Source organism: Aotus nancymaae, unplaced genomic scaffold, assembly GCF_030222135.1.
Source record: "Aotus nancymaae isolate 86718 unplaced genomic scaffold, 86718_ANA_hifiasm-v0.15.2.pri h1tg000010l, whole genome shotgun sequence".
Lineage (NCBI taxonomy): Eukaryota > Metazoa > Chordata > Mammalia > Primates > Aotidae > Aotus > Aotus nancymaae.
In genome coordinates, this window is record NW_026988421.1 from 30,061,987 (window position 1) to 30,183,882 (window position 121,896).

The following is a 121,896-nucleotide window of genomic DNA, read 5'->3' on the forward strand; positions in this document are numbered from 1 at the left end:
TATTTCAACTTAGAGACAAGCAACACAGCACAGGGGGGTAAAGGACCTACCCAAAGCCACACCTGAGCAGCAGGCCAAGCCAGGGCCCAGCCTCCTGCTTTACCATTTAAATCCCCACACGCAGAGAGCAGAACACACACACACACACCCTGCCTTGCTCACACACTCTTAGGCACTTGGCCTCACATGGATTAAATTATTCAGGTCCAGTCCACACCCTGGACAGTAATACACAGACAGAGCCATCTCTTTCTACCTCCCTTCTGCTTTTCTGTTTCTCCAGTGGCTGCCCTGTCCTGCTAGTCTGAGACAGACTGAGCTAAGGTGACGTTTTGGTGGGAGAGGGAGGTAACAGGGGCCAGGCTCTTCCTCTCAGTTACACCTACGCGTGCCTCCCGCCCCACCAAAAAAACCCACTTCTAGAGGCTGACCCGGCCCCTCCTCCAGGGCCTGGGAAAGGTGAGCTCTGACTTCCCTCGCCCCACTCCTCCCACACATTCTAACCAAGGGGACATTAAAAAGTGCTGACAGGGCCGGGAGAGGCCACCTGCCTGCCCGCCAGCCAGGCCACTTTCATCTCAGCCGTCTCCCGCCACAGCCGCCTGCCCTGGTCTTCCCTCCTCCAGGTCCCTCTTTATTAATCTGGCCCTGTCTGGCCAGCCCTGGCCCGCCCAGTTGCCCCCATCTCCCCTTTCCACTCCAGCTCTGCAGGGGAAGTTCCTGCTGTCCAACATGCCAGGGTCACCAGGCAAAGGCTCCACTCCCTGCATCAATCATCCCAGGGGCCGTAGAGAGCGCCCCCAACAGTCTGGGGAACGCTCATTTGGCTCTGGATTTACAGCAGTAGATGGGGTCTCCCGTGCCACCCACAGACACTTCACATCCACCAAGCGTCACTAGGGCAGGGCACACATGCTGACAGTCGTATATTCACACTGCACAGTAACACACACAACCACTTACCACCTCAGCCACACGATGCTGTCACATCAAGTCACACACAAAACCCACAATGACAGTCACATGTAATGACACCTAGAACAGACTTACACCAACAACCATGCAAGAACACAGCTACCGGCATGGTCAGTCACCTAGAGCACATGGTTAACACATTCACACACATGACACGATGCACCAATGCTGCACACACAGACACACAATCACTCATGATCCCCGTTGCCCATAATGATAATGACAGAATCAGCTTCATAGTGGCACTTAATAACTTCATGTTTATTGAATGATACAGTGGCAATACATTCACACACCAAGATACACACATATGTACCTTAGAGCTCACATAGATATGCCACAAAAAGTGGAAACAAGCCCTGCTAAGAATGTCCCAAGCAGAATGTGACTAAAGTCAAAAAAGCAGACCAGAGAAGGAGATGGAATGAAAGGAAGCCATCTCCGTTAGGGTTGGGGACAGGGCATTCAGTTACCCTTTGCAACTGGAGACATCTTTTTGAAACACAAATCTAATCCTCGAATAAAGCCCCAGCACTACAAGACAGCCTGCACAGCCCATCTGGAAAGTGGCCCCTGCCTACCCATCTGGCCATGGCTCCCAGAGCTCCGGCCACACCAGCCTTCTCTCATCCCTTCACCCCATCTCGCTCCCCGCTGCCACAGGGGCTTTGCATGTGCTGCTGCTGGATCTCTTGGAACACTCTTCTCTCTTCTCCTCATTTACCTTTAGCTTTCAGCTGTGGGTCACTTTCTAACTAGGCTAAATCCCCCATTAATGAGCCCTCCTTATCATAGCATTGATCTCTCTTTTGTGGCACTACTCACACATGTAGTTTTTTGGTCCCTATCACTAGACTAAAAGCCTTATGAGGGCAGACAGTGTTTTTGCTTCCCATTGACTCCTAGGACTTGTACCTAATAGTCTTAAGGGCAGACTGTGTACTGGGCACAAAGTAGGTGCTCAGTAAATATGTGTTGTGTGACTGAATGAAAAACACAAATTACATTTTTTAAAAACACTAGGACAGCCTGGCCAGAAATTAATAAGTCCTAGAATGCTAGAATTGGGAGGAATTGGGGAAATTCTGAGTTTTTGCTCTTGCTGTGTGATCTTGGGAGAGTCCCTTCACTTCTCTGGACCTTTCTCATCTGTAAATGAAGAAATTGGGCTTTCAGAATGTGTTCTGTGGAGCTCTAAGGGTTCTCAGGAGCATCTAGGGCTGCTAGGGATGAAGGTTAGAGAAAGGGTAAGTTTCATCCGACATATTTCTGCTTTTATCTATGTGTGTGTGTGTGTGTGTGTGTGTGTGTGTGTATGTATATATTCAGAATTATTAAATATATCCTTGGAAACTCCTGGACTAGGTAAGCTCTAGTTCCCGTACAGAATATTACAACGCAATAGAGGCAAAAATCGTTCCCAAACAGTCAGATAGCAGAGCCCGTGCTGCTTTTTATCTGCAAAGTTATCTAAGTGGACCCCCCATCTGCAGACTCAACCGAGGAAAGGAGCAATAAGAATTGAATGAGCCCAATTGGAGAAGGATTCCTAGAGGAGAGGAGTTTTCAACATCCCATGCAGATTCCTAACTCCGGTGACAGACTCAAAGAGACCAGGGAGCTGGTGGGGGAGGGAGTTGGGGCGCCACCTCTCAGAAGGGACTGTGATCAAAGCAACAGCCAAAAAAAAAAAGGCTAGTCGGGGCTGAATAGGAGTGGCAGATGATGACTGGGGGAGGAGGGAGATGCAGGGTGGCCCGCGTGCTTGTTTGAAAGCCTATATGCACTGAGGATGGCAAGTAGGAAAAACTTTAAAGTCAGGTCATCTCACAGCAGCAGAGCTTTCTCCTAGGGAAGGGAGTGCTGAGGGCAGAGGAGGCAGGGAATCCTCTGGAGCCAGATGAGTGAGGACACAGGCTATTTTTCTCCATGTTCCTTGAGGCCAGGGCAGAGGAAACAGCCTCAAACTGGGGGTCAAGTGTGTGTGTTTCGGGGAGGTGGAGATCAGAGAATAGAGCCGGGAGAAAGCCGCTACTTTGGACCTGAGGCTGGCTGAGGCTGGGGGTGGTTCCCTGTGAACCCTAGTTCAGGGAAACGCTCCTCTCTTGCTCGATTCCCCTCCGCAGGCCTCAGTGTTTCCCAGCTCTCAGGTACACACCCTCAACTCGCCTCCTCAACCTCGGCTCTGTCCATTCTCCCTGAACTCCCAAATTCCTCCTGCCCCCCCGCCGCCACCGCCGGGCATCTTCACCCGCAGCAGCTCCACTGTTGCTGGCTTCCACCCTGCTTCTCTGCCAGCTCCTAGGCCTCTTTCCCGCAGCTGGCAGTGCTGGCAATGCCCTCTCCTAGTTCTCCACTGACTCTCCTGGCAGCTCTCTCCTCACTCCCTCCCCATGCAGAAGGGGCCCAGCCAGGCTTAGGCTGCAGGTTTTCAGCACTTACCCCTCTGCTTGACACACTCATCTACAACCAGGACTTCAAGTTCAACAAGCAACCCCATAGGAATGACCCTCCAAGGGGCCCTATTTTATATGTCTATTGAGTGTCAGGGGTACTCAATAGATGTGGAATAATGACTCCCAAATCGGTACTTCAGTCCTGACTTCCAACTGGCATCTCTAGCCCCTCACCAGACAGCTCTCAGACTCCCCAGAGTCACCTGAAATTCACTGTGATCACCTTGAGTCCCCGACCAGCCCACCTCTCCCAGAACTCCCTCCCAAGTCATGCACCTGCTAGGGCCAGCCCAGCCCATTCGCCACTCCTTCATCTTCATACTAGGAGTTTGCCTTCAAATGTCCCTCATTGTGGCTTTTTATCTGCACGCTCCAACCCCAACCGCAGACCAGCCCAGCTGCTTTTACCGCCTTTAGAGTTTGTTCCCCCTCCCTGAATGGGCCCCTCCTTCTCCCTCTCTAACCCATCCTCTTCCCTGGCTGCATGAGTGATCTTCCCAAATCCATCATGTCCCTCATCCAGAACCCCATGGCTCTCCATTGCCCCTGCTCAGCGTCCAGACCCCTCAGCCTGCCTCATCCCCACCCTCCCCTCCAGGAAGCCTTGCTCCATAGGTCTGATTCTTCCCAGCCCCTCACAGACCTCCAAGTTCATTTTATACCTTTTCTAGCTACTCCAATAGCTGGAGCTGCAACTCTTCTGAGGAGTTAAATCCCAAGCATCCTTTCTAGCTGATCTTCTCCTCCACACTCTCAACTGGGTATGAATGACCACTTCTAACACTCCTGGTTCCTGCCACCAAAAGTCAGTAGCTCCTTGCTGTCCCCACCCTATTGCTCCCTCTCCCCATCCCACCCCCCCATAAAAAAGTCAGTAGCTCCTCCAGGGCACTGTTACAGCAAAAATGTCCCTTGCTGAGAACCACTGGGTGGATGATGCCTTTCCCCATGGGACCTCTCTAAATGATTAATATGCCTCAGGACTTTCACCTGCCTCTAAGTCCTTAGCATCACTGTAAGGAGTGATGACGGTGATGATGGTGATGGTGGCCATTGCAGCACCCCGTTCAGCAGCACTTTCTAAGTACTAGACACTGTTTCAAATCCTCTACATATATTCATTCATTTCATCATTACAACCCTATGAGATAGTGTTACTATTATCCTTGTTTTTCAGATGAGAAAATTGAGGGAGAAATTAAGTAACTTGCCCAAGGTCACCTACCTAGTAAGTAGCCAATGAAAAGGCATAGCAGAAAGCCAGACTTTGGAGCCACTTCTCAGAAGGGACTGTGATCAAAGCAACTGAAAAAAAAACTTTTGAAAACCAACTGACACCAACTGGCTGTGTGACCTTGGCCAAGTCCCTTCCCCTCTCTGAAGCTCAATTTCCTCATTTGTAATGTGGTAAAACAGCGCCTAGTTCACAGTGGTTGAGAGAGGATTCATGAATATGGAACATTCCTTGGCATGAAGCAAGCACTCCCTTTCTGTACCTCCTTCTGTCCTTCCCTCCCCTAACAGCCTACCTCACATCCTTAAAAATCATAACAATGACAATGCCTCACATTTGAACTCAGGGCCTTGAGTCCAGGGTCCAGGCTCTTGACCCCACACACCACATGGCTCCCCACACTGCTCCACCAGTCCCTACCAGGCCAGGCTGTGGCAACTGTCCCTCCCTTCCCCCAGGGAGGCCTCTCACTGTCCTCATCGTGTCCTGGTCCCTGGCCCCTAGACCCCTCAGCCTGGCACTGAGTCTGTCATAATCGGGTCAGACCATGGCTTGCTAGCTCCATCCTGCCCCCAGATGCAGCATCAGCCTCGCCCAAGGCAGATCCCAGGCCAGCTGCACTGCATCCCAGTCCTACCAGACAACACATCACACACCTAGATTGTTCCTTTGACTCCCAAACAAATTCTTCACAATAGTACTTCCACCCCTCCTGTGTCTGTCCAGCCCAGCCTAACGCTGGCCACCTTTACCTGAAGAAGCCAACCTCAACCTTTATTCTTACTTTCAGGAGATCAAAGCCTGGATCCAGGTTGAGCCCCATGACTTCACCTCCTTCTCCCCATTTCTCTGAGGCTTCAACCTCCTCCAGACCCTGTCCCTCCTTCCCCTTCTGGAACTTGGCTGCTTCAAGTGTCTGCTCTGTCTGGTAGCCTCCATCTCCCCCTCTCCAGTGGCCCCTTCTATGTCCTCTGTCTATAGATTTGCTCCTCTCCCCCTAGCTAACAAAGCATTGCTGCAGTCTCCTTTTCAAAATACCAACCTGTCTCCCATCCACTGTGTACTTCTCAATACCAACCTGTCTCAGTCCACTGTGTACTTCTCAAAGGATAACCTACAGCTGTTGACACTTGCTCTGCCCCCACTTCCTCTCCACCAACTTACCCTCTAACCCCTACCATTCTGCTGACCTCTTCATCCCCAACTCTAATGACCTTCACTAGGCCTCACTCCTATCTCCTGCACTCGAGCTCCTCTTCAGAGTTGACCCTGGTTCCCACCCCTACCGTGTCCTTCCTCCTCCCTACCTCTCACTGACCTCCACTCTCAGTTTCACTCCTACTTACCTGGGAAATGCCTCTTGGACATGTTCACACCTCCCCCCAAACCCTCTTTTCTCTCCTTTTCTCCTTTGGTGTTCTCATCTGCCCAATCCTCACTACCTCTGCAAAGTTGAGCCCAACTCTGAGTTTCTTTCCTCTGGGTTCCAGCCTCATACCTCCCACTGCAGCCAGACCCCTCTGCCCTACCCTCTCCCTGTGCCTCAACAATGGTCAAAGCTGTCCTCTTCATCTCTTAACTGCCCTCCAAACCTCAGGAAAATCAGCCCTCTGTAGCTTTGCTCCCTGTAGACCAACATGCCACAGCGTGCCATCTATCTATCTATCTATCTGGGAGACAGAATCTTGCTCTATGGCCCAGCCTGGAGTGCAATGGCGCAATCTCGGCTCACTGCAACCTCCACCTCCTGGGTTCAAGCCATTCTCCCGCCTCAGCCTCCCAAGTACCTGGGATTAGAGGCATGCATCACCATGCCCAGCTAGTTTTTATATTTTTCGTAGAGACGGGGTTTCTATGTTTACCATGTTGGCCAGGCTGGTCTCAAACTCCTGGCCATAAGTGATCCACCTGCCTTGGCCTCCCAAAGTGCTGGGATTCCAGGTGCGAGCCACTGCACCAGCCCCAATATATTTTTTCTTCATTTTTCATAAATTCATAATCAGGGGAAAAAAACAAAAGATAAATGTTCCCCATTTGAAGATGCAGCTCTAGCTGCCCTCCTTCAAGGGGCCTTCTTTTGTAGGCTCCTACCTACCTCTGACCTCCCAGGTGTTCACCATCAAAGCTCACCACCCACCACCTGACTCTGCTGCGTCTCCCCCTTCTCTAGGCAAGGCATGAGTCCTGTCTCCACACCAGGTGCTGGGATCCTCAGAGGGTTACGAGGCTAGGCCTTCACTTAAGTGGTCTGCTCTCCCAAGAGCAACTGGGAAAGACAGCATCAGATGGTATGTAAGTTCTCCTCCAGCTCCGCTATTCAAGGATTTGGAATTTGAGAGTTCTTTCTAGAATGTTCCTCTGGGAAGGTCTTCAGAGTGTCTTCAGTTAGCAGACATCCACATGTTCATGAGCTGCTGACAAGAGTGCCCCCCCTTTTGGGGAGTTGAGGCCCAAGAGAAACCAGGAGGATCATAAGATACTGTGTGTGGACACAGGGGTGAGGGAAGTGTCCTGGAGAGGAACTCCCTTGGAAATCTCCTCCAATAAGCTAACCTTCCTACACACACACACACACACACACACACACACACACAGACACACTCTTCACCTAAACCCCCTGGAGACAGAAACGTTTCCCTACAAGCTCTTAAGGTGCATCCTCCTCCCTTCTTTCTCTAAAAAAGGGAAGTCAGCATCCTGGGGCTCAGTGCTTCACCACAAACCACAAAGCATGGCTGCCCCCATGGGGCTTCACTGAGCATGGCAGCCTCCATTACCCATCCTCCTGCCCCATCAGGACAGAACCAATCTCCATCTCCAGCCCTCCAAGAAAACGCCAATGGCCTCCGCGTCCCTCCAGTTCCTTCCCCTCTCCCACTCCTCCCAGGAGGCTGAGTCCACTCCCTGCAGCAATCCCTCACCCTCAACACGCCGTCCACCCACACCCTCATGTCCCCGCTCCTAAGGGGCACCCACACCCCCAGACTGTCCTCGGTTCACCCCGCCCCAGGTCTCCAACGCCCATCCAGAGCTTCCAGGTTGCGTCTGGATTCCAGCCCCGGCCACCTCCTCCCGCCACCTGGGCCAGAGCTGCCTGAAGAGCAACCCCGTGTCCTCGGCAGGCCCGCCCCAGGCTTGAGGAGGGGACCTCATCTCCAAATGAGGTCAGAGGACCACGGACCTCAAACTCACCTGGGAAACTGGTTACAAATACAAATTCCTGGACCCCACCCAGAACTACCGAATTATTTTGGCGGTGGAGCCCGAAACCTGCCCCGTCCGCAGCCCCTCTGGCGAGCCCGCTGCGGTCCAGACTCAGGGCCCAGTCAGATGCCCAACTCCTCTTCCCAGCGCCCCGAGCGAGCTTGGCCGCCACTCCGCTTTGAACAGCAAAAGAACTCGAGACAGAGCCGAGCTGGGCTGCGGACAGCCCACGGCCAGTCGGTGGAGGGTCAGGGGCCCCAGGCTCTTCCGTGGCCCCACAGACCCTCATGTTAGAAGAGCAGCACCCCACCCCGAACCATGGGCTGCGCCAGGGCGGACAGGAGGCCGCGTGCCAAGTCGCTCAGGCCGGAACGCGTGGCCCCAGCAGAAGCCACATCTGGATTCTACGCGTGCTGGGCCGCGGGCTAGCTTCTTCCACACCACTGGCGTCTTCTTGCCACCCAGGAGACCTGGGCTGGCGGCGCCCCAGCAGAGCCGGGCCCACGGGCTCCCCGCAGTGGGGAGTGTGGGAAACGCAGCTGCGGCCTCGCTTCACACTCTGCTCCCGCCATTGGCTCAAGATCCCTGCGTGGAGCGAGTGCGCCACGCTGCGGTCGCAGCAGGGACGGCATGTCCCAAGGGAGGGCGCAGAAAACATGGTGCGTGAGGTCCAAATTTCCAAGTTCCCTCTCACCTCAGTGCCCCGTTTTATAGCCACCCCCTCAGGCTGACCTCTACCCTAGACCCCTTCTAACTAATCGCTAACTGCCTGACTTCAGGAAGGCCAGGGATGAAAGTCAGAGGCTAATGCCTCTGGGCAGCCATAGGAAGTGAGGAAATGCAGACCCCAAATTTTCCCCTAAAGCCTAGAAATATGCTCCAGATAAAAGTCTTTGCCTGGGTTCAGATAATAGACTCCTGTCCTTCATTCCAGAAATTTCAGCACCATAGAATCACTGGCAAGTTTCTGACAGTATTCAGGCCCATTGCCATGCTGGCTTCCTAACAAAAATCTCATTTGTCACTGACCTTAGCAGGGGAAAAAGACCTCAGAATTAGACCCGGTACTCCAGAGGTGGCCTGACCATCTCAGAAAGCAATGGAGTAACACCTCCCTTGATCTGGCTGCTGTTTGGTTAATGCAATTCGTGGCTGTGTTAGGATTTTAGCAGTCACATCACACAGTTGACTCATATTGAGCTTGCAGTCAACTAAACCCCCCAGGTCTTTTCTTCATGAACTGCTGTCAAGCTGGGCCAGCCCCCACACCCGGTACTTATGTCATTGATTTTGTTTTAACCTAAGTGCAGGACTCTACATTTATCCCTGTTAAGTTTAATCTTGTTGGTTCCAGCCCAGTGTTCCAGCCTGTTGAAATCGTTTTGAATCCTGAGTCTTTCATGCAAAGTATTAACTGCCCCTCCTAGCTCTATCACCTACAAACTTGATGAGCCTGCCGCTTTGGTCAGTTGTCAATAAAAATGTCAGACAGGACACAGGCCCAGACTGAGCCCTCAGGCATACTGCTGGAGACTTCCCTCTAGTCTAGGCTGACATGGATCCATTAATCAACCCTCACTGGGTCTGGCTCTTCACCAAGCTTCCTAGCCATTTGATTCAGATGCTTCTGCCACAACTACAGATAACATGAGAAGCTTTGTCAGCTTCTTTGCCAGAAATGTCTCTTGCCCAAGCTGTGGCCCCCACATCAAGCTTAGGCATTCTTTCTACCCTTCACACCCCACCATCACTTGTTTACTCATAACTTTAGGGGATCAGATTTCCAATGGTGCCCCCTCCTGCATGACTTGAGGTAGTATTTCTGAGCTTCAGGATCACCTTGTGTGTACCTTTGCTAAGTATTTCATATCCCATCATCCCATGCCTCCTCTGAGGTCTTATTCTCTTATATTTCTCCTGCCGCCTTCTCTGTCTATAAGTGTGCAGTGGCCTCCCTTGCCTAAAAAGCCCTCTACTTGCTGCCTCCTTAAACTGTGGTTGGCTTCTGCTTCTGTCCTTCTCTCGAAAATCCAAACACTTTCAAATTCACCTTTCATGTCTCCTAAACCTTTAGCAATCTGGTCTGCCAATCTCTTAGCTGAGCAACCATACTGCCCAAGCAGTGGGCAGAGATGGTGGAGATGGAGCAGAAGATTCACAACAAGATCACAAAGATCAGATACAGGAGCTGCATAAAGCAGAGAGCCCAGGACCACTCACAGATTAAAGTCAGGCTGCAGTCAAACTAGGCAGGCGACCAGGATGTTCACAAAGGCTGAGACATGAGGTCAGGGCCTAGACAAAGTACCTGGTCACAGACAAGGGTCGTGAACACTGAGAAGCCCGAGCCTGAGAACTTCTTACACATTTGCTATCGGGGTTAGAATCTGTCCTGGAGCCAGGTCAGCTGGGAAGGCAGCCTGGTTGGAGGGGAGATGATGTGAACAGAGAGGACCAGGGCCTATGCTTTTCCTGAGCCCTTATTTCTAGGCTACCCAGCATCAGTTGTTAGGAACTCCAGAGTGCCTAAAGTTCAGGGCCATATACTCAAATGTCTATGTGGGCCAGACAGGTCACGTGATTGAGATGCAGGGTACAATAGTGAAGAGTGGACACTGGCAAGCGGAAAGTAATGCAGCCAAGGGGGCAGCTGCTATTTAGCTCCAACCAACAGTTGTCATATGGGAAAGGCAATTTCATTACTGCCAGATCTGATTTTCCAGAGAAGAGAGAAATCTTTTTAGGTGCAAGTTTTCTGATCTTTAGTGTTGTCAATTTTTTAAAACTAAAAAACTTGTATTGGCCAAACAAAACCATATCTGTGCCCCTGATTGGACTAGTAGTGACGCTGGAGGCTAAGTGACTTGGGTATGTGGTAATACTACATTTAGAACCCTCTGTCTGAGTTTCTTGATGTCAATGAGGGTGACTTTTGGGTTATGTAGAAACAATTTATATTCACAAATTACTTTGACTTAAAAAATACATTCAAGGCCAGGCGCGGTGGCTCACACCTGTAATCTCAGCACTTGGGGAAGCTGAGGCAGGCAGATCACCTGAGGTCAGGAGATCGAGACTAGCTTGACTAACATGGAGAAACCCTGCCTCTACTTAAAATACAAAATTAGCCGGGTGTGGTGGCATATGCCTGCAATTCAAGCTACTTGGGAGGCTGAGGCAGGAGAATCACTTGAACCCAGGAGACAGAGGTTGCAGTGAGCTGAGATCATGCCATTGCACTCCTACCTGGGCAACAAGAGTGAAACTCTGTCTCAAATAAATAAATAAATAAGTAAATAAATAAATAAATACGTTCAAGGCCAGGCACAGTGGCTCATGCCTGTAATCCCAGAACTTTGGGAGGCTGAGACAGAAGGACTGCTTGAGCCCAGGTGTTTGAGATCAGCCTGGGCAATAAAATGAGGCCCCTGTCTCTACAAAAAATAAAAAATTAGCCAGGTGTGGTGGCACGTGCCTGTGGTCCCAGCTACATGAGAGGCTGAGGCAGGAGGATCACTTGAGTCCAGGAGGTTGAGGCTGCAGTGAGCCACGCTTGCGCCACTGCACTCCAGCCTGTGTGAAAAAGCAAGGCCTTGTCTCAAAAAAAGGCAGACAAACCATTCAACTCTTCAAAGTTACAAATCCAAAATCCTATCTCTTTTCTAAGCTTTTAAGTTCTCCTAACAAATCTTACTATTTTGCTTATAAAACAAAAAAGTTTGACGTTTGATCCAACTTACATTTAACTAAACTCCTTTAAACACTTAAATGGCATTTATATGATTAATATATTTCATTTCCTTAAGTACTTAATTTATCTGACCAAGACAAAAACCTCCTCAAGTACTTATATCTCCAATAAATTAAGTTTATAAATACAGCAAATCTTAAGTCATTCTAAATGTTCTAAAACTACAGAGACTTAGCAATGATTGCATCACTGTACTCTAGCCTGGGTGACAGAGCAAGACCCTGTCTCCAAAACAAATTTTGTAAAGGAAAAAAAAAAAAAAGAAACTTACCAAGATTTCAACTTCAAATTCTAGAATAAATACACTTTTTAGTTGGCATCACAAAGCAAACCTGTTACTCTCACAAATGCTCTTCCATATATCAAGAACTTAAAATACAAACTGCATAGATCCTTACAGCAAATAGTAATGATATGGGTTTGATGTTTTTAAACACACCTGTTCTTCACCCTAAGTCATCCATCATTAAAAGATGCATACCTGGCCGGGCACGGTGGCTCACACCTGTAATCCCAGCACTTTGGGAGGCCAAGGCGGGCAGATCATGAGGTCAAGAGTTCGAGACCAAGCTGGCTGATATCGTGAAACCCTGTCTCTACTAAAAATACAAAAATTAGTTGGGTGTGGTGGCGTGCACCTGTAGTTCTAGATACTCAGGAGGCTGAGGCAGAAGACTCACTTGAACCCAGGAGGCGGAGGTTGCAGTGAGCCAAGATCATGCCACTGCACACCAGCCTGGGTGAGAGAGTGAGACTCCATCTCGAAAAAAAAAAAAAAAAAAAATGCACACCTACCAAGGAAACAACTGATACCACTCTAAGTCTTTTGGAGATTATCTTCTCAGATGACTGAGATTGCAGAACCACCAGAAATGTTGGTTGGGGCGCTGTGAAAGGACCCAGAAAGTGTATTTGTGGCTTCATAAAGCCCTATAACACAGCCTCTATCACATAAAGAGGCAGTTAGCCAGACCTAACTGTACTTTCTCACAGAAGTCTAAAATCCCATCTAGGCTGTCAGATACCTTGTCTCAGTGGTACATTTCGTTGGCTCTCAAAACACAAAAGGTCTTCTCATCTAGATGATTTCTGCCCTTTTTTTTTTTTTTTTTTTTTTTTTTTTTGAGACAGAGTTTTGCTCTGTCACCCAGGCTGGAGTGCAATGGCAGAATCTCAGCTCATTGCAACCTCCGGCTCCCAGGTTCAAGCAATTCTCCTGCCTCAGCCTCCCGAGTAGCTGGGATTACAGGCATGTGCCACCATGTCCAGCTAGTTCTGTATTTTTGGTAGAGACAAGGGTTGGTCAGGCTGGTCTCGAACTCCCGACCTCAGGTGATCTGCCCACCTCAGCAATTTCTGCTTATTTCTAAGTGAACCACAGCTCTTAAGAGTTTTTTGTTTTTTCAAGAAATGGGGTGTCACTATGCTCCCTAGGCTGGTCTAAAACTCCTGGCCTCAAGCTATCCTCCTGCCTCAGACTCCTAAAGTGTTGGGTTTACAGGTGTGCACCACTATGCCCAGAAACTCTTTTTAAGTTTTTAAGACAAAACCTGGTTGAATGCAGGATTTCTCTTACAACTTTGACTTCTGGTCACGATTCCTAAGGTTCTCCTGATAGAACGCTGGTCTCCTCACCCTTAGTTCAGGGTCTTGTCCCCCACTCCTCATTGCCCATCCTCATTTAGCTTTCCCCTCTAGAACTTAACACCCATCTTCTTTCTTGAGACTCTCTTAGCATCACCCTTTCTGCGCCCCACCCCCATGCCAACTGGATTCCCAGAGATACCTACTCCGTCTCCAATACTGTGGAGTCCCACTCCCTTCTCCATGATTCTTCCCCATTCACACTTACGTTCCCGCTTAGGGAACTATTCTCTCTTCAGAAAAGGGAAATCTGATATTACTTGTTCACACTAAGACATGCACAATTGAGTCCTCCTTTTCATGCTGGGTAAATGATGCTTCCTAAGAAGAAATGGAGGAAAGGAAACTAACATTTCTTGAGCACTTACTAGGCACTATGCACTGAATTTACTGTTTCACTTGAGTAGTCTCATTCTCAGTAGCCACATAAAAGGACCTATTAAGAAATCCAAAGGCTGGGTGCTGTGACTCATGCTGTATTCCAGCAGTTTGGGAAGCTGAGGCAGGAGGAGCTGAGACCTAGGAACCGAGGAGCTGAGACCTAGGAGCCTAGGAGTTGGAGACCAGCCTGGGCAACATGAGGGCCCATCTCTACAAAAGATAAAAATAAAAAAATTGGCTGGGCATGTTTGTACAAACCTATAGTCCCAGCTACTTGGGAGGCTGAGGTGAGAGGATCACTTATGCCCAGGAGGTCAAGGCTGCAGTGAGCTGTGTTTGCACCACTGCACGACAGCCTAGGTGATACAGCACTCCAGCCTGGGTGACATGGCAAGACCCACCAAAAAAAAAAAAAGAAAGAAAGAAATCCATCCCAGCACTTTGGGAGGCCAAGGTGGGTGGACTGCCTGAGGTCAGGAGATCAAGATCAGCCTGACCAACAGGGCGAAACCCCATCTCTACTAAAAAAAAATAAAAAAATTAGTTGGGTGTGGTGGCGGGTGCCCGTAATCCCAGCTATTTGGGAGGCTGAGGCAGGAGAATTGCTTGAAACTGGGAGGTGGAGGTTGCAGTAAGCCGAGATTGTGCCATTGCACTCCAGCCTGGGCAACAAGTATGAAACTCTGTTTCAAAAAAAAAGAAGAGAGAAAGAAATTCAAGCTCAGAGATGGTAAGTAATTTGATCATCTCACTGTTGGGAAAAGGTGAAACCAAGATTCAAACCTAGCCCAGTCAACATAACTTCAAAATCATTCTCTGGCTCAGCACACTGCTTTTCCTTTTTAAATCAAAACCAAATCCTTACTAGTCAAATATTAGCAGAGTGAAAGGACAGCGTTCTGGTGGGAAAATACTGCTTTACTGATTTCTGGCTAGAAACATGAGGCTCTAATCCGGAAACTCCCATAGCTGTGCCCCTCCCACTCTCTAAAAGATCTCCTGAAACTCCCACACCCAGTATCTCAACAAATAGCATTTATATAGTGCTCAGTTTACATAGTATTTCCACACACATTGGCAGGTTGTCATATAATTAACCAATTTTTTCAAATGAGGGGACTGAAGCATAGAGAGACGAACACCCCAAAGCCACCCAGCGTGTGTAAAGTACATTGACGTTCTCAGTTAGGGTCACTGGCCGGAAGCTCGTGTTCTCTCCACTCAGCCACATTGTGTCCTCCACGGACATCCTCCTGCCCCATTTCCTTTATTCTTCTGGGAATCAGATGCCAACCCAGAACCTAGGTCCCTGTTCCTGTTCAAGACCCTGCCCTAGTAAAACCCTTTGTGTCCCCAGTCCACCACTTCATGGACTTTCCATCCCTTCCACAGCTTTTAGCTTTTCCTCCTTGTTTCTCCTGCCCCAAGTTACCTCTTCTGTGATTTCACTTCAAACAATGTATCTTAAGAGTCAGAGTAGGATCAGAAAAGCCTTGCTGCTGTAGTTTCTCACTAATGAAACACCTTTCATACACTTAGTCTTTGTAATAAAACCTTTTCCTGAGTGCATGAGCCAGGTGTTTTAAAAACATTATCAGGCCAGACACAGTGGTTCATGCCTGTAACCCCAGCACTTTGGGAGGCCAAGGCGGGCAGATCACGAGGTCAGGGGTTCAAGACCGGCCTGGTGAAACCCCGTCTCTACTAAAAATACAAAAATTATCCGGGTGTGGTGGTACATGCCTGTAGTCCCAGCTACTTGGGAGGCTGAGGCAGGAGAACTGCTTGAACCTGGGAGGTGGAGGTTGCAGTGAGCCGAGATTGTGCCACTACACTCCAGCCTGGGCAACAGAGCAAGACTCTGTCTCAAAAAAAGAAAATTATCACAAGCCCTTATAACAATGTTGCAAGCTATGTGCTATTTCCTACCCCTCACAGGGGATTGAGACCCAGAGACACTGACTTACCTAAGGTTAGAATTAGCAAGTGACAAATGGTGATTCAAACCCACGAGTCACCTCCAAAGCCTCTGTTCTTGTCAGTGCATCACACAAACCCTTGTGAAAACAATGACCAAGCAGACTGTAAAGTAGGTGGGGTTTTGTTCAAATAACATCATCAAAAATTCACAATTCAAAAGCTTGGAGGCAACACTCTCAAACCCACAGTCCTACCTCTAGACTAGCATGGCAGCCTCTGCAACAATCGCCTTGTCTCCTGCATCCCTACACACATCCCAGGGCCTCCTTCATGCCCTCTGATGTGCTGCGGGCTCACACAAATCTTCGATGCCTCTTTAGGAACTGTCCTTTTATCTCCTTGGGGAGCAGCAGCTCTGATGTCTTATTTTCACCCAGTTATGTTTCAGGTATCTTTAATATCATGAAAAATTTTTTGGAAGATCGTTCCTCAGTGATGACATAGGTGATAGGGTCCTTTTAAGAGTCAGAGGTTACAGACAGGTGTAGAAACTGGTAACATGAGCATGAGTTGATGCTTATACCTCTGCTCTGTTCAGGAGCTGACAACTAGATAAGCCCTGAGACTAGAAACAGGACCTCAGTCAGAAAGCTAGATGGGAAAGAACGGTAAAGACCGAGAGACACAGAAAAGCTGGGGCTGCTGGAAGTTAACGACCGAGCCTTTGCTATGGACCATTCTGCTAAGCCTGACAAGGTAAATGATGTCTTCCCCACACATATAAAGAAGTCAAGTTTCGGGCAGTTTGTCATTTGCTCAAAGTCATGCAGAATGGCAGATCCAGGAATGCAGACTCCATTCTCAACCACTACACCATATTGCACTCTATATATTCAAGAGGTAATAAAAACCTGACCCCAGGCTTAGCATAGATGATGGCCTAAGGAGAAGAGCTTTCCTGATAGTTCTGACCTCAATGACTAAGTGAATACATTTTAAGTAAACCAATAAAACAGCAAAATTAGCTAGAGCCAAAGAGAAGGCTTCCAAGGCCCAGAGCCAGTTATCTAGAAGAGGTGACTGCAAGGTGACTATGGAATGGCCTGTAGCCCAGAGGGATGGCTTGGCACAAGCTAAAGAGGTATCTTCTTCACCTATAAGGTTAGGGACCAGGAGCTGAGCAAGAGGATCTGAGTATTTACAGAGAACTGCAGAGAGGCTTGGCTTATGGTGAGGAGGAGGGGAGGTAGCTGGGGGTGGGGATGGACCTAAGAGAAGATGAATGGGATCATGTGGAAGGGGCTGAGAATTCGAGCCAGCCATAACACATCTCAGGCTGAAGTCTGAGTAACTTGATTCAACACTTCTTCCAAGTAGGGTCTGGCACGGTGGCTCCAGAGACCAGAACACAGATGAGGACAGCGGAAGGCTACAAATGAGCAAGTCCAATCTACGTCCACTCCAGGACAAATCTGAGCCAGCAACCAAGACTTTCAGATTTCTGTGACCAAAGGGTTTTCTTTTTGGGATCTATTGTCTCACCCATTCCCTGGAGTAATTTACAACAAAACCCTTAGGCACTGAGAAGCAGTGTTTGTTTTGGACTGCAAGAAAGAAACTAAAGGAGAAAACCCCAACCCCTGGTTAATTATTCCCACATATCAGTTTGGACTTATCAATCCTTTCTGCAGGAAGCCTACCATATAAACCTGGACATGGTGAGGTGCTTCTCCCCTATATACCCTAATTCTAATTGCCTGCCTGTCTCCCTCACTGAACTGAGAGCACCACGTGGGAACTAATACGGTGCCTGGAACAGAAGTGCTCAACAAATGGTAGCTATGAATATCCCACTCATATTTTTCTAAATTTTCTGATTGCCCTACTACCCTAGAAGAATCATAACATTCTTGTTATTTTTTATTTATTTTTATTTTTTAGAGGGTCTCGCTGTTGTCACCCAGGCTAGAGTGCAATGACACGATCTCGGCTCACTCCCGGGTTCAAGTGATTCTCCTGCCACAGCCTCCCAAGTAGCTGGGATTACAAGCACCCGCCACCATGCCTGGCTAATTTTTGTATTTTTAGTAGAGACGGGGTTTCACCATGTTGGCCAGTCTGGTCTCAAACTCCTGACCTCAAGTGATCCACCCACCTCAGCCTCCCCAAGTGCTGGAATTACGGGCGTGAGCCACCATATCTGGCCCATACTTGTAATTTTTAAAAAATTACTTTAAAAAAATTAAGAGATAGGGGTCTCACTACACTGCCTAGGCTGGTCTCGAACTCCTGGGCTCAAGCGATCCTCCTGCCTCAGCCTCCTGAAGTGCTGAGATTACAGGCGTGAGCCATCACACCGGGCCAACACTTATAATTTAAATACATGGAAAGGCATGGACTAAAATTGAATCAAGGGGGGCCTGATTTGACTGCTATTATATTTCATGGTGTGAGGAGACAACTGCTTCTCCAGGTGTAATGAGGATTCATTCAGCTCCACAGCTTCTCACACAGTGCAAAGGGAGCTCAGACCTGCAACCTTCTCACCCAAGGCCCTGGGCTGGGAGTACAATAGTCAAGTCTGGCTGCCCAGGCAGAAGAGGCATCAGATACTCCCTGTTTCTCTTCCTCTAGGGTGGGTTTAGGTACTAGACTCTTCTGTCTACCCTCAACTCAATATGGTTTATCTCAGGTGTTTCTTGTTTTTCCCTATGCTTTTCTTAAGAAAGACAGAATCTGTTTAGAGATCACTAAAACCAGGTTTCTGAGTAAATCACATAGTAAATATAACCACCACCACCACAGCCATTTATTAAGTGCTTGCCAGGCACTGTGCTAAAGCTTTACACACATTGTTTTAGTTAATCCAACAACACCGAGGTAGATATTTTCAACATGCCCCCCTCCACCCATGTCATTACAGTTGAGGAAACTGAGCTCAGAGAGGTTAAGTAAATCAACCAAGGTCAAACCCAGCTGGTAAGTAGTGACGCTAGAAATTTAATCCGACTATATCTGACTCCAAAATCCATGCCTTTAAACACTATACTAGATTGTTTACCATTGAAAGTTAAAGGATACATGCTCCTTCCCAAAATACGAGAGAATAGATTTTAAGCGGGAAAGTGGGAGTGGGGGGAATATATGTAATCAGCTAAGGGACTCAAACTCTTGGAGGAGTCAAGAGATAGTCTGGGTATCAGCTGACTACGGGGTCCTCTCGTCTCTTCAACTGCCAGAGCCTTTCTCATTAAGAACTCCACTCCTGGCTGGGCGCGGTGGCTCATACCTGGAATCCCAGAACTTTGGGAGGCCGAGGCAGGTGGATCACCGAGGTTGGGAGTTTGACACCAGCCTGACCAACATGGAGAAACCCTATCTCTACTAAAAATACAAAAATTAGGTGGGTGTGGTGGCGCATGCCTGTAATCCCAGCTACTTGGGAGGCTGAGGCAGGACAGTCGCTTGAATCTGGGAGGCAGAGGTTGCAGTGAGCCAAGATAGTGCCATTGCACTCCAGCCTGGGCAATAAGAGAGAAACTCCATCTAAAAAAACAAACAAACAAAACAAAAAAAAACCCACACCATTCCACTCTTGACATCTGCCTATGCAATACACTGTTTCCCTTTCAGCAAGCACTGGGATGCAGAGGTCGGGCAGATTTGGTGACACAGAACCAGAGACACCTCAGAGAAATTAGGAAACACTCAAAAAAGTTCATCACCCCTGAACTGCCGTTCCCTAAGGCACACAGATGCATTTAGATGGAAACCCTCCGTGAAGGGGACACATTACATATATCATGTGTGATGCCCATCACCACTCTGCAAAGGGGATATTGGTATCTCCTTTTGATAGTTCAGTTCTTCTGCACTGGCTTCCCAGGCCTGGCCCCATTCTCAGTAAGTCTCCTCAACAACTCCTGCACCTCTCCCCTCAACTGGTCCTCTACTACTCCCTAGGTGTCCTCCCCTAACCCATCTCCAGAGGCTTCACCGACCACAGGCCCCCAGGCCTCACCACTGCCCGTTTCTGAGTTTTTGCCCCCAAGAAATGCCCTCAAAGTGCTCAGCAAGGCTCCATTCATCCATGACCTGTGAGGATTAAACCGAGATGGCTAAAGACAAGCAAACAGGGCTACCAGAGTGAGACAAGCTAAACCAGGATGTACAGAGCTGACAACAGGTCAAGAAGACACAGCAGACACAGAACAAGAGGACTAGCCATGGGCAAAATAAACAGAGCTGTCAAAAATCAAAAAAGGGAGATGGCCCTAAGATGAACAGGGATGACCCCAGAGAGAGGGATCCTAAATTCAAGTCTATTCAAACACTTGAAGCCACGGAGTTTCTGAGGGAAGGACAACTGTTTAGGAAAAAGAGTCTCAGTGACGAGCCTGCTGGAGAGATGAGGCAGGGGAGAGCTGAATACGGGAAACTGCAGGCAGCTCTGGAGAGACACACTGGAACTTCCCCAGAGCTGGCAGTTTGAGAAGACATCAGCAAAGTGTGCAGGGAGTGGAGGACAAGCAGCTGGAGGTCTCAAGGGGGAGTAAGACACTGGCGGAAAGGCCAGGCCTCTGGAGCCCTGGAGCTACTTCTAGGCATACCTCATCATCTACCCTATCTGGGTGAAACTGGTCCCTGAAGGTCAGTCCCTACAGCCCTTGCTAAATGCTGTACCAGATTTTGAAGGGTGAAGACTCAGGGGTAGGGAATCTACTGAGAGATGAGACACAGCTCCATTTCTGGGAAGTTCCCATTCTGAAAGAGAGAGAACCATCAACCCCCGATTCCTTCATTCTTGAGGGATCCTCTCATCTAAGTACCTCACTGCATTCAAGTCACAAAACTGAGGAACGAATAACAGTTAGTATACTGTCCTTGAAGTTTGAAAGGACAGCGGAAGGTGAAAGGTGACACAGAGACATGGGAGGAGCCAAGGTGGGTTGCTTTGCACCTGAAGACTCATCCTATTACTGAACCTCAGCACTGTTCACACATCTGGGCCAGAGGCCTGAGCCCTCCGCACAGCCACAGCTGCACTGATGTGGGGTTGTGGGGACATTAATGTCACTAGGAAGCCTAGAATAGAGGCCCTCTCAGGGGAGCCCAGAGGCTTTGAGGAAACTGGAGGTAGAGCTTGGCTCTCTACTGGCTTCCTCCTCTCTCAACAGTCCCTAATCTTGTCCACACAGGGTGTACAATATATACGTGTCGCCTTGTACCTTCTGGTTGCTTCGTGTAATTTCTCCAACTAAGCAGAGGCTCCTGGGATTTGATAAGGATCAGATTTTCCTCATGCCCTGCAGTGCTGGAATGTGACAAATACTTGTCACAGGTGGGCTATCAGGGGTGCTATTACAGAAGCATTTTCCACAAATGGCAAATATATGTCGAAACTTTTTCTTTGTTATTCTTTGCCTTATAGCTTGTACTTGATACCCACCTACTTCTATCTTCGTTGGCTCATGCCCAAAGATGTCTGTTCCTATATCCATCTCAGGCTGGGGACTGGGTCCCTAGTCTTTGTTAAGAAATACAAACTCTGTCCACTTGTGGCAATATTGAAAGAAGATGTAGCCGACTAGTCTCTGGGGGCAGAGGGAGGGAGTGTCTCCCCACACTGGGCTGGCCCACTGATAAGGATCCTTCCCCTCTCTGTCTCCTAACAGATTCAGATTAATGATCGCTCATTCCTAATTGTCAAATTTCTTTTCCTTCATCCTGTGTCTAATCACCAGTGACAGAAACCATTACGCAAATGAGAGCAGACGACTTCCCCCAACTGTTCACGTTGGTAAAAACCTTGTAATTTAGAGCTCTGATTTGTAGGGGAAGCTGGTCTCCCCCAGGCATCCTGGGCATCTGCTCAACTGATGCCCAGAACAGCCCCTCCTCCATCCCCAGAACTCCAACCCCCCAACAAATATTTGACTTTACAAAACATGAGTTTTCTCTGTACCTGCTGGTGTGAATAGAGCAGGCTGCAACGTGGCTCACCTCTATACAGCTCCAAACCCCCACCTTCCCTTGCTGTATTTGTGTACCCCACACTGCCAGCTAGGATGGGGGTGAACAACTACAGCAGAAATGTTTCCTCTGTGGCAAGCAGAATTTGAGCCTAAACATCCCTAAACAAGGTAATTGAAGGGGAAAACCTCATTCTTTCCTTGGGGGAAGCAGCGGCAGCTGAATATGAACCAAGACACATAGTGCCATCTAGAACTACAGCTTCAGTTCTATAGATGCAAAAGCATGCTGGGAGGAGTTATTGGTCCTATTCAAAGACACACAAGTAATGCAATTAGAGATAGAACTCAGTTCCCCCATAGCTGCTTCTAGCACTAATTCATAATATGGCTTCCCAGGCAGTTTTTCCAAGATGTTGTTAGTGGGAGCCTAGGAGAGCTTTTGTCCTGAGCTGTATATTCTGCATCATCTTGGGCTGGGTCTGCCTTCAGATACTGCCCAGTGCAGTGGTACAAGGAGGGAGGTAAGGAAGGAAAATCAACATAATTTGGTGGAAAGGAACAAGCAGGAAACAGTGCTAAGTTACAACTGATTGTAACTCATCACCTAATCTCTCTGAGCCCATTTCTTCCTCTGTGAGAATACCTACCTTGCAAGATAGTGAGGAACAAAGATAAAAGCACTAGGCACATATTAGGTGTCTAAAAATCAGGATCACTCTTGTATTATGCAAGGATCAAGACCAATCCTGTGCAGGTTCCAAAATTACCCTTTTCCTTCCCTCCCCTTCAGCCATCTTAGGGGAGACCTGTGTCAGCACAGAACCCAGCAAGGACCAGCTGAGTGCACACCTCCTTGACGCATCACCCACATCTTTGAGGGCTGAGCCAGGAATACAGCAGACCTCCTGAGGAGAACGAAGATAATCTACTATCTTTCCAAGTGTGACCGTGGCCAAGTTTATCCTCTGTCTGCCTTGTTTTCTTTGCTGCACTCCTCTTTCCCAAAAGTAGAGGGATAGAGATCACTACAATCACATTTCCCAGCATTGACTATATTTGAAAGAGCTACACTTGAGAAGGTACCATGTCTTCACATCCACACTGCATCAGAGAACCCCAGAATGAGGTACTAAAAATAAACACCACTCCTCAAAAAAACCAACTCAGGCATGCAAACGCATACAAACACATCCTCTCAGTCCATCAGTGCACTATAAACTGAGCTTCGGGGTGAGAGCCAGAGCTCAGATGCTGGAAGTAAACCTTTGGCAAAAGAAAATAAAACCGGAGACCTTCCAACTCTTCTTCCCTTCCAGAGAGAAGGGGATGAAGACAGGAAGAGAGGTGAGGAGACACAGGGCCACCACAATGCCCAATCCCAGGGGCCCCACTCCTACTGAACAGATGTGAATGGTGGCCCTTCAAGTTGTGCAATCACAGCTGCCCACCTGTAAGCTGCGGCCCTGAGAGGGTGCCCATGAGAAGCTCCTAACAGAAAAGGAAATTCGACTTCCATGCTCTACCAGTTGCCCTGACTATTGAGGGTGTTGTGGCACATTAAATGGGGTCTGGCAGAGGCGTTGGCTTTAAGAGGCAAGGTATGTGTTTGCCCGTGCCCTGAGGTGGATCACAGGTAGTGAGTGAGCTGCCTGGGCTTGACCCCATTTCACTATTCAGCCAGGAAGCTCAGCAGGAGTAAAGGATATGGCCTGGGCAGGGAGCATCGTAGGGCCTGGAGGCTCTAGCCAGTCAGCCTCGGACAGGCTGCAGTGAGACCCGGCCAACATATGATGGCTAAAATCCAAGTGTAAAAGCTTAGGATAAGTCAGGCAGTACTTCCTGGGGGCTCACACTGTACTATCCCACTGGAAAAGGTAAACAGTGGAGAACCTTGGTAAGTAGGGAGGCTGGCCAGTGTGGATACACACACATACACGCACACGCGCACACACACACACAGGCTTGTACCCCTAGGTAGGCCAGTGTGCATACATACACATATGAACACACACACACATACACACACAGGCCTGCATCCCCTAGAACCTAGACACACACACACACACACACACACACACACACAAACACATAGGCCTGCACCCCCTAGAACCTAGACACACACACACACACACATACACACAGAGGCCTGCACCCCCTAGAACCTACACACACACACAAACACACATACACACACACACACAGGCCTGCACCCCCTAGAACCTAGACACACACACACATACACACACAGGCCTGCACCCCCTAGAATCTAGAGAAGCCACAGCTAGAAGAACTCCCTTGGTACCCACCATAGGGGCAAGAGCTGGTGCTGAAAGAGAGAAATTGTATGTGTCTGTAATTTGTAACTTATGCAAAATCATTGGTTCTTATGTCCCCAGGTCCTTTTATGTATGGCTTGAGCTTGGAGGTCCCAGTTGGAACCCTATCTCCTCTCTCTTACAGGAAGGCTATCTAGGCTCTCAAAAGCAAGCCTCCCCTCTCATTCACCCCATTAGAGTCCCAGTAGCCATTCCCATACTGCCTAGAGCTTGACTATGCAAAAACTGTCAGGAGGCAGACTGCCCTAATGGTCAGACTAGCTCTGGCCCTGCAGCCCAGATGCAGTGGAGGTCCAAGAGAATCTCCTCTCTCTCTCAGGCTGAGGCACTGAGGTTGCAGGAGATAAGGGCTGAGAACCAGAAGTGACATCCTGACCCAGAAGGGAGGAACAGGGAACAGATACATACATGCGTGTGCATGCACACACACGCACACACATTCCGAGGTTGACAGACTAACATACACACAGACATGATGACAACCAAAAGCTGGGACTCCACACACTGAATGCAGGACTTTAGGCGGGGGGCAGAGAGAGAAGGTGCTGGGGCACAAGAGGCAAGGGTATGAAGTCCCTCCAAATAGGAGTGGAGTGCCAACTGCCCTGCCTCACCCCAAACACCTGCCTCCTGGGCCATGGCAAGAGTTCAGTCCATTAAGTGCAGCGTGCAATACTAGCGCTTGGAGTCTCCTGTCCTCATCAATGAAGCGGTGTGGACGGGATTGCAGTCACCTGGCAGGAGGCCTTGACTCCTGGCAGGCTAGTTGTATCGGCCCTTGATCATTGTGTTCAACAAGGGCCCCACCTGTAAAGAGACATGAGGAGCCCATCAGAACTGCCTGTTCCCTGGCCCTGGAGTTGGACAGGGTGTGTCTGGAGACATCAGATGTCCAGCCAACAACAGGCACAATGTTTTCATACAACCTTGTGAACCCTCTAATCACCTATCTTCCTGAAGGTCAACCCAGTATTCTGGGACATAGCTCTTTCCTCATGGGTCCATCTTGTACTATTCCTCCCTCTCACAACGCCCTGTCTCTTACTGTAGTCAGCCCCAAACTGACAGACATGGTAGAAGAGCTAAAAATCCCCAAACACCCAAGAGTGTCTGTATGTTTTTCTAGAATGTTAACTGCCTCCATATCCTCAAAAAACGATCAGCAGCAATTGGGGCTGATGCTGTCTACTAACACCACAGGTATCTATGGGTGCTGAGGTTACCCACAAGAAGGAGGTAAGAGCCCTACAAATACCTCCCCCATGTACCCAATGGGCCACTGGCACACCTGCGTGGGAAGCAGGTCTCAACACTACCTACAGCAGCCTGGCACAGCTGGAAGAGTGCAAGGAGATGCTTTAGTGTTCACTTCCTGTTCCAGAAGAATCCCCTCAGGGAGCCCCCAGATGGCACACAAGCCCAATGGGGAACATTACCACTAGCATGGAACAAATTATAATTGATCCGCCAGTCAAGCCCAGCTATCACCAGAAAACAAGAATTTTTCTGAACATACCCATAACCTCTATGGAGAGAGAGGACACAGATACTGAAACACAAAAGCTATAAAGAATGTCACTCCAATCCTGACTCCCTAGCCAACCCACCCACTGAGCCACAGGAGTGCCACTCTGGGGCAGTCACGTACCTCTTGTGGGTTTCCCAAGGCCTCTCCAAGCATCTTCTCAATGTTTCTCATTATGGCCACTTTCTGATGAGCTTTGAGAGGATATTCAATTCTCTTAGGGGTAGGAGCCCCCTACAAAGGAAGCAGTAGCTCAGGAAATGCCTTTAGCAGCAGGCACCAGTGTCACTCTACCGTTCTTAGTACCATCCTCTCTTTTAAGAAGCCCAATTCTTGCTGGGTGCAGTGGCTCACATCTGTAATCCCAGCACTTTGGGAGGCCAAGGTGGGTGGATCACTTGAGGTCAGGAGTTCCAGAAGAGCCTGGCCAACATGGTGAAACCCCATTTCTTCTAAAAATATAAAAATGAGCTGGGCATGGTGGAGTGTGCCTGTCATCCCAGCTACTCAGGAGGTGGAAGTTGCAGTAAGCCAAGATCATGCCACTGCACTCCCACCTGGGAGACAGAGAAAGACTCGGTCTCAAAAAATATATTTAAAAAAAAAAAAAAAAGCCAGTTCAATCCTATCCCTATTCATCTCCCCAGATACCTGGGAATCACTTCCAGGGATAGTCAACCATCCCATCCAAAATCATTTATTATACCTACCTCACCCAAGACCCAGTTCCATCTGGAAAAAAAACAAAAAAGCAAATCATATTCACCTTATACCAGAAGTTCACAGTGATGGTAATCCCCCCATTTAGTAATGACTCTATATGATGCCACCTGCAAGAAAACAAACAGGCTCCTGTTTACTACTGATACTTTTGTGGGGGGGTGGGGCTGGGGGGGCTGAAAAACTAGGTAGAGGCCAGTTAAGGAAGATAGTGAAGATAATATCTTTACACTCATCCTGTGAAAAAACACGCACTGGGGTTAGAGGTAGTGGTGTTCAGTCTCTAAATACCAAAGAACCAAGAAGAGTTTCTCTAGGCTCAAACCTCCAGAATCTCTTAGGACTTGAAGAATTGTCATCCTGTCCTAGAGACAGGGGCTATCATTCGCCCCTCACCCCCCACTGGTTCAGTACACTCACATCTGGATATGCCAACATTCCTATAGACCACATAAAACCAATCTTGCCATAACTCAGAAGGGACACAGACAAGGCTTTTCAGGGAATGGAAAGGAAAGCTCCCAAGAAGCCCCCAGCCCTAGCCCCCTTCTCACCAGTACATTGGGATGTAAAGAACATCACCAGGGCCAACCACTGTTTCGTAACCAACGACATTTTGGAAATTAGGGAACCTCTCGTAGTCAGGATTGTCAAAGTCCACCTAAGAGGTTCAAGAGAAAGAAAAAAAACATCAGTCAATCACCAAATCTTCACCAGTAAAACTACTATGTGCCAGTTTGGTAGTAAAAACCAACAAACAAAACGATGCCTTGAAAAAGCCTTTAGAATTTATATCCAGCAGAAGATATAATGCACATTAAACTCTGATAGAGAACAATGTAAGACAGTCCACGTTTGAATGTTAAATGATAAAGAATTCTAGGCCTTCAGTGCTCCTGAGGTCAGAGGACCTACTCCACAGCCCGAGGATATAAGGAATTATCCTCCACGCAAACCTTCAGAAACTTTCTCCCAAAAACATATTCTAACCAGCAAAGACTCCTACATGAAGTAGCTAGACAGCTTTCTGAAGAAAGGAAAGGATAATTCTGGCTGGCCACAGTCAATCACATACCTCATTTAAATCCAGGAAATATACTAAACAATATAGCTCAGTTTTATTCACCCTTTCCATATCAAAAAGAAACAGTATCCATGACAAAAGCAAACAATGATTAAATCCAATGGAAACATTTTGTTCCATGAACTTATAAGCCAATCAAACAGAGTAACCAGAGTCATCAGCATCAACAACAGGGTCTGGCTCGAGAATTAACTCTGTGGGGCTAGTTATACTTAAAAACATTCGGTGGCCACTCCAGGGAGCCTGGATATGTGAGCTACACTGAAATTATCCTCTTGGTGTGTTAAGGCAAGACCAGCCTATAATCCAAATCTGGCCTATCACTATGGGGAAGGGGAAAGACATTCCAGCCTAGGCATTCCTACAATCTAGAGTTCTATATCCTTCTCAGACCACACAAGCTCACCTGGCTCTGTCTGTCACATGGGTGATGAACAGGGTATGGGTAGAGGCACTCAAACTGATCCGGAGGGAATAAGATGCATCGCTTGTGGCCTTTTATCTGAGCAAAAAAGTTCTGCTGCTCATCATAGTGAGCAGGCGTCACATTTCCTGTAAGAAGAAAGGCATTTTTTAATGCAGAACAGTGGTTCTACTGCACAAGCTGGAATACAGGACCCAGTGCTGGGCAAAAACCCAGCCTGCCTTCCCAGCTAAGAGTTCCAAATCAAAATTTAGGCAGAAATCAGGGAAATTCCAATTACAACTCTCATAAAATGAGATGTTACATTTGTATGGTAATAAATCTAGCAAACATCACTGGTTAAGGGTCCACTATCAGCTAGCTAAGTCAACTTTCCTAAATGAAGGCTGCTGCCCTTACTGGAAGCAAGAGCACATCAAAATGATACCTGAAAATCCGGTAGGGTAATCAACTGTGTATATGTGTACTCTTCTCAACAAAGGCAGGAATTCAAGGGAAGCAAAACAAATGACTGGTATCAACAACATATACACGAGGAGTTAACCAGCCATTCTAAGTTGTATGATTAGGTAGCTCTGTATTTACTTTGGGTAGCCCCGTGGAACTCAAAGATTTTCAACCTTTCCTCCCACTTCAATACACCTAAGGGATCCGATAATATTTTTTTTTTTTTTAAGAGACAGTGTTTTGCCATGTTGCCCAGGCTGGTCTCAAACTCCTGGGCTCAAGTGAACTGTCTGCCTCAGGCTCCCAAAGTGTTAGGATTACAGGCATGAGCCACCACATCCAGCCAAGACAACACTTCTTAGAGCAACATGGGGCTCACTGGTACAAGTGATTTTTGTCGGAGGGAAGAATATCAGATGACTGAAAAGAGTGTTGTATAATTTAAATCTGGCAAATTATTTTACTATTATTATTATTTTTTTGAGATGGAGTTTTGCTCATTGTTGCCCAGGCTGGAGTGCAGTGGTGCAATCTCGGCTCACTGCTACCTCCGTCTCCCAGGTTCAAGCAATTCTCCTGTGTCAGCCTCCCGAGTAGCTGGGACTACAGGCGCCTGCCACCATGCCTGGCTAATTTTTGTATTTTTTTAGTAGAGATGGGGTTTCACCACGTTGGCCAGGCTGGTCTCGAACTCCTGACCTCAGGTGATCCACCTGACTTGGCCTCCCAAAGTGCTGGGATTACAGATGTGAGCCACCATGCCCTGTGGCACATTATTTTAAATGCCGCCTTGAATTAGTTGTGCCCTAGTGTATGTTCCATCTCCTTTATAACTAGGACTGTGTCTGTTGTTTGGCCTTTGGAGAATCCATGAGTTGAACACACCCTTTCGCAGGGCATGGAATTTAGAAAATATTCCGCAGCTCTGTCTAGGTATGCCAAGACAGATGCATTTTTAAGTGATGAGAGACCACATGCATCCTCAAAGGAGAACTGCTCTCTCATCTCTACCTGAGGGATCCACTTCCACGCACCCTATCACAGAAAATGCAGCAACAGAAAGACTTAAGAGTCAAGTAAATCAGAACTGGCTCTTTCTTGGCAGGTCAACCAACAGTTGGTTTCAAAGGGGCAGGTAAGACCAGCCACAGTGGTTCACATCTGTAATCCTAACACTTTAGGAGGCCAAGGTGGAAGAATCACTTGAGCCCAGGAGTTCGAGACTAGTCTGGGCAAAATAGGGAGACCGCCATCTCTACAGAAAAATATTTTAAGAATTAGCCAGGAATGGTGGCTTATGCCCATAGTTCCAGCTACCTAGAAGCCTGAAGTGAGAGGATCGTTTGAGACTGGGAGGTTAAGGCTGCAGTGAGCCCTGATCATGCCACTGCACTCCAGCCTGGATGACTGTCTCAATAAAAAAACAAAAACAATAAATAAAGAGGCAGGCAGTGTTAATTCACAAGCCACATGGCTGGAAATCTTTATTAGTACCAGCAGCAAAAGATTCAAATCTGAAGAATGGACAATCAAACGAGAAGAAACCAAGGAGCTCAGTGGTGAACGACAATAAGTAACTTCTCTGCTTCCTCGTTCAACCCAGGTTATTCACCATTTACTAAGTATCTACCACAGGCCTGGCACTGAGCTACTGCTAGAAATAAAAATAAGAAAGAAACAATGACCCTGCCTCATAAATAGCTCTCATTCTCCTGAGTGGAGTTTAAAGGCCTCTCCTTTCATTCAAAAGGAAAAAAAAGCAAAAACAAAAAAAAATTCACATATTTATTAGTGTATGCATAAATTTCTCTAGCAGAAAGCACAGTAACTAATAATATGCAATACCTCCAGGGAGGAAACTGAAAGGCTGAGAGACAGGGGTAGAAGAGGTATTAATATTTATCACTATATACCTATTTACACCGTTTGAATTTAAACTCCATGAAGGTATTATCTATTTAAAAGATAACGTTGAATTCATAGTAAAAAATAAGTTTCCCCTCTTTTACTGGGATAAAAATTTTCTGAATACAAACAGATCTAGTAGAGAAAAGTGGTACAATCATGCACCACATAATAACATTTTGGTCAACAACAGACTGCATCTACAACAGTACTCCCATAAGATTATAATGGAGCAGTCCTGTACAGGTATACCATTTTTTATCTTTTTTTGGCAATAAAAAAATTCCCAAAGTACCATTTTTTATCCTTATAATATTTTTTTATTTTGTCACCTTTTTCCTGCAGTATTTGATACCACATTTTTACTATATCTTTTCTCTACTTAGCTACATTTAGATACACAAATACTTACCACTGTGTTATAACTACCTACAATATTCAGTACAGACAAATGCTAACATCATTTAGCCTAGGTGTATAGCAGGCTACACAATCTAGGTTTGCCTAACTACAGGATGTTGCACAACGACGAAGTCACCTAACAATACACTTCTCAGAACGTATCCCTGTCATTACACATCACATGACTGTAATTCAGAGAGGTTCCTAATATCTCAGCATATGCACGTACATACCAGCTGAGGAGGGGAAAAGGGACCATTTTAGAATACATGAAATTAGCTTAAAGACTCGACATACATTATTTCATTTAATCTTCACAACTATTTACAAGACATTATCATGTCTCATTTCTTTCTCTCTCTTTTTTTTTAAGAGACAGGGTCTCACTCTGTCACCCAGGCTGCAGTGCAATGGTGCAATCATAGCTCACTGCAGTCTCAAACTCCTGGCCTCAAGCAACGCTCCTGCTTTGGCCTCCCAAAGTGGTGGGATTACAGGCATGAGCTACCATGCCTGGCTCTATTATGTTTCTTTTACAGATGAGCAGGCTGAGGTTTAAGAAAGTGAAGAGGCTTATTCCAAGTTATGGAGATAATAAGTGGTGGAGACAGGATTAGACATGAGGTTCAGGGCCAGGTGTGGATGCTTACGCCTGTAATCCCAGCACTTTGGGAGGCCGAGGCGAGCGGATCATAAGGTCAAGAGTTTGAAACCCAGATGACCAACATGGTGAAACCCCCATTACTACTAAAAAATACAAAAATGAGCCGGCCATGGTGGCATGCACCTGTAATCCCAGCTACTTAGGGGGCTGAGGCAGGAGAATCGCTTGAACCCAGGAGGCAGAGGTTGCAGTGAGCCAAGATCACACCATTGCACTCCAGCCAGGATGACAGAGGGAGACACTGTCTCCAGGAAAAAAAAAAAAAAAAAAAAGAAATCAGGTTCATATGACTCCAAGCCATGCTGCTTTTGAAAGATTTCTTACCTTCCATGCCAATGAGCAGCAGGTTAGAGGTCAGCTGCCCCCAGCCACGCTTTCCCTGTTGCTTATTAATCCAGTTCCAGTTAAAACCCAAGAAGTCCATGACAATCTTCCTGCCCACAGTGTCATTGAGTGTTTGCTGCAGATACAACCTATGTTTCCCAAGAAGAAAATCCTATTAGTGCATGTACACACAGCCCTTGGCATGGCCTTCCCAAATCTGAAATACAAACCCAAATCCGTGCCAGCATCTCCCACAGAGAACAGATGTAGTCATGCAAACCTCGCCCAACATGGATTCTCATGGAAGTGAATTCTTACTTTCCTTCACTGAGTTCTGTTCAACACCAAACTTTTTAATTTATTGTTTCTTTTTGTTAAGAAACAGGCTCTCACTATGTTGCCCAGGTTGGTCTCAAACTCTTAGGCTCAAGCAATCCTTCTGCTTCTGCCTCCCAAAGTGCTGAGATTACAGATGTGAGACACCGCATCTGGCCCCCAAACTTTTTCTTTAAGGAAGTGATGCTTAAACTTTTTTGGGTCACAGAATGACTCTTTTAAGAATATAAGGAGTAGGAGGGTGGTATGAAAACTAAAACTAAAAAGAAAAAAAAATCTCGAGAAGTCCCAGCTACTCAGGAGGCTGAGATAGGAGAATCACTTGAATCTGAGAGGCAGAGGTTGCAGTGAGCCGGGATCGCGCCACTGCACTCCAGTCTGGGTGACTAGAGCAAGACCCCATGTCAAAAAATGAATACACAAATAAATAAAAAGAATCCACAGAGGTTCCCCATAAAAATGCACATACATAGAGAACTTTCACACAATTTCAGATTCCTAGAAGCCTATCCATAGAACCTAGAATGATGAATCAGTCTTCAGTCTTACTCCAGAGACTCGCAGAGCCTCAGACATCTCCTCTGGCCCTTGATGACCACTGTGGTAAATTGTATTACTGTTCACCAAGAGGTGATTCCTTCAGTGTGGGAGTTTTCTTTCATATCCCCTTGAAGACAGGCTTATTTAACCTGCTCTGGCCAAGGAAATGTCCACAGATGTGTTGTTTCTAACTCTAACTTAAGAACCAACCAGTCCACACTACCACATCTCTTTCCCTCTGCCACAGCAATCCAAAAGTTCCAGATAGTAGCCACTAGGGCAATGTGAGTGCCAGAGCGAATAAGATGATATAAAGAACAATATGATGTTAACCATGATGAACATGTAGTGATAAATAAGCCTCTGTTGTTTCTAGCCCCTGAGCTCTGGTTTGAAGCCTAGTTTACCTTAACTAATTCCACCACCTATCCCGTTTCAGCCTTCTATAGCTGAAGTAAGGAAAACAGCTTATTAGGTAAAGGCCTCATGCTCCTAACATACCTAAGGAAGGTTGTAAGTCACTTAAGGGATATGAAAACCCAGAAACACTTGAACAAGCCCGCAAGTGACATTTATTAAGTGTGCAAACCTGAAAAAAAGACAAAAGCATCTCTGTCCTGGTCCTGAGATCATTACTTCAAAAGGCTCAAAGGCGTCAGGTGCAGTGTCTCACACCTGTAATCCAGCACTTGGGGAGGCCAGGGGAGGTACATTACCCGAGCTCAGGAGTTCGAGACCAGCCTGGGCAACATGGCAAAACCTGGTCTCTACCAAAAATACAAACAATTAGCCAAGCATGGTGGTTGTAGTGCATGCCTGTGGTCCCTGCTACTTGGGAGGCTGAGGTGGGAGGATCAGTTGAGCCTGGGAGGTAAAAGTTGCAGTGAGCTGAGATCACACCACTGCACTCCAGCCTGGGTGACAGAGCAAGACCATCACAAAAAAAAAAGTTAAAAGGCATCGCACTGCCTAGAATTTCAATGTTTAAGGCAATGTTAATCCGAAAAATCTTTTTTTTTTTTGAGACGGAGTTTCACTTTATCACCCAGGCTGGAGTGCAGTGGTGTAATCTTGGCTCACTGAAACCTCTGCTTCTTGGGTTCAAGTGATTCTCCTGCCTCAGCCTCCCAAGTAGCTGAGATTACAGGTGTGCACCACCATGCTCACCTAATTTTTATATTTTTAGTAGAGACAGGGTTTCACCATGTTGGCCAGGCTAGTCTCAAACTCCTGACCTCAGGTAATCTGACCGCTTCAGCCTCCCAAAGTGCTGAGATTACAGGTGTGAGCTGCCATGCCCAGCCTTAATAGGAAATCTTGATAAGTCGGAAACACTACCTTTGTAGGAACGTGGAATCCTCAAGACTCAATGCAACTCTCCCCAAAGATAATAATATACACATTCACACAAAAATTATGCAAGTAACTTTGAAAGAGTCAGTGATACTCCCCAAATATGAGTCTCCACAATATTAGGATTACACTAGAACCGTAAATGCTCAAAATAGCTCAGAGGATCCTAATACATTTTACCCCATAACCACAACAACCCGTCTAATTATACAGTGAAGCTGGTCAGTGCTAAAGTCAGCTGATAGGGCAAAACTTGCAATCGATTAAAGAGTTTCCCTTGAAAACTCTAATCGCCCCTAAACTACAGATTACACTCATTCTTAAGCAAACTGCTCTCACTACGGGAGGCAAGAAACTTCAAGTGACTGAAGAACCACAAGAGTCACATTATCGCACGCTCATTCTAGGGTATATGTTCGTTTAAAGGAATTACACACTCCACTGCATCATTTAAATCAATATTTTTCTCAATGTTGGGTGTGTGTGTACAGAAGTGTGCACCTGCACACTGTTAAATTTGAGGAAATTAATGCATGAGTTAACTGAACCAATATATAAGACATCATGGACAGATCAATCACAATTCATATCCTGGAAACTCTTCTGGTCAAAAATCCCATCATTATGACAACTGCTAAGTGTTAAGAAAAAAAGATATTTCAAATCCATTCACTAAGCCACAGACTGCTGATAAGGAGTCAGGAACAGGAGTGAGTGAGGCAAGAGACTAGAGAGAAACCCAGGGTTGGACACCAAATGTGAGAGGGTCATTCACCATGAAGTACTCAGCGAAAGCAATTCCCCAGAGGCAGTGTTACAGTGTGGGACCAAATATTATCTGGGACCTACATAAGAGCTGTCCTCATAAGTAGGAATAAGAGCAGAGAGGAAGAATCACTTTCTTGTGTGTCTGGTGTTTCTGTTGCATTAGGAAAAAGAAATTTAATCTGATCTTCCCTAAGCTAGAGAATCCTGACCTTCTTTACTCCAAAATCACAACAAACCATACAACTTTTCAGGTTGAACTATCCCCAGTGTTCACAATACTTAAGGACAACGGCTACAAACTGGCACTTTCAGAGCTAAATCCAGTGACAGACATTTTTGTTTGGCCCCCTGCAACTTTTTTTTTAATCTAATTTAATTGCTCACATTTAAAAGTCAAAAGATTTTAAATAAAAATCTTTATTTTAAACTTCTCTTGAAAATCAGAATATCTCGCAACCCTAAAATTGCACTCCAAAACTGAAGCAAACACAGTCAAGTAATGACTTCTCACTATGGTTTTGTTCTCGTTTTTAATTTTGTAGAGACTAGCTCTCACCACGCTTCCCAGGCTGGTCTTCGACTCCTGGGCTCAAGCAATCCTACCCCCTCAGCCTCCCAAAGTGCTAGGATTACAGGCATAAGCCACCCCGCCCAGCCTTGACTTCTCACTCTGAACGTGGCTTATGCCTTCAGCTTCATCATAGATTTCACCCACACAATATTACTTCTTTCATTCACCTGCCTGACCCTTCTAGGCAACTCTCACTTTATGAGGAAGAAGATGAGAGACCAGAGACTCATAGCTCAAGTTTAATCATTCCCTCATCCCTCAAGCTACAGAACTAGCTGGCTGTAGCACCAAGAACCACGAAGAATTCAAATCCCTTGAAGGCTTCAAGACCAGACTTCTCCTTCAATAGGAACCCAGAGATGGGAGAGGCCAATCTCTACTTCACCCAATTCTACCACACCTTCAAATAAGTATAGGAAAGGAAAATGAGTGCCCTAAATCCAACAGAAAACTACGATTTGGGAGTTTACCTCTCTTCCCCTCCTCGCTGCTGTATATCCTGCAGTTTCTCAACAAACTCATGAAATTTCATTTCTTCCCTGTTGGACCTCGGCTTAAAGTTCTGGAAATTAGCCATCTTCTTCTCATCATAGTACAAGAACTTGTGGGTGCTGGCACTGTACACAGAGAAGTCTCCATTGCCAATATTCTCTTGCAGGTATTCAAGATCCCATTTCAAGGCAGGATACACAAGATTGGTGTCGGTCAGCACCACAGGCTCCTAAATGAAAACACCAGGTGAAAAACACCAAATGAAGTAATGCCAAGGAGCCGGTGGGTTTGCCTCCTAGACCCCGTCTACTTCTCAACTTCAGAGTAATTTCTCCCGTTAATCAGCACGAACCCCTCAAGTTCCATATCTCCTCGCCTTTCTCTCCACCTTCCCACAGGCCCTAGTCTAGAGCCCCGCCAGTCTCCCATCTCTTTCACCATTCGCCTCTGACCTCTCAACTGGATACCTTCCTCGACTCCCTTTAGACACGGCCCCGCCCCCCACCTCATTCTCAATAAGCTCCTCCGCCCGGGGGTCGCTCTGACTCAGACGTGGTATGGGCCTAGTCGGGAAGCTATAACTGCGCAACTGGGATTCATCCCAGGCGGGGCCGAGGGCTCCGGCCTCCTCCCGGGGCTCTCCAGAGCCAGACGCCGCGGCCTCTGCCGCTGTCGCCGCCATCTCCGCCGCCAGGGACGGCCCCCGCCGGAACCGGAAGCTCCGCCTATTCCGGACAAAAAAAACATACACACAACGGAAATCATAGAGATGAGCTGCGAGAGAGAGCAGTCCAGAAACACAAAGAACGCGGAGCCGAGGCCTTGAGGGAGCGCTTCCTAATGGTAACATGCAGCTCTGCATCCTAGACTCCACTCCTGAAGAAGTGGGGCTAGACACTCGTCCCACAGGATAGGGATGATCATCTGGTAGAGCAAAACACAAAAAAATGCTGCCCCAGTGTGCCCACGTCTACACACGAGTCAAAGAAGGAAGCAAGTTCAGTTAGGCATTAAACTTTACACTCATGAATAGGGAGAAGAGCAAACTCTTGACCCACCTAAAGAAGTCAGAAGGATGCGTTCGGATCAAAGAAAAAAAAAAAGAAGTCAGAAGGAAAAGCAATGATCACATTGGTAGATGTAGGGCAAAGGCTGCCTGAAGGCCTAGGCAAAAAATATACAGCAAGTTGAATTCTTCCAAAATCAAGGACAGTTTTCTTTTGTTTAACATCATTTGATTTTTCTGCCTATATCACCAATATAGATTCAAACAATTATAAAAGGCCATATTGATTACCTCTATTGGTAACATTGGTTTCATGGCAAGCATTTATTCAAATAGGAGAAATGATTATATAGGCAGAAAAATCAAATTGATTTTATAATCAATATAGATTGTTTGAATCTATATTGATTATAAAAGGCCCTATTAATTACCTCTATTGCTTATTTGGACAGTTCTTCTGACAGACTGTGAGAGGCCCAATTCTAAGATGTATCCCAAGATTTGTACCCTATGGTGTACACAATTCTGTATACATTTATCCTCTTAAAAGAAAACACGACTGTGAATATTATAGAGTGTTACTCCTGTAATTAGGTTAGCTTATATGACAAAGATGTAATTAAAGCCCCTAACCAATTAACTTTAAGGTAATCAAAAAGAGATGATTTATCCTGGTGGGCTTAATCTTATCACTCTAGCCCTTTAAATTGGGACTAGAGGTCAGAGACAGAATCTAAGAGATTTGAAACCACAGCACAGCTGTCCTGTTTGCCTTGAAGGAGCAAACTGCCATATGGCAGGGAATGGCAGGTGGACTCTAGGAGCTGAGAAAGGCTCATGGGTGACAGCCAACAAGAAAGTGGGCACCTTAATCCTACAAATGCAAGTAACTGAATTCTGGCAACAACCACTGAACTTGGGAAAGGACACACACAGATCCTCAGATGAGATCACCAACCCAGCCAACACTTTGATGTCAGCCTGAAAAGATCCTGAGCTGAGGACTCAGCCAACCAGTACCTGGACTCGTGGAATATGTGAGAAAATAAATTGGTATTTGGGGCTGCTAAATTTATAGTAATTTGTTGTGCCGCAACAGAAACGAATGCACTGGCTTAACTATGTAATTATGCTACGTAGTAACCATGCTACATCAAACCAATAATAAGGCTACCTCTGTGGAAGGGTTTGAGGCTCTAGGTGACAATCAAGGCTTTCATTTTATCTGCAGTGTTTGAATTTTTTTTTTTTTTTGATAGGGTCTTATTCTGTTATCCAGGCTGGAGTGCAGTGGCGCAATCTCAGTTCACTGCAACCTCCACCTTCCCAGCTCAAGCAATCTGCCTACCACAGCCTCCCAAGTAGCTGGGACTACAGGCACATGCCACCTGGCTAATTTTTTTTTTTTCTGTAGAGACAGGGTTTTGCCGTGTTGCCCAGGCTGAATGTTTGAATTTTTACACGAATGTATTGATTCATAACCTTGGGAATTAAAAATAAATTAGGCCAGGCATTGTGGCTCATGCCTGTAATCCCAGGACTTTTCAAAGCTGAGGCAGGAGGATCACTTGAGCCTGGGTGTTCCAGACCAGCCTGGGCAACGTAGCAAGACCTCGTCTCTACAAAAATTTTTAAAAATTAGCCTGGTGTGGTGGTGCATGCCTGTAGTCCCAGCTACTTGGGAGGCTGAGGTGGGAGAGGTGGGAGGATTGTTTGAGCCTGGGAGGTGAAGGCTGCAGTGAGCCATGATCATGCCACTGCACTCCAGCCTGGATGACAGAGCAAGACCCTGTCTTACTAAAAATAAAAAAAAAAAAATTAAGATCAAGAAGATTAAAGAACTAAAATCAAGAATGAAACAGGGATATTACCCCAAACAAAAGGCATATAAGGACATATTATGAACAATTGCATGTCAAAAAATTAGAGAACCTAGATGAAATGGCCAAATTCCTAGAAAGGCACGAGTTATAATATCTGATTCAAGAAGAAATAGAAAATCTGAATAGACCTGTAACAAGAGATTGAATTAGGAATCAAAAACATCCCATAAAGAAAAGCCCAGAAATTGGGCGCAGTGGCTTACACCTGTAATCCCAACACTTTGGGAGGCAGAGGCGAGCAAATCACTTGAGCCCAGAAGGTTGTGACCACACTGGACGATATGGCGAAACTCAGTCTCTATCAAATCCCACCGGCCAAAAAAAACAAAAACAAAAACTAGCAGATATGGTGGCATGCCTGTAGTCCCAGCTATTTGGGAAGCTGAAGTGGGAGGGTCACTTGAGCCCAGGAGGTAGAGGTTGCAGTCCACCGAGATCATACCACTGCACTCTAGCCATTTGAGACAGAGTCAGGCCTTGTCTCAAAAGAAAAGAAAAGGCCGGCACAGTGGCTTATACCTGTAATCCCAGCACTTTGGGAGGCCGATGTGGGCAAATCACTTGAGGTCAGAAGTTCGAGACCAGCCTGGCCAACATGGTAAAACCCCCATCACTACCAAAAATATAAAAATTAGCCAGGCATGCTGGTGCACGTCTGTAGTCCGAGCTACTCTGGAGGCTGAGGCAGGAGACTTGCTTGAACCCAGGAGGTGGAAGCCACAATGAGCTGAGATCATGCCACTGCACAGCAGCCTGGGCAACAGAGCAAGACTTCTTCTCAAAAGAAAAAGAAAAAGAAAAGCTCAAGACCAGATGGATTCACTGATGTTCACCAAACATTTTTAAAAAATTAACACTGGGCCGGGCATGCTGCTCACACTGTAATCCCAGCACTTTGGCAGGCTGAGGTGGGTGGATTGCTTGAGGTCAGGAGTTCGACCAATATGGTGAAACCCCATCTCTACTAAAAATACAAAATTAGCTGGGCGTGATGGCGCATGCCTGTAGTCCCAGCTACTTGGGAGGCTGGGGCAGGAGAATCACTTGAACCTGGGAGGCGGAGGTTGCAGTGATGTGAGATTGCGCCATTGCACTCTAGCCTGGGCAACAAGAGCAAAACACCATCTCAAAAAAAAAAAAAATTAACACCAATCCTTCATAAACTCTTCCAAAAAACAGAACACGTCTGAATTCATTCTATGAGGCCAGCATTACTGTGATATCAAAACAAGACAAAGACATCACAAGAAAACTATAAACCAGTATTTCTTATGAATATAGACACAAAAATCCTAGCAGAACAGTAGCAAAATGAGTCTAACGTCATATACAAATAATTAAATACCATGACCAAGTGGGATTTAGTCCAGGAATGCAAGGTCAGCTCAACATCTGAAAATGATCAATATAACACACCATGTAATGATCAATACTTTATTAATCATTTATAATCAACATAATACAATATATTAGTAAAAGAAAAAAAGCCCCTACATGATCATCGCAACAGACACAGAAAAAGCTTTTGACAAACTCCAACACCCTTTCATGATAAACACAGGGTTCCAAATGACACTGTAAGAAAGTAAGAAAAACCTACAGAGTCAGAGAAAATATTTACAAATTGTGTATCTGATCAGGAAATTGTATCTAGAATACATAAAGAACTCTTACAACTCAACAATAAAAAGACAAATCAATTTAAAAATGAACAAATGATTTGAACAGACATTCCTCCAAAGAAGATATACCATGGCCAATAAGCACATGGAAAGATGCTCAACATTATTAGTCATCAGGGTACTGCAAATGAAAACTGCAATGAAATACTATTCACTGGCACACACATGGCAATAATAAAAAAAGACAATAACAGGTATTGATAAGGATGTGGAGAAACTGGAACCCTCACACACTGCTAGTGGGGATGGAACATGTCACAGCTGCTTTGAAAAACAATTTGGCAGTTCTTCAGAATGTTAAACCATAGAGTTACCTTATGACCCAGCAATTCTACTCCTAGGCATATAACCAAAAGGATAGAAAACGTATATCCAGACAAAAACGTATACAAAAATGTTCATAGCAGCATTATTCGCAATATCCAAAAAAGCAAAACCAACTCAAATGTCCATTAACTGATAAGTGTATAAATAAAATGCTGTACTGTACATTCATATAATGAAATATTATACAACCAAAAAAGGAATGATGTACTGATATGTGCTACAACACAGACAAACTTTGAAAACATTATCCTAAGTGAAAGAAAATGGACACAAAAGGCCACATATTACATGATCCATTTATATAAACTACCCTGAACAGGCAAATCCATTGAAACAAAGTAAATTAGTGGTAGAAGTAGGGGTAATGTGCTAATGCGTGTGGGGTTTTTTGGAAGCAATAAAAATGTTTTAGAATTAGATCGTGATGATGATCGCACAACTTTGTAAATGTACTAAAAATTACTTTATTGTACACTTTAAAAGGGTGAATTTTTTTTTTTTTTTTTTGAGACAGACTCTTGCTCTGTTGCCCGGGCTGGAGTACAGTGGTGTGATCTCAGCTCATTGCAACCTCTGTCTCCTGTGTTCAAGTGATTCTCCTGCCTCAGCCTCCCGAGTAGCTGGGATTACAAGCATGCATCACCATGCCCAGCTAATTTTTGAATTTTTTAGTAGAGATGGTGTTTGGCTGTGTTGGCCAGGCTGGTCTTGAGCTTCTTAACTGCAAGTGATCTTCCCACCTCAGCCTCCCAAAGTGGTGGGATTACAGGCATGAGCCACCACGCCCGGCCTAAAAGGGTGAATTTATGGCATGTGAATAAGATCTCAGTAAAAATAAATTAGATCAATTCTGTTTCTTGACCTTAATTAGATCAGGGTTTGCTATTGGTTGAATGCAGATGTTGTCCAATTAATCTGAACATCAACTAGTGATGCCCATTCACAAGACAGCAAGTTGTTGTATAGTCCTCCCCAAACTTTACATATTAAGTAGTATATATCCGTATTTATTTACTTTTAATTTTTATAACTTAAAAAAGAGAGATGAAGTCTCACTATATCTCCCAGGCTGGTCTCAACCTCCTGGTCTCAAGTCATTCTCCAACCTAGGTCTCCCAAAGCGTTAGGATTATAGGGGTGAGCCACAGCTCCCAGCTTATATCCATCTTTATTGCTCTGATATATACTTGAGAAATGTTTATAATAATAGGTTCCACTCCCAAACCTGAAAAGTCACTGGAAATACATGCATATTTATAATGTGTAAGTTATTCAAATCCCAAGTGAAAACATTCATAGGCAAACATAATAATGTCTCCAGTTCTTCTGGTGAGTTAGAGTTTGTTCATTATGGGCCGGTTTGAAATTTGTTTTATTCAAGTCCTACCAACTCTGAGACTTTAAGCTGTCTCTGGGGAGCTGCCTCTTGTGATAGGTTTAATTTTACATTTGTTGGGTTGAGGTGACTGAGATATGCAGATGGAAACACGGATTGAAACTAAGGAGCCGCCAATTCAGGGCCGATTTGTGAGTTGCACTAGCGTCTAAGTGAAGATCAACCGATTTGGAGAACAGAACAAGCAAGACCAACGGAATCTGAGGAATGATCACGTTTGGGGATGGAAGGAAGTGCCCGTGAAGGAGAGGAAAGCAAGCAGCCAGAGAAGAGAGTAAGACAGGCTCATTTCACTAGTGCAGCTCCTGGGGAGGTGGTTGAGCTGTCAACCTGAGTTGCTGAGGTTCTGAGTTCCCATCAGCCCTGGGATTTCAGCTCGGGGAGAAAAATGACACAACATTCTGAAATGTAAACGAGACCTGCCAGCCTCTTCCCGCTTATCCCTGCCAGCCTCTATCCAACCCCTGGCTTCCCAACTCCGTATTTAGGCCCCGCCCCTGTTGAACCCTTCGACATTTCTTCACTCCCGGCTTCCTCCGTCCGGTTTGGCCCGGCTCAGCCGCCGTGACGGGCCTTTGCGCATGTGCAGAAGGAAACCGTGAAGAAGGTGAAGATGGCGGTGGCCAGGGCCGGGGTCCCGGGAATCCGGTGGCTCCAAAGGGCATCCCGGAACGTGGTGCCGCTGGGCGCACGGACAGGTCCGCGAGAACGGGCGAGGCCTCAGTGTGGGAAGTGCATGCCTGAGGTTTGGTGTATCGGGAGGGGGGATTGTGCATGCCGCGTCGGCAGCGTCCGGGTAGGGAGCGGAGGTGGCGTTGATATATCCGGAAAATGGGTGGAGGGTCGCGCTGATCCTGCGAAATCCCGGGCTCGGATCTCTGCAGCCCCTGCGACTTGAAGCCTTCGGAGCGGCTGGAGAGAAGGGTCACTTCTGACTTGTTCTCTTCTGCGCTTTAGCCTTCCACCTTAACAAGGACATGCTCCCGGGGCCCTATCCTAGGACCCCAGAAGAACGGGCTGCCGCCGCCAAGAAGTATAATATGCGTGTGGAAGACTACGAACCTTACCCAGATGAAGGCATGGGGTGAGAGAGAGAGGGTCTGCTCGCACCCAAGTAGTGATGGCTGGGTTGGGTGGCTTGACTGTGAGTCTTTCACCCGAACCTTCTCATGACTCCTCGAGAGTCAATGGAGTGGGTGCTTTTCTCTGTGGAGGGAGGTGGGAGGGGGTGGGTGAGCAGCTGCAGCAGAGAGGACTTCAATTTTCTCCTTGGCTCAGGCTGTTTTCTCAAATGAAGAAGCCGAGGTTTTAATGGCTCCCTCGAGGACCCCCGAATAGCAGGAACCTTCCTTGGCTCTATCCAGAGCGTCGAGTTTCATTTAGATTGAGCATCTGCTGGGCTCAGGTGCTGTCATCCAGGCATTTGACCAGGTTGAAGCTGGACTCCTATCATGACAACCTTATTTGTAAACGGAGTACTCTGTATTTGCGTGTCCCCCCACAATTTTTTTTTTTTTTTAGACGCAATGTCGCTCTGTTGCCTAGGCTGGAGTGCAGTGGTGTGATCTCAGCTCACCGCAACCTCCGTCTCGCGGGTTCAAGCGATTCTCCTAAGTAGCTGGGATTCCTGGCGTGCGCCACCACGCCTGGCTAATTTTTGTGTTTTTAGTAGAGACGGGGTTTCACCATGTTGGGCAGGCTGATCTCGAACGCCTGAGCTTGTGATCTGCCCGCCTCAGCCTTGGGATTACAGGCGTGAGCCACCGCGACCAGCCGTGTGTCTCTTTAAAAAAAAAAAAAAAATTCTCTTAGGGCTGTGGATATCATAGCAACTATTAAGCAGATTAAACAGCCAGCCCCCTTATTCCAGTTGATATTATCCTATCCCTTCCACCCTCTTCCGTATCCGTACCCACATAACATCCCAATGGTTAATTATCTGAAGTGATTATCATCACCTTTATTTCCTGTCCTAACATCACTCTTTCAATTTTGGTTTCAGCAGTTTCTATGCGTCTTGTTATACAATCATTTTGTAACACATGTCTAGTTGTCATCATTTCCTGTTTTTTATTATGTTGTGGATAAGAACAACCTTGTTCAAAGTCAGTGTCAGACGAACCTGGATTTGTTGGGGAAAACCCAGCTTAGCAAGGGTCCCATGAGGTGTTTGAGACATGGAGATGAATGCCAACTGGGTGGTCAACGAACACAGTTACTATGAGAAGAATGCTTTTCCAATCTTTTCCCTTTTTGTTTTTGATTCCAATTAGCTGGATGACTTTGGATTCAGACCCTAAACTTTTAATTTTTCGTTTTCTATCTAATGAGGGAATCAGAGTACAGTCATGTGTCATTTAACAACAGGGATACATTCTGAGAAATGTGTTGTTAGGCGATTTCCTCATTGTATGAACATCAGAGAGTGTGCTTATCTAAACCGAGATTGTATAGCCTGCTACAAACCTTGGCTTTATGGTATGGCCTATTGCTCTTAGGCTATAAACATCTACAGCATGTTGCTGTACTAAATACTGTGGGCAATTGTTACCCAATGGTATTTGTGTATCTAAACATATCTAAACATAGAAAAGGTATAGTAAAAAAATGCTATAAAAGATAAAAAATGGCACACCTGTGTAGGTCAGCTTTATTATAAACTTATGGGACCCTCCTTGTATATGTGGTCTGTCCTTGACCGAAATGTTATGTGGCACATGACTGTTACTGATTGTTAAATTCCCTTTCAGTTCTAATATCACATGATTGTGTGACTTTTTTTCTTTTTATTGAAAGAAGGTTAGGGAAAGCCGGTTTTTTTGTTTGTTTGTTTTTTGTTTTTGAGACAGAGTTTCACTCTTGTTGCCCAGGCTGGAGTGCAATGGCATGATCTTGGCTCACTGCAACCTCCACCTCCAGGGTTCAAGGAATTCTTCTGCCTCAGCCTCCTGAGTAGCTGAGATTATAGGTACCCACCACCATGCCCAGCTAATTTTTGTATTTTTAGTACAGACAGGGTTTCGCCATGTTGACCAGTCTGGTCTTGAACTTCTAACCTTGGGTGATCCACCCACCTTGGCCTCCCAAAGTGCTGGGATAACAGATGTGAGCTGCCGTGCCTGGCCCAGGGAAAGTTTATATATGTTGAACTATTTTAGAGTTTGCCATGAACTTTTAAATATAATTTGGACTTCTATGGTTAGTTCAGTGCTAAGTGACTAGAACTTGAGCTCTTGCCTTGAAATTTAGGTCCTTTGTCCTTAGGTGAGGCAGTTATCTCTACCACTTGGTTTCTCATCCCTAAGATGAGGAGACTGAATTCAGTCTGAAGGCTGCTCACAGCCCCTTCCAGAAGTTCTTGCTGTCTTTCAGGTATGGCGACTACCCGAAGCTCCCTGACCGCTCACAGCATGAGAGGGATCCATGGTATGACTGGGACCAACCAGACCTGAGGTTGAACTGGGGTGAAACGGTAAGAAAGACCGTATCTCATTTGACCTTTCTTCTCCCTTTGTCTTCTTGGAGATTCTTTAGCTCAGATGGCACTTCTTCAACTAAATAATACTAAGCTTTTCTGCTCAAGGAGGCAAGGTCCAGTGATGTGAGATCTGAGGTTGCATGTGGCACACTGAATGGGATGTCTGGGAATAATGAAAGCTTTGTATTGTGAAAGTTGTGCACTTCCATGATTGAGCTGACCCTATTCAGCAGAACCTAGGGAGAGGCCAGCATCCAATCCTGTGGGGCAGTGTGCCTCAGAACATTGCGCTAGGGCAGTAGAATGCTTCTATCTAGCCTTGTATTGGGCTCTGATCACTCTGGACTTGCCTGCATTTTGCAGGAAGAGTAGTATGTGACAATTATTTGTCTTTCTGCCTCAGATGCACTGGGATATAGACATGTATACCAGGAACCGTGTGGATACATCCCCCACACCTATTTCTTGGAATGACATGTGTAAGCAGCTCTTCGGCTTCGTGGCTTTCATGACGTTCATGTTCTGGGTAGGGCATAAGTACCCTGTCTACCAGCCTGTGGTGAGTATCTGAGAAGTGCTCCCTTAGGCACATTTGCTTAGCCCCATTTCCTGAGGGAGTGAAGTCTCTGGGGTAGGAATCCAATCAATACCAAGCTTGGCTTCCCGGAGTCCTAGGAGATAGGAAGATAGGAGGGCCTTACCCAGTGGAGCACTCCTCCATCTCTACTTCTTGGACCAGTGTGAGTGAGTAGATACTTTAAGACTAGATGAGCAACTAGTGTGTGGAAACCAGCTGGTCTCCAGAGTTGCCATTTGGGGATTATATTTACTAACAATATTTCATTAAGTGATCTTTCGCAATAGAGTTAAGGAATCTTGAGCTAAAATCTTATCCTTTGTTAGACAATGTGAAGGGCACTTCCTATAATATACTGGAAGCAATTAAGTGTCTATTAGAGGCATAGACTTACATTTTGGAGAATGTAAAGGACATAGTGATTTCTCTAGCTTTCAGGAAGTTTAGTTAAGAAAATTTAGATAAGTGACATGAGCAACATTTGAACAGATATATGGGAATTCTGCACAATTTATGTGTATATATGTTTATAGTGAATGTATATGCTTAGCGGTATGAGTTACTGTCAAGGAGAAGGGTTAGCTAGAGCTAATACACACACCAAAAAGGCGTTGGGTGGTGAGAAGTTGGAGAAAACATTTGGGGCAAGAGAAAACAATGAAGGAGGCCAGGCATGGTGGCTCGTGCCTGTAATCCCAGCACTTTGGGAGGCTGAGGCGGGCAGATTGCTTGAGCTCAGGAGTTCAAGACCAGACTGGGCAGCATGATGAAACCCCGTGTCTACAAAATATACAAAAATATTAGCTGGGCATGATGGTACGCACCTGTAATCTCAGCTACTTGGGAGGCTGAGGCACAGGAATCCTTTGAACTCACTCGGTAGGCAGAGGTTGCAGTTAGCTGAAATCATACTACTGCCCTCAAGCCTGGGGGAGAGAGCAAGACTGTCTGGAAAAAAGAAAGAAAGAAAACAAGGAAAAGGAGAGTGAGTTAGCTAGAGTAAAATAGATGTGTAAGATAGTTCCTAGATAACCAGCTGCATTGGTTTACTGGAGACCTAAAAATTCAGATTCCCAGGCCCCACTTCTCCGTGTTCCTAATTCAGAAACATCACAGTAGGGCTCTAGAAACAATATTTTTAACAAGCTCCCAGGTAATTCTGATGTGCATCTAGATTTGGAAATCACTGTGTTAAAAAATATTGTGAGGTGAGTTGATCAGTTAGGTTGGACAGCTTTTATTTCATTGCTAAGGGATTTGGACTTGGTGGCGTAATAAAGCATTAATTCAACAAATATTTATGGAGCCTCTACTATGTACCAGGTGCAGACCCTGCTAGCGGTTGGGGATACAGTGATGACTTGGTCTGTCACTAGGTGGCAGGGAGCCATTTTGGGTTTTCAAACAGAAGAGTGACATAATGAATGCTGAGTTCTTAGGAAGATTAATCTGGGAGTAGTCTCCAGGATGTATTGGAAGGAGAGTGGCTGAAAGCAGGGAGGCTGCTGTGTTTGCAGTTGGCTGCCCAGTGCTACCTCTGCAGAGACAATCAATGTCCTGGAGGTAGCTGGGATGTCTGTGTGCACTGACACGAGCCTTCCCACCAAGCCCCAGGGGCTCCATGCTGGAGAATGCACGTAGGGCTGGGGTGAGCACTAACTTCACTTCAGAAGAGCAAGAAACAGTGTGGCTCTTCCATTTTTCAGTTCTGTAAGCATATCACCCTTTTCTCCTCCCCTTGAGCTGTGTTCTCTGACAGCTGTTTGTTGGTAAAGCCAGCAGCCCCTAAAGCACGTCCCAGCCTTGTCTCCTCTGTGCTTTCCCCCACCACTGCTCCTGCACGCCTCATTTGCTGGGCCACTTTAGTGGTGGAGCCATTAGAGGCTGAGTGACTTAAAGGAGATTGAGTCTGTCTCGACCCCGAGAGAGAGTGGGATGGATGGATGCATCGTCTCATTTAGAAAGCGTTGCCTCTGACTCTAACACTCTCTCTTTCTTTACCTCCCTCCCTCTCTTCCCCCCTTCCCCCCCTTCCCTCTCCCCCTTCTCCCCCTTCCCTCTCCCCCTTCCCTCCCCGTTTCTCCTTCTCCCTCATAGTGCAGGCACCACTTCTCTTACAGTTTAGGCTTTCTCTCTGCCTTGGGCTGAGTGGGGAAGAGGAGTGCTGTTCCTGCCATCCTAGCCCAGCAGGGTCTGACCAGAGGCTACTGCGTACCTATTTACCATGCATGACTGTTAACTCAGAGTGGGGTGTAGCCAGGTATTGACTGGAGAATGTATGTTCTTGCTGACCTGTGTTTTTTCCTTAGGCACCAAAGCAGTATCCTTACAATGATCTGTACCTGGAACGAGGTGGCGATCCCTCCAAAGAACCCAAGCCGGTGGTTCACTATGAGATCTGAGGAGGCTTCATGGGCTTTTGTGCCCTCTAACTAGGACTCCCTCATTCCTAGAAATTTAACCTTAATTAAATCCCTAATAAAACTCAGTGCTGTGGTATTTGTGCCTCATTCCCCAGGAATAGTCACTGCCCTGAGGAACCTCATCCTTTTCCCTTTTTTTCTGCTTGATGTCTGCCCTCTTCCCTTTTTTCTTATTATGAAATTTAAAGGATAGGAGGGTGGGGTGGATGGGTGCTTAAGCACAAGATGTGAATTTGTTAATTTCACTTGGGCTTTGAAGGTACTTAAGGGTTTTAGCTGTGTGGCAGGTGTTAAGGGTCGCTCCTTTTCCCATTTACAGGGTCAAGGAAGAAATGTTCCTGACTTCCCAAGTTGGAACAACATTTATTTCCCATAAAAAACCTTTCTAGGCTGGGTGCAGTAGCTCATGCATATAATCATCCCAACATTTTGGGAGGCTGAGGCAGAAGGACTGCTTGAAGCTCAGGACTTGGAGAGCAGCCTGGGCAACATGATGAGACCTCACCTCTGCAAAAAAAAAATGTTTTAAAAAAAAATTAGCTGGGCACAGCAGTATGCACATGTGGTCCCAGTTATGCAGAAGGCTGAGGTGGGAGGATCACTTGAGCCCAGGAGGGTGCAGTGAGCCGTGTTTGCAACACTGTTCCAATGTGGACAAGACAGCAAGACCCTGTCTTGAAAAAAACCGTGGCACGGCGTGGTGTCTCATGCCTATAATCCCAGCACTTTGGGAGGCCGAGGCAGGTGAATCACTTGAGGCCAGGAGTTCAAGACCAGCCTGACCAACATAGCAAAACCCCATCTCTACTAAAAATACAAAACATTAGCCGAGCTTGGTGGTAAATGCTCACAATCTCAGCTACTCTGAAGGCTGAGGCAGGAGAATCGCTTAAACCCAGGAGGTAGAGGCTGCAGTGAGATGGTTGCCACTGTACTTCAGCCTGGGCGACAGAGCAAGACTGCCTAAAAAACAAAAACCTCCTTAATAATAGTGGTTAGTTGAAAAAAATTGTGCTCTAAGGTGTTTCAAATATATTACAGGATTAATAGGGTTTTTTTTGTTCTGTCTGCCTAAGGCTGGGACTGCCTCTGATCTTATTTCTGTTATACGAATATTTCTTATTCCAGAGTAGCTTCTGAATCATAGTATCTTAATAAATTGACATTACCTGTATTTATGAATTAGAGGACAGTTCAGTGAGTTACTATTGAACATGTTCATAGCTTTCATTACTTTTAATGACTCATCCACACTCCTGTAACAGCCTTAGAGGAAAGCTCTGTTTTTGAGTCTAACTCATGCATCTGTTTTTTTGTTTTGTTTAGAGATAGGGTCTTCCTCTGTTCCCCAGGCTGAAGTGTAGTAGCACAATCAGCTCCCTGTAACCTCAAACTCCTGGGCTCAAGGGATCTTCCTTGCTCAGCCTTCCTAGTAGCTAGGACTACTGGTACAAGACCTGATACAAAACCTATGTTATTTTTTGTTGAAATGGGATCTTGCTGTGTTGCCCAGGCTGGCTCAAACTCCTGACCTCAAGCAGTCCTGCCTCAGCCTCCTAAAGCACTGGGAATACAGGCAGGAGCCACTGTACCTGGCCCTCATGCATCTATTTTCCTTTTCTTTTGAGACAGAGTTTCACTCTTGTCGCCCAGGGTGGAGTGCAGTGGTGCAATCTCGGCTCACTGCAACCTCCACCTTCCAAGTTCAAGCGATTCTGCCTCAGCCTTCCAAGTAGTTGGGATCGCAGGTGTGTGCCACCACACCTGGCTAATTTTTGTATATATTTAGTAGAGACGGGGTTTCACCATGTTGGCCAGGCTGGTCTCAAACTCCTGACCTCAGGTAATCCACCCACCTCAGCCTTCCAAAATGCTGGGATTACAAGTGTGAGCCACTGCACCTGGCCCCCACTGGCTTTTTAGCTGTTTTCATTCTCTATAGCATTAATAATTTCCTTAACAAACTTCTGTGTGTCTAATATGTATCAAACACAGGCCCTGGAGATATAAAACTGAGCAAGACAAAGTAATCACCTTCAAATAGTTACATAGCAGACCAGCAGTTACAATACAAGGTGAAAATAATTATCATTAATATTGAGACATGGTCTCACTCTGTTGCCCAGGCTGCAGTGTAGTGGTGTGATCATGGCTTACTGCAGCATCTACCTCCCAGACCCAAGCAGTCCTCTCACCATAGCCTCCCAAGCAGCTGGGACCACAGGTGTGCACCACCTGGCTAATTTTTATATTTTTTGTAGGCACAGTTTCACCATGTTGCTTAGGCTGGTTTTGAACTTCTGGGCTCAAGCAATCCACCTCCTGCCTTGGCCTCCCAAAGTGTTGGGATTATGGGTGTGAGCCACTATGCCAGGCCAAAAAGAATTATTATTATTATTTTTTGAGACAAAGTCTCACTCTGTCGCCCAGGCTGGAGTGCAGTGGCGTGATCTCAGCTCACTGCAACCTCCGCCTCCCAGGTTCAAGCGATTCTTATGCCTCAGCCTCCCAAGTAGCTGGGACTACAGACATGCACCACTATGCCTGGCTAATTTTTGTATTTTTGGTAGTGATGGGGTTTCAGCATGTTGGCCAGGCTGGTCTCAAACTCCTGACCTTAGATGATACACCCACCAAGGTCTCCTAAAGTGCTGGGATTACAGGTGTAAGCCACCGTCCCCAGCCTGTCTACAGGACATTTTTATCTGGAAGTGGCACAATTTCTTCAACATAAAAAATAAGTGATCTTTTCACAGCCCCCTCCTCACCTGAAGTTCTCTAGCTCTATTTTTTTTTTTTTTTTTGAAATGGAATCTCGCTCTGTAGCCCAAGCTGGAGTGCAGTTGCTCAATCTCGGCTCGCTGCAACCTCCGCCTCCCGGGTCCTGGTTCAAGCAATTCTCCTACCTCAGCCTCCCAAGTAGCTGGGATTACAGGCATGAGCCACCATGCCCAGTTAATTTTTGTATTATTTAGTAGAAACGGGGTTTCACCATGTTGGCTAGTCTGGTCTTGAACTCCCGACCTGGTGACTGCCCGCCTTGGCCTCCCAGAGTGCTGGGATTACAGGCGTGAGCCACTGCGCCTGGCTGTTCTCTGGCTCTACTAAGAGAGTACCACAGTTTTTCTAGTCTACCAGGCTCTGAAGCCTTTAGCAGCCAGGCGAGCCTGTCCAGCTCTCCTTTACAATAATCATCACCACTATGTTAATCCAGGCTTTCATCACCTGGTACATAGATTGTCCTAATTTGAGTCCCTGCCTTCAGCTCTGCAGGGGTTCCATATTGCTAGACCCAAAATACAATATATAGATATAGATTGATTGATTGAGACGGAGTTTCGCTCTTGTTGCCCAGACTGGAGTGCAATGGCGCGATCTCGGCACACCACAACCTCCGCCTCCCAGGTTCAAGCGATTCTCCTGCTTCAGCCTCCCAAGTACCTGGGATTACAGGCCTGCACCACCACGCCTGGCTAATTTTGTATTTTTAGTGGAGACCAGGTTTCTCCATGTTTGTCAGGCTGGTCTTCAACTCCCGACCTCAGGTGATCTACCTGCCTCCGCCTTCCAAAGTGCTGGGATTACAGGCGTGAGCCACCGCGCCCGGCCAATATTCTTTATCTTATTGAATCCTATCCCGTAATTTTCAGTAACTCTCACTTATCTGCAGAATTGAATTGGAACTCCACAACCCGCATCCAATACCCTCCTGCTTTCATTCATGGTATAGGAAATTCCAGGGTGCCTATTGACCGGTTTGGCTTCTTCCTCCTTGCTGGAATATCACCTGTGTTCTTGCAGCTCCAAAGGATAACAACCCTCCTATGATCCTGAAATATTTCAGAAAGCCCCTGGCCCTGTAGTCTTACCCCACACACACTTAGAGCCCTTAATTCAACCAAGTGTTTGGGCACCAGTTTCTGCTGGGCTGCAGGGCATCACTGACTGCCATTTACAGCCTCGATTGCTTTTACTTTTTCAACTAAATGGATTCCACTCCTGGGGCTAGGGCCGGGTCTTCTCCCTGGCTGAAACTCAAATAGACCGGAACTTACTGGTCCAGGTCTGACCCACTGCGCAAATCACAGGCAGGTGAGGGAGACCTGGTTAAAAGCTATAATCCCGTTTGGAAACGTTCTCTGTGGGTCTGTCCTGGTCTTGGGCTCTGCGCCCGCGGAGCGTGTTTGCGACGGAGCCCTGCCGGGTCCGCGCCGCTTTTGGCCCTCCGCAGCCGCCGTCCACAGCGCCCGGCTCTGCGTGAGAGGACCCACTCCGGCCGCCGCGCCTGACCCCTACCCGGGGTCCTCCGCACAGGTTGGTTCGCCCCGCCGGTCTGGGGTCCCTGGGACCAGAGATTGTGCTGAGACCCGGAGCCCTGCTCCTTCCTTGGCAGAGCGCCGAGGGGAGCCGGCTCGCGGCAGAGACCCCGGCCCGCGCCTGCCCTGCCCGCGGGTGCTGGTCCCGGGGGCCTCCGCTACGCCTGCTCTTGAATTGGATCCGGCTCTGCTGTCCCTGCCGCACGGGAGCCCCCAGCCCGACGCGGGTCTCCCTGTTCAGCGCTGCCCTCGCGCCTTCCCGTCCGCCTCGGTCCTGACCTGGCCCGCCGGGTGTCGCTGCGTTTGGGCCGGGCGGGAAGGCCTGTCGTTGCTGACCCTGGCGCGCCGGACTTCGGCGACCGCGGGGAAGAAGCTGTGTTGACCGTCCTTCCTAGGGACTGGACTGCCAAGGGTAGCTGGTGGCCTCCTGCGTGGCAGGTCTGTTCAGCATTTCCTTGGTTATCTCCCCCTCACGCCCCCATGGCCAGTCTGACCCCGGTGGGGGTACTTTTTGTAACAGATGCCTCTGATCAATGTGAATTAAGAGCCCATTTTCCCAATTCCTAGACTGTCAGCGATTTAAACACTTTCTGGTTTAGTTTCGACTAGTACAGTGGTTAGAAATACGGGCTCTTGAGGCTGATGAAGGTTCACATCCTGACCTAGCCAGTTGTCATCTCTGGAAAGTGGGGATAATCGTAGTACTTACTTACGTAATAGGACCATTGAGAGAATTAAATGAGATATACACATCAAATGCACAGCTCCTTATCGTAGCTCCTGTTTTTGTTATTAGGGGCTTTCCCCAGAAGCCTGAAAATGATCGTGACCAGCAGGTGGCACTAGTGACTGTATAGCAGAGTGTTGAGCTGGTCACAGGATACCCGCTAGTAGCCACCAGTGTTTAAAGGTCCCTTGGAAATCTTGGCTTAACGGGCAGCCTTAAACTTTCTTCAGGCTGTAAAGTACATTAGAGATTAAGTAATACTATATCCTATTTTTGTAGGTGAGACTGATCTGACTATAGCTTATTCAAGCAGGTCACAGTAGGTTCCAGGCTTTCTCAACTTCAGTGTAATCTTTTGTTTTTTTTTGAGACGGAGTTTCGCTCTTGTTACCCAGGCTGGAGTGCAATGGCACGATCTCGGCTCACTACAACCTCCGCCTCCTGGGTTCAGGCAATTCTCCTGCCTCAGCCTCCTGAGTAGCTGGGATTACAGGCACGCGCCACCATGCCCAGCTAATTCTTTGTATTAGTAGAGACGGGGTTTCACCATGTTGATCAGGATGGTCTCGATCTCTTGACCTCGTGATCCACCCGCCTCGGCCTCCCAAAGTGCTGGGATTACAGGCTTGAGCCACCGCGCCCGGCCCAGTGTAATCTTTTAAAAAAATCCTTTCTACCTCTTTGCTAGCCTGTTGGGATGGGACCTTGAATAAACATTAGAATTAGGTCAGAGACCACAGAGTTAAAATGGATGTCTACATTCGAGTTCTTACCATATGCCAAAGGTTTGTTTGGAAACTAGTCACAACGTGGCGAACAAAAGCAGACACAGTGCCAGCTCTTATGGAGCTTGCATATTAGTGGAAGAGACCGACAATGTAAATGTAAATAAATATGTAATTATAAATTGCTAGGAAGAAAAAAATTGAGACTGTTTGTGATTCGGTAGTTCACTTATCTGGGAAGTGAGAAGCTGAGCCCAGAAAGAGATAAGGAGCCAATCATGTAGAAAGTGAAGGGAAGAGCATTCAGAGTATAGGGAACAGCATTTGCAAAGGCTCTAAGGAAGTGTCAGGAAATTAAAGGCTAGCATGGCTAAGCACAATGAATAAGGAGAAGAATCAAAAGATGAAGTGATAGGCTGGAGCCTTTGGGCAGGGCTCAAAGAAGTTTGGATTTTATTTTGTGTATGAGAGAAATCATTGAAAGATTTTAATCATAGAATGCCAAAATCCTATTTTTTATTTTAGAAGTTCACTCCTGCTGCTGTGTAAAGAGTCAATTGGGTAATAGCTTGAGTAGTAAGTGGTTAGCTAGTTGGGAGACTGTTGCAGTAATCCAGGTGAGAGATGATATAATCAAAAAGGCTGTTGGCAGCGAAAATAGAGAAAAGTAGACAGATTAAGATATGTTTTGTAGGTAAAATCAGACTAAATGATGGATTAGAAGAGAAAGAGGGAGAAGGAAGGATCAAGAGGGATTTTCAGGCTTCTGGGTTGAGCAATTGGGTGAATAGTGGAACCATTTACCAAGATGAAGAAAACCGGAGGAAGAATAGAAGAGATTGTGACTTTGCTCCTTTCTGAAAAAAAGAAAAACAAAAGAGATGGTAGAATAGAGAAATCCATTTTAGACAGACTAAAATGGAAGTTTACAACCCACGTTAGGTATCTGCTATATCCAGGGAAATATTTGATTAGAAATTGCATATAAGCAGGCTGATCACTTGAGGTCAGGAGTTCTAGACCAGCCTGGCCAACACGGTAAAACCCCCTTCTCTACTAAAAATATAAAAATTAGATGAGCATGGTGGCACATGCCTGTAATCCCAGCCACTCAGGAGGCTGAGGCAGGAGAATCGCATCACTTGAACCCAGGAGGCAGAGGTTGCAGTGAACCGAGATTGTGCCATTGCACTCCAGCCTGGGTGACAGAGCAAGACTCTGTCTCAAAAAAAAAAAAGAGAGAAAGAAGTTGGACGTAAGAACTTGGAGCTTAGAGGAGAGATTTGTGCTGGTAGTATCAATTTGGGGATCATCAGCATATGGATGCTATTTAAAGCCAAGGAAATGGACAGAAAGCACTGAGGGATTGTCTGGTTTGATGGTTATCACCACTGGACCTGTGGTAGCCAGTGTGGCTGAATATCTTTTGGGGTTTAAAGCATTAGATTTCAGTAACTGGGTAAATGAACTATCCTTAGATCTGCAGATGGTCACGTATTTGTCACTCTGTGTTGCCCTGAGATGCCCTATCTTGGAGAAGACAAACAAGATCTCTTGTCCACAGATGCTCCCTAGATCTGGCTGTTAAGTTTGCTGGTTTTTATTTTCAGTGGGCCAAGGGCCATGTCAGTTTTCTGCCACCTGCAGGATACACCATGAAGCTGAAGGAACTTGAGCGGCCTGCTGTCCAGGTGTGGAGCCCAGCCAGCCAGTACCCTTTGTATCTGGCCACAGGTATGGTGACACTGTGGATTAGGATCCACTGAAAGTACATAGGTTGAGGGGAACTTAGTATCTAGAATTATTGATTGGGCATCAGAGAAAGCTTTCAGCTCATAGGAAGGTAGGATGGCTCACAGCATAAGCAAAGGGATATTAGGTGTTTTGGGGACGTGAGGGCTGCCTATGACTGTGGCTCAAGGTTAGGTACATCATGTTTTCTTGCTTTTGTGGAGTTACCTTTTGAGAAAGGGTATATCTAGCTCTCTTCTATTCCTCCTCCTCTTCACTCCTTAACTCTCTTACACCTGAAATCCCTGCATATATTGTTTCTCATATGCTGCCTCTTGACTTTTCTTGTGCCTAGGAACATCTGCCCAACAGCTAGATTCCTCCTTCAGCACAAATGGCGCATTGGAAATATTTGAGGTTGATTTCAGGGACCCTTCTCTGGACTTGAAACGTAAAGGAGTCCTTTCTGCCTCGAGCAGGTATTGTCTGATCTATTGATGGGTATACAGGGAAGATCCTGATAAATATACTGACGAGGAATCCTGGGAGTGGTATGTGTTTTTCAGGGCTCATGAGAGCCACGTGAGGGAAGAAGGAGCTTTGCCAAGTTGGAGAGAAGTTAACTCAGGGCTTATTTTGCAAAAGGATTTTAAAAACAACCACCCCCACCTTTCCAGTCAGCAGCAGTAGCAGTGTCAGGCTGAATGCATGTGATAGAGATGCCTCAGACAAGCCTGGACCCACGTGTACCTGGTCTGTCTTTGAACCCAGAGATACTGGCTCCTTCCTCCCTTGGCTCTTTGAATATAACAGCCTTACACAATATCACCCTCTCTGCCAACAATGAAAAGAACGAATGATCCTCTCCTCATTGATCTTAGACACTGATTGGTTCTCATGGATTCTGTGGCTCTTGCAGGCTTCTAGCTCTAGATATTATCATTTATTGAGCACATGTGTACAGCCAGACGCTGTACTAGAAGCTCTGTACATTTTATTTATTCGTCATAATAAGCCTAAGTGATAAGTACCGTATTTCCATTTTACATAGGAGGGAACTGAAACTCTGAGAAGCTAGGATTTAAGTCAAGGCCTATCTGAGTCCATAGCTTACCTTCTTTCCATTATTGTGCTGTTCTTTTAAAGGTTATAAAGGTGGGGCTTACAATCTGAAGCAATGGTCTCCAAATTTTTATATCATCAGAAAAAATGTGAATACTTGTTATATTCAAGTTACATACGCAATATAAATATATACATGTGTTACTATCTTTTTTTTTTTTGCCCCTTTCTAGGACAACTTTTTTTTTTTTTTTTTTTTTTTTTAAGAACAGGGTCTCCCTCTGTCACCCAGGCTGGATTACAGTGGCATGATCGGGCCTCACTGCAACCTCCACCTCCTGGGCTCAAGCGATCCTCCCCGCTCAGCCCCCTGAGTAACTGGGACTGCAGGCATATGTCACCACGCCTGGCTAATTTTTTACATTTTTAGAAAAGACGGGCTTTTGCCATGTTGCCCAGGCTGGTCTTGAACTCCTGAGCTCAAGTGATCACCTGCCTCAGCCTCCCAAAGTGCTGGGACTATAGGTGTGAGCCACTGTGCCAGCTGGCTATACTATTAATAAAGTATAATTTCTATTAATATTGTTTTTTTTTTTAGATTAGATGTTACTGGTCTAGAAGGCAACATTCTATCTGATGATTGATGAACTCGTTGTGCATTCCTTTGTCCGTCTAAGAGATTAGTTAAAACATTTAGGCAGAAGTACTCTCTTTCTTTTCATGGTTTAACCTAATAGTGAAAGGGTTAATTGTTTACCTTTTCTTGAGCTCCTGTATCACTTTATGACAGCATCTCTTATTTTGCAGGCTTTTGTACATCTCTTTGTATTTCCAGTACCTGTATCCTTTAAAGAGCAAGCACTTGAGGATTTACTGATGATGATTAGATATTCTTAGCCCCTAAGCAAGTATTTCTGAAGGAGCGCCTCAAAGGAGTGAGCTAAGTCAAGATGTTTATACTTCTGGAGATTAAAAAAGAGGTTCAACCTGAGAAAGCTGATAGGAAAGGAAAAAATGGTGAGGGGGCACTAGACAAGGGTTCTATTCCTCAACAAGCAAAGCAACAGCTTCAGCATAGTAGTGGCTCCTTAGGGCTAAGGGTTCTTAAGAAAGAGGCAATATATTCTTAGAAACTGAATTCTGAGATCTATCTGGGCATAGATTTTAATGTTTTGTTTTGGTTTTTGGGGGTTTTTTTAGAGACAGAGTCTGACTTTGTCACCCGGGATGGAGTACAGTGGTGCAATCTCAGGTCACTGCAACTTCCGTTTCCCGGGATCAAGCAATTATCCTGCCTCAGCCTGCGGAGTAGCTGGGATTACAGGCACGTGCCACCATGCCCAGCTAATTTTTGTATTATTAGTAGAGATGGGGTTTCATTATGTTGGCCAGGCTGGCCTCAAACTCCTGACCTCAGGTGATCTGCCCACCTTAGCCTCCCAAAATGCTGGGATTACAGGTGTGAGCCACCACACCCACTGAGATTTTATGTTTTACTCACTGCTCTATCTCCAGCACTTAGAGCAGTGCCTAGCATTATGTTTCATAAATATTTGTTATATGAATGATTTTAGAAACTTCTGGGTTACCAGCCAGGTGCGGTGGCTCATGCCTGTAATCCCAGAACTTTGGGAAGCCAAGGGAGGTGAATTGCTTGAGGCCAGGAGCTCAAGACCAGCCTGAGCAACATGTCTCTACTAAAAATACAAAAGTCAGCTGGGTATAGTGGTGCATGCCTGTAATTCCAGCTACTTGGGAGGCTGAGGCACCAGAATTGCTTTCATATGGGAGGTGGAGGTTGCAGTGAGCCAAGATGGCACCACTGCACTCCAGCCTGGGCGACAGAGCAAGACTCTACCTCAAAAAAAGAAAAAAAAAGAAAAGGAACTTTTGGGTTACCAAACAGCATTTAAATCCAGCCCTTCAGTTACATTTAGTCTTAGTGTCTTAAGAGTTTTTCAAGCTGTTAGTTTGAATTTGGGAGTCATGAACTTTACCTCATACTCCTGATCCACTCTGTAGGGATTTGGGGCCAGTAACGAGAATAAATAGTACAGTTAACCCTATTGATAATATTTCATCTCTGCTTTCTTTTTCCACCTCTGTAACTATATTTGGAGATTGAACTGCATTCCCAAAGACCTCAATCCCAAAGGGATTACCTTTGACACAGCCCCGTTGGGGCCTTTCTGAATAAATTATCTTAGACACCCCAGGGTCTAAGACACCCACTTCATTCTGTTCCATTCTAGGTTAGGTCACGTGCTCAATAGTCAGTATCAGAAACTATTGACCAGGATGATCAGGGCAGATAGAGGGCCACTCATTCTTTGCTTTATGTCTTCCTCTCTCCTTTTTTCTGTGTCATCTTCTTCTTGGTGTGGCATAAGGGACAGTCGTGTGGGACTGTAGCATTGACCATAATACCAACAAAGCTATGTAACTTGAGAAAATCAAGTCAGTTACCTTAGGTTCCCTCACTTATGTATAAAGAAAAGATTGTACAAGATGACTTCTAAGAAACTATCTGAGACCTGAATTCAGGTTTCATGTTCAGTCTCTTATTCCCTTTTATTTTCTAGTAGTCTTTCTCCCTTTTCGTTTTTTTAAACCTCTTCCTGTATCTCTTCATCATCAACTAAACATATACCTTTCAGAATCTTCCCCATTCTCTGCCTGCCCTTTTCTCCAAACTCATGCCTCAACCAAATTTGGATCCTGAAGATCCCCTTAATCCTCAATCTATGATGCATCAGTGAAATCTTATCTACCTAGAAATATTTGACTGAAAGAAAAATGTTCTGAAACATCAGTATGGGTATAGATAAGAGACAGCCTGAAGCTATAAATAGACTGAAGAGAGTGCATGGTTAAACGCCTCTGGATGCAGTCAGAATCAATATGGATTAGCATGTGCAGTGAAGCAAACAGTGTTTGGTTAGATGAATTTCACTCAAAAAGAAAGATTTCTGGGAGAATAATACATTGTTTATATCATTGACTGAGGATATAGCTGCTGTGGGTAAATGAGGTGAGAGGCCAATGTGTGATCTGCTGTACCTTAGCCTCTCTATACACTGAGTTTCTAGCTCTCTGGAGTGGCCCAATAACCTCTGGAAGAACCACCCTCAAGTAACATGGAGAAAGTAGAGGATCTGTCTCCTGTCATTCTATTTTTATCTCAATTCTAGCTACTTGGGGAGCACTGTGTCCTCTCTTTGGGTGCTTTCTATAAGGGACAACGTCAATCAGAAAAAAATCATTTGTGTACTTCTCTTAGTTTTCCTGTTCTCAAGACTTGCCTTTCTAGAGGCAGCAAGATAGATAATAGAGAGAGCATGGGTTGGTTGTTGCATAGACCTGTGTTGATATCCCAGCTCTGCCCCTTGTTGTCCTCTTGGACACATGATCTAACTTCTCTGAACCTTTTTTTCCCACTGTGAATTGAGGATTCACAGTAGATGCATAGTAGTTTGTTGTATATTAGGCATTGAGAAAAGCAGCTTGTCTCTCAGACAGCCAATGCTCCATTCATTCTCCAGCTTGGAATACTACCACTCAGTTTGACTTCTAGGGAGACTTGAGTGTCCCAAGTTATTTTGACTTGAATGTGGACAAACTCTTTTCACTTTAGTTCACTAACATGAAGCTGGGATTTTTTTGAAAATAAACTTACTAAGAAAATAACATAAAAAAATAGACGTAAGGTGTCGCTATATTGACCAGGCTGGCTTCCATCTCCTGGGCACAAGTGATCCTCCTGCCTTAGCCTCCTGAGTACCTAGGATTATAGGTGTGAGCCACTGTGCCCAGCTAGACCACCTTTTTTGTTTTTCAACTTTTTATTTTTTAAAAATCCAAGCTTACTAGAAAGTTGCAGAATAGTACACACCCACCCATCTCTTTCTCCAAACCCATGCCTCAACCAAATTTGGATCCTGAAGATCCTCTTGTTCCGTTTTCACTTGCAGAGTAGAGATGATTGACACTCCCTGAGCACCCTGAATGATCAAGTCGCCTTCCTTGCTTAACTGCACCCAGGTGTGCCCATTCTCCCAGGTGCTCTCTGTCACAACCTATTCAGGCGCCAGCTTTACCCTCACTAATAAGGTGGTTAACCACAGACATGTGCTTTCTGCGTGCATACAGAAAGAAAATCTTTTTGTCATATCCTATGTGTGGCATTTCAGGCACTCTGAAGTAACTGCCCTCTTCTCCAACCCTTTGGTGACTCCCCCTTGAGGTCTCAGGTACCTTTTACTCTTCTCTGTATGTCATGTGTTCTGACCATGCTGAGGTCACTGCACCCTCTGCATTCCCATTTGGGTTTTTCACTGGACATAGCCTCCTCTGGTTTCTGTGTGACCTACTGTGGGCTTCTCTAGCTACTCAGAGAAGACATGCCCTCTGCCCCTGCTGAGCTCCAGTCCCTGGATGACATGGTTTCCTCTTGAACCTGTATGGAAAAACTTCCCTGTGCTATATTAATATCACTGCAACCTTAGAAAACAGCCTTTCTGACAAGAGCCTCTTGGCTAGCATTGTGTCAGCTCTGCTGTTTTGCATCAGATGCTGACCTGGTCTGAGCTGGTGCTCCACACTTTGCTTCTGACTGGCTGGCTCTGCTCCAGTGACTGGCCTAACAAATTCCTGCCTATCACCCCACTCAGTTGCTTTCTGACTGTTCCCAGGGAATGTTTCATTACAGTTAGAGATCTCGTAACATCATTTGGCATGATACCTGACTTCTCCAAAGGGCTGTGGAAATGTCCTTGGCTAGCAGCTATGAAGTGAGAGACAGACCACCTATAAGGCTTCAGAGATTTCACATGCCTTCCGTAGGGGCTTTGCAGAGGACCCAAACTTGTCTGGAAGGGGATCCAGGAACCCAAAGGGATCTTTTTCTCTGGGGCAACACATTGTCATTATCTTATTAGAAGCATCCTCAGAAAGCCAGAAAAGCATTTTCTGAGTGGGAATGTATCCTTTCATGCTTCTGTGTCTCTAGGGCTGGCCCTTTGCAGCCACATGGCCACTCCAGTGGGCCAGCCACATGGGAGAGGCATTGGGTCTTTTCTCATTTCCAGTTTGAGAGTGAAGAGGGGACAGCAATTGTTGGTCTAGGAATCCTGATTCTAATAGTTACAGAAGAGCTTGGATCTTTCTCTTAATAGGAGATGGTATTTTATGATGTTAAGAAGTCAGGCTCTGGAATAAGATGGGCCTGACTTTGAACCTTGACCCTGCTACTTCCTAGCATTTATCATAAAATGGGTATAAAATTACTAGCTCTGTGTACAGAAATTTTATAATTTCTTTGTGCCTCAGTTTCCTCAATTGAAAATGGAAATAATAGTAATACTTCATGAGGTTGTTAAATACTCAATCAGCTAATAAATCTAAAGCACTTAAAACAGTGCTGATACATAGCAAGTATTCAGTCAGTGTAAGTGGTTGTAAGTGGTTGCTATTATTACCGGACTATTTGAGTTGTGAAGATTATGTGAAGTAATCTATTTGAAGTATATATCACAGGGCCTATATAACCCCAATGTTAACTTAAAAATGTACATATATATACACCTCCACACAACTCAGAGGCAGTGGCTTCCTGGCTTCTAGTGTAACATAGATGGAATATTTTTTTCAGAGAAAGGGCAAGACTGAGCAGAGGATACCTCCCTTCTGTCTGGGAAATGAAGGAGACAGGCAGGTCCCAGCTAGGGGAGGGGATGCCTGCATAATGGCAGAAGCTGAAAATATGTCATCCTCTGCTTACTGACATGAACCTAAGTTTGTACTGATGCTTGTTCCTCTTTGTAGGTTTCACAAGCTGATCTGGGGAAGCTTTGGCAGTGGGCTTCTGGAAGGCTCCGGGGTTATTGCAGGTGGCGGGGACAATGGCATGCTTATTCTATACAATGTGACCCACATCCTGTCTTCGGGGAAGGAGCCTGTGATTGCCCAGAAACAGAAGCACACGGGGGCTGTCAGAGCCCTGGACTTTAATCCTTTCCAGGTACTACATTTCAGTGGGTCAACATGGCCAAGCCAGGGAGCAACAGATCTGAGTGGAAGCATTCACTTGTGGCCTCTGGTCTGTAACTCTGACCCCTTTCCAGGCTGTTTCAGGGGAGGCTTTTGATAGCCCCAAATGTGGGCCTCTTTCCTCCTTTCTTGCTCTATTTCTTCCTAGGGTGGTGTGTCTCCCAACACCTTTTATTCATACAGGGCAACCTCCTGGCTTCAGGAGCCAGCAATTCTGAAATCTTCATTTGGGATTTGAATCACTTGAGTGTACCAGTGACCCTGGGATCCAAGTCACAGGTGAGCAGCACCCCAGCACCCAACCCTGGCTGCTGCTTAGAGTGTACAGCTGATTTTCCTAAATAAACTCTTGAGTTCTGCAGCCAGTTGGAGCGCGAGAGATTTCAGGCTTTACCACTGGAGGGCAGTAAAGCTCCACAGACTAACATGCTACCAGCCAGATAAGAGCTAGGATGGTGGGTGGGTGGAGGGTGTGTATGGGGTGGTTGGTTTGTGCTCATTACTTGTTCTAGGAGTTTCTGGGAGGCAGATGAAAGGTGGGGAGAGCAAAAGACACCACAAGAAGGGACAGGAGTGCTGTTTCTCACAGTAGAGCTTTCGCAGGGTTGGATAGGGCACTGGGCCCAACAAAGAGGGAGCTAGGGTAGGACCCCAGACAGACCTTTGTCGTTTTTGTGGGGAGGGTCAGCTTTGTTCTCTCTGCATGTGGCTGTCCCATGCAGTTGGGGGTCTGGTCTTCTGTCTTGGAGAGCCTATCTGTCAATCTGTAACTGGGCCCATCTTTTTGCTTCCTGGCCTTTTCTCTGTCTTGTGCTTACAGTATCATGAGGTAAGTTAAGTATGAATTTGATAGCATCTTGTAGTTTCTTTCTCGGCCTCACTCTCTCTGCGGGTCTTGGGACTGTTTTCCTCCCTCCCTCATCTTCCTCCTTCTCCCTCTCTTTTTGTCCTAGACAAGAGGGCTGTTTTAAAATTCTTGACTCTATCCTCTTAGGAGAACCTTGGGAAGGAATAAAACCTAGATGTGCCTGCCATGCCCTCTACTTCTACACCTGATACTCTTAAAGGATCCTCCTTGGAAAATTCAAATCCCAGCTTCCCAACACTTTCTTAGTTTGGGTAGCCCTGTGTCTGTTCTTGGACTTGCTGTGGATGGCTGGGAGCAGTGGAACAGCAGATGTCACTTTGTCCAGGAGGTGATGAGTTGTCATCTTCCTGTCCCCATCCTGCCTTAGCAGCCCCCAGAGGACATCAAGGCATTGTCTTGGAACCGGCAAGCCCAACACATTCTGTCTTCTGCTCACCCCAGTGGCAAGGCGGTTGTGTGGGATCTCAGGAAGAATGAGCCTATCATCAAAGTCAGTGATCACAGCAACAGGGTAAGTAGTGGAGGCTCTGGCTTCTCTCTCCTGCCTAGCAGTTAAAGCTGCTCTCCCACGCCAGAGTTCTGCTTTCAGCTGTTGGACATGTGAAGTCAGCCACTTAGCACATTTCCTATTGAGAGTGAAAACTTAGGGAAGCTAAACAGGCTGATCTGGAAGCTTCTAAGCTTCTACCATTTCTTATTCATGGCCATCACTCTGATGGCTGTGGTGTTCCCAGTCACATAGAAGAGACACAAAATTTTCCCATTTCAGCTGCAAAAGAGTCAGGTTACAGCACCCATTGGGATCTGCTTTGTTCACAGATGCACTGCTCAGGCCTGGCCTGGCATCCTGACATAGCCACCCAGTTAGTGCTGTGCTCAGAGGATGATCATCTCCCCGTGATTCAGCTGTGGGACTTGCGCTTTGCCTCCTTGCCTCTGAAGGTGCTGGAGAGCCACAGCAGGTAGCATCTCAGATGTTATCCATATCCTTGGGGGGATGGTGGGCATAACTGGCCTGGGTAGGAGGCAACGCATCCTTCACTTCAGCTACTAAATATCCTCCCTGGCTTTAAAGCCATTCCAGTGAACATACAGTTACCCAATACTAGCTCCAGCCCTAAGCAAGGGGAGGCCCTTAAACCCTGAGGTTATGGAGAGGAGGCTGAGATTCCATCTAAATTCCAGAGATAGGAATGGAATTGGGTCATGAGAAACACCAGAACAGTGTTTAGTCCCCAGGCTCTGATAATGAGGATAATGTTCATTTCTTTAGGTGATGAGCTTGCCTCCTCCAGAACTTCTTCATAAAAACAATTTGACTCCTGTCTATCCTGTGAACAGCCCTCCACAATCTGTTCTTTCTAACCAAAGGGCCGTGCTGCCTTTATATCTCCTTGGGGTCTTTTATTTTTTTAGACCAGTTCTTGCTCTGTCATTGAGACTGTAGTGCAGTAGTGTGATCAAGGCTCACTGTGGCCTCGATCTCCTGGGCTCAAGTGATCCTCCCATCTCAGCCTCCTAAAGTGTTGGGATTACAGGCATGAGCCACTGTGCCTGGCCTCCTTGGAGACTTTTTATGGTTAGGTCTTTACTACCTCCTGGGCTAAAAGTAGCCATAGGGATCAGTGTTTGTGTGATTCATACTGATTCATAATCTCTACTCTCTAATCCATGCAAAGAAGTAGGCAGTCCTGCAGTGATCTGAGAGAGGCGGAGTGGTGCAGTGCTTAGTGAACAGGCTCTGGGGTTTGATTTGGGTTCTGACTCTGCAGCTGTTGGAAAGTTACTTAATTTTTCAAAACTTCATTTTCTTCATTTGTAAGATAATATCAGACCATGGATTTTATAGGGCATGATCTGATATGCCCTATAAAATGTATCAAAGACATATAAGGCACCCTACTGATACTAGACATTCAACAAATGCTAGTTCCTCTTTTCTTCCCTTTTTAGGGGAATCTTGTCAGTGTCGTGGAGCCAAGCTGATGCTGAACTGCTGCTCAGCAGTGCTAAGGACAGCCAGATCTTGTGCTGGAACCTGGGGAGCAGTGAGGTAGGCTGGCCCTTCTGTGGGCATGCTGGGATGGGAGAGAGAAGGTAGAAAAATCTCAGCTGCAGCCTTGTGTTTTGGGTTTCATGGACTGTCCCTAATGGTGTGTTCCCTCATATTAGGTGGTATATAAGCTACCCACACAGAGCAGCTGGTGCTTTGATGTGCAGTGGTGCCCTCGGGACCCTTCGGTGTTCTCTGCTGCCTCCTTCGACGGTTGGATCAGTTTGTACTCTGTGATGGGTAGGAGCTGGGAAGTCCAGCACATGAGACAGGCTGACAAGGTTTGAAGGGCTTGGTAGAGAATGCTGGAGGGAAGGGGCTGTCTCTATTTGTGGGAGAGAGACATAACAGCCTGAGAAGTGGGGACTATTGGAGATTAGGAGACCAGGGCTCTGGGTTTGGAAGGGCTGCACCTTTGCCTCTAGTGCCCGTCTTCCTGAAAGGCTGTCAGTTTCTGCCACAATATGAAGAAGGCCTTCACCTTGACTCTTGTTGTTGGATGGGCCCTGTAGTATTTTGGGGACAGTGGGACCCCTTTCCTGGGACAGTTACTTCAGGAGTATGACTCTTATCTTTCTCCTATAGATCCGTTTTGTGCCACACTCCATTGTAGACTTTGAATGTAATAGTCTTTCCAAGAGCCTACTTGCTCTCACCCTCACTACTGCTCACTTCCCCATCCCCCGGAATATGGGAAGCTGACCTTTCTAGGTCAAATTGGGGTCTCAAGCATTCCTCCCAAAATGGAGTTTGTAGGTTCCTGACTCCCTGCCACCTTAGGATGGTGATGCAGGTGTCTTTTCCCCCAGATCTCCTCTTCCTTCAGCAAAGGCCAGCCTCTCCCACCACTGCAGGTGCCAGAGCAGGTGGCACAAGCATCACTGATACCTCCCCTGAAAAAACCCCCCAAGTGGATTAGAAGACCAACAGGTGTTTCATTTGCTGTAAGTGTAGTGGGTGTATAGGTGTGGTTGTGTGTGTGTTTGTGAAGCCTCCCATGTGCCCAGCATGGAGCTAAGTTCCGTAGGAGATGTATTCCCACTGCCTCTGTCTCAGAATGGACCCCACTTTACCTTTCAAGGAGAGAGTTACTATAGCTTCCCTCCCTTCACTTCTGCAGTCCTGTCTAAAAGGAGTTGACTGCCTTAGAACTCTCAGTTATGGAGATATAGCCTGAAATTCCATCTGAGTTTTCTCTTACCCTTGTGTGTCTGAACTGGTAGTAAGGAACTACAAAGAAGGAAAGAAAAAACAGATTTTATTCTGTCATTCCTCTGTTCAAAACCTTTGGGCCTTCCATTGCTTTATAGACAAGGCTAAATGTACACAGGGCTCCATCTACTTTTCTAGTGTTCATATCCATCTCATTCTCAGATGTTACCTATGCTCCAATAACTCCTTTCTGTTTCATTAATAACTCCTTAACTCTCCTGTTTCTGCTTGTACCCTAACCTTCAGCTTCTCTCCTGGACCCATTGAATCCTACTGCAGCCTTTCAGGGCCTCTCTCTCTCTCTTTCTGTCTCTCTTTCTCTTTTTTTGGAGATGGAGTCTTGCTCTGTTGCCCAGGCTGAAGTGCAGAGGTGCAATCTCGGCTCATTGCAACATCCGCCTCCTGGGTTCAGGCTCTTATTCTCTTGCCTCAGCCTTCCAAGTAGCTGGGACTACAGGCACATGCTGCCACACCGGCTAATTTTTTGTATTTTAGTAGAGACAGGATTTCACCATGTTGCCCAGGCTGGTCTCGAACTCCTGAGCTCAGGCAACTCACCTGCCTCGGCCTTCCAAAGTACTAGGACTACAGGTATGAGCCACTGTGCCTGGCCACAAGGCCCCTCTCTTAAATACTATCTCCTGCTTGGTGCCTATCTTTAACCCAAGTCAAAATTAACCTCTCTCTATAATCCCGCAGATTTATACTTTGGTAGTGATACATTCTAACTATGCTAAAGTTATTTGTATACATGTATGCAGACTGTACTAAGTAATAGACTCCTTAAGGATGGGGACTATGTCTTGCTGATTTTTATGTCCCCAAAGTGGTGCTTCACAAACTATTAATGTGCATACACATCACTTGGGGATCTTGTTAAAATTCAGGATCTGGTTCATTGAGTCGGGGGTAAGGCCCAAAATTCTGATTTTTCAGCAGTCTCCCAGGTGATGCCCTTGGAGCTGGTCTGAGGACTAGCACTCTGAATAGTAAGGCCCTGAAGCACTTGGTGCAGTGCTGTAAATACTAGGTTTGAATTGAAAACAGATGTATAAAAGTAGAAGTTCTTGTTTTCAAAGCCAACAGTTTTATTGGGGAGGCAAGACTAACACATTCAATAGTCTGTGAGCTTAAAAAGAAAAAGAGGTAGGGAAGTGAAGAATTCTGAGGTCAAGAGGCCTGAATTCTTATCATAGCTTTGTTGTTTATTAACTGGGTAACCTTGAACAAATCATTTAACCTCTCAGAACTTAATTGTTCTTATCTGTAAAACAAGGATAGTGATGCCTGCCCAGCTTAAGTTAGAAAATTAACATGAACCATATAAGAATATAGGTACCCACTTTGTAAAACTATCAAGTACTATGCAAATCAAAAGTTAAAATGGTTTGTTTAGCACTAATCTGTGGTGTAGATTTTGTGCTGTAGTAGTCAAGATAAATGAGACTTCTGACTGGGAGAGTTCATTAAGGAGGTAGATAGTGGGAAAAGAAATGATGAATAGTTAGGGAGTAAAGCAATAGTTATCAAGCCCAAATAATCTGTACAACAAACCCCCATGACACAAGTTTACCATGTAACAAACATGCACATTTACTGCATTAGATTGAATTTTTTTTTAACCTAAAGTAAAAGTTAAAAAAAAAGTTGTCAACCTTGGATACATATTGGAATAACCTGAAGAACTCTGGCCATCCCCACCCCTCTGGCCCCCAAGTTTCTGATTGTATTGTCTGGGGTGTGGCCTGGCAAGTCTGGATTGTTGTCCACGTGGTTTTAATATGCAGCCAGAGTTGAGAACTGCTGGAGTAAAAAGGGCTTGTCTGAGGTCCTGTTTTGTGCCAGATGCTTTCTATAAGGCATCTAATTTGGTGAGACGGATGCTCCAGGTGAGAGTGTTATGGATAAAGGCATAGGAACACACCAGGCATTTTAGGGGTGCAGAGTGATTGTAATAAACAAGAAGGGAAAGAGAGGCTGGGAAAGATAGGTTTGGCCCTGATTTTGCAGAGGTTTGGGCACTGCAGACAGGGGAGCTTAAGCTCTTTCCTGTGGCCTTGTGAAACCACACAAACTCCTGAATAGCAGCAGGGTGGTACAAGCAATATCAGGGAAGTCTAAGGCTTGAATTGGAGGAGGGAAAAGAACCGAAGGCCAGCACACTATTCTAGTAATCTGGGTGTACTAACACTGGGAATGGGATAGAGTGGACCTGCATGAAAGACAGTGAACAAGAATAGGTAGGACTTTGTCATTGCTTGGCTGTAGGGGATACGAAGACTTTGCTAATGCTGAGGTATTTAGCCCAGGTGACTGGGAGAATAGTGGTACCGGGACAGGTGAGCAGAAGGTGAGTACTGTGTGGTGCAGTTTGAAGCCGATGGTGCTAAGAGTGCAGAAGTGGTTTTGGTAGGGAGACACATTTGATACTAAAGTCCTGATCCTGTTCTACCCCCTCAGGAACTCTCTTATTTTATTGATTTCCTAGCCTAGGGTCAACCATTAGATGCCTTCACAGTGAATCTGACTTAGTGTTAGTTTTTGGCTTGAAGGTATAACCTTTACCCTTCTTGCTTTTCCTCACCAGTTTGGAGGGAAGCTGGTTACTTTTGGCCTCCCCAGCACCCCTGCGCATCTCGTGTCACAGCCTTGCTCCCGCCTAGTCTTCATCAGTCAAGTCACCACAGAATCTGAATTCCTGATTCGATCAACTGAGCTGCAGGAGGCCCTGGGATCAGGAAATCTACTGACTTACTGTCAGAACAAGAGCCAGCAAGCTTTACTGCAAAGCGAAAAGATGCTATGGCAGTTCCTGAAGGTAGGAAGCCTGAAGGCTAGCTGTTCAGAAATGTTTCCCCAAAGCCTGGAACTACAACCTGTGTCACCTGCAGGAGAGGTGCAAGCACACTGGGCCCCAGATTACAGAGGCCTTAACTCCCATTAGTATTTTCCCCACACCATACCTAGCATCTGGACGAAAAACCTTCACCCTTTACCAGAGGCTCAAAGGCCATTTGGGAAGTGGCTAGGGAAGATGGGGAATACACAAGATGTGTTTCTTTGTTGCTACTATTGCTGATGTCCTAGATACTTTGCCAGGGCCAAGGCAAAGGCCTTCATGGTATCATGCCAAAGGGCAGGTAAGGTAATGGCGAGGAAGAAAAAAGGAAGGAAAGAGAAAAAGAAGAGAAAGGAAGAAGATTAATCAGAAGGACGTATTGTCATAAGAAGACTTTGAGTTTGTTTCAAGTAACCCAAGGCACGTCCTTAGAGTGGTCCCTAGGGTTCAGGTGCCTCTGTACATTGGAGGCGTGGATTCAGTTCCAGTTCTCATTTAATTTCAAGATTAGTATGACACCAGGAGAAGCACTAGACCTGTCAAAGGAAATGAGCAAGTGAGAGATCTGAAGGAAGAAAGGGAAGTAGCTGACTGCTCAGTCAGTGGAATGATTGTGCAAATTTTTGGAATTGTACAGAAAAATGCAGAAAGGATTGGGCCTGTACTAGGGCATCTGAGAGGGACTTGAAATTTGAGCTTTAGGCACAGTAGACCTTTATGAACGTGGACATCAGGAAGTTAGGAAAGAGAAAAAGGATTTAAGAAAGACCTTGACTATACAGTGAAGCTAGAGAATGATGTCAGAAGAAAAGAGTAAAAAGTGATGCTTTTGTCATAAGCAGGATACAAGTTCCAGGAATGGTGAGATGGGAAAGAGAGGGAGTGGTCAGGAGTTCACCCTTTACTCTGCTGAACAAAGGGGACAGTGGTACCTATAGGACAGAGGGCATTCTGTTTTGGTTTTGGTTTTTTGAGATGGAGTTTTGCTCTTGTTGCCCAGGCTGGAGTGCAATGGTATGATCTTAGTTTACTGCAACCCCCATCTCCTGAGTTCAAGCAATTCTCCTGCCTCAGCGTCCCGAGTAGGGATTACAGGCACCTGGGATTACAGGCATCTGTCACCATGCCCTGCTAATTTTTATATTTTTAGTAGCAACAGAGTTTTACCATGTTGACCAGGCTAGTCTCGAACTCCCCATCAGGTGATCCGCCTACCCTAGCCTCCCAGAGTGGTGGGATTGTGAGCCACCATGCCTTGCTGGCATTCTGATATAAAAGCTACCCCAGAGCTGTCCATCATGGGTTCCTGGTTGGGTGTGGTGAACATTTCCAAGGGAAGAGCATGAACAGAGAAACTATGAGAAAGGTATGGTTAGAGAGACTGTGAGAGACTATGAGAAAGGTATGGTTAGAAATCATGGTTCAGTGTGGAATAAATTAAGGGCCTGGGACAGCGAACCAAGATTACAGAGACTTCAGAAAGGCTTGCTCCTTGGTATTTGGGACATTGAGTGGGAAGCTGACTTTGTTTACTATATCCATGCAACTTCTACCAGATGTCTTCTCAAAGAAACATTTAGGCCCATAAGACTACTGTAGGCTACACTTGGCATGGGTCTCCTTGGAAGGATATGGGATGAGGACCGCAGCAGGGTAGCATCAGGCAGGCATCTTCTGTGGGATTCCTTTCAGCAGTCATGCAACAATTCAGAGTTCTCTTCTTCAGCCCCCCAGAGACAGCTCAGGTATAAGGAGATGAGAATATACATTAGGCAGGTGTATAAGTTGCCCTGACTTAGAAGCTTCTTGTCCACAAAAGCCAATATATCTTCTACCAATTCTAAAAGCATAGCTTCCAGAATCCCTGCAATGAATCTGTCCAGTTACAAGAGCCACTGCAATCAGGGAAACACATAGCATGTTGTCCACATTAATTATTTCTAGGTTACATAGTTCCAGTCCAGATGCAATTTACCAATCACAAGCATGTTGCCTAGGAACAGCTGGCATTTTACTCTTGCCAGACTAGCAGGGTAACAGAGCTAGGAAGTCAATGGAAGGTCAAATTCTCACACACAAGGGGCAGGGGCTATGTTTACATTGCCCGTAGCCCATCAGTAAGTCAGATCTGGAGAGGAAAAGGGAGAGATGGCATTGGACTGCTGAGGGTACTTCTAGTAGTACAAAGAACTATATTTGAGAGTATACTGGCACAGATGCCCAGCTTGGTGTAGGAAGAGGGTCATTTATGTTCATGTAATGAAATCTTTTCTGTGTTGTATGGTTTCTTAGGTGACCTTAGAGCAAGACTCCAGAATGAAATTCCTAAAGCTTTTAGGATACAGTAAAGATGAGCTTCAGAAGAAGGTAAGCTGCTTTTCACATCAGAAATGTGTACTTGTTGAAGAGAAGAAGAGAATGTTGCCAGAGGAAACCACCTCAGAATACCTCTTCCTGGCCTTATTTTTCCATATGTGAGCATTTTACATCCTAGAGTTAGTTTGTTTCTCAGAATAGACAGGGATCTCAGAGAGTCCAGTTGGTAGGGTATGGAGGTGGGAAAAGAGGATAATGCTTATTTGATCTTACATTGGAAAGAGTGGTTTTCATAGGTCTCTCCCTGCAGGTGGCCACATGGTTGAAGAGTGATGTGGGGCTAGGTGAGAGTCCTCAGCCCAAGGGAAATGACCTCAGCAGTGACAGACAACAGGTCTTCTGCAGTCAGGTGTGGTAGCAGCCCAGTCAGCCTGAACTAGAGTAACACATGAAACCTGCCTTTAGGATGCCTTGTCCTTCCTGGCCTTTTTCTTTGCTCTCTGTGTGTGCTTAGCTTCTGTAGAAGTCTTCAAACTCCTCATTCTCTTAGAACTAGAGTGAGACACACAGTCCCTAAACTTTTGGACTGAGGGTGAAGAACTGTGTCTTAGCCATGAACTGTGGCCCTTCCCAAAAGTTACCTGGCTATTTTTTTAGTTTTACCCATTAACAGCCAAATAGTAGAGCTCTCGGAGCTACTAAGCCAGCTGTCTGTCTTCTGGGTCCATCCTAAGTAGTCACCTCTGTCCTTCCTTATACAGGCCTCCAAACACACCACAGAGGAAGCCTCTGCTTCCTCAGCCTTCTTTGATGAGCTGGTCCCTCAGAACATGACTCCTTGGGAGATCCCCATCACAAAAGGTACCCTGACCCTGAGGGAGAGAGAAAGTCTCTGCTTAGGAGTAGGTGGGCCCAGGGGTTTTGGACTTGAGACATTCCCTTCTTGTCCCTGCCTCATGCCTTCCTCCCACCATCTCAAATGCTGAGTGAGTCACTTACCAGTTAGAGCTCTCTCTGGTTATAGATTTTCATGGATAGGTCCTTCCTATGGAAGGCCTTCTATCAGGAGATTTTTTTCTATCCTTCTTGCTGAAAGGACTGTAACCCTGCCCATGGCGATCAAGCACACCTTACACTGTGCCAGTTCCCTCCCTTGTCTTGGGCCCTGTCTTTAGACCTGGGCACCAAAATACATTTTGTTGCCAAGGAATGAAGCTTGAGGGTGTATTTTGGAGCAAAGCAGGCTGAGTGATATAGAGATACAGAGGATGTGCTATGGGCCCTGCCAGGGGCAGGAAGTTAGGGTTTGAGAGCAGCTCATGCAGAGGGGATACTTCTGCCTGCAGATGTTGATGGACTCCTAAGCCAGGCTCTTCTGCTTGGGGAGCTGGGCCCGGCTGTGGAGCTGTGTCTGAAGGAAGAGCGCTTTGCTGATGCCATTATCCTGGCCCAGGCCGGGGGTGCACATCTGCTGAAGCAAACACAGGAGCGCTACTTGGCCAAGAAGAAAACCAAAATCTCCTCGGTAACTGCCCATCATGCAGGAGAAAAAAGGAGGGGATTACTGGGACCTCGTGAGGTGGATACTCACACCTTGGGACCTGTGTTTGAGTATCTGCCTGCCTCTCTCTTTCTACTCTAACCACCCCCACCTCACCACTAGCCCCTACTCAGTGGTCTAATGGGAGGCCTGTGCAGGACTCCTGCTGCCTATGCTGGATGGATGGCTGATGGCCCCTTTCCCTCTCTGCCCATTACAGCTTCTAGCCTGTGTTGTGCAGAAGAATTGGAAGGATGTGGTGTGTACCTGTAGTCTGAAGAACTGGAGAGAGGCACTGGCCTTGCTACTGACGTACTCAGGCCCAGAGAAGTTCCCTGAGCTCTGTGGTAGGTGTGGCCCCAGGCTTCAGGGTAAAATGGTGTGACTCCAGCATGGAGTAGGGGATGCATGCAGGGCAGAGGTGGAGGAGCAGCCTGAGCTCTGGGAAGCCAGACCATGTTGTCAGGGCTAGAGTCTGGCCCAGCCAGGAGGCAGGGACCACAGTGCATGCCCCTACTTTCAGAGGGGATCCTTTGTTGTCCTGTTTTACTTTGTCTTGTCACATCATGATGTGAGCACTTTCCCCTTCTCTGTACAGCAACACTCAGTTTCAGTGTTGTCTTAAAGCCACTGTAGCTACTTGTCCCAAGCTCATGGTCCTCTCCCTGTTTCCAAACAGGAGAAGGAGGGGCGCACAGGGCAGCTGTGCCATTAATGAAATTTCCCTCTCTCTGCAGACATGCTGGGAACTCGCATGGAACAGGAGGGCGGCAAGGCCCTAACCTCTGAAGCCCAACTCTGTTATGTGTGCTCAGGGAGTGTGGAGCGACTGGTGGAGTGCTGGGCAAAATGCCAGCAGGCTTTGTCCCCCACGGCTCTCCAGGTACCCCTCCCCTTCCCTCCAGGGTACTGGCCACTCCATACCAGGCCTTAGGAGGCTAGCGATGGAGGATGTGCAGAGCTAGCAGAGTCGAATCTTCCGGGACAGGCTGGAGCCAAGGTGTTAGGGAGGAGCGAAGGGTCCTCAATGTCTGGGATTGTCTCTTCTTCCCTCAGAGGAGACCAAGCAGCAGCTGCTTCATTGTTAGTCCTCATAATCTTTTTCCTATTTCAGGTTTGGTTTTACAAATGTATTCAGTATTTGAGTAAGTGTGGCTTGGCCCTTCTATTAGTTACTGTGAAAAATTCTGTGGATCTAAACTACCAGGTGTCCTGTGAGTCACCACAGAAAGTAGGGGTCACAGACTTATGTAGAGACAAAAGTCGCACATGAAACAATTAGTATGACAGACTCTGTGGTTGATGATGTATACACAGGAAGGGTCAAAAGGCAAAAGAAAGAGGCAGAGATGTACAAAAATCTAAGACCCAGATGGGTCCAGTTAAATCCAATCCTAACAGCTTGGGAGGTGAGGCCAAGTGTCCCTTCTCTGTCACGGTTCTTACATGTCATCATCTGCTGTCTTCACCTAGGTATGGCCAGGTACCCTCATCTCCACCCATAGTAGGAGATCCTGAGTGAGCTGCCTGGGCTTAGAGAGCAGGATATGCCTCGATGAGAGCTTACCACCCTCATCCTTGTCCTTATAGGACCTGATGGAGAAGGTGATGGTTCTTAACAGGAGCTTGGAGCTACTGCGGGGTCCTCTTGGGGTGAGCCCAGGCCCTGCCACAACCTACAGGGTCACTCAGTATGCCAACCTCCTGGCAGCCCAGGGCAGCCTGGCCACTGCCATGAGCTTTCTCCCCAGTGACTGTGCTCAGGTAAGTGGGGCCATGTGGAGAGAGCAAACCATTTCATTCGGTCATCTAATATTGATTGAGCACTTCCATGTTCCAGGCACTATGCTAATGCTGAAGCTCCTAGGATAGATAAGATCGAATCCCTTAAGCACCTTACAATCTACTGGGGGAAGATGAGATGTCAGTGACTTATGGTGCCATAACAGAAGCTTATACTGAGCACTGTGGGAGTTCAGGGAAGGGACTGATTTTTGCCTGGAGAAGTCAAGGAAGGCTTCCCAATGGTTAAAACAGCTGAGCTGGACCTTCAAAGAGAAGCAGCTTACCAGCAGATGCAGGGCATTCTAAGCAGAAAGAATAGCAAGGAGGGAGGCATGCAGGTGTTTGGTGGGGATTCAGCAACTTTAAGTCATTTCTAAGGGGGCTAGAGTGTACAGCAGGGGCGTCCAAGGGTGAGAATACAGTGGTGAGTTCTTAGTTTCTGTTTCTGGTTGGGCCAGTAAAGCCCCTTCCTCATCCCTCTTTTCCACTTATCACTAGAGACAGAAACCAAAAACCATGACTTCAGGCTGCTAAAAGCCTAAAACCAAACAGAACAACAACAAAATAAGACGGGTTGGACAAGCTTGGCTTAGAGGGTCAGCTGAAATTTGACTGCTACCTGGGGCCTTGATTGTTTTAATTTACTTGACACAGCTCTTCCTCATTGAAACTTATAGCCACCAGTTCAGCAGCTAAGAGATCGGCTTTTTCATGCCCAAGGTTCTGCTGTTTTGGGCAAACAATCTCCCCCTTTCCCTTTCCCCCGGATTGTTGTGGGAGCTACCCGCCACCCTAAAGAGACATCATCTTACAGTTTGGGATCCCAGCCTTCTCACCAGGTAAGACCTTATTTGTTAATTCGTTAGTTCATTCATTCAGTAATACTTACGTGTCAAGCGTGGTTCTGGGCACTTGGAATATATTAGTGAACAAAACTGATGAAAATTCCCAACTTCCATAGAACATAGATTCAGTTCTTTTTATAATAAATAACTGTTTATTGAACAACTACTAGGCTCTTAGGACATAAAGGTGCAAAAATCGTGATACTTGCCCTCAAGTAGCTCATAGTCTAGTGAAAGATAGATATGTAAAAAAATAGCTACAGTAAAATTCTTAAATACCATGATTGGGGTATGGCAAGGGGCTATACGATCATACAGAAGAAAGCAGTTTACTCTGTATAGTGAGATTGGTGGGGCAGTTCAGGGAGTGCTTCAGAATCAGTCTGATGTTTGATCAGCGTCTCAAAGATTAAAAGTTATTTAGGCCAAGGAATGGGTAGGTGAAGACTGTTTCAAGCACAGAGAATAGCAGGTACAAAGACTGAAGCAAGAGTAAGCTGAGGCCTTTTGAGGATTACTGATATTTAATTGGGGCTGTGACACAGGTGTTTGTGACTGTGAAGAGAAGTTAGATGAAGCTGGAACAATGGGTAGGAGTTAGATCACTAAGGATGTAGCATTCTGTGCTAAATAACTTGACAGGGAGGAGCTATTGAACAGTTTTATGAAGGGGAGTGATATAATTAGCTGTATGTTAGGAAGGGCCAGGCCGGAGGGAGTAAAGAGGCTATAGCAAGGGATGATGAAGACATGAAATAACCTAAAGCTGGCCAGTGAGGTTGGATTTGAGATACTTAGTACTTAGTAGATAGAACTGACAGAATTGCTGACAGTTTGGAGAGGTGTATGTGTGACTGGGAAGCTGAGGGAAAGGAAAGAGGTTCTGGCCAAAGTGCCCAGGTGGATTGGGTACTGTTAACATACAAGGCCAGAAGCTTACTAGAGGAGCTGGGGAACAGAATCCAGGGAGATTTGGATACAGTTATCAGGCAGAAGCTCTGATGGCTCATCTTGTCCCACCTTCAATTAGGAATCCCTACCCTAATTCCTTATTTTTTTCCTCCCTTTTCTCCCTCCCTTTCTTCCCTTGCTTGTCTCTCCTTTCACCCCTTACTCCTACCCTCTCCTCCTCTCCCTCTCCCTCTTTTCATTTAAAAATAACTATGGATGCACAGGAGGTGGCAAAGAAATGTACTGGTATGTCTCCTGCATCCCAACACCACCTCCCCCCAACGTCAGCATCTCACACAATCACAGTACAGTATCAACACCAAGAAATTGACATGAATACAATCCATAGATTCAGATTTCAGATTCAGTTTCCACCAGTTTTACATATTGTTATGTGTGTTTATGGAATGTTGTCACATTGTGGTCTGTAACTACCAAATTCAAGATAGTCCATTTTCCCAACACCACAAGACTCTCCTGTGTTACCGCTTTTATAGCTGCACTTGTCCCACATTCTCATCCTTGGCTTCACCAATATGTTCTCTGGCTCTATCATTGCTATTTAACGATTGTTACGTGAATAGTATCGTGCAATACGTAGCCTTTTGAGATTGGCTTTTCTCACTTAGCATAACTTCTTTGAGATTCATTCAAGTTGTTGTGTGTACCAGTAGTTCATGCATTCGTATTGCAGAGTAGTATTTCATGGTGTGAATGTAGCATGGTTTTTTTTTTTTTTATCCATTCAAACTTTGAAGGGCATTTGGGTAGTTTCCAGTTTGGGGCTATTATGAATAAAGCTGCTGAGTATTCATATACAGGTTCCTAATTGACATCTTTACTAGGTTCAGTCTCTCAGTCCATGAACGTGACATGTTTCACCAATGCTCTCTCCATCAGCGTTTTATAATTTTTATCACACCAATCCTGTACATATTTTATCCAATTCATACTTAACAGTTTAATTTTTTTAATATCACCTATCAGCTCATGCCTATTAAGTATTTAATTTTCTCTTGAGCAGTTTAAAATCAAATCATATTATATTTTGAATACTGGTTTCCACGTGTTCATTGTTAAGTATGTAGAAATGCAGTTGATTTTAATGTGTTGATCTGGTTATATCCTGTGACTTTCCTGAATAGTTCTGGAAGTTTTTTGTGGATTCCATGGAGTTTCCTCTTAGACAGTCACGTTGTCTGCAAATCTGCAAACAGATAGTTTCTTTTCTTTTCAATCTATGTGCATTTAATTTCTTTCTCATGCCTTATTGTAGTGACTAGGACTTCCAGTCTATGTTAAATAAGAATAGTGAACATGAGCTGGATGCTGTGGCTCATGCCTGTAATCCCAGCACTTTGGGAGGCTAAGGTGGGTGGATTACCTGTGGTCAGGAGTTCAAGACCAGCCTGGCCAACATGATGAGACCTCCATCTCTACTAAAAATACAAAATTAGCTGGGCGTGGTGGCGCATGCCTGTAATCCCAGCTGCTCAGGAGGCAAAGCTGGAGAGTTGCTTGAACCCGGTACGTGGAGGTTGCAGTGAGCTGAGATTGCACCATTGCACTCTAGCCTGGGCCAACAAGAGTGAAACTCCATCTCAGAAAAAAAGAATAGTGAACATGAATGTCCTTGCCTTGTTTCCAGTCTGAGAGGAAAAACATTCAGTATTTCAGCATTAAGTATGATGTTAGCTTTAGGTTTTTTGTAGATGCTCTTTATGAGACCAAGGATGTTTCCCTCTATTCCTTTTAGTCCATTTTGTGCCACTGTAACAGAATACCACAGACTGAGTAATTTATAAAGAACAGAAATGTATTTCTTATAGTTCTGGAGTCCAAGATTAAGGCATCAGCAGGTATGGCCTCTGGTTCCAAGATGGTGCCTTGCTGCTGTGTCCTCACATGGCAGGCGAGATGGGCAAGAGAAAGCAAGCCCACTCCTGCAAGCCCTTTTTATAGTGGCATTAATCCATTAATGAGGACAGAGCCCTCATGACCTCAACACTTCCAAAAAGTCCCACCTCCCAACACTGTTGTACTGAGGATTTTCAACACATGAATTTTGGGGAACATACTCAGACCATAACACCTTGTGTATTAGATCATGAATCGGTGTTGAATTTTGTCACGTTTTTTCTGCATCATTTCTGTGATCATACTATTTTCCTTCTTTAGCTTGTTGATATAGGGGATTAAATTGATTGGTTTTTGGATCTATTGGACCAGCTTTGCATGACCTGGAATAAATCCCACTTTGTTGTGGAATATTATTTTTTGTATACATTATTTTATTTGCTAAAATTTTGTTGAGGATTTTTTTTGTCTAAGTTCATGAGAAATATTGATGTTTAGTTTTATTTTCTGCCATCTTTTTCTGGTATTGGCATCAGGGTAATACTGGTCTCATGAAATTAGTTAGGAAGTGCTCCTTCTGTTTTCTGGAAGAGATTATGTAAACTTTGTATTAATTCTTTGACTGTACAGTGAAATTCTCCGGTGAAACCATCTTGGCCTGGAGATTTCTTCTTTGGGAGCTTTTAAATAACAAATTCAATTTCTTTAATCATTGTAGGACTACCCAGATCTTTCATTGTGACTGAGTTTTGGTAGTTTGTGGTTCTCGAGGAATTGGCCCATTGCTGATAAGTTGTCAAATATATGAATGTCAAGTTATTTGTAGTCTTTCTTTTAACATAGTAATCCTTTTAATGGCTTTGGGCCTGTTGTAATATTATTCTCTGTTTCATCTCTGATGATGATTTATGTCTTCTCTCTTTTTATCAATTTTTATGTGTTTATCAATTTTATTGATTTTTTTTCCTCAAAGAACTGGTTTTTGTTTCACTAATTTTCCCTATTATTTTTCTGTTTTCTATTACTTACCTTTCTCTTTCCTTTCTAAGAGCTGATGCTTTTTTCTCTTCATAGCTTCCAGCTCCATCTCCAAGGCCAAGGCTTTTCACCCCTCATTCGTCACCAGTGATGCCCTTGACACCATCCCATCCTAACCCTTATCAGGCCCCCAGGACGCAGAATATAAGTGACTACAGGGCACCTGGGTCCCAGGCCGTCCAGCCTTTGCCTCTGGGCCCTGGGGTAAGGCCTGGTGAGTAAGTCACTGAAGATCTATCTAGGCAGAGCACAGAGGTCTCAGGAAAGCAACTGGAATGGCCAGCATGGATTTGGGGGTCTGTATGTCTAGTAACAGGAGCTTAGAAGTTGAGAATTCTGAATTCCTAATGCTGTCACTGGCTTCGTACCTTTAGCAATATACCAAAGTGTTGTGTTGGTTATTTCAACCCTATGGGATTGTTTTGAAGGTCAGTCACATAAGGATTATAGTTAAAAGAATTTTGTAAATTATAGATTTCCATATACATGTATTAATCATTTATTAATTTTTTGTTGCTATCCTGTTTCTCCCTGATATGCTCTGAGATGCTCCTGAATTGAAGTTTAGTGACAAATGACCTATTTCTCTTCCACTTCAGCTTTATCTCAGCCACAGCTATTAGGAGGGCAAAGGGCACAAGCTCCTAACCCTGTGGGATTCCCTGGGACATGGCCTCTTCCTGGTTCCTCTCTACCCATGGCATCCCCAGACATCATGCAGCCTGGCTCTACCTCCCTGCCTGAGACTCCTAGACTGTTCCCTCTGCTTCCTGTGAGACCACCAGGTCCCAGCCATATGGTCTCCCACACCCCAGCCCCTCCTGTGAGCTTTCCTGTGTCAACTCCTCCAGGGGGCCCAGGTGCCCCATACTCCAGTGTCCTCCCAATCACTGGTGTCATGACTCCTCACCCAGGTCAGTCTTCCCTCCATGGGTCCCTCTTCTGGGTTATTGCCTCCCCTGCCTCTCCCACTACTTTGGGAGTCTTTCCTCAAGCCAGAGGGCTGGGGTCCCATTGGGGGAGGGTGGCCAGGAGTGTAGATGGTCTGCAGAGGGAGGTATGGTGGACTCCAACTCAAAGAATGCTTCCAGCTTTCAGATCAAAAACTAACAGTGTTTTTCACTATGCACCTACAAACCTCTATCTTTATACCCTATAGGACCTCAAGATTCCTGGAAAGATGCTCCAGCCTCCAGGGGAAACCTCCAGAGGAACAAGGTCAATGCATCTTTCCCCACCCACTCCCTTGTACATTCCCCAGTGACCTACGTTCTAATTCCTTAGAGGATTCAGTCAGTCCTTCCCCTTCTCAGGCTGTCCCCACTCTCCTCCCACTTACTCTGCTCCCCTCAGGACCCTTGTCTTTCCCTCTTACACACATACACAAGTTTCCTCATTTCCCGGTTTCCCACACTCACTCTTCTGCCTCCTTGTTCATTATCATTCCCGCCACTCCCCAAAACCAGAGCCATGGAGTCTCTCAGCTTAGACTCATGTGTCTTTCCTTCTGTCTCTTTAGCTGCCAGAGACTTTTATACCCCCAGCACCAATTACTGCTCCAGTTATGCGCCTCATCCCTGAACTGCGAGGGATTCTTCCCTCACAGCCCCCTGTCTCCGGTGTGAGTCATGCTCCCCCAAGAGCTCCAGGAGAACGCAGCCTGCAGGTGACAGGGACAGTGTATTCCCCTCCCTTGGGAAACCTTCCAGCCCTCCTTGGGTGTAGTTCATGGTAGATGGACCTCTTTCTTCAAGGTAGAGACAGTCTCTGAGCTGAGGGAGACTGGGGGCAGGTACCAGCTGTCCTTACTGCAGAGAGAGGGAGGCTGCTCCTCTCCTCAACTCTGCTCTAATGGGAACAGTGTGACTATGAGTCACTGAGGACTAGTCCTTAGGGAAGCCATGAGAAGGACAGCTTGCCCCTCTGGCCTTTCTCCCTGCTTCTTTATCAGCAACTTCAGCAGCTGCCCCCTGAGAAAGTAGAGAGGAAGGAGCTGCCTCCAGAGCATCAGTCCTTGAAGACCAGCTTCGAGGCCCTTCTCCAGCGCTGCTTCCTGTCTGCAACTGACTTAGTAAGTCTCAACCTTCTCCACAGTGCCCTCCTCACACCCCTAGCTGGTTCCAGGACCTCAGCTGTGGACCGGTTCCTTGTGTGACTCTCTTCTCACTGCCTCTGGGCATGCTCTCTCTATCTGTACTTATTTGATGTCCTTGTGGAGCAGGGGGAGAGACTTCAAGTCTGGTCTGAAGTCCAGCTCCTTGGTAGCAGGACCAGCAGCATTGAGACTAAAGACAGCAGGAGTAGTGGAAGCAGGATGAAGCCAGGAGTGAGGAAGTCTGCCATTCCTTTGCTGGCTGTGCCAGCTTGAGCAAGTCACTTCCTTCTCGGGCCTTCACTTCCTTTATGAAATGAAGCCATTCTGGCTCTAATATACTATGATTCTTTATGGCCCTGGGTGGTGTTAGCCTTGGGGGTTGGGGTTGGCATCTATTTCTTTCCCTGCAGAAGACAAAAAGGAAGCTGGAAGAGGCAGCCCAGCGTCTGGAGTGTCTATATGAGAAGCTCTGTGAGGGGACAGTAAGTACACCCAGCTGTGCTCCCACTGCCTCCTGCCCTCCCACCATCCCCATGGCCAGAGGAAGCCCAGCGTCTCTTCTTCCCATAGGTCTCACTGACCTGGGGTCCCCACAAAATACATGCCTCCTGCCTGAACTGAGCCCCAGAACTTAAGTCCTCCCTTATCCCTTCCAGGCTGCCAGGGTAGGGCCTGGGTTGGGCTCACTAACCTAAGGGTCCCTCCCTCCACAGCTCTCACCTCATGTCGTGGCTGGGCTCCATGATGTTGCCCGATGTGTGGATGCAGGAAGCTTTGAGCAGGGCCTCGCAGTGCATGCCCAGGTGGCGGGCTGCAGCAGCTTCAGCGAGGTGTCCAGCTTCATGCCTATCCTGAAGGCTGTCCTCACCATCGCTCATAAGCTGCAGGTGTAAACCAGGCAGCCTCTCTTGCTAGGAGGCCACTTCTGCTGTTCTTAACTCCTCCCTGCAGAAGCGGGGACTTTTGCAACAGATTCTGTTTGTTTTTCCCAACTCTTTTCCTTGCTGCCAGGTATGTGATGCTGCAGGCTTGGCTCCAAATCAGCTGACTGCCTGCTTTTTACTCCTTTATGCCTGGCCTTCTAGGATCTATCCAAGACTCTCTCAGGCCTGGAGGCAGGGCAGAGTCAGTTCTTCACTCTCTCTAATATCATACTCTGTAAGGACCTGGGGCAGGGTATCTTCTCCCCCAGGGATATTCTGTTTAAGTGGCTTCTGAGAGGGTGAACAGGATTGTTACTTCCAAGTCTACCTCTGCTGTGACCCATCTTGTGGGTCTTTTGTTTCTCCCTCTGTGGTTTATGAGCTTGCCCTTACCTTCTCCCTGCCTCTGACTTCGTATTTCCAGGTCCGTATTTCTCTGTAGCCCAAGGTCTGGGGTAGAGCTGGCTGCTGTTCACCCTTTGAACAAGTCTTGGATGTAAGGGATGGGTGCTGAGCAGAACCAAGAGAGGAAACTTTGGCGCTGTTAAAATGGAATTTCTCATCTGCCAGTGTTATTAAGGGTGGGCTAGATTAGATGGAAAGTGAACTGCCTTTTGCCGGAAGCTGTCTTAGGCATGAGATAGGAGCAGGGGAACCACAGCCTATGGAGAACTGCCCTGGACCCCACTTATGCTGGAGCCCTAGCCCAAGGCCATTCTTTCTGTGATGATGAAGCCCAGTTCTGGAATAGGAGCCATATAAAGGAACGATTCTCTTTGGCACTGCTCCTCAAGGGTTGGGGGCCCTTCTCACTCTCAGCCACCACATGTCTCAGGGCTGCCTTCTCCGATTGCATTTTCATTTGTGGCACTGTATTTGATACAGTGATATACTCAATGGTGCAATAAAGCTGTTTGATTTGGTTTCCTCTGTCACCTCCCGGTCATTGCCTCCGTGGGTCCTATTTTGCCATTACCTTTCTAGTCCTCTTTTTTTATTTTATTTTATTTTTTTTGAGATAGAGTTTTGCTCTTGTTGCCCAGGCTGGAGTGCAATGGCTCGGCTCACTACAACCTCTGCCTCCTGGGTTTAAGCGATTCTTCTGCCTCAGCCTCCCCATAAGCTTGGATTACAGGCTTGCACCAGCACGCCCTGCTAATTTTTTTGTATTTTTAGTAGAGATGGGGTTTCTCCATGTTAGTCAGTCTGATCTCGAACTCCCAACCTCAGGTGATCCGCCCACCTCGGTCTCCCAAAGTGCTGGGATTACAGGCGTGAACCACTGTGCCCGGCTCTAGTCCTCTTTATTCTTGCTTCCGGCACCCTAGTAAAGCAGGGGAGAGGCTTAGGGAGAGAAATCAAGAAAGTGAAAGGAAGGTGTCCAGTCCCACTGAATTAGGTTCTCTCTTTGCAGCATCTGTGGTCACTCTGCTGGGTGTGTTGGGGATGGGGGGTTGTCTCCCTTCATCTGTGCCTGGTGTTCAGTTCCAGGGTTTTCCCCACCCCACTTCAGGGCTGAGCTCAGCTATACAAAGGAACCGGGTGTGAAGCCAGGGGGTCCTAGCCCTAATCCTGTTGTAGATCCCATCATGTCTGTGGGCTAGATGTGTGTGTGTTTGGGAGGGAGGGATTGTTAGGCAGTATTTGTTTGTAAAGCCACTTGCTCTTCAGATAATACTTGCACTAACTTCTATTGATGAAGCAGTGTGAGCCCCAGCAAAGTCCTTTCCCAAAGTGTCTTTGAAGCCAAGAGCCCATTGAAGGGAAGAAAAGCCGGGAGAGGGGATTAGTTTGTTCAGCAGCTGTGAATTTCAGTGGGAGGTTGATGAACTCCGAAGTCTTTGTTTAAATTAAAGTGGGGGAGAAAAAAGCCGCTGCTGGAGCGAGAGCCCCACTTGGGGCCCTGAACTAACACAAGAAGTCTGAGCTGCAGGGAGCTGTGTACTGACTGCGAAGACTTTTCCCAAACACTCTTGGAAAAGGTGTTGTGAGAAGACAAGGGGGCGGGGTGGCGGATTAGCATGTGAAATGAAGTTTTCATTGACTCCGGTGGGGGTAGAAGGCTATTTTAATGGCATTTTGTTCTCCTATTTTCTCTTTTTGAGCTCTTTAGAGATATTGTTTTGCTAAGACAGGCTTTCTTCCCCCTTCTTTCCAGTCTGAGGATTGCCTCTATGGGAGCCAACGTAAATATTTCTCCTCCAGGAATGTGGGTTAATTAAAAGGAAATGAATGAGTGGAAGCATCCAATCCAGAACTACAATAGGCGAGTGCCCTGGCCTGCCCTCCCCTCCCACCACCGCCAGCACCACCAGCACCAAGGACGACCCCGTCTCTGTGCCCTAACCTGCTGCTAAGGCCATTTGAGGCTGCGATTCTTTTCAAAAAGAAAAAGCTCTGCCTGTGTGTAGGCTCACAGGCCAAGGACAGGAAGGAGACCGTGCTTTGCCCACCCCAACCAATGTCCTTGTCACTTCTCAGGACCTCCCTCTGTTTCTGTCCCCTGGCTGAGACAGATGGGCTCCTGAAGAGCACACAAGAGGTGGGAAGGGGCCTGTGCTCTGCACTCACCCCACAGTAACTTACTAGTTGGGGGAAGAAGCCAGTCATCTTTCTCAACATCAGTTTAAATCTGTAAAACAAAAGATTTGACTAGCTGACCTCAAAGCTGTCTTCCCAAGCACAGTTCTGGAGTTGTCTGCTTTGTAAAGGGACCACAGCCCTGGCAATTGAGTGTAAGGTGAGAACTGAAGCTCCATGATGCAGCGATGGCGGTGGTTGTTCGCTACCGTCTCCACTTGTGTTTGTTGAATGAACAAGTGAACAAGTGGTTATTGCAAAAGGAAGGGAAAAGCAATACAGATCCAAGGCAGCTCAGTCATGTTTTCTTGTTAGAACTGGAATGAATCTGGTATTCATTTGAGGATATAAAACAATAACCTAGGCCAGGCGCGGTGGCTCATGCCTGTAATCCCAGCACTTTGGGAGGCTGAGGTGGGTAGATACGAGGTGAAGAGATCGAGACCATCCTGGCCAACATGATGAAACCCCATCTCTACTAAAAATACAAAAATTAGCTGGGCATGGTGGTGTGCACCTGTGGTCCCAGCTACTCAGGAGGCTGAGGCAGGAGAATCCCTTGAACCTGGGAGGAGGAGGTTGCAGTGAGCCGAGATCACACCACTGCACTCCAGCCTGGCGACAGAGCAAGACTCCATCTCAAAAACAAAAACCAAAAGCAAAAAACAACAACCTATGAAATAATGTTCTGGCAGCATGATACAGAGTGCTGACCTAGAGTTACCAAATAGGAAGCACAATACTACTCTTGCTTTTATGCTAAGAGACTTCCTGAGAATGCAGCTTTACTTTACAACATTGTACTTTTAAATTTTCTAGCTGCCTTGCCAAACTCTTTATGTACATTATTAAGTAATTCTGCAAAGTGGGACAGGTAGGTTAGTATATACTGCTGTTTAAAGAGGAAAGGTGAGTTGGGAGATTCAGGAGGCCCAGATAAAAGCGGAGGGAAGACGTGAAGGGCCTTTTGCTGATAGAGCTGGAAATGAAGCACTAGGAACACCTGAAAGGAAGTGTATCCCCTGGTCAGGAAGGAGAAACTCTCTCCTCAGTGTTAGTAAGACCAGAAGGTGTGAGTGAGGCCAGGGACTTGGGATCTGACCTGGCCGTTGCCTCAGTCTGGAATACGGGAGCCTTCCACTCTTACAGGTGAGCCCCTAGAGTCTTGACTTTTGTTACCTGGAACCAGCCACACTGCTTTCTCCTACTCTGGGAGAGGAAGGCTGAGGCTGTCTAGCATCTGACCAGTTCTGCTCCAGAAGAGCTGCTCAGTCCCACACCCGGGACTGTCCTAGGGCAAGAAAGCTGGCTGGGAAGCTCCTTGGGTTACAGAGGGTCTGTCAGGGATTGGTTCTTCCCTCCCCAAGGACTTGCTCTGTTTCATAAACAAGTCCCTGGTGTACTCCTTTCTGAGAATAAAACCAGAAGACTCAGGTACCACAAGCAGCAAGCTCATGGCTATTGAGTGAATGTATTAGAAGATTTATATAGATGATTTACTAATCTTTGGCAGATTAGCCTCAATCCAGGTAACTACTTGGGCCACCAGGGAAGTGAGGCTCCAGAGAGGATGGTATCCTGCCAAGATAGGAGGGAGGAGAGAGCCTAAGATTGTATCTGTTACAACATCCCACCCCACTATCCTCAAGAGTAAGTGCAGTACCTAGAAAAAGCACACACGTCACAACGACTGCAATAAATTAGAGTTCAAGGTGCTGACCTTCCCATTAGCAACAGTTGCATTGCAGGAAGTTTACTCATCGAAGGAAGATATCCAGTGCTTTGAATCCTGCCTATTTGAGAACCAGATTGGATTAGTGAGAAGGAAGGGGCTCAGTTTCTCACTCTTATGACCTGCCTCTAGAGGTGCAGACCAGAATCTGAATAGGAAAGTGGCTTTATTTACCTCACTCTTGGCTCAGAGGAACAAAGATCCTTTGGGGAAGAAGTAGAGTTGGTTGCTAGAAGGAAGTAGGTCAGGAGCAGGGAGAAGTTACCTTTAAAGGATAGGAAATGACTGTACTCTGCCCTTAACATAGTTCCTAGACCTTTGGGGTCTGTATCTGGAGTCCTGTGGGTGACTGTCCAGGCAGGTCATTGCCCCACTAGTAAAGTCCATTCATGACATGGTATCACAAGGATGAGTAGCACCCTTGGTGTTCGAGTCATCACTCCAGGGCTCCCTCTCCTCCATCTTCAACTTCTGCCTCGAGGAACCAACCCCAAAGACGTGGTTTTCCCAGGCCAGTTTCCTCAGTTTCTTTTCAGGGAAAGAAAGGAAAGGGAGAAGAGAGAAAGCATTCAAGATTCCTGGGGAGTCTGTGTCAGCAGGTAGGGGAGGAGTTCTGCAGAAGAGAGGTTCAGCAGTGGGTGAGCCCTGGTAGCAAACACTGGGCAAAAGGGCAAAGCCGCCGCTTTACCTGAGCCCTGCCTGTCTGAAAAGGGCTCTTCCAGTGCCTAAGGCTTAATAGGCCGGGCAGGCATTCGGGCTGCTAGGAGAGGGGAGGAGGAACACCTATTCTCATCCTAATCCAAGGAAGATCCGTAGCTCAGGGTCTGAGTTCTCAGTCCTAGGTGTGGCTGCCAGGAGGATTCAGAGCTCTAGGAGAGCACAGAGGAATTGGGGGAACAGGTTGGAAAGTGGCAAGCTTCGGAGAAATTGCAGTCTCCCTCTCAGGATGCCTAGGTCTGGGAGTGTGGGCTCCCCATTCCCTAGGTTCCGCAATTACCGGGGTCTTTAAAAGAAGCCAGGAACCAGTGGGGAAAAGGAGGGGGCAGAGGAAACCCTTAGGGTTTTCTCCCTGGTTTGTGCGCAGCGCCCCCCCGCGGCCGCTCTACGCGGCTACAGAAATACTTGGTGACCTTCCGGCGGCACTGCTCGCAGCGGACTGAGCAGCACCAGTGGAACTTGCAGTTGCAGCTGGACACAGTCTCCGCCCGGCGCTCCTCCACTGCCAGCCCGCAGTCCCCGCAGAGCCGGCGGCAGCTGCGGCGTTCCCAGCGACCCAGGGCTCGCCCGCGCTTCAGGCACTCTCGGCCTTCAGTGCCCAGCAGCCCTAGAGTTTTGTTCTCCAAGCAGTAGTCCGGGGAGTCCTCCAGGTGCACCAGCTCCCGGGTGGAGATGGAGCGAAAGGTGTCGGCGATAGCGCCGCGGCTGGCCGCGCTGTTGCTAGCACCCTGCAGCAGGTCCACCTTGAGTGCCGCGTGGTACTTCTCCTTCAGGTGCGCGCCCACCTCGCGGAACTCGGGCAGCTGCAGCCAACAAGTCTGCGTGGTGCAGCTGCCAGACACGCCGTGGCACTTGCACGTGCGTTTCATGGTGCCCTTCACCGCCTGGGGAGAGAGCTAGGAGTGAGAGGCCCGGGATGAAGCACGAGACGAGCTTCTGCCCCTGCGGGAGTTGGGAGGAGTCTAGTTAGTCTACTGGGCCAACCCACTTGGTACCTCATTTTGCCAATCTTTTAAATGAACCGAAGAGTTGTCCGCACCTGGGGCTGGTAGTGAATGGAGCCAGCAGCTGCCTATTCCCCAGGGCTGCGGGACTCACCTTGCGGCCAGCTTCGTTGTTGTGCAGGTTCATGGCTGCCCGTGCATCCTGTCCTGTTTCCAGGGCATCGACAAACTGCTTGGAAATCGTCTCTCCGAAGCCCACATTGTCACTGCAGCCTCCCCACAGCCAGCCTTGGCCCCCTGGAAAAGTGCAGGGGAAGGACAGGTCATTGAATAAGCGGGCGCAGAGCCTCCTGGGCTGCTGTTTCTAATTGGGTTGGGGTTGGGGGGGTCCAGGATAGGAGAGGATTAAGATTGGGCGAGTGCCATGTATCCAGATCAGCGGCCGTCTAGATTTGTTTTTGCCACCTTTACACGCCCACTTCCAGGTTCAGCCAATCCCCTGCTCAGGGCTCAATAACGTATGTAGTTGCGGAGTGGATTCTCTGCAAGGTGCCAGTACACTCCTCTGCCAACAGTGCCTCTTCCCATGGGCAGAGGGTGCACGTGCTCTGCTGGTGATTGAAGTCCAGAAGTGACAAAATGGTGCCGAAAAGATGAGGAAAGTGCAAGCATTGAGGGCGAAAGAGGGGCACAATTGAAATATGGAACAACGATGTTGGAAACTGGTCGAGAGGGCACGGGGGATTGGAGAGGGCACTGGAGCTAAAGAATAGAAAGTAGACCGAGATAGGCAACATGGAAGGAAGTTCCCCCTGCGTTTGAGAGAAGGAATCCCCGAGTGTTGTTTCTTTATAATTCTGTTTAAATTAGGGGAGCTACTCAATGGAAAAAAAAGGTCCTAAGCTACATTTAACCTGGCTTGTCATTTTTGGGTTTTGGATCAAACTCATTCACACATCTTCCACGTGGCTTTCTTCATATTTAGAAGAATACGGCTCTTGTTCATCCCCATCAGGCTTTTCATCTGTTATGTGAATTGAACTGGCCTATGCTACCCATCCCCACATGACTACTCACCCAGTTGCCCGTTGCGGGAGTCATCACAGCCACAGTTATCAAAATCTCCAAGGCTGCAGTTTCTAGTCAGGGTGTACATGACTCCAGCAGAACTGATGGCATGCACAAATGCGGTCTCCCGATTAGCTAGCAGGAACCAAAAATCCAGAGTTAGAGGGAGGGGTTGCAGCCCAAAGAAATATCAGCCATGCTGCCTTTCTTTAATAACCATCATTGTATCCTCTTTTCCCAGCTCCATCCTATTTCCCCATCTTTATTATTTTTGTTAACTTTTACTTTTTGCAGAGATAGGGTCTCACTGTGTTGCCCAGGCTTGTCTTGAACTCCAGGTTCAGATAGTTTTTCTACCTCATCCTCCCAAAGGGCCTGGGATTACAGGCTTGAGCCACTGTGCCTGGCCTTCTCATCTTTATAGTGTCTCTTACCCTCTTCCATTGTCTGCTTCACCCCTGGCCTTAGCCCTACTCTTCTCCTCTCCTGTCTTTTCAGGACACACGTTTTATGACCAGGTGGCTAGGGTACTGTTGACACACATGACTGTAAATGATTTGGGTGGGAAAGAGCCTAAGGAAGGAATGGGGAGGGAGATGAATCTGAAGGCTAGGTTATAAAGAACCCATCCCCACTTTTTCCTGGAACACTAGGGTCTAAGAGTCCCTAAAGAGTGGCTGTGCCACTGAATCCCCTGGTCACATGGCCAGGGACTATCCCTGAGGCTCTAACCTGTGGCCAGAGGGTCCAGTGACATGGCCACTCTTTATCTTCTCCATGGGAATCTGATCTCCAAGTCAGTCTCCACTTGCCCAGCACCTCTGCTAAGGAAGGGGCTAAGAGGAATGAAGAATTATGACCCCTGCCTACCTCCTGATGTAACTTAAATTGTGAGGTGACCTTTAGCCAACTGGGAGGCCAAGGATGGTATGAGAAGGCAGTAAGGCAAGATCCATTTGTTGAGCAATGATGGTGTTAAGAAAGAAAAAACTCTACAGGTGGGAAAAAGGAGGTAGAAAAGGAAAAGAGAAGATCCTGGAGATGGAGATGACCTAAGAGAAGAGAGCAGGTGAGGAATAAGGGTGTCGAGGAGGGAAGGGACTATCCCTAGGGCTCTAACCTGTGACCAGGGGGTCCAGGAGCTGTAGACGAGGCTTTTCTTACCACTGCGAAGGCCACCATAGCTGGACAGCTGCAGGGCTCTCTCAGGGCAGTTCCAGCGGTCCCAGGCAAACTGATACTTGCATTCTTCAATACCACTCTGGGCACCAGCTGCCACACTGCTGGAATAAATCAGGTAAGCCTGTAGGGACATAGGGGTAAAAATTCAGACTGAACTTAGGAGGTATTTACCCTAAACTGACCAAACCCTTCTCTTCCTGCTCACTCTCATTCCTCCAAAAGAATGACAGAGTAAGCATTTAAATATGCTGTCTCATTTGACATCACAGAGGAGCTGTGAAATAGGCACTATTTTATAGTTCAGGAAACCGAGGCTCAGGGAGTGAGGTAAAGTAATTTGTCCAAAGTCCCAGAGCTAGCAAATGTCACAACTAGAAATGAAACTCAGTTTCATCAGACTCTATTCCCTATTATCCTTTATTCACTATACTGCCTCTCCAAAATGAGCCCAAATCACATAATTCATGAAATTTAAGCAGTTCTCATCACATGACCATCTTAGAAAACAACATTTTGGAACTGAAAATGCCATGAATGTAAAGATCATGAGTACAATTCCAGCATTTGGCCCTGAGAAGGACATATGACTTTGCAGCCTGACAGCTATAAAAGGCTGTCGTTGATTTTTATGGCTCTGAAAATTCTAGTCATAAATTCAGAATTAGTGTTCCTGAGTTCTTATCTCAGCTCTGACAGTGGTTTGCTATGTGGTTTTAGATGTGTTCCTAACACTCTCTGGGTCTCAGTCTTTCTATCTGTAATATATACAGCATAATAAAAGATGTGGATATAATGAAAAGTCTACATTTATCATCTTTAGTCAACAGGCTAAGATTAGTGACATCCATATCAATTAAAGCAATTGGTTCTTACCTTTGGACCAGTCATCAGAAAATTGTTCATTGACCTATAAGAGAAAAACAAAACAAAACAAAAAACAGAATATAATGCAGAGACACCAACTTGTTTCTGCTTCCAAGAGTGGTAAGAATTATTTCAGCAAATGTAATAGGAAGAAAGGGAAACTAGTTTTACCCAGGAAACACTGCATTACAAACCTAGTAAAGATAATTTACGGCCAGGTGCGGTGGCTCATGCCTGTATTCCCAGCACTTTGGGAAGCTGAGGTGGGCGGATCCCTTGAGGTCGGGAGTTCGAGACCAGCCTGGCCAACATGGCGAAAACCCGTCTGCTAAAAATACAAAAATTAGCGGGGCATGGTAGCAGACACCTGTAGTCCCAGCTACTTGGGAGGCTGAGGCATGAGAATCACTTGAACCTGGGAGGTGGAGGTTGCAGTGAGCCGAGATTGCACCACTGCACTCCAGCGTGGACGACAGAGTGAGATTCTGTCTCAAAAACAAAACAAAACAAAAGACAAAAAACAGAAATGAACTTGCCATATGATTTAGCAATTGCACTCTTGGGCATTTATCCCAGAGAAATGAAGACTTATTTTCACTCAGAAATTTGTACCGGGGTGCTCATAGCCACTTTATTCATAATAGTCAAAAGCTGAAAACTACCCAACGTCTTTCAAAGGGTGAATGGTTTAAAAAACTGTGGTACATGGTCGGGCGCAGTGGCTCACGCCTGTAATCCCAGCACTTTGGGCAGCCAAGGTGGGTGGATCACCAGAACAGGAGTTCGAGACCAGCCTGGCCAACATGGTGAAACCCTGTCTCTACTAAAAATATAAAAATACTATGAAGTCTAGCAAAACTAAGACCTACTTTTTAAAGCTTGATAGGCAACATTAAGTCAATTGAAAAGAACCACTGCTCGATCAGGTATAGTAGCACCAGCAAAACACAAAAATAAAATTCAGAATGACTTAAATGAATTCACAGTTTCCAAAGCCATTTGGAAATGAGGTTTGGAGATGAATTTCTGATCCTTAAAGACATGTTAGAGGAGTCAGCCAGGCCCTTTGCCTTGGGGAAAGGGGCCTGAGCTTGTTCCAACTCAACACTTTTTATGTTAGGAATAACATTCAGAGATTTTGGACATTACCAAGCCTGACAGAGGTAGTTCCCATTTTCCATAAGACAATTATCGGGAAAGAAAACAAAACAACAAAACAAATTGAGTGACAAAGAAAAAGCTTTGCCATAGCCATGACGCGTCTCCCTGTGAAAGGAGTCTAAGCCAGAACTACAGGGAGTGATAGAGATTCTAGAGTACTCTTTCCTAGAAGATCCTACAATATGCAAAGATTTGTATGATGCCCTGATCTAGCCCAACTGATCAACGAATGAGTCTTAATTGAGAACCTGTCATGGAACAACACTATAGGCCTTATTTGAACAACATTCCTATAAAGTGACTTGTGTTTGGTTTGTTTTTTTTGTTGTTTATTTGTTTTGTTTTGTTTTTTTGAGATGGAGTCTTGCTCTGTCTTGCCCAGGCTGGAGTGCAGTGGTGCGATTGCTGCTCACTGCAGACTCCACCTCTCAGGACGTGTATTTTGTTTGTTCATTTGTTTGTTTTTTTGAGACAAGAGTCTTGCTCTGTCTTGCCCAGACTGGAGTGCAGTGGCACGATCTTGGCTCACTGCAGCCTCTGCCTCCTGGGTTTAAGTGATTCTCCTGTCTTGGACTGCCAAGTAGCTGGGATTACAGGTGTGTGCCACCAAGCCCAGCTAATTTTGTGTTTTCAGTAGAGACAGTGTTTCGCCATGTTGACCAGGTTGGTCTTGAACTCTTGACTTCAGGCCCACCTCAGGCTCCTAAAGTGCTGGGATTATAGGCATGAGCCACTGTGCCCGGCCAACCTGTGTTGTTAACCTCCAAGTTATTTGCAGATATATTTGAACCTTGAAAAGACTCAGCCAGGTGCCATGGCTCACACCTGTAATCCCAGCACTTTGGGAGGCCAAGGCAGGCTGATCACAAGGTCAGGAGTTCAAGACCAGCCTGACCAACATGGAGAAACCCCGTCTCTACTAAAGATACAAAAATTAGCCAGGTGTGGTGGTGCACACCTGTAGTTCCAGCTACTCAGGAGGCTGAGGCAAGAGAATTGCCTGAACCTGGGAGGCAGAGGTTGCAGTGAGCCAAGATCACACCACTGCACTCCAGCCTGGGCGACAGACAAAGAGAGACTCCGTCTCAAAAAAAAAAAAGACTGTCCTATGGTGAGTACCAAAGGAGGAGGATCTTGTTCTTGGTCAATGAGACAATGGCGTGATGTCCTTTTGCAGGTAAAATATAGATTGCATAAAACATAATAAGTGTGTGTTGTGAGAAGATGCAAAGAGAACCAAAAAGGAAGGAATTCAAGTGTTTGTATGGGTGCCACCTAGGGATAGTTATGTGATTGAAGGAAAGATGCTAATGAACGTTGAAGATATAAATTTTTTTGAAGATATAAATCTTGTTTAACAAACGGAGGCGCCATACAGACAGCACATGATAAAACCAGTATACTCCCAGATGGAGGTCCAGGCTTCTCATTTCCCGTGAGGTTGTACAGATGCTGATGATATTACCCAGATTCAGGACCATTCAAAGGGTTTATGCCTTCCTGAACCCTCCCCACTCTTCTCAGACCTCTGCTTGAACTCTAGACTTGCATATCCAACCATATTCTTGGCATCTCTCCAGTGTTTAACACGCATCTCAAACTGCGCATGTGCAAAACCGAACTCCCGATCCTCACTGCCACCACCCAAGCCTACCCCTTCTGTAGTCTTCCCTATCTTCTCCATCTAAGTAAAGGACTATTCCTCCTAGTTGTTCAGACAAAAATCATAAAGAGTCACATTATTTTTAATTTATTTTTATTTTTTGTGACCGAGTCTTGCTCTGTCGCACAGGCTAGAGTACAGTGGCGTAGTCTTGGTTCATTACAACTTCTGCCTCCTGAGTTCAAGCAATTCTTGTGCCTCAGCCTCTCAAGAAGCTGGGATTACAGGCATGCACTACCATACCTGGCTAATTTTTGTATTTTTAGTAAAGATAGGGTTTGGCCACCTTGGCCAGGCTGGTCTCAAACTTCTGACCTCAAGCAATCTGCCCGCCTTGGCCTCCCAAAGTGCTGCGATTACAGGCATGAGCCACTGTGCCAAGCCAAGAGTCATCTTTGACTCCTTTCTTTCTCTCACATCCTGTTTCAGTCTGTCCTCAGGTCCTGCTAGCTCCAGCTCAAAGTATCTCCAGCATCTAACCAGTTCTCAGCACCTTCGCTGTTCTCACCCTGGCTCAAGCTGTCCTCTCTTGTCTGGATTATAGTAGAAGCCGACTGATTGATCTTGCTTCCGCCTTTGTTCTCCCAAATTCTATTCTCGAAATGAGTGGTCCATTTAAAGAGTAATACCTTTAAAATACAAATCGAATGTTGCTACTTTCTGCTCAAAATCCTCTAATAATTTCCTATTTCACACCAGAAGAAGTTAATTCTTACCGTGGTTTCTAAGCCCTTCACAATCTGGCCTCCAGTTACACCTCTGACCTGATCTCCTGTTTTCCCCTCGCTGCTCTTCGCCGGCTGTGCCGATCTCCTTGTTGTTCCTCTCACCTACCAGGCACTCTCCAGCCTTGAGGTCATTGCACTGACTGTTCTCTGTTCCTGGAATCCTGGAATGCTTTGGACTCAGTTGTCTATAAGCTTGTTCCTTCACCTATCTCAGCCCTTTAATCACATGTGTCCTTCTCCCTGAGCCCTCCCTTCATCATCCTATTTAAAATTGCAACTCCATCTCCCCATCCCCTTTCTCTGCTTATGAACACTATATGCTTTATATATTTATTTATTCACTGTTTGCCTCCTCCCACTAGGCTATAAGTGCCATTAAGGCAAATTGTGTTGTTGTCATCGGTTGGACTATTTTGTTCACCAAGTATTACCAGTGCCTTGAATAGTGCCTGGCAATAATAAGCATTTAATAATGTTTATTAAATGTTTGTTAAATATATTTTAGGCTGGGTGTAGTGGCTTACACCTGTAATCCCAGCACTTTGGGAGGCCGAGGCGGGTGGATAACCTGAGGTTGGGAGTTCAAGACCAGCCTGACCAACATGGAGAAACCCCATCTCTACTAAAAATACAAAATTAGCTGGGCGTGGTGGCGTGCACCTGTAATTCCAACTTGGGAGGCTGAGGCAGGAGAATCACTTGAACCTAGGAGGTGGAGGTTGCAGTGAGCAGAGACTGCATCACTGCACTCCAGCCTGGGCAACAAGAGTGAAACTCCATCTCAAAAATATATATATGTGTGTGTGTGTGTTTGTGTGTGTGTGTATTTTAATGTTCGTTGAATGAATGAATGCAGGAACCCACATTTAGGGGTGGGACTAGGAAGAAATATCATCTGAGGAAACTCTAAAGGAGCAGCTATCTAGAGAGAGAGGGGGACCTCCTCATTCACGCCCATGGTTCTAGCCATCTTGATTAAGTGGTGTCTCCCCAATCCTTAACTTCATCCCTAACTTTTTTCTTGAGATTCAGAGCTGCATTTCCATGTGAAAGCTAGATTTCTCTACTGGGAATGTTTCAAATTGTGAAGACGGTTTATCTAAAAGCTAACTCATCTTTCCTACCAAACTAGCTACTTCTCCTCGCTTGACTTATTTTTTTTTTTTAATTAATGGAACCCCCATTTTGCCAAGTATCTACCAACTTGCTCTCATCATCCAATCAGTTACCAAATGTATAGTCTTCAGCTAGACCAATCTTCTGAAAGACTGATTCTGATGTCATTCTTCTGCTCAAGAATCTTCCACAGCTTTCCAGCTTTTGGTACTCAAGACCCTCCATCATCTGATTACACTGATTACATAACCTTCCCGGTCTCATTTCCCATTAAACATCCCTACCTGTCCAATCCTCTAGTCAAGCTGAACCAGTTGCTATTCCTGAGCACCCATGCATTCATGCCTCTCTGCCTTTGTTCAGCTGTTCTGTTAAATCTCACCTACTAGTATTTGCAGCCAGTGGTGCTGGGACAACTGGATATACACATACAAAATGATGATGGATTGTTACTGCACAACGTATATTTATTTAACATTACAACTCCCCCATCCCCTTTAATTAACTCAAAATGTATCATATCATAGACTTAAAGTAACTGCAAAAACTGTAAAACTCTTAGAACAAAGGATGCATGTACATTTTTGTGATGTGGGGTTTGGCAGTGGTTTTGTAGATAGGATAAGAAAAGCGCAAGTGACAAAGCATAGATAAATTGAACTTCTTCAAAATTAAAAACATTTGCACTCCAGAAAACGCCATCAAGATAGCAAAAAGATAACTCACAGAATAGGAGAAAATATTTGCAATGCACGTATCTGTTAAGGGGTTAATATACAAAATATATAGATGACTTCTAAAACTCAACCACAGCAAAACTTGATTAAAAAATCAGCAAGGGGCTGGGCGTGGTGGCTCATGCCTGTTATCCCAGCACTCTGGGAGGCTAAAGCAGGCAGATCACTGGAGGTCAGGAGTTTAAGGCCAGCCTGGGCAACGTGGTGAAACCCTGTCTCCACCAAAAAATACAAGAATTAGCCGGGTGTGGTGGCATACACCTGTAGTCCCCAGCTACTCGGGAAGCTGAGGCAGGAGAATGGCTTGAACCCAGAAGGCAGAGGTTGCAGTGAGCCAAGCGTGCACCACTAAACTCCAGCCTGGGAAACAGAGCAAGACTCTGTCCTAATCAATCAATCAGTTTTTTAAAAAAATCAGTAAGGGGCTTGAATAGACATTTCCTCAAAGAAGATATGCAAGTAGCCAATAGGCACATGAAAAGATGCACAATATCTTTTTGGAGTGATTAAAATGTTCTAAAATGGATTGTGGTGAGGGTTGCACTAATCCATTAATTGGCTAAAAAAAATTAGTGATTTGTATACTTTTAAAGAGTGCCTTTTATGGTATGTAGATTATACCTCAATAAAGCTCTTATTTAAAAATCTCACTTATTCTTGAATAAGTACTGGTGCAAAAGCCACAACCAGCACGTCTTGAAGTCTCACAGCAAGTTTTCTCTGTTTTCTATTAAGCTTTCCCTTTCCTCCCTTATACTTGGCTGTAAGTACGGGCTGCCTTAATTATCTCTGTATACCCTCCAGTTCCTAATCTGGTACTTTGAGCATTGTAAGTGCCTGTAAAAGTGAATTCAATAAAAGGATTTTGAACTAAAAAAGATAGATCATCAGATGCAACAGAGAATTTAAGGAGAAAGAGAACTGCAAAAAGATTTTGAGGAATGTAAGAAGTCCGTGGCAAGCCAGTGCTCCCACTAATTGTTTAATGTAGAGAGCAGATGACTGTGCTACATTATCACGTGATTGTACTATAAGAGTAACAGGCAGCAAACACCGAGCATGTGTACACAGAGGTTAGTGCTCTAATCAAACCTTTAGCAGAGTCAATCTGACACTCTTAGTGCTGTGTATAATCGTTATTGTGCTTCATGGTAATTAGGTATAAGTGGTGAGCAAGTTACATAAATAACTGTGGTTAGTTGTGCTTTTACACTACAAAGTAAAAATTGTATAATTGTTTCTTCTTGTGTTAGTCCCCCAGTATACGTGCGTGTATACACTGATATATAAAGTTTAATCATATCATGTAATAAGAGCTAGCATTTGTCAAGTATGGGAGGAGCTCATCTAAGTGCTTTACCTGTATCATCTTTTTAAATTTTCATAGCAACTCCGTGGGGTGGGTACTATACTTTTCATTGAGTGTTTATTTTGTGCACTCCAAGTACATTTATTTATTTATTTATTTATTTAGAGACTCTTGCTCTGTAGTCCAGGCTGGAATACAGTGCCCTGACCATGGCTCACTGCAGCCTCGACCTACCAGACTCAAGCAATCTTCCCACCCCAGCCTCCGAGTAGCTGGCACTACAGGCACATGCCACCACGCCCGGCTAATTTTTGTACTTTTTAGTAGAGACAGGGTTTCACCATGTTGGCCAGGCTAGTCTCGAACTCCTGACCTCAAGTGATCCACCCACCTCGACCTCCCAAAGTGCTGGAATGACACGGGTGAGCCACCACGCACGGCATATTTTTATTTTGTATTTTTTGTAGAAATGGGGTCCGTTGTGTTGCCAGGACTGACCAAGTGCTTTTAAAAGTGTTTTACATATTTTAAGTTTATATAATTATCACAATTTTATGAGGTAGAAACTATTATATCTTCCATTTTACAGAAACAGAGACTGAAGCGTAGAGTGGTCAGCCAGCCTCACACGGCTAGTTAAGTGGTAAGGCTCAGATTGGATCCTAGGCAGTCCTACTCTAGAGCGTGTACTTTACCTGCTGTGCTTTTCTGCAGCCCGCATTTCCCTTGCTTTTATTCCCACTGACTGATCCAGGAGTCCTAATTCCTGAAAAATTCTCATAAGTATTTCTGAGAGGTCTAAGCAATCTTTTGCACACATTCATGAATACACCCAGTTAACTGTCACATTGTCTCTGCTACTTTTTTATCCTTTCATTGCACTAGCCTTCCCTTCTATGTCCACAAAACAACCACATCTGCCAGGGCACAGGCTCTGCTTTCTTATTTATTTATTTATTTAGAGATAGAGTCTTACTCTGTCACCCAGGCTGGAGTGCAGCGGCGTGACCTCAGCTCACTGCAACCTCTGACTCCCTGGTTCCAGTGACTCTCCTGCCCCAGCCTCCTGAGTAGCTGGGATTACAGGCGTGCACCACCACACCCAGCTAATTTTTGTATCTTTAGTAGAGACAGGGTTTCACCACCTTGGCCACGATGGTCTTGATCTCAGGACTTTGTGATCCACCTGCCTTGGCCTCCCAAAGTTCTGGGATCACAGGCATGAACTCCCACGCCTGGCTTAGGCTCTGCTTTATCTGGGTAGCATCACATCCACTGGGCACGTTTTCCAGGGACTGTTGCTGCTCACACTGGGTTCTATGTATAGAAGAGTAGGGATCAACAAATACTAAAGGACATTGTACACAGAGGTGGGGCTGAATGACAGGGTTATGTTCTGAGAAATGTCTTTAGGTGATTTTGTCACTGTGCAAACATCATAGAATGTACTTACACAAACGAAGATGGCTAGCCTACTACACACCCATGCTATATGGTATACCCATTGCTCCTAGGCTACAAAACTGTACAGCATGATATTGTACTGACTACTGTGGGCAACTATAACGTGATGGTAAGTATTTGTGTATCTAAACAAAACATAGGCTAGGCGTGGTGGCTCATACCTGTAATCCCAGCACTTTGGGAGGCTGAGGCAGGTGTATCACCTGAGGTTGGGAGTTCGAGACCAGCCTGGTCAACATGATGAAACCCCGTCTCTACTAAAACACAAAAATTAGCCAGGCGTGGTGGCGGTTGCCTGTAGTCCCAGCTACTCGAGAGGCTGAGGCAGGAGAATTGCTTGAACCCAGAAGGCAAAGGTTGCAGTGAGCCGGGATTGCACCCACTGTACTCCAGCCTGGCAACAGAGCCAGACTCTGTCTCAAACAAACAATCAAACAAACAAAAATGTTTTAAATGGTGTACTTCTATAGGGCACTCACTATGAATGGAGCTTGCTGACGTGGAAGTTGCTGTGGGTGAGTCAGTGAGTGAGGGGGTTAATGTGAAACTCTAGGACATTACCGTAGACGGCTGAAGACTTCATAAGCGCTGTACACCTCTGCCGTGCTGTTTATTTTTGAAATTTCCTCAATAATAACTTTAGCTTGCTGTAACTTTTTTACTTTGTAAACTTCAAATTTTTTAAACTTTTTGACTCTTGTAATAATACTTGGCTTAAAACACAAATATATTGTACAGCTGTACAAAAATATTTTTTCTTTATATCCTTATTCTTTAAGCTTTTTTCTATTAATGTTTTTATCTTTCAACCTTTTTTATTACAAACCAAGACACACACACATTGGCCTCGGCCTGCACAGGGTCAGGATCATCAGTATCACTGTCTTCCACCTCCACAGCTTGTCCCACTGGAAGGTCTTTGGGGGCGATAACACACACGAAGCTGTCATCTCCTCTGCTAATTTTTTTTCTGAATAACTCCTGAAAGGCCTGCCTGAGGCTATTTTACAGTTAGCTTTTTTTCTTTTCATACATAGAAAGAGGATACTCTAAAATAACAATGAACAAGTATAGTGTAGCAAGCACATAAGCCAGTAACATAATCATTTATTATCATTAGCAAGTATTGTGTACTATATATAATTATATGTGCTATGTTTTTATACAACTGGCAACGCAGTAAGTTCATTTACACCAGCATCATCACAAACACGTGAGTGATGTGTTGAGCTGCGAAGTTCAGATGGCTACCACGTCACTAAGCGATAGGAACTTTTCAGCTCCATTATAATCTCATGGGACCACTGTCATATATGCGATTCGCCATTGACCAAAATGTCACTATGCAGTGCATGACTGTATATAAAAGCTCTCTGGTCTGGGCACAGTGGCTCACGCCTGTAATTCCAGCACTTTGGGAGACTGAGTGGGCGGATCACTTGAGGTCAGGAGTTCGAGACCAGCCTGGCCTACGTGGTAAAACCCGTCTCTACTAAAAATACAAAAATTAGTGGTGTGGTGGCACGCATCTGTAATCACAGCTACTTGGGAGGCTGAGGCAGGAGAATCACTTGAACCCAGGAGGCAGAGGTTGCAGTGAGCCGAGGTTGTGCCACTGAGCTCATTGTACATTCTGCTCATTTTTTCTGTAAACTTAAGTCTGCTCTAAAAAATGGATCTATTAATTTTTTTTTAAAGAAAGAACAAATGTCCTTTGACCCCCTTTAGAGTTTTACTTTTCCACTTAGGTATCAAAACAGTCACTTGTGTAAAAGGGTCTTATAGAGTTTTAGTAAAATATATATTTTTTAGGTTTGCCTTATAGCACCCCCTCCTAGTAATCCTCCCACCCACTTTGTTGGTCTGTAACCAGAGGGCTTGGTAACAAATCGAGTGACAAGCTTCATTGCTGGAACTTCTCAGTTCTCTTCCTTAAGAGCAAATGCACTCTCGGGAAGATTCCATAGTCACTCATTTAGATAAACTTCTGGGGCCTGTATCCCTACCCATTCTCCTGATGTAGCCAGCTATGCTGAATACAGTTGGTGAGCCCAAAGGGTGGTCTTTTCAAAGAGTGCCAAGCTTGCAAAGAAATGGGAGATTTTATTTTAAGTATTAAATTGTCTCTCTAGTGTTGTGTTGATACACTTTCCATGCTCAGCCTTCAGGGACCTCACACTGAAAGTGCCTTGCTCACCTAGGAGCAGTGTGCACTGACCATGACACTCTGGCCATTGCTGACTCAACTACCCTGGACTTCTTCCATCCCTCTAATGACCCTCTGGAGAATAAGCACCAGTGCACTTTCTGATTACGTTGAGAGCTGGCAGTTTCCATTGACTTAAAAGCAAATGAGGGGACTAGGATCTGGCCAGATAAGCAGATAATTCCTCAGTAAGACTCTGACAGAAGCTCACCCTACTGCTGTCTCCAAGCACCTAAAGAGGGTGACTTTGGTGACAGCATCTTCCCCAGAATTGTCCCTGGCCTTACTGCAATTCTCAGTGGTGAGGGGTGTAACAAACACACGCCACCAACTCCCATTAGCTGTTGGGTGGCCTCACTGCCTGACCTAGGTAGGACTGGATTTTCTCCCTACCCTACTCCCATCTCGTGGTATCTGTCTTTTTTTTGAGACAGAGTCTTGCTCTGTTGCCCGGGCTGCAGTGCAGTGGCACGATCTCAGCTCACTGCAACCTCTGCCTCCCTGGTTCAACCAACTCTTGTGCTTCAGCTTCCCAAGTAGCTGAGACTATACATGTTATGTACCACCACACTCAGCTAAGTTTTGTATTTTTAGCAGAGACAGGGTTTTGCCATATTGTCCAGGCTGGTGTCGAGCTCCTGACCTCAAGCAATCTGCCCACCTTGGCCTCCTAAAGTGCTGGGATTACAGGCATGAGACACTGCGCCTGGCCTCGTAGTATCTGTCTTGCTTTAGTGTTCTGTTAGAGGTGTTTCATCAGTCTAGGACAGTAAAGTACAAAACGTAGATTGCATGAGAATCCTCTTGGGGAGTTTATTGCACATGCAGACTCCTGGGCCCCAACTCCAGAGACTCTTGTTCAGCGGTAGTTGTAAGGGAGGAGGGAGAATGAGTGGTAGAGAGCTGCATGCCCAGGTTCCCAAGATGGTTATACTGCAGGTAGTCCTCACTTGAGAAACACCAGGCCAGAGGGAGAACAGGGAGATGTTTGCAAGCATCTAATACCTAAGTAATAATCTGAGGGGCTGGGAGACTTAGATTATTTCTCCAGTCTTCTGGAAAATGGCTCTCCAACTGCAACATTCTCTTTTTTTGTATCTGGGTGACGTGTCTTCTGGTTTTGGTAGTTCTCAAAGCTTTCATTGCCTGGAAGGGCTGGACCTCTAACTGCACTGATCATTAGTCATGGGTCTATTTCCTTCTTTGTAGTTTTTCTTTGTGTTATAGAGTGTTTCCAACAATTACTGCCGACTTGCTTGTGCACACATTTCCATACTAGGAATCAAATATTTGCCAGGGGTTGGGGGAGCAATACGCCCATAAGGATTCCAAGTCTTTGCCTGGGGCTATCTGTCCTCTAGCCCCTCCATTCACTACCTTCACTCACAGAAGTCTTTAAGGCCACAGCTATTATCTTACATTCTTAGACCTCCTGTGCATGCTTGTCACCAGTCCTGAAGAAAGTAACTCACTCTTAGGTCTATCCTTTTTCCTATAAGCTTCTAAGGCTCATGCTTCTCCCAAGTTGATTTTCCAACAGTAGGAATATGGGAGAGCAATCATCCCCCCCACCTCTTCTGAGCGCTCACAATAGTGTCTCACTGTAAGCAGCATCTGCTGTCACTCGATCCCACCTAGGCTGGTGGTCAAACTGCATCCTTCTGTCCCTGCCTTCCCTACCTCCTCTAATATGAACACTTACAAAGAAGTTCTTTCTCCTTCCTTTTAATGTGTGTCTTGGTCCTTGCTATTCTCCTTGCTGAATATCTTTTCCTAGCTGTTAAAAACCATCCGTGGATACAGATACATTAGTAGTTGTGAGGCTGCAGGTAATGTCCAAAGCAGAGCCCTGCAGACTTTCTATCATTTTCTGTTGCTTTGCTGCTCTAGGGATCTTCTAACCTTGCAACACGTCAGTGGCTATAATCAAGCCACAATTAAAAATTTTTTCATTTAGGGCACTATAGCTCCTCAAACACGCATGTCTTTCTGCATTATGTGGCTTCTCCCCTGGATAGCTTTGCCTTCTGAATTGCCTAGTCCATAATCAGCCTGATCCACAGTAAAACTTTTTCCCAGGAAGCTGGGACAGGAGGGGAGGGACTTCAGATTAACCCAAATACAAACGCCACAGCTTCTGTTTTAGCTCTTGGAGAGCCTCCAAGCTTCTTTTGTTTATTTGTGTGCTTAGGCCGTTTTTTTATTGTTTGTTTGTTTATCTAACATTCACTATCCATAGATACACACACATTCATAGAAAGAGCGCTTCTTTACCTGTTACCATCTGAAGAAGTTTACAATTTTATGACCTTAGGAAGTTCACAGAAAATCGCAAGTTTCCATTCTCTGTCTAGTATATCTCATTGCAGACAAGGGGTTTAAACCACTTACCAATTCATGCGTTTAAACTGTTTCTTCTTTTCTGGGGGCTGTTCTCCAAACTAGCAGAGCCCACAAGATGGTTTCTAGCACATCACATTGTATGGGTTGTAGTTTCACAGTCATGGTGAGAACACATGCCTGATTCTGCATAGCCCATGCCACAGATGGGCACTGGACCAGAGTGCCAGGTACCATGCTATGCCACATTTAGATGTACATCTCCCTTTGCACGACGAGGCCAAATGTGTGTGCTGGACTTCCTCTCCCCTTAGCAACAGCGTTCTTTCCCAGGAAGCTCCTCAGCCTTATGCAGCAAGCTTCTTGCAGGCCAGCCCCACGAGTGTGCCAGGTGTGTCTCAATGCAGTTGAATCCCAGTGGTTTATGTAACTTAGATTTAAGTTAGGGTTTTCCTGTTTTTAAAAAAACTAAGGTTCTGGCCAGGCATGGTAGCTCATGCCTGTAATCCTAGCACTTCGGGGAGTTGAGGTGGGCAGATCACCTGAGGTCAGGAGTTTGAGACCAGCCTGACCAGAATGGTGAAACCCCATCTCTACTAAAAATATAAAAATTAACCAGGTGTGGTGGTGAGCACCTGTAATCCCAGCTGCTTGGGAGGCTGAGGCACGAGAATCGCTTGAACCCAGGAGGCGGAGACTGCAGTGAGCCAAGACTGTGCCACTGCACTTCAGCCTGCTGAAAAGATCGAAACTCGCTCTCAAAAAAAAAAAAAAAAGGACTACAGGTTTAGAGGCTAAGGAGGGGAGGGTGTGGAGTAGGGAAGCTGCCTGGAGCTATAGCTGGAAGGTGCTCCAGTGATAGCAGTTTTCTCTTAGAAAGTTCTGACGTTAGCTTTTCACTCCATAGAACTCTCAAGATGCCTTGGGCTGGAAAGAGCCCAAAGATAGCTCATCTGAGTGAGTTTCCACGTGACTGTCTCTGTTCCACAGCTTCTGACCTATAGAACACATGTGAATGGCACACACAAAGGCATGTTCACATGTGTGCACACACACACAATTACATGGAAAGTAGGAATTACAAATAACTGTGAAATAATATCCCATTGGTCCCCAGATTTTCTTCACTACCCTTCTCTGATCATCCCTGAGGGTATTTGAACTAGGAACTATTCACTATACAATTTGAGAGAGTTGAGTTTAAAGTGCAAATTTTTTTTTCAGGGGTGAAAAGCATGACTAATTCTTACCCATTCTAAAGTATTGAAATCAGGCTTTCCTATTTAACTAGGGAAAGGGATTAGGAGGTAGAAGTTACAAGGTATCTGAAGTCTTGAAGAGAAGTACTCAGACTTTCAAAGACAAATTTCCTCCTACTTAAAAATGCCTCAAGAGGGAACAAAGCTGGTATCAGTGGAGGGATCTGTTTCAGTAGGGCAGTAGAACACAAGCCAGATTGCAGAGAGTGAAGAGTTAGAGCGGCTAGTGCTGACTCATTGCAGGAGGACGGCATTGAAAGAAAAAAGATAAATGATTGCAGTGGAGATTGGGGCCAAAGAAAGGTCTCTTTCTTTCCTTCCTTCCTTCCTTCCTTCCCTCCCTCCCTCCCTCTCTTCCTTCCTTCCTCTCTTTCTTTCCTTTCCTTCCTTCCTCTCTCTTTCCTTTCTTTCTTTCTCTCTCTCTCCCTTCCTTCCTTCCCTCCCTCCCTCCCTGCCTCCTTCCTTCTTTTTCTTTCTTTCTTTTTCTTTCTCTCTTTCTCTCTTTTTCTTTTCTTTCTTTCAAGGAGTTTCGCTCTTGTTGCCCAGATTGGAAGGTTGGAGTACAATAGCATAATCTCAGCTCACTGCAACCTCTGCCTCCTGGGTTCAAGCAACTCTCCTGCCTCATTCTCCCTAGTAGCTGGGATTATAGGCAGATGTCATGACAGCCAGCTAATTTTTTGTATTTTTAGTAGAGACAGGGTTTCGCCATGTTAGTCAAGGCTAGTTTTGAACTCCTGACCTCAGTTGATCCGCCCGCCTTGGCCTCCCAAAGTGCTGGGATTACAGGCGTGAGCCACTGCACCCGGCCAAAGGTATTTTTCCAGATGAGTATAGAAAGAAACATTCAGGAATGCATGGCTTTTGGTCATATTCCCCTATCCAGTTCACCAATTTAAAGTCCATTTGTTTCTTCAAAGGGAGTTCAGCCCTGTAAATCATTCTAAAAATGTTTTTTATAAATGTGAATTTTCTATATAATAATTCAGTGCCCTAAATATGAAAAGAGAAAACAAGTCTTGCAAGCCAGTTGTCCCACAGGACAAGTCTGTACCGCGGATCTTTGCAAAAGAAGCTCAGGCAGATTCCTTCAGACGTGAATCACAAATGTTCAGGGGATCATCTTTTCCCCTGCAACTGATATGTCATTTGTATTTCGGGATATTTTATAGAGTGATAGGATATCTTCCCTGTCCTCATTTCCTTCCTTCTTTGTGTATTGTAGCAAGCCCTGCTGAGAAATACTAAGCTACAGAAAATCACGTCAGCACTTAGCATCTCAATGAGGACTGCGGCGGGGATAAGCTATACTCAGGCTCCTTTCCTTAGTCTCTAAGCGAGAGCTGCTAAGAACAGCTCAAGCCACCATTCCCAGAAAGCCTGAGATCACAGGAACTTTTTCTGCAGTCATGATGGAGGCAGAGAATTCTGTTTTGTTTTCTGATCTTGTTGCCTTGGTCCCTGCAGTATAGACTTTAGAAAATATTTGTGTTTTGCATTGATGGATACAATACCAGTTTATATCAGTATCAGGAAGGTAGGTCTACATGGTAACTCTAAGAATTATCCTGTAAAACAACTAGGTGAACAGTTTAAGGTTGGAAAATTGACAGGTTTTGGCACTTTAGTGCCATTTTTACTGCTTAATGGAATTAAATCCAAATGGTAAAATGGTCTCTCCGCAATCTGATCCAACCATCAATTTCTACTGTCTTCGCTAACCAGCCACAGGTCCAATAGAAATAAACTCAAACATGCATTTGAATGACTTACTCTCTTTTGCTAGTTTGTATTCTTGATTTTCTCCCAAGGACAATGGGAGAAATGTACAATGTTCCCCAAGCTTCATTCTAATTAGTGGCCTGGATCTCTCAGACACAGGATAGATAATCCTTTTGCTAGCCCTCTTCTTCCTATTTTGAACCATGGTAGTTTGGAAGGTTTGGACTAAGAGAAATATATGCAGTTAAAAATGCTACAGAAAGTATAGATGAAATAAGATTGGTCAGAGATTGATAACAGTTGAAGCTGAGTTATTGGGGTTTGTTATATATGCTGTTCTCAACCTTTGAAAAAACATGTTTTTCCCATAATATTAAAATTTTAAAACAAACCCAATTATCCTGAAAAGCAATAATCTCCAGAATCTGGGCTCCACCAGATGCCTTGGATTAAGGTGAGGAAATGCCACACAGGATAATGTGGACAGTCTCCTGGTTCACTATTTAGTATCCTAGATATCGATAAGGAATGGAACCTTAAAAGTGTGTATGATGAACCTAAAGAAACTGAGTACAGGAAAAGGACTGAAATTCATAGCAGCAAAAGGTAATTGCAGTTTTGAATGAAGGGGAAATTCCTCCTAAAGTAGGATGGTGTAAGTTTGGCCTGGAGAGTATAAGAATTTCATCTACAGAGCTGCATAGAAAGACTGACCTATTGGCCCTCTTATAGGGTCTTATTGGGACTACTGGAATATAGCCCCATAATGTGCCAGTACCATAGGCTGCTGAAGTTGTAAAAACAACCTAGTTTTTAAAAGCGAGTTTGGACTGGTCAGATGACGGTGAATTTAAATGACCCCCTTATGATCTGATTTTCTCTGGGCTTGGAGAAAACTCTAACCTAAGAAGCATACAGAGAAATGAAATGATCCATAACAGGGGCTTATGATAAAGATTGAGAAAAACAAACCATAAAAGTTTAGCTTCTAATGAGACTGAAGCGTCTGCCCAAAGCGGATGGTAGTTTCCGTTGAGAGGTCCTGGGAGTGCAGGTATATTTCAAGTGAGAGGCGATGGGGAATGTTATTTATGTGACCCAAGCTCAGTGTTTCCCCCAGCTGTTAACCCGGCCTGATCCTTTAGCGAGTGAAAAAAAAGAAATCCACTTTCTGAAAAATAAAGATTTATCCTAAGAAAAATTATATTGACCTCGTTTTCTAAGCCATATGAATTCTCCCCCACTTTTCTGATGAAAATAGACAAGCGTCACTGGAGCCCAGAAAAAAGGAATTTTATTAACAGTCCTAAGAGATAATAGTATTATCCAATATAGAGCAGCATTAAACCAATTTTCCCAGTTCGGAAAAAGAAAAGAAAAAAGAAATATCTTTCCATGGAAGAGAGAGCATTTGGATTCAAACTCCTTTTCGTCTGGTCCTTTCTTAATGCCCCATTTGTCACTATGTAATATCACACAAAGGAGATCCTTCTTTGTGTCATATTGTTATCCACCAAAAACTAAAACAAAGATGCATCTCAGAGCATCCTTCTTGTCCACAAACTGGTTTCATAAGAAGAACTGTAATGAAGTGTCTTTTCTCAGGACCCTCACAGCCTTTGTTGTTATTAATAATTATAATATAAGAGTTATTGTCTTTCACGACAAGAGAAATAGAGATTCTGGAAGGGAACGCATAGGGCTCAAGTTGTGGAGGCCATCAACAAGAAACCTGGGAATTCTCAAAGCCCTCAGGCCTTCCTACAGTGCCCACCTCAGAGCTACTCCACAAATCCCAGCTTTTTTTAATGGATCAGGAACTTTTTTTTTTAATGAACCGGGGATGCTTTTAAATTACTCTTTTGTACTGTCATATTTTTTTTCCAGATTCCAAAGCAGCTCCTCACACCTTACTTTTTTTTTCGTCCTTTTCTTTCTTCCACCTTACTTTTTATTTCTCTGACTTCGGAGATCCCCAGCCTCTTTAAGGATGAAAATCCACTCCTATCGTGACAGGTTTAGTGGATCTTCACTTGATCATATTCAGCTTTTTTGTATTTGTTAGTGGGAAAAACTCAACATGGCAAAAACTTATGACAGAACCCCCGTATAAATTCAGTAATTTTTAAATGAGTTTGTATTTTATTGTTCATAATATACCCCTAAAAGTAGTAGCACATAGTGTGGAGAACAGTAATTTCAGCTTTACACAATGCTTGGTGAGAATATGGATTCAAAGACCCTTCTCCAATAACTGATTCCTTCGCCAATCAGGAATCCCACATGTCATCATCAGATGAGATTTCAAGAGCCATAGAAAGGTTTCTCTAAAACATAAATGTAGAGGACCAAAAGATAATGTTTTTCAAAAGCTGCCATAAAATCCAAAGATTTTAGACAAATTCTTTCTGTACTGCAGAAGAGAAATGGACTCTGTTTTAAATCCCTGCTGCAGACCTTTGGAAAGAAGTAGAGGTGGTAACTTCTGTTGAAGAATGAGAGCAGAGCTACAGTTTACAGCTGTGTCCAGGGGCATCCTTCTGATTTGGTGGTGACGGACTTAGGTGGGGAGAGAGCGAGAAATGAACAAAACTGGGTAAGACCCAGTGTCATTATGAGATATCATTTGGAGTAAAATGGGGCCAACCAGTTAAGGTAAAACACTTTCTAGGCCTGCTCATTCCAGATGATTAAGTGCATTGGAAGGAAAATCAGATTGGTTCCTCTCTGGCCACCATTATAATCATCATCATCTGTTTGGCTTATCCTGCATTCTCATTCTCTTTCTTTGGAGCCATAAGGATTAAGATAAATAAATTCAAAGGAAAGAATTTTCTCAAGTTACTAAAAGACAGTTCTCCTCGGAAGTGTCCCAACTATAAAAAATTGTGGCAAATACTTTTCAAAAAACTTATCTTGTACTGATTTACCTAGTCAAACTGCACATGATAGGGGAATCTCGTCATTATTCTCTCCTTTTCAAGCCCAGGAATTTCTGTTGATGGACTTTTTTAGACAGTAATTTCAGGCAGGCCTACAATTGAACAGCCAAGCAGAAATTGTGGTTCTCTATTTGTTAAATGCTTTTGAGGTCCTTACATAAAAGGTTGATAATGAAGTATTAAGAGAAGCATTTCAAAGGCTGTGGTTGGTCAGATTTCTCTGCATGGCATAAAGGGGAAGACGACCTTATGCAAAACCCTGATACTTTCATTAGAAGCATGATCAAGATTTAATGTGAAATTTAAAAGTGACTTTTCAAATGCCACCACAGATTCTTGCTGAAGTACAAATGTTTAATTTAAATTGAGGCTTATAGGAAAAAGCAATTAAAATCTAATTGTATTATACGGGAGATTTGTACATTTTCTCCTCAAAGTCAGGCAAGGGGAGGAGGGGTTCTTAAACCCTGTTTTTTAAATTAGAACTTTCTTTCACATCTCTTTTTTTCTTTTTTCTTTTTGAATCCAGACACTTGAATTTGGACAGACAAGCAACCCAGCCACCTTTCAGTGTGGCTATGTCAGTATCGGAATGAAATGAACATGACCCCTCCAGCAGGGAAGGGAACACACAGTAAAGGTATTTTTTTATAGAACAATTCACACCGCCCTGGTGACTAGGAAAAGGAATCTCGTGTTTCTCTTTTGCTGATACTGAATCAGCTGAAGAATACCATGGACATCAGTAGAAATGCTCTGAAATAGTCTCCTCTCCCTTTTGTCTTTTTGTTCTCATGAGGGGGAGAGAAGAGAGACTTTTTTTTTTTATGTTGAAATATTTAATTAAAATGCCAATTAAAAATGGACTAATTGGTGATTCTGCTTATAATTAGAAATGTTGCAGATTATTGTATTAACTTGCAAATAGTTTTATGAAGTCGGCGTACTTATCAACATTCCAATAAAGATGGCTACACTCATTTATGGTAAAAATATATTTTCAATTCTCAAAGGAAGCTTATCTCAGCAAAGAAATTTCTTTTCTTGCTTCCTCAACAGTTTGTGTAGAAATTTGATTTATATCTTGGTTAAATAGATGGTCAAAATGAGAACTGATGAAGAGAGAGACTGAGCTTATATCTGAACTGGAGAGAAACTCCAAACACCCTAGCAACCTGCATTCTGTATGTTATTGTGTACTGGTGTATTTGCTTATGAACAGTTGCATGTATAGATAGCTTGTGTGGTTTCCAAGAGATAAATGAGAATGGTGATGATATTCTTTAGCATTTGTGTTTATAATTTACACAGTACTTCCGTATACATTATCTGATTTTCTGAGCAATTTAGAAATGTTTGTAAATTGAACAAATTATATAAATTTGTTGAGATGTTTATATTTCTAAAATATTTAGTTTCAAACGTTTGTTAACCCAATGCCCACTTAGTAGTTTACATAACATTTTTTATGTCTAAAAAATGACAGTTTGAGCAATTACTTAGAATATCCTGAAAAAAAAATAAAGTCAGAAAGTCCAAAGTAAGAGCTCATTAAATTTTGTCTCCAGACTTCACCTCAAGATCAGATTCAACAAATGGAACTTGCTTTGAACTACCATCCTCCTCTCCACAATGCCGACATCAGTATTTGGTTAAAAAAAAAAAAAAAAAAAAAAAGGCTGCTGTCCATTTTCCCCCACATCACTTGGAATATTTGTGGAATAGCAATTTATAAAAATAGGAACTCCTCCTCCTATTATTAGTCCTTTATTGGTAGGGGTCCTAAAGATTCACTAAAATCAGCCACAAATTTAGAAAGAGCCCCACTCCATAGAACAGTTTTTCCTAGGAGAGATCTCAAGCCTTCCTACATTTCTGGAAATGAAATGAGCTTTACCCAACATATTACATACACTTACCTGTTCCCAGTTTCAGGTAAGAGTTCGGTTACTTACCAACTGTGGCTGAGTTGGAGGACACAGGTAAAAAGAGAGATGTACACAGAAGGCTTTGAAAGAAACATAATCCTCTGGAGTAACAGCTAGAGAAAATTCTAAAAAACTGGGAGATGGATAGGCAAGATGGAGAAATATTCTCCTCAGTGGCAGTGGGATGGAATTCTCAAAGCCCAACTTCCTTGGTGTGTAAGCGATCCCAAACAGAGTTAAGGGGAGGTGAAATGGAGCTGCCAAACGTCCAAAGGAGAGATTATCTACTTAATTAAAGTGTTTTTTTCCTCCCTCTAAGACCTTCAGCCAATCAGAACTCAAGTGCCAGAGAAAGATTGAGTCAATCAAAAGAACACTCCAGGATCCTCCCAGACAAATGCAGAAGAAGGGGACCAGGAGAAAGAGGACAAAGAAAGAAGCAGGGGGAAGAGACATAGCGAATCCCCTGCACGTAATCACTGCGTGGAGTCTCTTACCTCCCTCTTGCCTATTCCCTCCCACCATACCACAACCTTCCCCCACCCATGCACGCTTACACAGAGACACACACACAGACACACACACACACACACACACACACACACACACACAGCCTGGTCCCCAAAACGGATCCAGAAGGCACTGTGCTTTCCTGGTTGTCCTTTGTAGCACTTTGAGACTGAATTTGCATTCAGGATAGATTTTTCCAGAAAAAAATACACCAGGTGCAGGTGAACCTCCGCCCTCTGATTTGAGAATGTGGGGATGCAGTCCTACCATCTAGTGTATTCGCTCTCTAAGTTAGAAAGGCTAGAAACTTCGGGAAGCCTGATGGTTGTTTCTTCCTTTCAACTTTTCCATCACACAATTACTTACTGAATGCCTGTTTCATTCTCGATGCTACACTAGGCATTGTGAAAATTTTTAAAAACCAAAATGTGATTTCTGCTGTAACAACATTTACAGCCTAGTAAGGTGACAATAAAAGAATGCAGTTTAATAAACTATTAAATAGCTACAAACTGCCTATATAGTGTAGACCTATTTAAGGGAGGTTTTCTGAAGAAGGTAGAATTTGAGTTTTGAAGAAGGGAAGAGATTTCAATAGGCACACAAAAGGAATCTCAAAAAGGAATCTCAAAATCCCTACTTCCTTAAACTCAGGTGGTGGAGCCAGGAGGGGACCCAGGCCCTTGCTCACACTCTGGGACTCTATTCCTTCTGTTTCCCTAGGGAGGAGGGCGGCCTCAGCCACAGTGCTGGGGATCTTCAAAGGGCTCCAGGCTGATGTCCATGTGGCCATATGGCCCCGTCTTTTTTTTAAATTTTCAATTAATTTTTGTGGGTACATAGTAGGTATATATATTTATGGATTACATGAGATAGTTTGATACAGCCATACAATAAATGCATAATAACCACATCAGGGTAAATGAGTATCCATCACATCAAGAATGAACCCTTTGTGTTACAAACCGTCTGATTATACTGTTAGTTACCATGTACAGTGAAATCATTATTGATGATAGTCACCCTGTTGTGCTATTGAATACTAGGTCTTAATCGTTCTTTCTATTTTCACACCTTCTATTTTAGCATCCACATCACCTTTCTAAAGCTCTGCCTGAGACGATGGTCTTTGTTCTCTTCTTTTATCCTTGTTCCTCTTGCTCCAAAACCCTCTCTGGCTAGACCGAACCAGAAAATAATTAATACACAAATTCACGTTCTGTATTACCTGGGCCAGATGATTTAGTGGTCTTTACCTCAATATCTTAAATGTGTAATTTTGTTGTCCACATGGAATCTTCTAGACCAAGTCTTTATTTGGGATTCCAAATCTTACTGTGAGATGAGCTTGGTCAGCTGTGGTTCCTCCACAAGCAACTTTAGGTTCTTCTCTCTCTCTTCATTCAGAAAGGGAGCAGCAGAGTCTATTTCAGGCCAAGAGTGAGGTCCTAGGAAGGTAAGGAGCAATGACTCCTGGATTTCAGCCTTGACTCTTCCCTGACTACAGTTTTTGCCATTTATTTGACTAGAGAACTCCTAAGGGATGCAAAAATTCATTGGGAGGTAGAGCAGATTTGGGCAGTTTTTGTGTGAAAAGGGAGAGCTGATTTAAAATGAGTTCATTGAGGCACTGTCCCATCCCCTCAGAATTTCTTCCACAAAGGAAAAAGTTAAGACTTTTATTGTTTGTTTATCTATTTATTTATTTTTAGAGACAGGGTCTCACTGTGCTGTCCAAGCTGGTCTCAATGTCCTGGCTTCGCAAGATGATCCCGCCTTGGTCCAATGCACTGGGATTACAGGCGTCAGCCACCACGCCTGGCCTACTTTTATTGTTTTCCACAAAATTAATATATTCTTATAATAAAAACTTAAATATGACAGAAATAAAGAGTGCAAATTCCCTTTGATGACCTGTGTTCTCCCCTCTAGGATGACAGCAGTTGTAAATGTTCTATCAGGAGGTTTTATATGCATACGTAAATGTGTATATACATATTTTCACAAAAATGAGATTATATAAATTATATTTTACAAATTGCTTTTCTCATTTAATAATATACAGCTTCCTACGTTAGGGTCTAAAGATCTCTCTTACTCTCAATTTTTTAAAGAGCAGGATAGTATAAATTGTCAGGTTACAAGAGATCTGATTTTGCTCAATATTTAGGTTGTTTTCAGTCTAATAAAGGAATTGGCAGTTTTTTATTTCTTTTTTTTTATGTTATTCTTTGAGCATTTAAAAGGCAACTTTTTCAACACCTGTGAAAAGAAGAGAACAAAAAAAAAAGGCAACTTCTAAATTTATTTCAGTTTGAATTAAAGTATTGCTACTTTAATCACCTTGATACTAGAGGAGAGCCTTTCTCTTAGCTTCTGGTGTTGCTGGCGATCCTTGGCATTTCTTGGCTTATGGATGCATCACTTCAATCTCAGCCTCAGTCATCACACGGTGTTCTCCCCTTCTTCTCCTCCTCTCCCTCCTCTTCCTCCTCCTCCTTCTTCTTCTTCATCTTCTTTTTCCTTCTGTTTTTTTTTTTTTAATTTTTTTTTATTTATTTATTTTTAGAGACAGTGTCTCGCTTGTTCCCCAGGCTGGAGTGCAGTGGTGCGGTCATAGCTCACTGCAGCCCTGAACTCCTAGGAACAAGTGATCCTCCTGCCTCAGCCTCTTGAGTAGCTAGGACTACAAGTGCACACCGCCACACCTGGCTAATTCTTACGTATTTTTTAGAGACAAGGTCTCGCTATGTTGCCCAGGCTGGTCTCAAACTCCTGGCCTCAGGTGATCCTTCCATCTTGGCCTCCCAAAGCATTGGGACTATAGGTGTGAGCCACTGCTGCTGGCCTCTTTTCTTCTGAGAAGGACATTATTTGTGTTGAATTAAGAGCCCACAGTCCTCCAGCATGACCTTATGTTAAATTGACTAATTACATCTGCCACAACAATTCTATTTCCAAATAAAGTCCCATGCTGAGGTAGCGAAGCTTAGGGCTATGATATATCTTTTGGGAGGACACAACTCAACCCATAACACATAGGACACTTACCTTTAAACATTTCACTCTAAAAACTCCAACAGGCAGGCATAGTGGCTCACGCCTGTAATCCCAGCACTGGGAGGCCAAGGCAGGTGGAAAACTTGAGCTCAGGAGTTTAAAACCAGCCTAATCAACATGGCAAAACTCTGTGTCTACCAAAAATACAAAGGTGGTGACTCATGCATGGTCAAAGGTGGTGAATCTGACGTGGTGACTCGTGTCTGCCTGTGGTCCCAGCTACTTTAGAGGCTGAGCTGGGAGGATCACTGGAGCCTGGGAAGTCAAGGCTGCAGTGTGCCGTGATCACACCACTGTACTCCAGTCTAGGAGACAGAGTGAGACCCTATCTCAAAACAACAACAACCAAAACACCCCCAAAAACCCTGCAGCAAACCTTGTACTCATATTCAGCTGTTGTATAATTTCAGATTTTATCACTTTGGACCCTTTTACCTGGGTGGTCAAATCCTGGACAACAGATGATGGAAAGTTCTGTGATGCCGGAGCCTGCATTCTGGGTATTGAGCCCTTTCTTATTGAGCCATTTGAGTTGTTTTGACGAGAACTCATCAATTATTTACTGGAGGGGCAGGTGCTTGACTGATGAAGGGGGAGTGAAACTGATGGGCCGGCTGTTCTATGTACAGACTTTTAATCAATAAGCCTCACATCTCACTTGCTCCCTCTGCTGTATCTGTGGCCTCTAGCTAAAATCTCCTCCAGGATCCTGTGGACTGCCCAGCGCCCTTGGCTCCCTCCCCCTCCACACAAACCCTAGGCAGTAGCTGCTTCTTTCTGGCTCCATTACCCTCTCTTATCTCTAACTTCAAAAAGTTGGTTGACAGCTTCATTTGCTGACGGGCCCATTCATTTTTTTCACCACTGTAAGTTTTATTTATTTCTATGTTATTTGTCATCATTATAATAGGGTGGGGTTCCAGTAGTGAGAGGGAAAAACTGTCTGTGTTCACTTCGCCTCCTAAAACTTGTGAATATATATACTTAAAATGTTAATAGCTATTACCAAATTGCCTTTCCTTTTCAATATTTATATTTCTCTATCCTTTTTCTTCTTTTGTTGCATGACTAAACTTGAATATGATATTGCTGATAGTAATGGGCCTCCTGATCTTACCCTATTTTGGTGGAAATGCTTCTAATATTTCATCATTCAATAAGATGTTTTGGAGGCCATTACCCTTACTGAAATGACTCAGAAGCAGAAAGCAGAAAACAGCACGTTTTCACTTATTAGTGGGAGTTAACCATGAGTACACATAGACACACAGAGTGGAATGATAGACATTGAAGACTCCAAAAGGTGGGAGGGTGAGGAGCCCGGTCCTGAAATTGTACTTTCCGGTCGTTGCTGGCACAAATGATTTTTTAATATGTACTTTGTATTCAGAAACATTATTCACTTTAATTCTAACATTTTGTGGGATATTGGTTTGCGTTTTTTATATTGACATATGTGATCTGAGAATAGTGACTGTTTCTTCCTTTCATTTCTTGTTCTAACAATAACACTCCTAACAATAAAAGGAGTATTACTGTGTCAGTTAAGACCTCTAGTTCAATAGAATAGAAATAATGATAGTGGCAACTTTTGTCTTGTTCATGAGATTAAAAGGAATAATTTTAGTGTTTCACTATGAAAGAAGGTATTTGACATGACATTGTGATAGCCAGTCTCTATACGGCTCCAAGTGATCTTTGCCTAATGATATTCACACCCCATACCTGAAGAGGACTGACCTGTGTAATAGGATATTGCAGAAATGGCCATGTGTGACTTCTGAGGCTAGGTTATAAAAGATACTGTTTCCATCTTGCTGTCTCTTGGTTTGCCTGCTCTGGAAGAAGCCAGCTGCTGTGCTGGAAGGACACTCAAGCAGCTCTATGGAAGGCTCACAGCAGCAAGGAGGCCTCCTGCCAGCAGCTAACATCAATTTGCCAGCTCTGTGAGTCAGTCACCTTGAAAGAGGATCCTCCAGCCCCAGTCAAACCTTCAGATAACTGCAGTTCTAACCAACATTCTTGACTGCAGCATTGTGGGAAATACAAAGCGGGAAGCCCTCAGCAAAGCTGCCCAAATTTCTCACCCATAGAAACTGTATGAGATCAAAAATGTGTTTAAGTGTGTTAAGCTATCAAGTTTTGGGGGTTATTTGTTATGCTTCAATGGATAACTAATACAAAGAGCTTTGTAGAGGCTTTATCAGATTGAGGAAGTTCACCTCTATGTCTAGTTTTATAGAAGATTTTTGTTGTTGTTGTTGTTGTTGAGAGAGTCTTGCTCTGTTGCCCAGGCACGATCTGCAACCTCCACCTCCCGGGTTCAAGTGATTCTCCTGCCTCAGCCTCCCAATTAGCTGGAACTACAGGTGCATGCCACCATGCCTGGCTAATTTTTTGTATTTTTTAGTAAAGATAGGGTTTCATCATGTTAGCCAGGATGTTCTCAATCTCCTGACCTTCTGATCTGCCCTCCTTGGTCTCCCAAAGTGCTGGGATTACAGGCATGAGCCACTGTGCCTGGCTTAAAAGATTTTTTAAATAATGAATTCACTTTGGGAGGTCAAGGTGGGAGGATCACTTGAAGCCAGGAGTTTGAGACCAGCCTGGGCAATGAAGTAAGACTCCTTCTTTAGAAAAAAATAAAATTAATTAATTATTTTTTAAAAAATGAATTGATATTGAATTTTGTCATATGCATTGTACTCATGTTGTGAATAAATATATTATCTTTCATTAATATGCAAATATGATTAATGATGTTGGTGGATTTTCCAAGGTTAAACCAAGCTTGCATTCCTAAGATAAACTGAACTTGGTCATAAGGTATTGTCGGTTTTGAACATTACTAAATTTAGTTTTCTAACACTTTATTAGAATTTTGCATCTATATTACCGAGTGATTATGACCTATAATTTTTTTATTCATAAAGTTTTTGTCAAGTTTTATAAGAATTTTGCTAGTTTCAAGAAATTAGTTGGGAGTGACTTACCCTTTTCTGTACTCTAAATTGATTTGCATAAGTTGGAATTATTTGGCCCTTGAATGTATGTGAGAACTCACTGGTTAAACCACCTGGACCTGATTTTTAGCTATTGCTTAAATGCCTTAATTGTTATAGGATTATTCAGGGTTTTTATTTCTTCCTGAATCAGTCTTGGTAAGTTATATTTTTTCCTGGAAAGTGGTTCATTTGATGCAAGTTTTCATATATGTTGGCTTATAGTTGTTTATAATACACTCTATTTTTTTTTTTTAAAGGGACAGGGTCTCTCTGTTGCCCAGGGTGGAGTGCAGTGGTGCAATCATGGCTTACTGCAGCCTTGACCTCCCAGGCTCAATTGATCCTTCCACCTCAGCCTCCCAAGTAGCTGGGTCCACAGGTATGCACCACCCCAACTGGCTAATTTTTGTATTATTCTTTTGTAGGGACAGAGCTTCACCTTGTTGCCCAGTCTTATAATATACTCTTATTATATATTTAATCTCTGCCATACCTATAATGTTCTCATTTTCATATCTATTACTGTTTGGATCCCTCCTCCTCTCTTTTTGATCAATCATACCAGAGGTTTGTAAATTTTAATCATTATTTCCCCTAAAAATCAAAATTTGTTTTTTGTTAATCTTCTCTGATTTATGTTTGTTTTTTTTTTTTGAGACAGAGTCTTACTCTGTCTCCCAGACTGGAGTGCAGTAGCACAATCTCAGATCACTGCAACCTCCGCCTCCCGGGTTCAAGCGATTCTCCTGCCTCAGCCTCCCAAGTAGCTGGGATTATAAGCACCCACCACCACACCAGGCTAATTTTTGTATTTTTAGTGGAGATGGGGTTTCACCATGTTGGTCAGGCTGGTCTGAAACTCCTGACCTCTTGATCCTCCCGCCTCAGCCTCCCAAAGTGCTGGGATTACAGGCATAAGCCATCACACCCAGCCTGTGATATTTTTTAAGTTAATAAATGCTAAGAATTGAGTACAGTGCCTAGCACACAGAAAGCGCTACATAAAATATTATTTTCTGATTTTATCCTTACTTCCTCCATTTTACTTAATTTCTTTTGGGTTCTTAGGTTTTCCTTTTCCTAACTTCTTAAGCCGTATGTCATTTTATTCTTACTCTTGGATCCCTTGTTCCAGGGGAAGCCAACCTCCATGTGTGAGGACACTCGAATAGCTCTATAATGATCGTCTTCTTTTCAAATAAAAGCATTTAAGGTTACACATCTTCTTGTAGAGACTGGATCACATATGTAGCGTATTTATGTCATTCAGTTCTAAGTACGTTTTAATTCTAAGAGAATATATACTTTTCAGTTGTCGGGTGTCTTCTAGACATGTCCATTAAGTTAAATGTGATTTATTATGTTTAGAATTAAAACTAAATGAATGGTAAATGGATCTTATTTACCTCTAGTAATGTCTTTTGCTTTAAAGTCTATTTAGTCTGACATTAATATAGCAAAACCAGTTTTTGTTGTTGTTACTGTTGGCCTGATTACTATTTCTATACTTTTACTTCCAAACGTTCTGTGTCCTTTTGTATTTCTCGTGCAAACCTCACAGAGGTAGATTTACTTTAATCACTCTATCTGTGCTTTCAATGGGACCATTTAATTCATTTACTTTTTTTGTGATTACTGACAGGTGTGATTTCTACTTGTCTCACTTCTCACCCCACCTCCCCCGCCCATGTCACTTAAATTTTTTTTCTTGTTTGTTTCAAATTGGTTGAATATTTTTTAGGTGTCTGAATTCTCTCTGGTAACTTGGAAGTTATACACTCTCTATCCTTTTATTGTTTACCCTTGAAATTTTATTATCCATGCTCAACTTTTCAAAGTCCAAAGTTAATTAGTGTCTTTACACACCTAACAATAAAAGGACTATAGAGGCCAAGCGTGGTGGCTCATGCCTGAGCCAGCACTTTGGGAGGCCAAGGTGGGCGGATCACCTGAGGTCAGGAGTTCAAGACAAATCTGGCCAACATGGTGAAACTCCGTCTCTACTAAAAATACAAAAATTAGCCAGGCATGGTGGCACACACCTGTAATCCCAGCTACTTGGGAGACTGAGGCAGGAAAATCACTTGAACCCAGAGGTGGAGGTTGCAGTGAGCCAAAGTCATGCCATTGCATTCCAGCCTGGACAACAGAGTGAGACTCCATCTCAAAAAAAAAAAAAAATCAGGACTACTGTAGAAAACTTTAACTGCAATTATCTCCCTCCCAATTTAGATGCTTTTTACTGTCCTGCACTTTAGTTCTATCTTGTTTTATTTAAATTATGTGAGGTCTGGGTGAGGTGGCTCACGCCTGTAATCCCAGCACTTTGGGAAGTGTAGGCTGGCGAATTACCTGAGATCAGGAGTTCCAGTCCAGCCTGGTCAACATGGTGAAACCCAGTCTCTACTAAAAATATAAAAATTAGCCAGATGCAGTGGCGTGTGCCTGTAATCCCAGCTACTTGGGAGGCTGAGGCTGGAGAATTGCTTGAACCTCGGGGACAGAGTTTGCAGTGAGCTGATTGC

The 121,896-nt window shown here is 45.3% G+C and overlaps 4 protein-coding genes across 15 annotated transcripts; 2 read left to right on the forward strand and 2 right to left on the reverse strand.

Annotated features, from left to right (window-relative positions):
* Positions 1-14,665: 14,665 nt before the first annotated feature.
* HIF1AN (hypoxia inducible factor 1 subunit alpha inhibitor) lies at positions 14,666-36,128 on the reverse strand. The gene is made up of 8 exons (XM_012439419.3): positions 35,937-36,128; positions 35,410-35,660; positions 31,372-31,520; positions 27,612-27,757; positions 26,676-26,782; positions 26,168-26,231; positions 25,525-25,635; positions 14,666-24,683 (listed from the first exon to the last, which is right to left on the reverse strand). The coding sequence occupies exons 1-8, from the start codon at positions 36,111-36,113 to the stop codon at positions 24,639-24,641; spliced, it is 1,050 nt and encodes a 349-aa protein (XP_012294842.1). The 5' UTR covers positions 36,114-36,128; the 3' UTR covers positions 14,666-24,638.
* A 6,158-nt stretch (positions 36,129-42,286) lies between these two features.
* NDUFB8 (NADH:ubiquinone oxidoreductase subunit B8) lies at positions 42,287-48,268 on the forward strand. Its single transcript, XM_021672950.2, has 5 exons — positions 42,287-42,423; positions 42,683-42,809; positions 45,098-45,197; positions 45,607-45,762; positions 48,090-48,268. The coding sequence occupies exons 1-5, from the start codon at positions 42,339-42,341 to the stop codon at positions 48,180-48,182; spliced, it is 561 nt and encodes a 186-aa protein (XP_021528625.1). The 5' UTR covers positions 42,287-42,338; the 3' UTR covers positions 48,183-48,268.
* A 4,179-nt stretch (positions 48,269-52,447) lies between these two features.
* Positions 52,448-118,489, forward strand: SEC31B (SEC31 homolog B, COPII coat complex component). Of its 12 annotated transcripts, none has more exons than XM_012439423.3 (26): positions 52,448-52,517; positions 55,619-55,705; positions 56,058-56,181; positions 62,588-62,783; positions 62,996-63,091; positions 64,048-64,191; positions 64,500-64,642; positions 65,634-65,733; positions 65,853-66,014; positions 66,543-66,677; positions 69,533-69,763; positions 72,077-72,151; positions 72,411-72,509; positions 72,862-72,961; positions 73,447-73,625; positions 73,861-73,987; positions 74,378-74,523; positions 75,231-75,404; positions 76,103-76,264; positions 80,153-80,330; positions 80,716-81,030; positions 81,276-81,334; positions 81,636-81,782; positions 82,068-82,187; positions 82,622-82,693; positions 116,777-118,484. In XM_012439423.3, exons 2-26 carry the CDS (start codon positions 55,627-55,629, stop codon positions 117,008-117,010), a joined length of 3,597 nt encoding a protein of 1,198 aa, XP_012294846.2. In that variant the 5' UTR covers positions 52,448-52,517; positions 55,619-55,626; the 3' UTR covers positions 117,011-118,484. The 12 variants fall into 12 exon arrangements, with proteins under 12 accessions (XP_012294846.2, XP_012294857.2, XP_012294855.2 ...); XM_012439421.3 differs by lacking the exon at positions 52,448-52,517 and adding an exon at positions 52,847-52,957; XM_012439422.3 differs by lacking the exon at positions 52,448-52,517 and adding an exon at positions 52,847-52,957 and having other exon boundaries at positions 64,051-64,191.
* On the reverse strand, positions 87,574-113,051 carry WNT8B (Wnt family member 8B). Its single transcript, XM_012439436.3, has 6 exons — positions 112,824-113,051; positions 92,231-92,264; positions 91,340-91,478; positions 90,185-90,310; positions 89,262-89,404; positions 87,574-89,047 (listed from the first exon to the last, which is right to left on the reverse strand). Exons 1-6 carry the CDS (start codon positions 112,889-112,891, stop codon positions 88,502-88,504), a joined length of 1,056 nt encoding a protein of 351 aa, XP_012294859.1. The 5' UTR covers positions 112,892-113,051; the 3' UTR covers positions 87,574-88,501.
* Positions 118,490-121,896: the final 3,407 nt, after the last annotated feature.

Excerpts from the sequence above, each read along its gene's own strand:
- HIF1AN (XM_012439419.3), bottom strand. The coding sequence starts at position 36,113 with ATGGCGGCGACAGCGGCAGAGGCCGCGGCGTCTGGCTCTGGAGAGCCC. Across the intron at positions 26,783-27,611 it reads CATGTGACAGACAGAGCCAG|GTGGACTTTGACAATCCTGA; the intron begins GTGAGCTTGTGT and ends TGAACCTCTTAG. Across the intron at positions 25,636-26,167 it reads CTGTGAACTTCTGGTATAAG|GGGGCTCCTACCCCTAAGAG; the intron begins GTGAATATGATT and ends CTTCCTTTGTAG.
- NDUFB8 (XM_021672950.2), top strand. The coding sequence starts at position 42,339 with ATGGCGGTGGCCAGGGCCGGGGTCCCGGGAATCCGGTGGCTCCAAAGG. Across the intron at positions 45,198-45,606 it reads GGTTGAACTGGGGTGAAACG|ATGCACTGGGATATAGACAT; the intron begins GTAAGAAAGACC and ends TTTCTGCCTCAG. Across the intron at positions 45,763-48,089 it reads ACCCTGTCTACCAGCCTGTG|GCACCAAAGCAGTATCCTTA; the intron begins GTGAGTATCTGA and ends TTTTTTCCTTAG.
- SEC31B (XM_012439423.3), top strand. The coding sequence starts at position 55,627 with ATGAAGCTGAAGGAACTTGAGCGGCCTGCTGTCCAGGTGTGGAGCCCA. Across the intron at positions 64,643-65,633 it reads GTGCTGGAGAGCCACAGCAG|GGGAATCTTGTCAGTGTCGT; the intron begins GTAGCATCTCAG and ends TTCCCTTTTTAG. Across the intron at positions 74,524-75,230 it reads TGTCCCCCACGGCTCTCCAG|GACCTGATGGAGAAGGTGAT; the intron begins GTACCCCTCCCC and ends TTGTCCTTATAG.
- WNT8B (XM_012439436.3), bottom strand. The coding sequence starts at position 112,891 with ATGTTTCTTTCAAAGCCTTCTGTGTACATCTCTCTTTTTACCTGTGTC. Across the intron at positions 92,265-112,823 it reads CTCCAACTCAGCCACAGTTG|GTCAATGAACAATTTTCTGA; the intron begins GTAAGTAACCGA and ends TTTCTCTTATAG. Across the intron at positions 90,311-91,339 it reads CTATGGTGGCCTTCGCAGTG|CTAATCGGGAGACCGCATTT; the intron begins GTAAGAAAAGCC and ends GGTTCCTGCTAG.